The sequence below is a fragment of the Colossoma macropomum genome, unplaced genomic scaffold (genome assembly GCF_904425465.1).
Source record: "Colossoma macropomum unplaced genomic scaffold, Colossoma_macropomum, whole genome shotgun sequence".
Classification (NCBI taxonomy): Eukaryota; Metazoa; Chordata; class Actinopteri; order Characiformes; family Serrasalmidae; genus Colossoma; species Colossoma macropomum.
Genome location: NW_023494801.1, coordinates 23,046,948 through 23,191,126, shown reverse-complemented (window position 1 = coordinate 23,191,126; position 144,179 = coordinate 23,046,948). Strand labels below are relative to the sequence as shown.

General features: G+C 37.8%; 2 protein-coding genes and 2 long non-coding RNA genes across 5 annotated transcripts; 1 reads left to right on the top strand and 3 right to left on the bottom strand.

The window, feature by feature from the left end:
* Positions 1 to 92,362: 92,362 nt before the first annotated feature.
* Positions 92,363 to 93,960, top strand: LOC118821827 (dexamethasone-induced Ras-related protein 1-like). The gene is made up of 2 exons (XM_036590561.1): positions 92,363 to 92,770; positions 92,884 to 93,960. The coding sequence occupies exons 1-2, from the start codon at positions 92,500 to 92,502 to the stop codon at positions 93,408 to 93,410; spliced, it is 798 nt and encodes a 265-aa protein (XP_036446454.1). The 5' UTR covers positions 92,363 to 92,499; the 3' UTR covers positions 93,411 to 93,960.
* A 1,179-nt stretch (positions 93,961 to 95,139) lies between these two features.
* On the bottom strand, positions 95,140 to 96,918 carry LOC118821275 (mediator of RNA polymerase II transcription subunit 9-like). The gene is made up of 2 exons (XM_036589820.1): positions 96,832 to 96,918; positions 95,140 to 95,653 (listed from the first exon to the last, which is right to left on the bottom strand). The coding sequence occupies exons 1-2, from the start codon at positions 96,909 to 96,911 to the stop codon at positions 95,434 to 95,436; spliced, it is 300 nt and encodes a 99-aa protein (XP_036445713.1). The 5' UTR covers positions 96,912 to 96,918; the 3' UTR covers positions 95,140 to 95,433.
* A 7,172-nt stretch (positions 96,919 to 104,090) lies between these two features.
* LOC118821574 lies at positions 104,091 to 111,754 on the bottom strand. 2 transcript variants are annotated; one of them, XR_005008348.1, is made up of 3 exons: positions 111,202 to 111,754; positions 106,028 to 106,126; positions 104,091 to 104,612 (listed from the first exon to the last, which is right to left on the bottom strand). It is a non-coding gene; the product is annotated as an uncharacterized LOC118821574 (long non-coding RNA). The 2 variants fall into 2 exon arrangements; XR_005008349.1 differs by having other exon boundaries at positions 111,211 to 111,754.
* Positions 111,755 to 126,905: 15,151 nt separating this feature from the next.
* On the bottom strand, positions 126,906 to 135,199 carry LOC118821351. Its single transcript, XR_005008332.1, has 3 exons — positions 135,127 to 135,199; positions 133,610 to 133,709; positions 126,906 to 129,718 (listed from the first exon to the last, which is right to left on the bottom strand). It is a non-coding gene; the product is annotated as an uncharacterized LOC118821351 (long non-coding RNA).
* Between the last annotated feature and the right edge of the window lie 8,980 nt (positions 135,200 to 144,179).

The window sequence follows — 144,179 nt, the reverse complement described above, 5'->3', positions numbered from 1 at the left end:
TCTAATGACACAATCTCCCCTTAGTGCATGGCTACCCAACTGCAAGGCGGGTGGACCCAGATCATGAGGATGTACTGCCTAAAGAGGCAGAAAGCCCAGAGGGCAGGGCAGTCCATCAAATGGGTCAACAGAGGGGACAAGGCAGGACCAGCAATGGAGACAGGACGCACACAGAAAGGCTCATCTCTGCTCCTGTGGTAGAATGCAGTGTTGCACACTATTCCATGTAATTGCTCGCCAAAGTCAAAGATGGTGTAGTTTGTTGAATTCAGAGACTACGGTGTGAAAACACTCGTGATGAATCTTCAGTTAAAAAATCTGGTCTGGGGCCTGTAAGTTGATTTCAGTCTGTAGCTTCCTTTTCTTAAAAGATAAGATTTGCTGCAAAACTGAAGACTCTGTAGATGAATTGAAGAATGTCTATGACGATATCCACAGTGGTCATCCAGTTTGGTTTAGTTCTGTTTTCATTTGTCTGCGTGTGATCACACCCCATATTGATCTGAACATACACAGCAGTGTGTTGTGTCGTGTAGTTGTTAATTTTAGGGACAGATTCACTTTGGACAGTAATCAAAGCAAGAATGGCCCTGTCCATTTGCAGGACAATTAAAGTCCTTCCTGGAGGATTTAAACAAGCATTTAAATGCACCTCACACTGCACTGCCACCTTTTGGCTTTTCAGTTTCACTCTGATCTCGTTCATTAGTGAGTACTGCTGTTCAGTGTTGTGTTGTTATTGTACTACTCATTATCTGATGTTGTGTGCTCAGTGTCCTATACTTGATTGTCCTTTACAGTATCTGCACAACGTAAAGATTCAAAATAAAGAATTTGCCTACAAAGTTCCCATAAATAGTAATGCATTATCTCCATTGTTATCATTATACTTTTTTAATCTGGGAAAAGTTCGATTAGGTGTATTTTTTCCTCTTTAAACTAAGTGCTCATTCCCACACTGTATTGAAAAGGTGATTGCAAGTTATGTGCTTTGCCCACCTGCTGGTCTGTTTTCATATACAAATATGTTTAAAATAATTTTGTGAAAGTTGGGCTACCACTGTGTCATCAGTTTGATCTTACAGTGAAATTATGTTAGAAGTCTAAACTTTCACAGAGGTAAAAATCAGTTGTTTGATGTGAAGAAATATGTTCAATAATATGTATCCAGACACCCCCTTCACCCCTTCTAATTAGTAAATCTAGCTACTTCAAACTTGAACTTGAATACTGCTTGAATGTTGCTCAGTTGGACACATGCATCATCATTTCCATAGAAAAGTGTTGCCAATAGAATGGAGCAGCCAAACATGAGCCTAAGGCCATCATGCCAAATGCCAAGTGTAGGCTAGAAGGGTAAAAAGCTCCCAAGCGCTGGGCTGCAGAGCAGTGGAACTGTGTTCTCTGGAGTGATGGAATGAGTTGGAGTGGTGTCTTCACTAATGCTTTGTGGCTGAATGCAATCAAGTCCTCAGAGATTTCCCAAAAGAGTAGAGGCTACTGCAGCAAAGTGGGGAAAATAATCCCTGTCCTTGACTTCATAAGAACCAGACAATGAGTAGATGTCTACAAACCTGCTGATAAGCAAAGATGTTTTAATGGACTTGTTGCTGATCATTAAGGGGTGCCAGTCATTCTGGAGTGCATTGCATATCATCTCTGACAATCATATGGGCACAGAATGGCTGCTTGATCTTAAAAAGTGATGGCTTTCAGGTCTTTTCCCGCACTTTCAGTACCTCAGTTGCTGTGGACAAAAATAGAAAGGAAATGGTGAAGTGATTTGATGCGTCTTATAGTCTTAAATGCTTTTTCCCTGGGCTATGAACAGCCTGCAACTTTCTGCAGTAATCCAGTCTACAATTCCCCTGCACACTGGCTTTTATCATCAATACAGTATCCATAAATTGCTTGCATTACATAGAAGAACTCCAATTGCTCACAGTAAAAGAAAGAAGCAGAATAGTGCATTTATTTTTTCGATGTCTTAGAAGTTCATCTTAATGACATGTGCTCGGTAGTGATCATAGATCATTCGTGGTAAAATCAGAGTTTCTATTAGCAAGAGGAAACACTCAGTCAGGGCAGCAGGTAATTACACTCAAAGATTTGAAAGTAATGCAGTAGAAAGTGGTTTCAAACAGAGCCATCATTTTGACTTATTTCCTGCATGAAAATCAATGAGGTATTTTAGTCCTTTTTCCAAACACAGGTTTAGCTGCTCTTGAGCTAAATTATATCCTGAAAGGAGAATATTCATTCATTGGTCTTATCCATGTTAATATATGGTCATGAAATCTTTTCAGTGTTGACTGTCTCTTTCTCTCTTTATGCATTGTTTGTTGTGTTGTGGTCTGTGTGGATATTAGTGCTCTGAATGCAATATTCTGGATTTTAACAGATGGTTTCAATATTTGACGGAGCAGAATAACCCGGGCATTGTGCTCTGTTGAAGCATCAAGTGCATGTGTATTGGCTGTATTGTGCTTCATCAACCGAATAAGTGCAGAAATCACATGAGATATATCTTCTGCTTCACTACACATTTCTGAGAAAGCCCGTTCCTCCTCACCAAGAACACCATGGCCTATTTGAGCAAATAAGACAAAACTTAACTCTAACAGAGGATATTTTTTTCCTAATCAAAGGCAAAGTTTTGGTAGTAATAGGCAAAAGTGCCCCCATGTTCAACCATTTGTCCCTTAAAATACCAGTGCAAAGTACGTTATTTGAATCATTTGAATTGTTTGGAATTAATTGTTTTGTTAAAATTGAAAGAAGTAGCATTACTAAGTTGGGAGAAAGAAAACTTGCTAAAATATGGTGTACGTACGCTGTTGTAAGTCACCCTGTAAAGCCCGAAATAATAATTTAAAAGTCTGAGGCATTGGATCTTTTGCGGATTTTGAGTTTTTTGGACCACATCATACATTGCATATTAACATAACATGCACAGGCTCACAAGCTCTGGCTTGATATACTAAAAAAATAAAAGACAATTCACTTCTCAATTAGTTCTCAATCAATGCTCTTTTAACACGCTTGCAGTCCTCATATTCATTTACTCGGGGAAGGAGTCTGAAGCACAACCAACATTACAAAAGTTTTCTTCAGCATGTTGTGTGAAATAAAACATTTCCACTAGACATGTTCACCAAATCCCCAAAGAATAAAAAGTGTAGCATCAAATGTATAATAAATCAATGCTAAAGAACTTCTAAGTGTAATTAACGACTATGAATGAACATCATTATTGCACTAATAACCAAGTAATGTTTCCTTTAAAATCCCTTATTAACCAAGTGTGAAGTACAAACTCCCAAGGTCTAAGTAATTATTTTGGGTAACATGATGGTGAGTTCCAAGACAGTCAAAGTAAATTACACTGAAATTCCAAACAGGTTCATAGCACTTTAACTGGCTACGCGTGAAGTACAAAGCCCAAAGCACTGTGCAATTTTATGTTAAAATAATGATTATGTAACCAGACAGTCAGGCAGCAGAAAAATAAATCAAGTTACATTCGGGTTATAAAGGCAGCACAAAGACACTTGAAAACATAAGAGTCTTATGTAGTATGTACATTTATGTTACTAGCAGCAAAACAGTCAGAGCTGTGAAAGTGAGCTATAATTTTTGTTTTTTCTGGATCCTTAACATTTAATTAGAGAGATTTCTGATTTACTTTGGTGCTTAAATGTGTAACAAGGTGAAACTCACTGCGAATTTGTTCTCAGCACCTTGTTATTCCTATTATGAGTGTTTTTACTATGTCCTTTTTCACTTACAACCTGTTAGGCATTTCAGTATACTTTAGACTGTCTGAGTACAAAATAATTATACAGCACTTTAGAATTTGTACTGCACACTTCTACCTAATACCTAAAAGCTGCTGGCCAATTTTTGTGTGAATTAGTGAGACTGTCTTTAAATGTACCATCATAATTACCTCATACTCTGGAGTTTGTACCTGACACTGATCTTTTAAAAACCTACAACTCATGGGACTGTAAAAGAAATTTACCCTGACAGTTCACAGTTCAACAACAGCTGTTCTGCACCCAATTTGTTCAATAACATAGAATCCATACATTGCTTACTTTGTTATTTTTTGCTGTTTGACATTTAATTAAAAGTAAGTATTCAGGTAAAGTTTTATTTTGAATATTTAACTCAGAACCTCTATTTGTCTATAAAATGCCCAGGAATCTCAATTTTTGAGGGCAAAATTTGTCCCTTAAAATAAGTATTATAAGGCCCAAATCTGACATTTTTCTTATGTTTTATTTCCATTGAGGTCCACTTATGACATTTGTATGGTAAATTCATTTTACACGACAATTTACCAACCTCTAATTGTTTGTTACTGTCATTTTAAGACTTATGTAAATGATATCTTTTCTGATTGGACTCCTGATGCAAAAAGCAGGCTGAAAGACTCATTACTTGTGTTCTTTTTACTACATCAGTGTTTGCATTATCCTAATGTTTTACAAGCAAAAACACAGTTATTGTCCTGATAAACTATTTCAAAAACTTTGCAAAGACTTTTGCACAGAACTGTATGTAAATTGTAAGTTTTTTTTTTGTGACATCACAAAAACAGTGAATTTAAAATGGGTCTATTTTTGCAGCTTAGTTTATGAACTGAATGTGAATTGAATGGAATTTTCAAACTTTAACAATTTATGTGAAATTTTAGTTCTAGTAAAACAAGGAAAATGTTCCATGATGTGGGCCCTTTATTTCTAGTGCTGCTTTCATGGCCCTGTAAGTATACCATACAGAAAAGGCCCAAACATTTCTGTGTATGATTATTATTTTTGCACAGGAGACCAAAAATAGCATCTGATGGTTGCTGCACCATTTGCTATTGTTTTATTTCCTTATACCTGCACTCACTGTTCCTTTCTACTGCCTGCCTGATGCGTTCTCTCAGCGGGTCACGTGACCGGTCACTCTTCAGACACATGAGCGAAGTGAGCCACAGGCAGTCTGCTCATGTGACTGTGAAGTGGCTATTGTTTAGAAAGATTGCCAATATACACACTGTAGTGGAATAGGGGACTGAGTGTGTGGTGCATGTGTGTGGGACGGGGGAGGGGCGTCACTTGCACTTTCACGTGCACCCAATGACTGTTAGCTATTAGTACTACAGGTGTGTGTGTGTGTGTGTGTGTGTGTGTGTGTGTGTGTGTGTGTGTGTGTGTGTGTGTCTATCTATGTGTGTTGGAGAGGGCTTTGGGTTCATCTTCTTTCTTGGAATTTAAGTGTAAACAGACATGTGTGCTTTCTTAATGCTACGAAAAATGCATTTCCTTAAAAGCATATTTTAACCTTTTCATTAGTCATCCAGACAGAAGTCTACAGCTTTCATTTTGTACTGGCCTTTAATAGTACACTAAGAGCCATTGTCCAAAACAATTAAGCTGTTCCTTCCGGCCACTGTGATCACTGATCACTGTGGTAATAATTTACTATCTAGGATGTCCAGTGCAGACCATATGTGTTTGGATGTTTGTACAGCAACATACATACATACATACATACATACATACATACATCATCTAAACCGCTTATCCTTCTGGGTCGCGGTGGGGTGCTGAAGCCTATCCCAGCTGTCATTGGGCGGAAGGCAGGATACACCCTGGACAGGTCGCCAGTCCATCGCTGGGCTGTACAGCAACATGTTTATTTTATTTTATTTATTTATTTTCTGTACTCCAGCATGTGAAACTTAAATAATTACAAGGTTGTTGAGCAGAATTTTAGCTGTAATTTGAGGGTATATATGTATACATTGGGTGTAGTTATAGGTATGTGAAAAATTTGTTTTCATTATATCACTAACATTGAATAATTTGTTGTACTACTGTAAATATCAGCAAATTACATATTTTGACAAATTGACAAATTAAGATATTTCAGCAAGCAAAGTGTCTTAGTTCATTGTTTTTTGTTTCCAAGAATTAAATTCTTTACTGCTATTGACACTTTTTTGGTCATCGTGTTAAAGGCAACAGCAGCAGACTGCAGATTAATAATTACTAATAATTACTAATGCAATACAAATTGATGTACAACCAACTGATCAGCTTTGGTCCAATAAAATGGAAGGACAGTACATAAAACAGTTGTAATTCCCACATAGTTCACTTGATTGTAAATGTGTAGCATTTGTATTGCCAAAATTTTACTGGGGGGTGGGGGGAGGTTACATGTTGGTGAGGCCAGCTAGCAAGCATTAAGGCTAGTGAGGGGGCAACTGTATCTAGCTAAATCATTCAAATTACCCACCAATTACCATAAACCAAGGGAAAAACTACTCTAAGTTACTATAGCAACTGGCAGCATACCACAGCAGGTAAGGGCTGAAAAACTACCTTTTACAGCACTTTCCTACAGTGAGTACTTACTAGCTAGGTAAGTAGCCTTTAGAAACTAGCATAGTTCCATAGTTCAGCTAGGTTCTCACTGTCAAGAAAAAGAGTGGGGCAAGCTTATGCTGTGTGTGCTGAAAATAATCAAATAAAGCTTTGTCAATCTCAATAATTTATTTAAGGTGGAACACAGTGCCTTTGCCCATGATGACCCTACATTTTGAAATATTTTCAGTGGCACTGGAAAACGTATTTAATGGTCAAAATCTGGAAGGGACTGGCTTTCAGGGTTTTAATTGCCCAAAGACTGTTTCCTGGTTCAAACATAAATACATACATAAATGCATATATATATACATACATGCATTTGCTGGTACGCCCATATAATCAGAACACTAATGTGCATATCAATGCATTATTTTGTCTCCCTCTGTCCCCTACTGCCAGCTCTCACATCCTCTGTTGTTTCTGTTGCTTGTATGGCCTATTCTTGCTCTCTCTCAGATGCTTTTGTTAAGCTCCTCTCCAAACTCCAAACATTTCATTAATTACTTTCAAATAGAAATGCCATTAGCCAAAATGAACTGGATGTATAATTACCACCTGGCCAATAAATATATATAATGTGTATGAACTGGTACTTCATTAGAATTCAAATGATTATGTATTATTCTGTCCTGCTTTAGTTCTTGAAATATACAGCACAATGGAAATAACTAATGATCACATGGTCTGCCAACATGAAGTTCTTTCCTGTATTCACCTTTTTTGTGCTGCTGTGTCACCTGCTGTTCTTTTTTTTACTCAATGAACAAAAAGGTCTAAAAATAATGGCTCTGAACTGAAATTAGAAGGAAAACACACACAGTGGTATAATGATACTTAAATAAGATGAAGCTTAAAATTTTACACACACACACACACACACACACACACACACACACACATATATATATATATATATATATATATATATATATTTACACACACTTCCTAAGCCGGTTATCCTTCTGGGTTGCAGGGGGAGCTGGAGCCTATCCCAGCGGTCATTGGGCAAAAGGCAGGATACACCCTGGACAGGTCGCCAGTCCATCACAGGGCAGAAAGACAGACATATACTTTCACACACACACTCTCACCTAGGGGCAATTTATATGGCTCGTATTTTAATTATAGAAAAGGATCCAAGGCTGTTTGGGGCTATAGCCCAATAGCCCAGACCTAGTCACGCCCTGCATTGATCTCTCTCATCAGAACTATTCACAATTATAATGCAGTGTCATGACAGTGTTCTGTCTTGCTTTTTTATCAACTACATTATCATTAGCTTTTAAATACAGCAAAATAGTTCCCCTACCTCAGCAATAGAAACATAATTACATGCACTTCATTGTTATCATTATATGCACTATTATATTCTTTGTTCTCACTGAAAAGCCTTTTCCTCTTATAGGAGTTAATATATGTAAGTATCAGAATGAAAATAATATCTGATCTATCTAGAACCTAAATATGGCTATTAGATATACATATTAAATAAGTCTGTTACATTTATTAGGATGTCATCGTTAAACTTTGTCTTTGCTGCTAAGAAGTTCCAGTGCAAGTCTTCATTTTCTTTGTTGTCATTTGATGACTACTGCTGTTTTACCACAGGTTGATGTAGCTGTGATGTACTTATAACACACAAGTACATATTTTGATGTAGAACCTCCAAGGTTAACAAAGTAATTAGATAAACATATGTTAGATTTTCTGGTACCTCGACCAAACTAACTAGCTAGCTAACACTAACAAACTAGTGTTTTGTGTTTTTCAATCTAGGAGAGGGCTACAGTTTGCAGTACCTAATAAGCTGGACTTTTCTTACATTCCCACAGGTGCTTCATTCGCCTTACTTTTAAATATTCTTGTCATTCTCAAACATGCAAAAAGTGAAGCTAGCTCAGTCTGCTACATAGAAGGCACATGAGAGATGTTCCTGACTGGACTACATTTCCCATGTGTACTGTGGGCAGAATACCCAATTAATTCAAGCCATAGTTGTAAAAGATAATTTGGACCAAATCAAACAACCAAAAGTGATCACAACACACTGTTAAACATCTCACTAGGATGTGTTTGTGGGAATAAATGTGGTGAAGGGGATAATTCACTTTCCTCCAAACACTGGGTTGGCCACAGGACCGTAACTATGAGGTCAATTTTGCAGAAAAGTGACCTACATCACTTAGTATATAAACTAACTGCTGAATGTATGTTTTACACCAGCTGTCTTTTTTTTTTTAACAAATCTTTGTTCATTTTTTACCTATTTATAATTGTTCCATACTTTGTCTTTCACTTCTTCTTTTCCTAATCCTCCCATTCTTCTTTTGATTGTATTTAATTAATTATTTAACTATTTATTTATTCAATTGGTATAATAGTTTGACACTGTATTTACATCTCCCTCTGCTTGTCTCTTTCTCTTTTGCATCTCGGTCTGTCTCTGCCAAACCTCAGCTTCTGGGAAAAGTAGGCCACTCTTGCAGTTAGTAAAAAGATACAGCCAAATGTACCTGTTGATTTATTATTTATATTACATGATACCTTGCCATCAATATGAACCTTTGTCCTTGTTGTAGTTTGTTATGAGTCGGACACAAAACACAATATAGCCAACTATAGAGCCTGTTGCCTAAACAGAGCAGCTACTGAAATTAGGCTAAAGCATACTGATTTGGCTAGCAATGTTATGAGTGGTTTAAATAAAAATGAATCATGAGATTTTAATTTTTTAAGCATAATCTTTTAATTATCCTCACATTTTCATAATAGCTATGTTGTATGTGCCGTGTACCTGAACATTTCAGGAAGTTGTGTAGGAGTTGTGTGCCATAATGGGCAGTTAAGTCTATGGCCAAACCACAGCTGTTCTAAGGTCAGCTGAGAACCATTCACTGCTTATTGGGTCTGTCGTCACAGTTTCCACATTGAATATCTGACACCCTTTCAAACTTCTGTGGACCTTGGTGTCCTTATACTGGTTATGGACATCATAGATGCTGATAACAAACCGAAGACTGGAGGCAATGATGGATAGCAACAGTTGCTAAGCGATGGTCGGAGCACTGAGGAAAACAAGGCAGATCTTGACTGAAAGGGTTACAGTGACAATGCTCACAGAAAAACCAAATCAAATTTCATTATCTTTAATATATAGAAAATGCAGCTTATTAAATATTCCAGCCCCATTTGATTGAGTAGGTCTGGGATACACATGACTATGCAACTGAGGAGGCTACAGCACCATCATAATGGCACTGTTTCCACATTAAATCTCATTAATCGAGGTACATTACTTTCTGAAACCGTCTAGTTATGGCCGTGGCTGGCCGTGACCCCCTATTCCACTCCACCCCCAATTTACACCTGTGATGCTGTATATCAAATGTGTTTGTGGTAAGTGAAATGGTCAGAATAAGGTGGACAAGAGAAATTGAAAAAAATACACATATATGAGCAAATGTCCCAAGCTCTAACACATTTTACCTGTGATCCATTCTGTTTCATGTTGATGACATGTTTTCAGTGTGAGAGTGACATTCTGAAGTTCACATTTAGAAGAAGGGAGGGAATGGATTAGCTACCTACTCTTGCAAACAAGCATTTATGCAAAGAATTGTGGGAGATCCATTGCCAAAACCTGAGAAGACCTGAGAAGACTCTGCTGAAGAGCATGAACTTGGAAAGTAGAGGCATGCTTCATGCTACAGGTGAGAAGTGTGTCTTTATTTTCCGATGTGTCCATCGAAGCTCTTATGTAAGCAAGTTAGGCATCAGAATCAGCTTAGTTGTTGTTGAGAGCCTGAAATGACACCTTGCAGTTTATAGTTTAAACTGTGACGCAGGTTCGACGCTTATGTGTGTATATATTTAGCTTTCCCTCTCCTCTAGAGATTTCATGGATAAAGGAAGTGCATTATGTGTCTTGAATGAGTCCAGCATCCTTTTTAAAAGACATTTACATGATGCTTGCCTTACCTGCTTACAAAAAAAAGGAAATTAAGCATTGATTGGGCATCAGGTTTGACTGATTACTGCCTAGCCATCAGATGGAGCATTATCGTGTCCCTTTTGAAGTCTTCCATCACAGCAATCTGATTGTGAGATCCATCCAATTTTGCTCCTGCACTGCCTTTTTGCCTTTGGGAAATTGCATTTTCTTTCAGAGCCACGCTTCTCATTTCTCATTCTTTTGTCTGTTTGGATCCCTCTATTACTTTAAGTGAATGACTACCACCCATTTGATGCTATACGTAAAAACTATGACTTCCCTTTTTGACAAGTGAAAGACCAACAGTGACAGTAAAAGGACAAGAGGAAAAAGGAACAAAAATAAGAAATTGCGTGAATTAAGGTGTAAACCAAAAACCGACAATGAAGTCATTACTGAACATACAGAAGAGCCATTCACATATCTGAAGATTATTGAATTATTGAATGTCCTCCTGATTCACACAAAAACAGGTATAGCAGTTCAGAAAAGAATGTCAGGTTGAAGTCAGGGTACAGATTATGCAAGCTATTTCAACCCTTTGAACCCTGGGCTATTTTATATATATATTTTTAGATATTTTTTACTTGAGTAATTTCATTAAATTTCAATTCAATTTCAATTAAATTTCATTCATCAAAATGCTCTGCCAGTATAGTGAGATAATATGCTTCAGAGCATCATAGAAGTAAAGTAATGAGTAAAGAGAGTACCTTTTCCAGAAAGTAAATAGGATCATAATACCATTATATTTTACTGACATTTTAACTATATTAGTGTTAGCATTATGTATGGTCTGCTGAGCCTGAAGTTACTACTGAAGTTAGCTTTGGGATCATAGAGACAGAGTTTATTTGATTTTCACAGAAAATCACACCAGAAGACTTCCTGCTGTGTTCATACCAGTCTGTCTTTGCACAGTAGTGTTGTCATGTAACAACGTGAAATAGTCCATTATTACCATAACCAGGGGGTGAGACTACATTGAAATAATGAAAATAATTGCTACAATCACAAATAACCATTTTCAAAATGTAAATATTTCAGAATAGGTTATTTAACATCAACGCATATAGTATATCTAATTTTGGATTATGGGGAGCCCTAGGTGGCTGCCTACCTTGGCCTAGTGCAAAGACCATCCCTGCACATACGTGACATTAAAAGTAAAAAATTTGAAGAATTGCACTGGTTCTGATGTGAACATCAGGACATTATTATTATCATAAGTAGTAGTAGTAGTAGTAGTAGTAGTGGTATTAGTAGTATTGTTAGTAGTAGTAGTAGTAGTATTGTTATTATTATTAGTGTAAATTTACAGTGAAAATCCTGCAGTAATTATGTGTTCCTTACATGCAAATTGGGAAACTAACTAGTACTTTATGCAGTTTCAAGTTCTCTGGAGGCAGAGTTTCCCAGCGTTCCTTGTGGTTTTGTTAGTTTCTGTTCATAAGCCATTATTTCTTAATTCATACAGTGTATTTAACTAATGTTGCCTCAAGTTTGTCTCTTGTGGGAATCTGTGATTGGTCCAAAGGCTTTGTTGGAGCCAGTCATTTAGATTGTTGTGTCGCTGCGTCACAACGAATTTGCATAAAGTTGAGAAAATCTCAACTTGATTTGTCACTCATTGTCCTGTTGCCATATCACTTATCACTGAATCTCAGCTACAAATCAGCTTCTTGCAGAGGAAATCATTGTCTCTCCTTTTGCTGCCTGCAAAAGTAAATGCAGGTTAAGTCTGAAAGGCTAAAGTGACTCTAAATTCTAGCTTAAAACTTTCTTATTTTCTTCACATTTTCAAGTCACAACATTAGGTTAAGGGTAAGGTTCAGGAGAAGGTGTAGGTTTTGGGGTGAAATTAAGGTTTGGGTTACGTTAAGGGTTATATTTAATAGAATGTTTATCTCTCAACTTTAAGTTCAGTTACATGTTATACATACATATAGGTATTTAGTTGAATGTTTGTTAAAGTAAAAAAGCATGTACAGAGGACTACCAAAGTAAATTACCCTTTTATGTTTTCTAAATTATACACATTTATAACTGGCTAATTGTGTTTTACTGATGATTGGATGCTTGTTTGGGATTCTAAGTTACAGTTTAAATTACAGATAACCTTCTCAGCCTTGTAGACCTGGGGGTCTGTTTCACTATGCAGTATGTCTTGCATCCCCAGCAAACTTAAAGCTTAGTTCAATCTAACCCTAGCAGCATGCAGAAAAGAAGTCAGCTCAACCTAAAATGATAAGGTAACTGATTACACTGCTTTTTGGGGTTAACTCAACTTGAGGACAATAAAGTTCACTCAGCTCAAAGTTTTAAGTTCAGTCAAAAGTTCTTCCAACTCCCATTTCTAGTTTTACATCTCAGTTAGGTAGATAATAAAGTAATTGTTTTGTTTTTTTTGCTCAGTTTCACCACTGGCTGGGATCTTTTTTTATCACAGATTCCCATCATGCATTTTTCCCCTCTTCGGCTTCCAGTTATGGACAACCCTGGCTTTGTTGGACTCGAAGCTCACAATCTCCAGATGTTGGCATGAATTATTAAGCAGTTGCACAACATGTGACTATGCTAATTTCCAAAGATAAAACAACATATATTTTCAACATTGTATCAAAAATTTAAGTACACAAAATCTGAGTAACTTCAGGTGCTCCTGAGTGGTGCAACAGACTAAGCCATCACCCCACCATGAGGTTGTAAGTTTAAAGCCTAGCAATGCCATAGCCATCCATAAGTGGGCATGCAAGAGAAGCAAATGTCTGATGGGATTCTGTGATGGAAAGAATCTCTGCTAGAGCAACAATTCTATATTATTTAATTTAATAACAACAACAACAACAACAACAACAACAACAACAACAACAATAATAATAATAATAATAATTATTATTATTATTATTATTATTATTATTATTATTATTGTTAGCTGTTGGCTGGATATTTTCTGATTGGTGGACTATTCTTAGTCCAGCAGTGGCACTGAGGTGTTTAAAAACTCCAGCAGCACTGCTGTGTCTGATCCACTCACACACACACTAACACACCACCACCACTAAAGGGTCACTGCAGTGCTGAGAATGATCCACCACTCAAATAATACCTGCTCTGTGGTGGATTAGAGGGGTTCCTGACCATTTAAGAACAGGTGAAAGGGAGCTAACAAAGTATGCAGAGAAACAGATGGACTCAATTTGTAACTGTAGAACTACAAAGTTCATCTATGTGGTAAGTGGAGCTGATAAAATGGACAATGAGTGTAAATACAAAGAAGTGAACTTGATGAAGTGGCTGGGCAGTGTATGTGGTTAATATTGTTGTTGATATTTTGTGCATGTTGCTTCTGTAAAGTGACCTTGGGCATGAGAAATGTGCTACGTAAGCGATGATGATGGTTATTATTATTATTATTATTATTATTATTAGTAGTAGTAGTAGTAGTAGTAGTAGTAGTAGTAGTGGTATTAAAAGGTAGAGTGTACAAAAGGATGAATCACTCAAGAAACTCTACTTTAGTATATCCATTATTCATAAGTCTCAGCACCTTCATAACTCCACCACTCCCTAGTGTCACAGTTAACTGCATGAATAAGTTAGAGCTTAGCTTTAGAAGGTGAACACAATGACGTGATCACACTATTTCATCACGTAATATCTTCACAAGCCACAGCCATCTCCCAGGCCCCATTCACACTGAGCGTGCAGGCTCAGACAATAAAAGATATGAAAGTAACCACTCACTGTCTCTCATGCTCAGTGCCAGGTCACTGTGCTATTTTAGGAACATGTGGTGCACTGCAAATGGCCTCAGTATAAAAATAGCTCCATATGTGAGATAGATTCCCTGAATAGCGAGCTGATTGAATATAAAGTGGGAATAATGATCTTAATATAGAAGGAGACCCATAAGCAGGAAAAAGAGTGAGGAGGCTGCAGTAGAACCCCATAACATCTCAGCTAATTGATCAGTGAAGGGCAAAGGCAGCAGAACAGGAAGCTGCCCACTATGACATTTTAACCACAGGGCTAATCAGGTGTTTCAAAGCATCCATTTTCAAAGCTGTTTGATTTAAAGATCTTTGGTAAAGAATTAAAAAAAAGAAGAAAAAGTATATTACATCAACATTCTCTATAAATACTCTTCAACAAACAAATGACAAAGAAAATTATTTTAAGCATTCAAGACGTTATGGGTCGGCTTCCCAGACAAGGATTAAGCCTGGTCTGGAGAATCTCTATTCGGAATATTGTGCAGCCTTGGACTAATTCAATCCTTTTCTGGGAAATCACCCCTATGTGTTATAGGACAGCTTGTTACTGTTAAACATCTGTCCAACATCAAACAACTATTTTGGTTCACACTGTAATTGTTGTAGTTACCAATTAAACCATTTCATTGCCTTCAAAACCAAAAGAAGAGTTTTGTAATAATGGTAATGCTAATGTAATGGTAACCCTGGTCAAATGATACATTTCATTGATTTCCTAAGTAAAAATAAGTACACATCTTCTACAGCAAACACACATCTGCTCATTTTAGTGCACAATTACTGTTAATTTTTTTACATTTCTTTTAACATACTGGGAAAAAATAAAACATAAAATGTTGCCTTTTCTGCCATATTATATATAAATAAAAGTAAATAGATTTCTGAAAAAATACCTTGTTTGTTCCCTATGGAGGATGTGTACATATTTTCACTTCAATCAAGGGGTTTTCAGACTTTCACATATGCATTAAATTAAGACAATTTTCTCCTTCTCCTGTTAAAGGACCCTTTTAGAGATATGATATGTTGTAATAACTGCAGGTCAAGTCAAGCCAAGTGGTATTTGTTGTCTTTCCTTAATATAACTTAGGCCCCATGGTGAAACACACAACAGTAGCACAATGCACACGACTCCCCGGGGTGCAGATAAACGACAGTGTAAAATAGAGCAGAATATACAATAAATACATTTAATATACAGAACAATAAATACTAGACAGGACAATAAAGCAACAAATATATATATATATATATATATATATATACCATGTGGGCCCACCACCCGCAAGGTCCAGCATGGGGGAGCAGTGCAGTGTTGTATAGGCAGTGGGAGATTGCTGGGGGGCCCCTGGTGGCCTGGGCCCCTGTGGCAGAAACTGGCTCTTGGTACGTGGAATGTAACCTCACTGAGCCGTATTCGGCAGGGGTGGGGAAGCTCTGACTTCAAATGAAGATATTGTCGGTCGGTGGAAGGAGCACTTTGAGGAACTCCTTAATCCGGGAGATAGGGTCAGGGCCAGAGACTTCTGGCGTATCAAGCTCCATTTCCCTGGTGGAGGTCACTGAGGTAGTTGGCAAGCTCTTCAATGGACCAGCTTTTCACCCTCTCACGGATTGTTGAGGGGGCATGGGAATTTGCCAACCCAGTCTACATGTGTTTTGTGGATTTGGAGAAGGCTTATGACCGTGTTCCCCGAGATATCTTGTGGGAGGTCCACCGGGAGTATGGGGTGCCGGGACTGCTACTCCGGGCCATTCAATCTCTGTACTCCCGGTAGTGAGAGCTGTGTTCGTATACTCGGCATTAAGTCGGACTCTTTCAGTGTTAGCGTTGGACTCTGCCCTGTCTCCACTCCTGTTTGTGATATTCATGGACAGGGTGTCAAGGCATAGCCGTGGTCAGGAGGGCATTATGTGTGGAGGCCGAAGGGTGGCGTCTCTGCTATTTGCAGATGATGTTGTTCTTTTGGCTGGATCACATGGATGCCTCCAGCGCGCACTGGAGCGGTTTGCAGCTGAGTGTGAAGCGGTTGGTATGCGGATCAGCACCTCCAAGTCTGAGTCCATGGTCTTAGCCCGGAAAAGGATGGCATGCCCACTCCGGGTAGGGGGAAAGGACTTGCCCCAGGTGGAGGAGTTAAGTATCTCAGGGTCTTGTTCACGAGTGATGGGAAGAGGGATCGTGAGATCGACCGCAGGCTGGGACAGGTGGCAGCAGTAATGCGGTCGCTGTACCGGACTGTAGTGGTGAAGAGGTCGGTCTACATCCCGACCCTCACCTATGGTCATGAGCTATGGGTAATGACCAAAAGAATGAGATCGCGAATACAAGCAGCAGAAATGAGCTTTCTTCGCAGGGTGGGGGACTACACTCTATTTGATAGGGTGAGGAGCTCAGCCATCCGGGAGGAGCTCAGAGTAGAGCCACTACTCCTCCGCATTGAGAGGAGCCAGCTGAGGTGGTTCGGGCATCTGATCCGGATGCCCCCTGGACACCTCCCGGGGGGGTGTACCAGGCACGGCCTACCAGGACAAGACCCCGGGGTCGTCCTAGGATGTGCTGGAGGAATTATATCTCCAGGTTGGCCTGGGAGCGGCTTGGGGTCCCCGGGAATGAGCTGGAGGAAGTTGCAGGGGACAGGATCGTCTGGGATTCTCTGCTCTCCCAACTGCTACCGCGACCCTAGCTGGACTAAGCGGTTAACGACGACGATGATGGTGATGATGATATATATATTATTTTGTATTGTATTTTATTTTATTTCACTGTATTTTATTCTATTTTATTTTATCTTTATTTTATTTTATTTTATTCACTACATGTAAATGTCTGTCTGATACGGTGCACTGTGAGCTCCTGTAACCAAAACCAAATTCCTTGTATGTGTAAGCATACCTGGCCAATAAAGCTTGATTCTGATTCTGATATAGTTAACATTGTCAACTGTAAACTGTACAGAAAGACTGAGGTCTCACAGCAGCATTCAAATAATTAAAATTGGATCTACAGATGTTCAGATCTTGAAAAGGGTCTAAATTAGTCCAGATAGATGTTGGGGAACATCAGTGTGTTCAGTAATCTGGTCACCTTCTGGGAAGAGGCTGCTGCAGAGTCTGGAGCTGGTGGAACAGATGCTCCATTACCTTCTGCCAGATGGCAGGAGGGTGAAGAGTCTGTGAGAGGGGTGGGGGGGGTCATCCACAGGTTTTTTAACTACCCCAACATTGTTCATTTACAATGAAACGCTCATACAATTGGTGCTTTGAAATAGTGGAAAAAAAATCTTAAAATAATTATTTTTGATATGACAGTAATGATAGTCACCTGGGGCCGTGATTTTACAGAACCAAAATGTCACACTTTTGAATTTGCTTCCAGGTGAAACTGTCTAAACTAGCACAGCTTCATTAGTGCTGAATTTCAGAAGATACGAATGAAGCAATTACAATATTTCACTATGTTATTTCCTTTGAAACAGAAACACAACCCTGTTGCCCCCTTTGACTGTTTGAAAGGTTTTATATATTTTAGGTATAAAATAAGGCAGATGTGCATTATGTGATCTATAATGTAGGCCATGTGTCCATTTGTTTGCTTAGGTGATGGATAAACCAGGTGTGGCTCATTTTCTTAGCACTGGCAGTATGTATGTCGCGACAGGCTGCTGACCTCCTGCCAAGACCGAAACAGCATGAGACTAACCCAGCTCAATTAGCTCAGCTGGTAGGCGTTCATTAATGCCCTAGCATCCTTCTTCCTCCCACCACAGGGTAGCTAACACCCAGCCTCAGCGGTGGCACATGGCAGTGCAAGTGCCCGCTCAATAAGAGGTGTCCAGAGATTGGGTGCCTAGTCGGCACTTATGCAACCCTGTCAGTGGAAAAGTGGAGCGAGCTGAACAGCTTCGCAGAAAGAGAGAGAGATAAAGAAAGAAGAGTACAGAGGGGGATATTCAGGTTCAGCTACATTGATACCCGCTGCCCATTCATCCAGAAAAGGGGCACAAGAGTTGGGGCCGGAGTGATTTCGGCACTGTTCTTTGGCATAATGTACTCTGATTTTATGGTGGATTTCCATTTCAGTACCTACTTCCTTATAACTCTACCCTTAACCACTGTAGTGGACCACTATATTGCATCCAGTAATCTAAAAGTTCAAATTAACCTGAGATCTATCTAAATAACTTTAGATTTATGTAAAAAGTTAGCATTTTATCATATCCTATGCGATAGAGCCATGTCCCACTGCCTTCATTAGAATGCTCATTTTTTTAAATAACATGAAAGAGTTGTGCACGGGGACATTCTATGCTTTTAAGTATAATGGTCCTCATTCACCAATATCTAGTATAAATATAAAGTTTTTTCTTAAATTTCTTCCTGAGAAAGGTCCTAAGAAAAGTGTACATCAGATTCATGACATTCTTAAACCCAGAATAGTTTGCACCTTTGTTCTCTTGATTGTGCATAGATTCTGTTCTTACCTAAGAACAAATTTTAAAACATTGGTAAACTGTGTAAGTGGGTTTCAAGGAGAAATTTCTGCTTAAGAACGGTTGGTGAATGAGGCCTATTGTTTGCACACTTGCATACAATTACAGACTGTAGTCCATCAGTTTCTCTGCATACTGTGTTAGACTCCTTTTACTCTGTTCTTCAATGCTCAGGACCACCACAGAGCAGGTATTATTTGAGTGGTGGATCATTCTCAGCACTGCAGTGACACTGATATGGTGGTGGAGTGTGTGTGTGTTGTGCTGATACGAGTGGATCAGGCACAGCAGTGCTGCTGGAGTTTTTAAACACCTCAATGTCACTGCTGGACTGAGAATGGTCCACCAATCAAAAATATCCAGCCAACAGCGTCCTGTGACCACTTGTAAGGGACTAGAGGATGAACAACACAAACTGCAGCAGCTGATGAGCTATAGTCTCTGACTCTACATCTGCAATGTGGACCAACAAGGTATGAGTGTCAAATCTGAATTGAACTGAATTGGGAAAATGACAGCATCTGTCTTCAGTGGCTAAAATAAGCTATGCCTTTGAATGTTTTTAGGCCTATGATGAGGTACTTGCTCTTCTGTGTTTGCCCTTTCCTTTTGTCTCCACCATTTGATTCCTGCACTGTTTTATCATCGGAAATGCCAGCGTCTCATCAGCACCCTCCCTGCTCAGGAAACATGTGCAGTTCTGGTCCATAAGCACAGCTCCCACAGTCTCCAGGCAGCTAATTACTGAGCCAAGGGCCATCAGAGACCACAGCCTCTTGTCGCACAGCGTAAGCGGACATGTGACTCACTCCACACCTTGCTCGTCAGATCATTAGACACTGTTTTTTTTGTGTGTGTGTCTCCATCACACTGCCTCCACTCACTCTGCTTTCCCCCCATTTTCAGTAATGACCCTAAGTTGCTGAGTAGCTAGCTGAATGGAGCACTGTCATCACCTTCCACATGAAGTCACCAAATCTGACCTTTCAGCAGACCATGTCTGGCACGTAATAGCTCTCAAGTAACTAACCTATTGTAATAAGAAGAAAAGTGGATGTGACTTAACATTATATGATGATTTATGATTCATGCGTGAGGTATAAGATTTGCAATATTCATTAATTCATAAATGAGAAGTTCACTCTGAGGGATACAAGCTCAATAGTTAGCTTTAGAGAAAAGGTTAAAAAAAAAGGTTAAAATTGTTGTTTCGCCTGATGACATAACCCTAAAATATACTCAACCCTTAAAATGTATTACATTTAGTACCATTGTAATTGCTGTGTTGCTATATTTTTAACATGTAATCATATTATTACATAATTACATGTCATTCAATTTACATTATGTATCAAGAAAATGTCAAAAAATGACAAAAATGTCAAAAATATGACAAAACACTGCATGCAGAGCAATACTTTTTTATATAAACTACAGTTTACTAAGCTGGATGACACTGCTCCCGTCCCCATTTCCAGGACAGCCCATGTGAATTCACCTGACTTGTGATTTCTCACATCTGTCTCACCATCCATAGTTCCAGCCTGAAGTGCACCTGCTTGTGAATTTGTTTATCACTGAAGAATATTGAGTCTTAAGTAGGCAAAATACAGCACTGATGCTGGCAATGTCAGTAACATTAGCATTGAAGGACATCTTCTGCTGACTATGCAGGACAGTGCTCATGAAAGAAGTACAGATTAATCAATGAGCAGGAAACATCAAAGTGAAAAGCTGCAGATCCCACTGAAACAAAATGTAACAGTGGTATGAGAGCAATAGGCTTCAACTGTGGAGGAATCTTATAGGACTTGTATTTGCATTGCTTATCTTGATTATTGTATTCATTTGGCTTTATGTTTAACCCCTACAGTACATAAGCTTTGAGAAACTGAAGACCACTATGGTGGAAATGTGTGGACTCATCTGATGATTGCTAGTGTCTTGAAAGAGTATTCAAAGAAAACTCAGTCAAAACTTGGTGAAGGGCACATCTTCTGAGGATGTAAGTGCATTATCTACTGATCAGATCTTCATCAGTGTAATGTTGATTTTGCATTTGAGACCCAAACATTGAGCTGGATGTCCTTTTTGAAGCTGTGTTTATGACGTTAATATGTAAAGATGTACAATGTGGTCATAAAACTGTAGTATTTGACTTGTAAGTTATTATTTCAGGCTTTAAAGGGTGAAACACAGCAGCACATGCTCAAATTTTTCAAACTATTATACTTTTATTTCTAGGCATGTATATTGTGAGGAAAGAAATCAATTTAAATTAGTGACATTATAGTTATTATCAATTGGTTCTGCTCTTGCATCTGTACAGCTCTGCTCTTGCTCACACCTCTGACTTCTATGAATTCCATTTTTACCAAGATAAGTCTTTTCCACTCAGGTCCCTGGCTGAATTAAAACAACAACACTGAAAAAGGACACTGTTAATGGCCCCTCTCATGTCCTCTATTTTATTTTTGAGATGTCACCCTTAGATAAATGTTATCACTTTTGCTGCACATCATTGCTGTAATCTCTGGTCTTTCTCATAGTGATGGATGACTGAGGGAATTTAACCTTTGGTTCGCCTCATATATATATACTGTAATATTTTGAATAAAAATTCAAAAGGATTAACAGTAAAGAATAATTTTTATAGGCTGTTTTGCTCAATTTTACCAGGGATGCCAATATTTATGGAGGGCTGTGTGTATGATTATAAAAAATTCTGCAAATATGTAGATTTCATCTCATGGATGACTTTATTGTGAGAACAATATGATGTATCAAAAATACAAGCTACTAGTTTTGGTAACTAGTGGAGTAACTGAATATGTTGCATGCAACTCAGAATACGCAACTTAAGTTGCATTAACGTTTCACCATGTAAAGCCTGCGTAAGACTTGTGCACAGCGCTGTTACTGCTGGCCAGATGGGATGTTGTTTTCATCCGGAGTTTATGTGAGAAAGAAGGTGTTTTTAGCCAGCATCACCAGCACATAAATGTGGTGATGTAAGATCTCTCTCTCTCTCTCTCTCTCTCTCTCTCTCTCTCTAATTCACAAAATAGCAAATACAATAATGGCATCCGAAAAGGCTACAGGTAAATGCGACTGCTAGTTCATTACCATTCTGCTATTGACAGATGTGTTTTTCAGACAAACAAAATAAGATGAGTACACACATGAGTTGTTAACAGCTGCACTTACAAACACAGATAAGAGCATCCTTATCATCCACCTTCCTCCATGTGCTGTTTCCCCTTTTAAGAGAGTGAAATGTCCACAAAATAAGTAATAAATAAATGCAGACCTGAATTTTCTTTGTAATGCAGTAGACATTCATGAACACAGAAAGTGTCACATAATAAAACAACATGCCAGGATGTGCAATACGCCTATGCATCAATATTGATCCATTTAAATCCTTTACTGCAAGCTCTGAGAATCAGAGCAATGATGTCCAATCTTCATCAAAGAGTGCACTGCTACTCTGTCTAGGTTCGGGTAATGTATTGTAATCTAATGTCATTACCATATAATGCAATGAGAAGTTAATATTCATTTATTATTTTGAAATGTATTGTCATATACTTTTACAAATAAAGGTTCTGAAATTGTTCTTGGCTTAGATGTTCTGTTTGCGTGGAGCCTTTAGGTACTACTTCAGAATAAGGGAACATTATAATGCTCTTAGTAAGTCTTATCATTTACATGTATGCATTCGTCAGATGTTCTTATTCAGAGCAACTTGCAATTTATAAATTAAGGAGGGAATAAACTGAGTTTAAAATTTAAACCCAATCCAACACCTCGTGAAGCTGGGGCTCAAGGTAGACGATGCGTTCGTCAATATTGTCTGAAGAACAACAAGCCTGTTGTTAGCCTGTGACTGTAATGTACTTAACTTTGTTGAAAAATAGTATGTAGATGTGTGTCGCATGCGCGAAGAACACGTCACATGCAGTAAAAATAAACATTACTTCTTACAAGAGAAAAAGAGTTCCATTAGCTTAGGATAGCGATTTGCTAGTTAGCATGTTTAACTAGAGAAATGGAGATATGGGTGTGGGTTTTAAACAGAACACTTGTTAGCGATGGATTTTGCTGCAATCTAAAAAAGTTTAACAGGCTATCCTCAGACTGTATCCTCAATCCAAGATCACGTCCAGCCCTGCAAGACTAATCAATCACATGCAGGCAAGAATGGAGCCCTACTGCCTGGCTATAATTTACTAAGATGGGAAAACAAGATTCTAATGCATGACTACGACTTTTTATGACTATTTAAGCCATGGCCATGACTTAGAGAGGCAAAAGACTGGCCACGACTTGGTCACGTGGTCAGGTAAGAAGCCACTGGGGCTCTGCAGTTAAGAGTCTTGCCCAAGGACTCTTTTTGGTGTACAGTGGTGTGTTTGCATGGTGGACTGCCTCCGGTCTGATGCATGAAGGTCAGCATTACTGCACATTACACATTACTGCTGCAGACCCCACTGAAACAAAATGTAACAGTGGTATGAGAGCAATAGGCTTCAATTGTGGAGGAATCTTATAGGACTTGTATTTGCATTGCACCAAGCACAAGCCAGTAGCTGCTAATGAAGCAGCCCATTGCTATTTTTTCAAGCAATAAGGTGACTTGAGTATTTTCCATGGCACATTTGTTTTGTGAATCATACACTATAATAATTTTCAAATCATTTCCTGACAGAATCCAACTAGTGCATTGTCAAGACAGTTTGAAGAGATGCATTTTGACAGGTTAGGTATTGACAAGAAGCTATGTTTATAAGCATTCATGTAGACCCCATGTTCCAATAAGGCCTATACAACAGAACTTCACAATTTAGGATGTGTTAATTGTTATCAATTATTTTTTTTATAAGTTGAGTATTGTATCATTATTGACCAAATGAAATTGCAAAGAATACTGTACTATAAATGTGAGTTTATATCACCCCACTGTCCACTTCAGAAGTCCCTCGTTCTTGAAAACAGCACTCATGTCATCAGTAAAGACAAGTGAGCCAGTCCCACGCACGCCCATGGCCCCATGGTTTATAGATAAGTGGGTATTGGATGAAGAGTGGCAACCTACCTGAGCTGCAAATGTTAACAACTGACGAAGCTCTGATGAAGCTGATGAAGCTCTGTCAACTGATGCTGCAATAAAACACTATTGGCCAGAAAACAACTGAACAGCCAATTCACTGTGGCCGGTGTATACACTCAAGTATTAGCTGATAGACCCATCAGCTACACAGTACCTAAACATGCTAGGAGGAGAGCGCTCTACTCCTTCTCTTTCAGAGTATAGAATATCACTCCATAAGGCACAGACAGTGACCCCTAGTGTCAAATCCCTCGAACCTGGCAATTCTACATCTACATGAACCTCCAGGCAGAACAGGAAATGGGAGAGACCAACTTCAATGTGAGCCAATGCAAGCATCTCCTTCTATATAAGTACCATCTCACCATGCCATGCCTACTAATCTTAACCCTTTAAATTCCATGCTAATTTTCCAATTATGAATTTTAAGGCATATAATTTAGTAACTGCTATGAATTGATTGTTAACTACAATTAAACTAATATGTAAGTTATGTAGTTATGAGAGTAAGGAATTGAAATGTGGGTCCACATGATGGCCCTTAAGGAGTTAAGACATCATTTTAAAAGAATATGGTGTAATTTTAAGAAAATAATATAAGCATTGAGAAAATATGTTTATTAACTTTAATGCAAACTGCAAACTTAAATATCATTCAACATTATGATCCTGTGATATATTTGAAAATGATTGTGATACTGAATTTCGAAGTCCACCAAGCTCTGTGCTAGACCTATAATAAAGCAAAATTTCATTGATTATGTTTGGATTTCATTGACATATCAAGTGAAATACACATTTCTTGCTATCACCCATATGGGAAAGCAATATATTTGTAACACACAATTTTAGAATATTTGAAATTGGCTCAATAAATAAATGCCACTTGAGAATATATTGCAATCTAAATGTATAAATATGACTGTGAATATAAAGCTATGCATTTGCATTTGTCATATATTTTTACTGAAAAATATCTGTCAGTACATGTACATGGGTTTTTTAGGGAGGAGCAGAATGTTTTTATGGCCTCAATACAGCAAAACCTCTTTAAATTGCTCCATACTTTGTCAGGTGATCCCTCTCCTCTGAATCTGGAGCCATATCTCATATTTATTTCCATGTCAGAGGTTCATGACATTTGTTCGTGTTGTTTCAGCTTGAGAGGGTCTTGGGAACTGGTTTGATCATACACGTCTACTCGCTCTCTGCAAACACCATGGCAACCACTGCTGTCAACAAAACTGTGAGAGCTCTGCAAAGCGAAGAGGCTTAAGTATTTTATAGCACTCTGGATAAACTGTGCCCAGATATCATCAACACATTCACCACCACTTTTATGCAAATTCTATGCACATATGTCTGCACTGTACTGAACACAATAGTGTCTGATTCACGAAAGGCACTCAAGTAGTGCTCAAATGACCCAATGCTGTGTTTATACATCATAATTAATGTTATGTTTTTCTTTGCAGCTTCCATTATGAATTCTAAATGCATTTGTGAATGAGTTCTGTTTTATGTATGTAAATATGTAAGTATGCAAACATTGTTATTGTTGTAGTGTGTTACATTGTTATAATTTCAAAATGCACCATTCAATCCCCAGTCACAAACATGCAATTTGACCAGAGGTGTCCAAAATTTTGCAGACTACTGTAAATTTATCACCTATTCAGCACACAATAACTTAGGCCTGCCCATCAATTGTAAAATTCACAGGAATATTACCACCCTGACTGCTGACAAATGCTAATGTATGTTCATGCTCATGTTGAAAATTGTCCATGTGCAAGATGGAAGCAGATTTCTTTTATTAGTGTGTGTGTGTATATATATATATATATATATATATATATATATATATATATATATATATATATATATATATATACATTTATATTCACATAGTGAAATAACAGGGCAGGCTGTGCTAGATACTCCTCTTGCCTCGAAATGAATGGAAACTAACACTCTCTTGCCATACAGTATGAAGTCAAGAGTCATTGAGATTGAAGGAATAGCTGCTGGAGATTATAAAACCCGGCTTCTCAGACCCTCTGTCATGTTGAATCCAAAATGGAAACTTTCAGATCCTGTGCGGCACCGTTGCCATGGAAGCAGCTATGCTAACATGCCCGGTCAAAAATCCGAGGGCACTTCTCCCAAATGGGCCAGCAGCACTGCTGTTTTAAGTCTGCTTTCACTGTGAATTTTTAAGGATCTCTCTGCACTTCATCAAGCTACTCAGCCAGAGTTTTCAGCTGCCTTGAATGACAAAAACATTTAATAAAAACTGCAATGAATACACAAGTCATGTAACATTTGAAAGTTTATGTAATACCATATTCAGCATAATTGAGATATGCAGAATACATTTGCACAGAAAAAGTGAAAGCACTTTTTTTTTTTTCATTCCAGATTTTAACAAGCTAAAAGGGCCAAACCAAAATCTCTGAGTATAGATGTTAGATTTTATAGGGTTATGGTTAAACAAAATGGCTTAAGTCAGGGATGCAAGAAAGTGTTTATGTTAGGAGTGCTGGAATTTTTAGCTGCATATAGGTGAAAATCACAGTGACATCATGATGAGCATCAACCAATCAGGTTGTTTTTAAATGCATATATATTTTTTTCTTTCAACTGTTTTTCAGCTGCAGCTGCAAACGTTTGCAAAAGGATTGTCCCAGTCAGATTACACACACAGATTTTGTTGATTTTCTGACAAGTCTTCTACAGAAAACTCTTAAATGTATATTTTTTCTGCAAACTTTAGTGGACAATTTTAATAAAAATTAACAATATTCTATTGTCTTTGCTTTGTTGAATTTTACCATTAAAAAACCCTTACAATTGTAGAAGTGCCATGACTTTTCCACAGGCCACATTTTTTATGTTAAATAATAATAATTGTGCATTAAGATTTGCAATAGTGTGTTCTCTGAAGATTAACTTATTTTCACTCAGAAAATCAATAAACCGTTTCATTTGACCAGAGGAGCCCAAACTTTAGCACACAACTGTACATATACGGTACTCACTCTCTTTTCTTTCCCTGTACATTAAAACTCCTGGAACACTACAGCAAAATGTTTAATATGTGGGGGGATGTGATCCGATCAATATCTGGATGCAGGAGCTATATTTGAAACGAGCAAGTGTAAACGTGCTTTGTCTTGATTGGATGATGGCTCCAGTTTGGTTGCATTTGGGATATGCAAATTTCCTGTTATGATATCATGGTTTTTGATATTCTTGTGATTTCACTGAAATATACTGAAAAATTCTGTCCCACTGCAAAATGAACAATAAATTCCACCTGATTCATACCTTGATCTACTGCTCTGGGCTATCTGTCTTGCCATGTTACCTTAACTGCATGTCATTTGTTTGACTAGATCATCTATGATGTCAGAATTTTCTATGCTCATGTTATGTGAGTAATATATATTATATTGTGTGTATTGTGAAGCATAGGTTTTGTATTTAATATACTGCCATAATGATGTTCGATGTTGGTGCTCAAAAAAGCTGTAGCGAAAAATGAATTCCACCCTCTTGGCTGGTGTGAAATCATCACACCAGAAATATTATTTTAATATAATTCTCATTGAACCTCTTTTTATTTATTGAACATATCTGTTTTTTCTTTGTAACATTAGAGTGACATCATCACCAGTGTAGTTTATTGTTTAGATCATGTTCTGGGCTGTGCTTTGAAAAGTGACTCTAGTAGCAGGCCAGGGGTGTCCAGTCTTGTCTGCAAACGGCCATTGTAGTTTCAGGTTTTCATTGCAACAAAGCAGGATCATATGATCAATAGTTTGAAGAGACTAGCTGATTAAACAAGTGGAATCAAGTGTGCTCCAGTTTGTTTGGAATGAAAACCTGCAGCCCCACTGGCCCTTCGGGGATGAGACTAGGGACCCCTGTTGCATGCTAAATATTTTTCAAAAAGATTGAAACTCTTTTGTGTGTCACTCACAGCAATCTACCATAGTGATTCTCAATGTTTCCTGTTCAGAGGACCCCAAAGAATTTGCGTCCATCATGGCAAACCTTTCATTTTAATTATAGAATTACCATTTTTCCACAATGTGTTCCCTTAACATACTATCAGGGTGGTTGTCAGCGACCAGAAGGCCATGGGTTCAAACCCGCTGAGCATCTGCTTGTTAAATTACAGGTGATACGTTGTTGATCAGTGAGCCCTGTGTTACATACAGTCAAACTGTCATATTCTCTCCAGTTGTGTAACTCTAGCATACAGCTCAGAAAATATATCAAAGGCACTGAAAAGAAGAGTAATTAGTGTTTAGAGATTACATTAGGCTCAAGGGCATGAGACGTCGCTTTTTTTTTTGGAACAGCTCTTCCCTTTGCGTCTCCCACACAACCACAATAATCCTCTTCCTGACCACCCACCGATCTCATCTCTCCGTCTAAAGGATAAGCCGGGGCCCTGACTGATGCCACGTTCGTTGAACAGTGTGTTCTGCTAAATGAATATAAGATTTTAATAATCTGTCACCTTTTTCCTTTTTTAATTCATTGGAGAGGCCTGGCTATGCTGTACACTGCAGACTTAAACACATCATACCTGTAACGCTGGCAAATGCATTACCAGCATTAATCAAATACGCTTTTCATGTCAAAATAATGTATTTGGATACTGTGGTCCTGAATTTTTTTCACTTTTTTCTGGAAAATATTTACCTGTCTGAAGTCTGGGAGCATGGAAGAGTGCCGCTGTCTCTCAGCTGACTGTTGTATCTGTTTTCAGTACGTAAGTGTGTTTGAACTGCAGCTGTATACACAGTGTTCTTTGAAACTGCAGTACAAGCCATGCTCTGTTGGTGGTCATTTTCTCATGTTGACCTTTCACAAACACTACACTTGATCTCTCCTGCTCTCTCTCACCCACTCTGAGCCTAACTCACACTTTCGCATGACAGACAGGGCAGGAACAGACTGTCCACTGTATGATCTCCTGATAATGCAGAGATCAATTCGTTCTCACCTGTTCTCCTGTAACCTTTACAAGCGCAGGGTCTCCACTATCCACCATCTGCACTGAGCATCAAGTCGAGCTTGCTTTTTTTAATTAAACACAGTGGGGAACATTTTTAGCTGAAGGTCTGTTTTTTTTAGCACACTGCTTATGAAAGCATTAGGCAAATTTCTCATTTATTCTCTCCCACACAATGTTGGAGTGTGCCATTTTTACACCACCACATACTTGCCAGTGGGCGTTTTGTGCATGCTGTGAACCTACACTTACATGTAAACCATAATGAATGAATCTTTCATGTGCAACAATTAATCCAAGAATTACTACTGGAACGGTAAAAGAAATACAAAACCAAGTACATATATACACACACACATGTATACATATGTATACAGTCAAGCCAAAATATGTAATGATAAAATCATTAAATAATATTTAATTTAATGAAAATTGGTATACATGGAATAAACATTGATGTATATACAATGAACTTTGATATATATGGAATGAAGCTTGATATATATGGAATAAACCATATATATGGAATTCCCAAAAAAAAAGGAAACAAAAAAAAGAGTAGACGGTGAGAAATTCCAGCAGCACTCCTGTGTCTGATCCACTCGTACCAGCCTAGCACACACTAATATGGCACCACCACATCAAAGTCACTACAGTGCTGAGGATGATTCACTACCCAAAGAATACCTGCTCTGTAATGGCCCTGTGGGGGTCCTGACCATTGAAGAATAGAACTGTTTTTTAGGGTTTGGACCAGAGCCCTTAGTCCCATTGAAGGGTAATGTTAAAGCTACAGCATACAAAGACATTTTGGACAATTATATGTTTGCATCATCGTGGTAGCATTTTGGGGAAGGCCCTTTCCTGCTCCAGCATAACTATGTTCCCTTGCATAAAAAAAGACATAGTGTGAAGTGTTTAGTGGAGCTTTAACTTTGGCATCAGTTTAATACTAACTTGGAGACTTGTGGTACACACACATGAAATCGATGTTTCAGCTGAAGTTCATAGAGACAATAATGAGGTAAGTTTTGTTTGAGTGTTTAATTCATCTGTGTACAATGTGCAAAAAATAAACCCAACTTGAGTCAATTTGAAAAGTTAGCTAGTTAACTTTGGCTCATGCTAATTAAGCACAGTAGCATCTGAGCAACACCTCAGTAACTTAAGCGAGCTAAGTATGTGTGACTAGTTAGCTGGTTGGGATAGCTAGTAAGCAGAGGTGGAAACAGACTAGAACACTGAACAGGAGTAAAATACATGATGGAACAGATTTCCAGTGTTCTGATGAATTGTCTCACAGTACTGCATATTTGTAGGTTCTCTTCTATTGAAAACAACTGAGAAACTCAGTTGATAGCAACAGTGACTGTTCACACACCGTTTATAATACAATTTCATGCTCTCCTTAAACAGTGTATCAACCCTATTTAAAGACAGTAAGTAGGTTTTAGGACTGAGATTTAAGTTTGTATGGGTGAATTCATGGAGTTTGTTAGATCAAAATGTTACTGATTAAGGTCTGTAATGAAAAGGCCTAGGCTGGATAGAGACCTAGAATTATTTGCAAAAATCAAAAATACTGTTGTTGGCAACATGCAGATTTTGAGTGTATTTTTTTATTTTTAACAAAAAGAGAAAGAGAGGTGAAGAAGGAGGACTGGGAGAGGAGACCAAGGGCCTAAGGACAGAAGAATAAAGGACAGGATAATAGCGTAGTGCACTTGATTCAAGCATTTATTGGTTCTTTGAGAATCTATGAATGTAAAAGCGTTTATGATTTTTTTAATGGTATATTTCAATAAGGACTGCCACAAGTAATCAATGTAAACTATAACATTCATAAAAATCTTATTATCAGTTAGTTGGTTTGATGATGTTTGGGCTCCCAATTTACATCACATGATTGAAGGAGGGAAAACACAGATGACAGAGACTATACAACAGCATGACTGTCACAACTATCACACGTGAGAAACACAGAGCATCCATGACAGAAAATGGCAAAAGCTCAGTATAGTGAATAACTGCTAAAACCATAGAAACTGTCATCAAAAGTTAAAAATAGCGTGTAATTTTTGATCTCTGGTTAGTGTTTTAGAGCGCAAAGGACAGCTGTATGCTGGGTGGTCCTAAGAAAAGGTGTGCTGCTTGTAAGGGCAGGGTTTGCAGCCTGTTATTGGTAAGGCATTTCTCATGAGAAGACACTTAGGGCACTAAGAGACTTCAAAGATATGCACCTTGGCTGAAGCGGAGTAAAACATCTCACAATGACGAAGCTATTTGAAGAGCTGAGTTGTAAAGGAAAGATAATCAGAGAGTCTAAAGCTATTTTAAGAGCTGAGTTCTAAAGATAGTCAAAGTCTAACCACTACAATGACCCAAAGGTAATCAGTCATAGAAAGGGCATATTGATAGTTAAGGTGGCTAATGATGATATTGTGGTGTCGGCATAGATGTAAGTGCTCTTTTATTAAACAGGAAGTTGTGCCACTTTGAAGCCTCAAACTTACATAAATAAAGAAAGAATACAATTAAAAAAAAAGGATTTTAACACTTAGCACTCTGTAAACAGATGTAAGCACAGGTAACTTCTTTCTTTAAGCACAGGCAATGCTCACTATGAAACTATTTGACCACAGGTGACACTGCTCTCAGTAAATTACCTTTTCTTCATTCAATCTGTTTATTATCCCTTTTAATCAGGACAGCACAAGCTCAAATCCTGGTGATGCCACAGCCATCCATGGAAGCTCAAGTGGAAGCAGTCAGCCCACACGTCACCCAGCCTGGGTACATCATTGAATCGCAATAGCTAGCAGGTAAACCCAATAACAATAAGATTAGTTCAATCCCATTTTTTTTTTGCACTACTAAAATGAAAGTTTTTTTTTACCAAACTAGGACTGAGTTGGGGAACTATAGAGTCCACAGGTGGAGTGAACTCAAAATAACTATGCAACCAGTGGCCAGTAGACTTATTATGTGAAACTATTTTAACATAATAAGTCTACTTATTATTTATTTAAACTTTAAGAGTTTTCAGTTACATACTCTTATGACAGCTTGGAGGAAAACTACTGACTTGGCAGTGATTTAAATTGCTTTGTTACAACCAAACTAAGCACAGGCACTAAACACATTCATTATTAGGATGTGCAAAATACGCAAAAGTGCACCCAAACTTATATTTAACCTTTGTATAAGATGATTTTTGAGAACAACATCTAAATGAAATATAGAACCAAATAAACAGACAACTAACCTGCTAGGAATTTTAGGTGACTCCACACAATACTCTAGTATTGCTTGTCTTTTTGAGCTTTTCTTACAAAAATAAGTCCACTTGAAATTTTCTCTCAACAGAGCAAACAACTTGCCTGTATTAAGTGATAACAACCAATTGCAATAAAAGAAATAAATAATAACGAGAAGTACAAGTAATGGCTTTCAGTGTGGCTTTTCATAATTTAAAGCAGTTACATTTGATTGCCAATCAGTTATTTACATATGATAGGAACTTGTTTTTGTAAGTATAATCTGATTTTTCAGTCTAATATAATTAAGTGCTGACCGGAAGTGGTCTTAGACTTGGATCTGCTTGTTTAATTGTTGGATATGTCTGTGCATTAAGGGCAGTAATGCAAGAAGCCATAGTAACTGCCAATGGAGTAGACCAACTGCAAGCTAATGCCTAATCCTCATGATTATTAGCAGCCCTGCAAAGGGGAGGCTCTCCACAGATGACCTTTTTGCTGTACAGGAGTGTTATGGGTTATCTGCGGCAACTGATGTGTGTGTACGTGCGGCTGCGATGGTGAAGGGTTTGTGTGTGTGTTGATATATCACAGCTAAACTCTAAGGTGTGGTTTACACCAGACCCCAGTGTTCAAGGCCTCTGTCTTTTCTTTCGGTCCCTCACCCCTTGGTCGAGGTACGGAACGCCCTGTGTCCTTTCCGCCATCTCCGGGGGGAAAGACTGTGTGTACGGCTCTGTCTTCCTACGTGTGTCCCTGCCAAACAATGTCCCACTTGGCCTCTTGCTCAGGACTGTACTGAAATAGTGTGTTCTCATGCATATTGATTCCTGAATATAGTGTTTAATTGGGAACAGAATGCATTGTTAAAGAGGGCACTGCGGTTTTCAAAGAATGGTGGAATGGTGGACATTTTAATGGTTACCAGCTGAGGTTAGCTGCCAACAGACATTGCATTACACCACCCAGAACAAACCCTGTTTTCTTTCTTATATTCATTTTGTTCATGTTTTACTTTCAGTAAATTGTTGGTTTACCTGGGATCTTACATAACATTTCATTCAGAGACTCTGTTGATGTCCCCTTTAATGTATGGGTGAATCCTATGCAGAAATCTGGCCATATATGGACATGTCATAAAGGGTCAATTATTATATTGTGGATCATACAAATATGTCTGCTACTTGGTTGAATACATGAGTCATGTAGACTTGAAGAGTTTTTGGTTTGGGGAAAAAGAGTGGGGAGAAGGGTACCACTACCAGGAGAGATCTTTAAAGAATCCCCCTGACAAAGACAATCATGTCCCTCTTATGAAATTAATGCTTTTTAAACTTATTGAACATGTTGATTTCTGCGGACTGCTGAAACCACTGAGCGTTTACCATTTTGATATATGTAACAAGCTAGGTAATTAGCCAACCACTGAGCTTGAGCAAAAAAAAGGTAGGTAACTGCCAGTGCCATAACAAGTCATTTTCAGGCCCATATGGAATGTGCTTTAGGCCCCCTTAATCTGAGACACTTACAACTTTTTTCAAATTTATTGAAACAATGAGAAGAACAGTACTAATGCAGGAAAAGTAAGCAAGGTGACACTACATTAAATGGACTCTTATGAGTTAAATGCGAGAACAGCCTGTGGCAATGTGAGTCCAGGCAGCAACACCTTACATAATCCTCAGAGAGCCAGTGTCACTGTGAGATAATGGTATAATACATCAAAAACAAATAAAAGTTTGCATGGGTGGGTGTATATATCAGTGGAGGCTTCAGCTTTAGAATGGCCCTCTATGAATTACCTTACTGTAGCATTTCTGGAAATTACTTCAGTAACTATGCTAATGGTGAAAAGAAAAACAGAACTGGCATGGTGGCCCAATAACATTCAAACTAGTCACATTTACATTCATTTAAATACTGTGATACCCTGGTGGGTGAATGAGGAAGGAGTACGTCAGAGGCAGTCTTAGAGGTGCAGAGATATTTTATTATATTACTCAGAATGGAATAAAAAAATGCCAGGCTTGAAGCATACAGCTCTCATCAATAGAAAATGAAGAGTCTACCATAAATCTTGTCATTCAGGCTACGCTTGTCATCGAGACACGAGGTTTCTCTGCAGCTTCTGTTCCTTTCTCTTAGCTCTCCCTCTAGGGAGACAATTATCCACAGGTGCATGCGCTTACCAATCAGCCAACTGCACTTAAACCAGCCCTCTGCCTCACAGACAATGCCTGACCATACTCCTGCTGCCACATACTCCCAACACCTGACTGAGCCATCTGGCCAGCAGCAAACACCAGACCAATGCTGAAGAGGAAATCAGCCAGCATGTGAACCCCCAGCCTGGTGGACTACCTCAAACTCAAAGGGCTGCCAGGCCAGATACCAGCAGGTTATCTGGGCACTGACATCTTTCATGCAGTGGAGCCACTGGAGTGTGATCTGAACAGAGAGTGAAAGAGCATCCTAACAGGTTATAGCAGAGGGTGAGAACTCTATGAGAGGCCGTTTAGGCCAAAACTCCAACTTACCTCTCACATTCACTATCAAACCTCTCACACACACCATCAAATCTCTCACATTCACTATCAAACTCTCTCACACTCACTACCAAACCTCTCACACACACACCATCAAACTCTCTCACACTCACTATCAAACTCTCTCACACACACACCATCAAACTCTCTCACACTCACTACCAAACCTCTCACACACACACCATCAAACTCTCTCACACTCGCTACCAAACCTCTCACACACACCATCAAACTCTCTCACACTCATTATCAAACTCTCACACTCGCCATCAAACTCTAAGGCGTTCTTGATAGTGAGTGTGAGAGAACTTGATGGTCGCGTTTTCTGATTGGCCCAGAGAGTTATCATTTAAATTAGCAGTTACTGATTCGCTCATAGTCAAATATGCCCGTCCCCCACGTGCGGTAGTTCACTCTTAAAAACAGATGGTTCTTCAGAGGTCCTTTAGTAAAGACAGTGGTTCTGTATAGAACTAGGACCACAAAAACAACGATTTCCCTGATTAAAGAGCTCTTTGCATGGTGAAATGGTTCTTCAGATTGATAGACAATGTGCTGTAGATCGTATGACTGAAGTCGCTTTGGTGCTATAGCGGTCCGTGTGTTCTCGGCTTTTATTCTGTTATTGTCAGTGGAAAAATCGCGAAATAGCTTGGTTTCACACACTAAGCATAATAATAACAACAAACAACAACGGAATAAAGGTCCGTAAATTACTTTATCAAAAAAAAACTATCACCTTAACCTGAAGTGGACGTTCAGAGGGCACGCCTGGTCTCAGAAACTCAGAAATCACTGAAATCAGGCCCTTCGCGTGCACGCGCCACTCGCAGGCATACGGACACTTAAGATTATACTCGCGATTTAGGTTGTTTCTGTGTAAAGAACGGTTAATCCTCGCTTCCCTTCACAACAAACAGCACACCAGGACCTAAAGCCGAACACATTTCATTCCTCTTTAATTTTGCTGTTAAATGGCGGGAATCCTGTAGAGTCTTTTCCCCATATCGCTTCAGTTTTTTGCTGATATATCATTTTTAACCGCGATCGGAAAACGCGACCATCAAGTTCTCTTACACTCACTATCAAGAACGCCTTAGAGTTTGATGGCGAGTGTGAGAGAATTTGATGGTGAATGTGAGAGGGTTTGATAATGAGTGTGAGAGGGTTTGATAATGAGTGTGAGAGGGCTTGATAGTGAGAGGGTTTGATGGTGTGTGAGAGAGTTTGATAGTGAATGTGAGAGGTTTGATAGTGTCAGAGGGTTTGATGGTGTGAGAGGGTTTGATGGTGTGTGTGTGAGAGAGTTTGATAATGAGTGTGAGAGGGCTTGATGGTGAGTGTGAGAGGGTTTGATAATGAGTGTGAGAGGGCTTAATAGTGAGAGGCTTTGATAGTGAGTGTGAGAGTTTGATAGTGAGTGTGAGAGGGTTTGATGGTGTGTGTGAGAGGGTTTGATAGTGAATGTGAGAGGGTTTGATAGTGAGTGTGAGAGGTAAGTTGGAGTTTTGGCCTAAACAGCCTCTCATAGAGAACTGCCCACTTGTTGGCAAGACACTCCTTCTCAATGATGCTATACTTTAACTTCTGCAAAAGGCGAGGCAAGGCAAGTTTCCTAGTGATCTGAGAGTTCTGCTCAGCTCATATTGCTGCAGCGTATCAAATAAACATGCCAAAAAATAAAAAAACAAAAATATATCAAATAAAAAAGCCTGCTGACCCTGATCCATCCACTGGACTGGATCTGCCCACCTTTTAGTGAGATCAGTCAGTAATCTCACTAGGAACGAACCGGTGATGATAGCCAGCCAGCCCCAGGAAGCACCTTACCTCCTTTTAAGTCATGGGTCCCAGACATGTTGCAATTGCAGCAGTTTTATCAATTTGGGACGCGCCTGTCCATGACCCAGGTGGAAGCCCACATATCGTACCTTCACCCATCCAATAGCACAGACCTGCAGGTTTGCTGCGCCCCGTTTGTCTAAAGGAGTCTAGAATTGCCCTCAGATACTGTACATGCTGCTGCCGGTCATTATTATAAATAATGATGCCATCTAAATAAGAAGCAGCATACATAGCATGGGGTCGTAGGATTCTATCCATGAGCGATTGAAATGTGGCGGAAGCCCCAAACAAACCACACAGAAGCATGACAAATTGGGGTAATCAAAGTGGTGTGAAGAAGAATGTTGTTTTCATGTGATACTGGAGTCAAGAGTATCTGCCAGCATCCCTTAGTTAAGTATGAGATAAGCATTGAATTTAGACACCGTGTTGACTTTTTTATAATCAACACAGAACCAAACAGTCCCTTTAGCCATGTGAACAAGTACCACAGGGTTGCTCCAATTGCTGCTCAACTCCTCTTCTATTCCCATATTAAGCGGGTCATTCTACAGAAATGTCCACTTTTCTATCTTTCCATAGGCGTCACTGGTGTTACCAGTCCCCATTGGTGTTGCACATAAGAAAGGTCACACCAGAGACAGTAACACATTTTTAATAAAAAAATGCATTTTACAAAATGGCAGCTACAGAGTATCAAACCACATGCTGTCAATCATGGAATATCCACTGAAATATGTAATTTAATCCATTTGTATTCTATTTTTTCACAATTACCTAAGAAAAAGTAGGTCACACCAGTAAATGAGAAACTTCTGACAACTGAAAAGACACAGTGGATATATGATGTGCTTTTTTCATAGATCCTCAGAAAATAGGTAAAAAGAAGTCAAGTGATGTCATCAGTGTGATTTTATTTCAAAATAAGAGATTTTTTGGTAACATGGTATTTAATTTATATATTCCATAGTCATGTATAGATTATTGTAGTTAAAACTGCAGAAAAATGTGTTTTTTCTTCAAAATATGGCGCTCACCCTTTACACATGACTGTGGGGACAAACTCTTTTGTTCTAGATCATTTTTTTTCCAATATTGCTAAATTAATGGCTCAAGAAGGTGTAATTGTTAAAATAACTTATTGTTTTATTTTTAAATATAAATAAATTGTAACCCTAACATGTTTTTGAAGTGTAATATATCTGTAGAGGCTAGGGACACAAAAGGGACGTTTCTGTAGAATGACCCTAGCCTTAGCCATAGTGTTCAGGTAATCTGAATAAATAGAAAATATTTGACTGATTTGACTGGGGACATTGCATATAATTCAAAATTTTGCTCACAACTGTATGCTTGCACATTGTGGCAGCATTATGAATATTATAATGTTGTTTGTGGTTTTCTCTTTCTAGCAATTAGTTAATCATGGTTAAATCATGTAAAGCAAGCTCTGGCAGGGCACATAGCCTGAATTGCCCTCCAGTTGAAATCAGGACTTTAGTGATGGTAGATTTTATCTTCTGTGTTTCTCTCTACAGACCAGCTTTAACCTCATCTGCTCTGTCAAGCAAACCTGCTCCTATAACTGCTATGATTAAGGTCCATTCACATTCAGATATATAGAGGAAAGAAATAAAACAGAGTATTTTAGGAAGATCTCTATTGGATGGTAATTACAGCCTGGTGAGGTGGTAAATAGACTAGAATTGAATAGCTGGTTTGTGTCAGAAGTTTAGCAGCAGATGGAAATTAGCAAGCCATGGTGAAACAGATGTAATCATCTATAATCAGCCGAAGTTCATTATCCACACCCCTGCTTTAACCAAAGGAAATGAAGCATTATAATTAACACTGTGATCTCTGAGTTTTTAAAGAGGAGTGAATCAAGAATTTTTATTGGGCCCATTTGTTCATTCAACTGCACCCTTAGTCCCGATCTTTCTGTACCAGTCAGTTTTACAGCTACGTATAGGAAATGTACAATTTTCAGATTACATGGCTGAATTTGCATACTATTGTGGCCTGAAGAACACAGTGTACATCCAAAGCAGCAAGTGCTTGTTTTTTTTTCTAAGCTAAATCATATCCTTTCATCAAATCTACCTGTTTAAAACCGTAGGCATCCATTCAATGGAAATTTCCTCCTGTGGGTGACAAGAAACACTATCAATGTTCCTCATTACACTGCATCAGTGTTCTTTAATGAACGTTAATGTAGAAAACAATTTCTACTTAGGTCTGATGGGTTGCTGTCTTAGTCACGCATCCCATTAGATGCATTATCAAGATTATGTATGTGTTAAAGCCGTGCAGAGTTTTCATTATGTGCGAGCTACATCCTAAGGAGACAATGTTTACGTCCTGACTTTCAGCTGTTCTAGAAGTTGGATGACCCAGTCCCCTCCTTTCTATCCACTCCACATGATGCATTAGTGACCCACATATTACTCAACCCCAAGATGACACATCTATGTTTTTTCACAGGTTGAAGAATAACACAGCTGTCATGATGAAGCCTCTTTACCTCTTTTTCTTTTCTCAGCTTTTATATTTTTACACAATTTGAAAGTGCCAGCCATCCTTTACATTGTATGAACATTTCATGAAGAATGGACCAGTAAAAATAATACAGTAATGAAAATTGCTTTTAATAATGTCTCTTAGAAAGGCTGTTTGTGTAGGTTACCAAAATCAGTCATAATATAATACACCTGACCATTTCTAAACTTTCATTATCCGGAAAACTCCCGATGATCTAGAGATTTTACGGACTGATATGAGTGGTTTAGTGGATTATCTACTAAAAACTTTAATGCATATGAGCAAAAGAACAGCTTCATAAGTAACATATGACCAGGGCAATATAAAACGTTTTTGCTCATATCCTTTTGCATGGATAACAACAACACTGTAATTGTGTTTTTTCTTCTCTTCCTGTCTATATTGTTACTTTTTACATTGCTTCAGCTTTACTGTTTTTCAAAAACCCACCACTACACTTGTTTTTGGTCTCCCCACTGCCCCCAGAGTCCTTTAGTATAGAAGTGCCTTGAAGTCTGAAACAACAATTGAACTATATGACCTAAAAATAAGCATACAAAAATGTATTTTTCTTTTAAGCGGTTCACACTGCCGAAGACCACCTGGGTGCGTATTACAGAAACTTCCTATGGTTAATCGTACGTTAATATCTGACATGGTCAAGATAAGATTTTTCACCAAGCTTCTCATCTCCTGTTTAGGAAATTCTAAACTACTTAATCGAGGTCAGTAATCACTTGTTATGTCTGTTACCAAGTAACTGGCCACACACGCACAGCTGAAACCTGAAAACAAGTATGCAAGTTAAAGCTGTCATTTCCAATGTGCTACTAATTCACTAATTTGAGGGAGTGTCTGGTTACAAATAGGCATGTAGTCTATGTATAAGAATCTAAATGCCTTGCTAAAAGTCTTGCTAATATAAGTAAAAAGGGAAATCGTGTATTATGTAGATGACATTAAACAGGTTATGTATTGGACCACATCATGTTCTATTCTGTGCTATGACTGTGCTAATTTGGGCATGCACACTCAGCGTACATCTGGGCAAATACATTTCCGTGATTAGCAGGGCCAGGCCAGGGCCACCGGTGCCTCAGGGGACAGGATGCTGGCACTGTGAGCTGCATGATATTATGAGAGCCTATATGTGCAGGACAGTGAAACTAGATTAGAAGAGTGTGATTAGAGGTTTTGTTTCAAAACCTTATCATAGTGTCATGTCTCCCTGATTATGTTCTTCTGAAGTGTGGAGATTCAAAGTGGGCGTGGTTATATCAGTGCCAGAATGGGTAAGTGGGAGAGTTGGGAGAATTCCTGCCGGCTGATTACTGTAGGCTAACACAAAAATCTTTGCATATAAACACTGGACCACAGAGAAACTGTTAATTTTACCGTCATCTATATTTCTAGTAATTTAAGGATTAAATCAGTGGCCCCCTCCTTAATGCAGCACAGCTTCAGTTTGCTGATTGTAGCTGGTTAGTTAATGAGTCTCACAGAGCTAAAGCAGTGGTCACCAATTGTCCTCCTGGAGATCCAATTTCCTGCAGAGTTTAGTCCCAATCTGCATCAAAAATGCTGTCTCCTCCTTACCCAACACCAATGCATCTGATTCAGCCAATCAAGCACTTCTGAGGAAGGTAAATAGATGGAGCAAGTGTGGCAGATTGAGGTTGGAACTAGACTCAGAAATACTGTTGCGAACTTAAGTAGGTAGTATTGATTTATAGCATATTAATTATTATGAATTTCTCCAATTACAATTTTATCACCAGCTGGCCAGCTTGGTTATCTCAATAAACAAGGGTAGGAAATGAAAAAAGAGAAAAATAACTGTCAGCTAACCTAATTGGAAGACTCTCTGGTAAGTCAGCTAGAAGGTAGTAAAAAGTTTCCTGCCTTCTACCCAATGACAGCTGGGATAGGCTGTAACACAACCCCGCCTCTCTGTTTTGTGGTAACTGTGATGAAATCACTGTAACACACAGCCTCTTATAGCATCATCTAGAGCTGTGATATGCTAGCCATCAAGTGTATCATTGGAGTTTGGCCTGCATAAGAAAATGTGCAGTGTGGGTGCAGTTCTTACCCTCATCTAAAAATCATGTGAGCTCCCAAAGACCAGCTGAGCACATTACTCACGTGAGACACTAATCGATCAATTGTCCACTCTCCACTACCTTTTCTCATTTTAGAGATGACTAGAAAATAGTCTTACTACCTGGATTACTGAAGCTCTAAATAAAGGATGAAAGAGAGTGATGAGTGCAAAATAGAGATGTGGTAGGCAAAAAAACACCAAGCACCAAAATCAATAGAACGCAGCATGGAGCCTGAGCCCTGCGGGCAGCTCCCCACACTGTTAACACCTATAATAGGCCTGACCTCATGAGTCACAGGCAGCAATTTACAGTTAGTGCTGGCTTACGACTCCCTCTGTCCACTAGCCTGTCACACCTCAAAAGGGTCCTAGCATTTAGTGGTGCTTCAGTCTGTCATAAAGGACAGCTACATTAAGACCATGCAGCTGTGTATATGTGTGTCATGATTTATGGTTGTCATTTTCTCCCCCTCTTATTTGGCATGTTGATCAAATCAACATTAATAAGCTCTGCAGAACACGTACAGGTTCTTCAAATTTTAAAAGCTTCTTTACTCTCACATGAGCTCTAAGTGCTTAATATGCTGCTATGCAAAAAACCTAAAATTGTCCCTAGATTGCAGTCACAGTTTGATTGCATACATAATTTTATACAAAAAGGTTTTAAAACAGCAGCCTGATCGCACTCATGTTCCAACTATTTTTGCCTGCTGCTTTCAGCTGACATTGTATGGCAGCGTCAGCAGAACCTCCAAACCCACAGTAACATTAGCTTAAATTTCACACTGCACAAGACTATAAGGTTTGTCACCCTTATTTTCCAATAACAAAAAGTACACATTATAAAAGCAATGCATGATAATACTCATATACAACGATGGTGCACTTTGAGAGTCTAGGTTTAACCAAAACTGACAAAGCTTCATAGCATTTTAAGTCAGTATTATACCCAAGTTTGACCAACATTTTCCTGTCTAGCTAATTGAATTTTGACTTGCAATAATCACAAACACACCTACATCCACTCTTACTCAAGGCAAAGGTTGGCTTCCTATTCACCAGTTTCTTATTAGAATATTCCATTTCACATTAAATAGAGCAGCAATAGCAGTCTGGCACCTGTACAGGTGATAGGTAAGTGCCATATGATTTAAGATGGAATGCAAAATTAAAATGAGAAGCTGGTGAAGAAGAAACTAACATCAGCTTTGTTGCAGTGACCATAGTCATTCCCAGTTCAACGAATTCCCTTCATTATGAAATCATATCTAAGCGTGCCAGAAAACAAAATAAAAAAAAAACAGTGAAACAAAAAGGTTATGAATACAATCGCCCTGCAGCCCGAAACACATTGATACAGTCCTGATAGGAAAAGAAGTGAATTTTTTTAAAGCTTTTTTATCCATTTCAGTAGCTTTGAAATCCTACTTTGATTAATGATCATCAAGCCACATATCTTTAGGATTATTGAGATAGCTTTGAAATTTACAGTCAAGTTCCCAGAACCTTTCAGAAGCTGGCTGCAAAACCCAGATGGGAAACATGCAAGTGGGGTGTATAGTTTTCTGTTTCTGGATATAAAAAAAAAATTAATAAAAAAATAAATAAAAATAAAATAAATAATAATAATAATAATAATAATAATAATAATATATACTGCGACAGACTGTCCAGGGTGTTTCTTGCCTTCTGCCCATGACCACTGGGATAGGCTCCAGCAACCGCTTAGATAATTCCCTTTATGTGTGGTTGGTGTAGTGTAGTGGGTAACACCTCTGCCTTCTACCCTGTAGGCTGGGGTTCAATCCCCCGCTTGGACAAACAGCCTGCACTATACCAATAAGAGTCCTTGGGCAAGACTCCTAACACTATCTTTGCCTACCTGTGTAAAATGATCAAATTGTAAGTGACTCTGGGTAAGAGCATCTGCCAAATGCAATACATGAAAATACATAACAAGTGTGCGTGTGTGAAAACATATAACAGATGAGCTAAATATAATTGGTTGAATAAATTCTCCAGATATTAAATTCTGACTGTGTTTATTTAATAGGTCATTATTAGGATTAGCTCTATTCTTGGTTTTTACAACAAGAAACATTAACTTTATATGTAATATTACGTTTGTATGGTTAAAATCAGATTTGCATACCACAAAATGCCCTTTTGAAACATCGCAGCCCTCTGCCATTGCCAAAGTGTGTTTACACCACTGCTTTAGGGAATCAGACGTCAGTGTGCTATGGCTCTAGAGAACCCCTTTTGGTACCTTGATTTTTCTGAGTGCAGGAAAAGAACTTCAGTCCAGACAACAATGTTTGAGAAATGGTGGTTTAAAAGGTTATACTCTTAGCAAGTGGTTTTATATACTACCAAAAAAGGCCTTCTGGAAGTCCTAGAGACATCATGACTGCACACACGAGTGGCCAATGTGTTTGTCAGCTGTTAGAAATGGAAACTAATAAATGATGGAATGCCTTTTGCAAGCATCAAATGCCTAGAACAGCCAAAATCAAGGTTAGCCAATCACTACACTATCACAGGGGCGCTAGCAGGCTGAAGTTAGCACAAACAAAGAGGTTTTTTCCCTCATTTTTACTGAACTTTGACATTAATGGCTTGAACTGAAGGCTCAAGCTCTAACAGTCAAAGTTTGCTATGCTACTGCTAAATGTACATGTACACTGAACAGATCACAGCGTCAAGCATCAACACTGCATTTTTTCTAAATGTCTTTTCTAATACAGTGACAGTCTGATAGGCTTCCAGGTTACATGTGCAGTCAACATAAAGAAGAAAACATGCAAACTAATGATGTGACTATAGAAATCCTCTTAAGTAGCTAAGCTTTTATAATGACAACTATTGCTCATTATGGATAATTGAAGCTAATCCCTGTCAATTATCTGTGAATTATGGTCCCCAGTCAGAGCAAAATGCATTGGCAAATTCTCTCAGGTGCAAAGGAGGAGCAGAAAAGCTTCTTACTTCGATAATATCATATTAAGGGCTAATTTTAGCTTAGAATTTCAATAACCTCTCAACCCAAGAGTGCACCTGCTTGTGTAGTTGCTTCCGTCTTACCTCACACTGTTTTTTATGTGGCAGCAAAAGAGGCAGTGTGGCACAGATTCTTCCTCATATGAAGAGGTATGTTTCAATGGAACATGATTTCTACCCTGCTGATTATAGTTGCTCATAAAAGCAATCACTGCTCTCAGTGATTATAATTTGGTTATTATTATTATAAGTATTCTGAGCTCTTTATTATGTGAGGTTTTAAATTCTGCATTTCTAAACACACACAAGAACACAATGCACCACAGAGAGGGACTCTTACACCACAATATCAATATCTATATCTGTTGTGACATGAATAAGAAGGGCTGGAATGGGACATGATGCAGACCAGCCCGTCCCAAACCCTAACTGTATTTCTCCTGCTACACACACAGCATCGCCTTCATGTAATATAACCTTTTCCAAAATCTGCACACTTTCATCTTTATTTCTTAATCTTATTCATTATGGATGCCACACTGTGATAACCAGTGAAGAACTGAGTGTCATCTATATTATTTAATTGCCCTTTCTATGTCTGTAACATGAACGCTTGAAGCACATAACCAACACACAGCGAGAACTAGCCAGGCTATAGTACAGGCTATAGTACATGCTCCACATGGAGGGGTTTAGTTTTAACAGCATTGCAACTAAGTCTCCAAACTTAAATATTTACAGTAGCCCATTTCCCCCCATTTAAATTCGAAACACACTTTAGAAAGTGGAACAGTAGTTAAAGGGTAAAATGTATTTTTTTTTTATTGTTATTGCGCTATGAGGTTGCACATAAACATGTGACTACAAGCTGCTATGACAGAACAAATCAAATTATCTCATACCAAGCACCACATAGACATCATTACACTACACAGCACAAACCATTATAAGCCTAATGAGTGATCATCTGCACTGGAATTGAGCCACTGCTCTCCCATGTGAAGATGAGTAACTTAGCCATTAGGCTAAACAGCCAGTTACAAAACACACAGGTGCACAGCTCAGAAACTACTCCACCCCAAACCACAAGCGAAAACGCATCAAACATTATTATTAACAGTATGGTGTTTTACGTTTGTGAGGCAGTAATGGATATTGTCAACATAAACATATTCATAACTTTATAAATAAACAAAAAATATTTACCTGGCCTTGTGTGACTATAAAAAATGTATTTGTTTTTGTAGACTTTATAGAATACACTGTTGAGGTAATGCTGTTTCTCAGCCTTTCAGTGCATCTCTGATGTAAGTAAAATATTGCTTTTGTTGATCTAACCTATTTTTCTTGCTTTGTATTGTTTTATTCAAATATTTATTTGAGTTTAATGAAAGCAAGTTTTATTCACAGGTTCTTAAAAACGTACATAGATATCATGTAAATAAAAACAAGTTATTTGTTGTTCTTTGTTTGTTGTCTAAAATCAATTTGTACCAGCTCATGACATTTTTAAACAACAGCCTGTTAACCCATCAGCCTGTTAATAACGTACTCCAGCTATGGGGTAAGTTGTAACTTCTCCACTCGTCCCACTTCCACCTGAATTGTTTACAAACATTTGGTGATTCATCATAGAGGTGTGTGATTATGTCAGAGGAACCAGGACTGTCTTTGATGTATCATATCCTTAAAGCTCTGGGAGCTGGAACCTGTAAAGAGTGGTGAAATAAGGTAACTAAAGCCAGCTGAATGATACTTACTGGTAAGATTAAGAATTTGAAATAGCCATGTAAAGAGCCATGACAATGAATATGTACAGAATGATAATAAAAATATTGTACAAAGTTTGATTCATGTATCCTTTCTTCAAAGTGTCTTTTAAGATTTTTTTGTCCAGATCCAAATAAAGGTGGGGCTTATGATTTAAAGGGTCTGTAATGGAGTCTAGAGAGGAGATTAGCTGAGTTTTTTAACAAAAACTGAACTGTGTAATGCATCTGTGTGGTTTTGCAGCCTTAGACCCAAGCTGAAGTATAGCTTTAGTGGTTTTGTGACTGCTAGAGTCACTAGGCTAAACTTTTGTAAACTTTCTCAAAAATACTTTATTTTGTTTGTGAACTCATTAACAAATGAAAAGGAGCACTGAAACTCACCTGGTGTCTGTGCAGTCCATTTCTAGCCGACCCATCTCTTCTTTCCCACTCAAAGTTCCTCACATTATAAATATATATATGTTCTTATATACACCATGTGCTAAAATGTTATGACCACTCACAGATGAAACAAATAACACTGATTATCTCGTAACATCGGCACATATCAAGGTCTGGGATATATTAGACAGTAAGGGAACGGTCGGTTCTTGTAGTCAGTGTGTTGGATGCGGGTGAAATGGGCAGGCAGAGTGACTTGAACAAGGGCCAAATGATTGGTCAGAGCTATTTGGCTTAGGGGTGCTTCCGGTCAGCAGTGATGAGTACCTACTGACAGTGGCCAGTGGAGGGACATACCATGAACCGGTGACAGGGTGTTTAACACCCAAGGCTTACCCACGTGTGAGGGCAACAAAGTCTATCCCGTCAGGTCCAATCCGACAGAAGGGCTGCTGTGTCACAGAAATTTTGAGTAGTGGTACAAGAATAATGTATAACACCTGATGCATATAGAGCTGTGTACCCTCAGAGTGCCCATTCTAACCCTTGTCCACTGTCAAAAATGTGTACAAAAGGAAGGCATGCATCAAGAAGGTTTAGTACTGAGTCATGTTTAATTTTACCACCCCATTTCTAAAAATGTTTGGAAGCTGTGCAGAATGTAAACAAAAATAGGACACAATGATATGCAAATCATGTAAACAATATTTTAAAGGAACGTACTACAAAGACAAAATATTAAATGTTGAAACTGAAAATTTGTATTGTTTTTTGAAAAACATATGCCCATTTTGAATTTGATGCCAACAACATGTTCCAAAAAAGTTGGGACGGGGGCATGTTTACCACCAGGTTTCATCACCTCTTCTTTTAACAACACTCTGTAAATGTTTGGGAACTGAGGAGACCAACTGCTGTAGTTTTGAAAGTGAAATGTTTTCTCGTTCTTGTTTGAAATAGGATTTCAGCTGCTCAACAGTCCAGGATCTCCTTTGTCATATGTTTCATTTCATAATGCACCAAATATTTTCAGTGGTGACAGGTCTGATCTGCAGGCAGGTCAGTTTAGCACCCAGACTCTTTTAATATGGAGTAATGCTGTTGTAACACATGCAGAATGTGGTTTGACATTGTCTTGCTAAATTAAGCAAAGTCTTCCCTGAAAAAGACGTCGTCTGGATGGCAGCATATGTTGCCAAAACATGTATATATCTTTCAGCAATAATGTTGCCTTCACAGATGTTCATGTCACCCATGCCATGTGCACTAATGCACCCCTATACCATCATGAATACTGGCTTTTGAACTGTGCACTGATAACAAGCTGTGTGGTCTTTAGCCCAGAGGACAGAGCGTCTATGATTTCCAAAAAGAATTTAAAATTTTGATTTGTTGGACCACAGGACACTTTTCCACTTAGTCCATTTTAAATGAGCTTGGGCCCAGAGAAGGCGGCTGAGTTTTTGGATCCTGTTTATATATGGTTTGTTCTTTGTGGTTTAGAGTTTTAACTTGCATTTGTGGATGCAGAGACAAACTGTTTTCACAGACAGTGTTTTTCTGAAGTGTTTCTGAGCCCATACAGTGATTTCCATTGCAGAATCATGTCTGTTTTTACTGCAGTGCCGCCTGAGGGCCCAAAGCTCACAGCCAACAAATACTGGTTTTTGGTCTTGTCCCTTGCATACAGGGATTTCTCCAGATTCTCTGAATCTTTTAATATTATTATGTACGTAGACGATGAAAAGCAAAAGTTCTTTGCTATTTTACATTGCACTATTTGATCATGCAGTCTTTCACAGAATGGTGAACTCCTCCTCATCTTTACTTCTGAAACACTCAGCCTCTCTGGGATGCTTTTTTTATACTCAATCATGTTACTGACCTGTTGTCAATCAATCACCAGGTCGCCAGCCTTTGCCAGCCTTTTGTTGCCCCCGTCCTGACTTTTTTGGAATGTGTTTTTGGCATCAAATTCATAATGGGCAAATATTTTTCAAAAAACAATAAAATTTCTTAGTTTCAACATTTGATTGCATTTTGTTTTTATTTACATTTTTCACAGCATCCCAACTTTTTTGAAAATGGGGTTGTGCCACAGGGCACTTTCAGAAGTCCAGGCCTTGACTGTTTCAGTGGCATTCGGAGTACCTACAGCATATCAGGCAGGTGGTCATAATATTTTTGGCTCATTGGTGTAAAAATGTTTATCTTGCTCAAATAATATATATATATTATTTGGAAAAATGTCACTGGTTTCACTGCAAAGAACCCTTTTTGGTACGTTTACATTTAAAAGTGTGTGCTAGTTCACACAAGACCCTCTGATGTCTGGTGATATGAGCAACATAGGATTTCACCCTATAGCAGTGCCTAATCCCTTATAGTTTTGAAATTTTGCATTCAGTCATATTTAGTGACCCCCTTAAAAGCAGATACTGCTCTTTACATGATTAATAACATTACAATGCTGCAAATTCTTAGAAAAGCATTTCCTGTCACTTTCTAAGAAATCCATGTTCCTCTGAGCAAGGGGTACACTAGTTTGGCAGTTTAGTTCTGTAACTGAACTATTTTTAAGGTTAGTGTACATGTCTTCAATCCATGTCTTCATGGGTGGCAAAATTGGACCAAATTTATGTATTTCTAGAAAGCAATGTGTTGCTGTATGTCTTTCATATTGCTCTGTAATTTTCTATGTTGTTTATATTTTTTCCCTGTGATTTTAGCGAACAAAGAGCAAAATAGTAAAAATGGGGAGAAATGTGTCTGAGAGAGCGACTGTCTTTCTTCATAATGGCTCTGCAGTGGATGACAAGACGACCCGAATTCTGGGGAGTTACCCAGTAGGTGCCTCATCTTTCTGACACATTTCTCCTCTTTTCTCTGTACTGCATTTTTCCAAGAAAAAGGAGTTTTAAAAATAAGTCAGTTTTGTGGCATTTAGGTGGTTTGAAATAATGCCCATTTGGCAGCATCTACATGCATGTGAATATTTGATTTTGGTGTGCATCACAAAACTAATAAAAGCTTTGACCTCAATGTGCATTTTCAACACAAGAATTTGAAAATGACAGTCAGGCCAGTTCTCAGTAGAGGCAGATACATTAGATTAGCAGTGTCGATTGAATGTCAGTGCCATCAGTCAGATAAAAGCAGACTACAAAGCTTGTCTAATTGGAATCAAGTCTGCCTGCCCACTGAGATGGCGGCACACATTACGGTGTAAGGACTGAACTCCCAGCGAGCGTTAATCCATGATTGATTCACAGAAACTTTCTCTCTGTTTGAGATAGTGAGACTGGCCCGTTAATCTGGGCTGATTGAAACATTTCCACACACTTCGCCTTTCCAGTTTAGCCCTCATCAGGCTGCAAACATCCAGGCCTGATGTATTTGTCCAATTATAGAGTACTCTCCCTGGCCTGCGTCATGCTGATGAAACATACTAATTTTGCCTCAGAATCGCGTGCCTGCTAATTCAGTGCTGGCTTTGATTGATTGTGGTCACATGCGGCTGCAGACAGACAGATAAAGGGAGGCGAAGAGACAGAAACTAGGAACAGAGTGAAGCTTAGGTGAATTGTTCACAGAAAATCTGCTATACAGCTAGCATACAAGTCCATATACTACTGTGTCTTTGTTATCAGTTTAGAAATATTATATAGATGTTCTATGGGGACATTTAATGTGGCTCTTGGAAAGTTACTAACTGCAATCACTCATTCAGTGATTCTTTATTTGTATATTTTCTTATCATTTTGGCCCTCAGGCCCCCACAGACATTGCCCTTTGGCAATCGGGGAATAGACCAACCCTTCACTTGTAAAAGTACAGGTTCCTAAATGGTTCTTGGCTTCAGTTCCAGGAAAATGATAATTGGTTATTGGCTTGGACGTTAAAAAATATTTACATTGTGTGGAGTTTCTTTGCACTTGCGTATCTCGTTTATGAAAGTGGTTCTCTAATGAGCAATCCACTGAAAGGTTTATCAGAGAACCAAAAGTTTCAAAGAACCCTTTTTGGCATCTTTCTTTTCAGTATAGATAAGTACTTACTTATGCATACTTATTTTACAATTGCACAATTTTTCTATGTTTTCAACAACGTATGGAATTTATCTGGGGGTGATCAACTTACAACTGTATTTACAGACACTTAGATCTTTCAAGAACACCACTGAACTGCAGTCAGCCTGAATGCAGTCATGGAGGATTTATATCCATTACTAAAAAAGAAGTCAAGCATATTAAGTTTAAATTTCTTAGCCATAGAGCAATAAATGAAAAGCAGGAAGGATATGAATGCTGCTGCTATGACAACATGATTGTACAGGATGACTTTGAGCAGCAAGCAAGGTTGACATACTGGATTATTAGTACATTATATTTATAGCCATTAGTTTAAACACAGCTTGTATTTAAACTAATTGGACCCACTGCAATTTCTTTTTTTTCCATTTGCATTTACAATATATGTGTTGTCCCATTGCTTTTTAAAATAAAAGAATCTGCCTCTTCAGCTGGCAGCAGTTTAGCCCCGCCTATTCACACTGAAGTTTAAAGAGTGTTTCATGTAAAATGATTTGAGACTCTTTCTGGTAGGTGGACCTCTGGGAACAAAAAGGAAATAGAAATATTCAGAAAAATGTAAGTCGTGACTTCTTCTTCTGAACTGACCCACCATCTGTGAACAATGTTGTAGAAACACAGCAAGATGCTTCAATGTGAACTTGTGCTCTGAACAAGGCCTAGCACTATGTGCACTGTGAGGCTCGTTACAATAGTATCTCAATAGTATCCCAAAAATCTAGTTTTAGTGAAGGTAAACAGTTTATCACAAGGCTTTGGTCACTGAACAGCTGTTATTGTATGCAGCTGGAAGCAGCAATCACAGTTTACTGGTAATCAGAAAGACCATGGCCAGCTGGAAAATGAAAATTTGATATTGTTCGTCTTAACAGCCAAGATAATTGTTCTCTGTAAGAGCAAAAATAATTGTTCTTCATAGAAGCAAAGATAATTGATTACATTATGGGTTACGTACTCCGTTCCACTTTCAGCTTTGTCCTTTGTAACTGCTTATCAAACGGAAATTCAGAATTCACCTTGGACAGAACAAAAGCCACCTTGTTCAACTCTATGTGAATGACTTATCACGATCAAATCTCACAAATTCATCTATGCCAGTGATATCTGCCAGGCAGCCTAAGCATCAGACTTCCCTTTCATACCTTTCAAAACTGACCCATTACTGTAAGACTCTATTATTGTAAAAGCAAAACTGTCTCAGGTGTATTTCATCTGTACAATGCAAAAGCTGCCAAAGAACTAAACATCTAGGTGAGTGGAGCCATGCTTTACACCCACCGTATTTGGGAATAACTCTTGACGGGATTCTTCAAGAGACACCTGAATGATGTGGTGGCTTAAGAGAAGTGTAGAAACAACCAGCTTTGCAAGCTCAAGTTCTACATGGAGTGCAGCAGTTCTCATGCTGTGTACCTCAGTGTTGGCCCTTGCATACTCTGTAGCAGAGTACTGTGCTCCCATATGCTCCATCTTGTCTCATATTATGCGAACACCCAGTTTAATGCAACCACAAACATACAGCCGGAAGACATCCGAAGATTTGCCTGGAAAAAGGAATGGTACTCCGTTCTACCATATTCTACTATATATTATATATTGGAACATAAGCACCTGGTGTCAGATCCAACTCAATAGGCCCCTGGAAACAAGAGTGATCAATCCTAAGCAGATTCAGGACTGGCCATTGCCCATGCCTGGCCAGCCTTTACAGCTGTTGCAGCAGTCCAAGCCCAGTAAATGCATATGGAAAGGAGCAAACAATTAATAATACTAATTAAAATTAAATGCTAAATTAAAGAGATATGTTTTCAAATGTTTCCTAAAAGTGTGCACTAAGCTTGACAGTTTAATAAAAGGTGGTGCATCTCACCAGTGTGTGATTTCACAAAAAAACTAACGCTCCTTGGTTCACATGGTGGGTAATTTGTGACACTCTCTAATGCATCTGTAAACAAGAAGGGAAATGAGACGTGACTCAGTTGCTCCATTACAGTGACCTGAAGCTGTAGTTTCTTAGCATGTACCTTGCAAATCACTAGAGGTGTAATGAGAGACATATTTCACATAATTTTCTATTCTAAGCTTAAGATAAGCTCACATTTTGATTATGCTATCTATTAAAATGTCTCTATTCTACAGGGTTCAAATTATATTGTACATAGCTTAGTTTGGCTCAGAAAAGTATATATTTTATTGAAAAACAAAAGTCAGGCAAAGTAGTACAAAATAGAAATTAATAAACATTGACTGACAGTGGTTTCTACAAAAGGCAACAAATGAATGACCTTTGGAAGAGATAGAGGGTCATGTCACTGATATAGTTAAAACTTTTGAACATTTATTTTTCATCTTATACTATATTTAAACATTTTCACCCTCACTAATTATGTGCAACCCCATTCCCACAAAATTTTGGGACAAATGTAAACAAAAACATAATGCAATGATGTGCAAATAATTTAAACCCTATGTTTCATTGAAAATAGTACAAAGACAACATATCAAGTATTGAAACTGAAATCTCCATGTTTTTTAAAAAAATATATATGCCCATTTTAAATTTGATGCCAACCACACGTCCCAAAAAAGTTGGGATGGGGGCAACAAAAGGCCGGTAAAGTTGTGTAACGCTAATAAAAAACACCTGGTGGTTGATTGGCAACAGGTCAGTAACATGATATATAAAAAGGTATAAAAAGAGCATCTCAGTGAGGCTTTCAGAAGTAAAGATGAGGAGGGGTTCACCACTCTGTGAAAGACTGCACAGGTAAATAGTGCAACAACTCAAAAATAATGTTTCTCAACATAAAATAGCAGAGAACTTTTGCTTTTCATCTACGGTAAATAATATCATTAAAAGATTCAGAGAATCTGGAGAAATTTCTGTATTCTATGGACAAGGCCAAAAACCAGTATTTGCTGGCTGTGATATTTGGGCCCTCAGGTGGCACTGCATTAAAAACAGACATGATTCTGTAGTGGAAAACACAGCATGGGCTCTTCTGAAAAACACTGTCTGTGAACTCATTTCATCACTGCATCCACAAATGCAAGTTAAAACTCTAAAAGGCAAAGAAGAAACCATAAATAAAGAGGATGCAGAAACCCCCGCCATCATCTCTGGGCCTGAGCTCATTTAAAATAGACTGAGGGGATGTGGAAAAGTGTCCTTGGTCCAACAAATCAAAATTTGAAATTCTTTTTGGAAATCATGTGTCCTCTGGGCTAAAGACCACTTAGCTTGTTATCAGTACACAGTTCAAAAGCTAGTATTCATGATGGTATAGGTGTGCATTAGTGCACATTGCATGGGTGACGTGCACATCTGTGAAGGCAACATTAATGCTGAACGATATACATATGTTTTGGCAACATATGCTGCCATCCAGACGACGTCTTTTTCAGGGAAGGCTTTGCTTATTTCAGCAAGGCAATGTCAAACCACATTCTGCATGTATTACAACAGCACTGCTCCTTACTAAAAGAGTCCGGTTGCTAAACTGACCTGCCTGCAGTCCAGACTGTCACCAACTGAAAACATTTGGCACATTATTAAATGAAAAATACAACAAAGGAGACCCCGAACTGTTGAGCAGCTGAAATCCTATATCAAACCAGACTGGGAAAACATTTCACTTTCAAAACTACAGCAGTTGGTCTCCTCAGTTCCGAAACGCTTACAGAGTGTTGTTAAAGGAAGAGGTGATGAAACACAGTGGTAAACATGCTTCCGTCCCAGCTTTTTTGGAACGTGTTGTTGGCATCAAATTTAAAATGGGCATATGTTTTTCAAAAAACAATAAAAATTCTCAGTTTCAACATTTAATATGTTGTCTTTGTAGTACGTTCCTTTAAAATATTGTTTACATGATTTGCATATCATTGCATTCTATTTTTATTTACATTCTGCACAGCATCCAAACTTTTTTGGAAATGGGGTTGTACTACCGTAAGCTACACAAAGAGCTTGTTTTGAGCATCCTTGTGTATGTGTACATGTGTGCAAGTGACAGATGAAGTAGGTCAGCTAGGAATTGAATTAAGATTTTGCTGTTCTGCCCCTAATGCTGACATAACTCTTTCTCTTTGTTTGTTTTTGTAAAACCAGGAAAATGAGTCCAAATGAGTGAATTTGATAGCAAAAGAAACCAATTTTCAAATTGAGACTGTGTGTGTGTGTGTGTGTGTGTGTGTGTGTCTGTCTGTCTGTCTGTCTGTGTGTGTGTACTCGCTGCTTTGTTTCTTGGAAGAAGGGGTCACAATTACTGTTTGGCTTGACTGATGTAAACAGGCTAAAACCCAGTGTTCTGAATTCATTTTTGCAGAAAGCTTACAAATCCCTAGAACACAAATGCTAGTCCTATCCACAATGATTGTGCTTGCTTGATTTACCGATTAGCACTGACCTGTACACTGCAGAGGTACATATGAAGTGTACAGATACATTATGCACAAATACATTTGTTATGATGTGGTGCAAAACATCCTTAACAGTGAAGTGAGTGTGTATTATTGGATGTACAGTGCTAACACCAGTTAGACTTTGGATTTGGCCCAGGCCAAAAAATAAAACCCCCAAAAAAAAAAAGAAATAAAATCCACACTAACTCCAAGAGACTAACTCCTAGCTAGCCTTAACAAAAATCAAAAGACAAACAGCTACCTCCTGGACAGGCACAAAAACATGCATACATAGAGAATATACAAAAGAACCCAACAGGTAGGCTAAATCAAGGTCAAATAAAAAAGCTGGATCTCAAGGCCAAACAGTCAGGAAGCAGTCAGTTGGGCAATAAGCAAACTAGCAAGTGAGCTGAAGCTTGTGGTGAAGCTGAAGAGGCCTCTTTTGTTAATCCCGCTAGGTGACGTCGTAATGAGTAGTGCATCTTGAAGATGTGGACTAGAGTATGGACTGCAGGGAATGGGGCAAACAACACTGACTGGATCATGGAATGACAGCCACACAAATGTCCTAGGCTGGAAAAACAGAACATACAGAGCAACAAATACAAAACAGCAACATAAAAAAGAGTGTCATGTAACACATTATGTTCAGATACTTTATGTATAGAGACATAATGTTCAGATACATTACATATAGACATTGTGTGTTTGGATACATTATATACAGATACACTTTATATACGTGCATAATGTTTAGAGATGTTATGTACATATACATGATAATTAGATACATTACATATAAATACATTAAGTACAGATAAGCTTAGATACATTATGTTTAGATACATTATGTACAGATACATTATGTATGAATACATTGTATATAGATATGCACAGATACATAGACATTCATTCATCAAAGTTGCATAAAAAAAGGGTTCAGATTTGACTGCCTTATGAACTGTTCTGTGTCTCATTCATGAAACTTTTGTACAAACATAGATTTAAGCCCAAATGATGCATCAGCCTCAGTGTGTGAAATCACACCCCCATCTACTAGTAGCTCATTTACATATTGTTTACAGTAAGCATGCCTTAAATCATGCAGGTGATTCAGTAGGGAGCAAATAAGAAACTGCATTCAGCAGCTCGTGAGCCAAAAGCTATGCTTGTAGTTTTTTAAGACAATAGATTGATGTGATTGTGTAGTGTGATTATTTTCCTAAATAACATTTTGAAACGCTGTATTATTACATACTCTCATATTACATATGAGAGCTTCTGAACCATTATTCAACCATTATTCTCAAATTTACATGCACTCAGACCAGACGTGAGTTTGATCGTATAGATACACCAAAGATGAAACTGATGAATAACAAACATGTCACTGAAATCTGCATACGTTCATTTTACGATCAAATTTGACCGTACACAACTTTAATGGATAAGGGACGTTATGTATAGATGCCTGAAGTACAGATACATTATGTATAGATATATTATGTACAGATACTTGTAACAATACACCGTTTTAAGATTCGGTACGATACAGTGGCGACATATTTGTTAGTATTAACAAATATGTTAATGTTAGTATTTTAATGTTTTCACAATATGCTTAGTATACATGCAAGCACATTGGGGACATAACAATGCACATATTTTCAGGTTCAAGGTTTTCTATTCTAAGAACTCAATTTGATTTTTGATATATTGTGTGCTAAAAGTGTTTTGAGTCTACAGAGTTCTATTTATATACTACACAGACTGGTTTGGCTCAGGTCAAGAAAAATTCTCAAATAGAACCTTTTCAACGCCTGCCATGCTGCCCTCTAACAAAAAAGACCACAAAACTCACAACCTTTAGAACTGCTACTTGATTTACAGCTGTATGTAAAAGTCTGGGTGCCCCTGATCAAATTATATTTCTATTTCTAAGTGGGAATAAGTTAACACATCCTCTTCAAGGGTTCTTTAGTGAATCCAGTGGTTTTATTTATTTATCGGTTTTATTTATATATTTATATTTATTTTTATTTATTGGTTTCATGCTAAAATGGTTCTTTGCATGGTGAAATGTTTCTTCAGATCGATGGAGAATGTGTTGTATATGGGTCTATATACAACCTTTTAGAAAATGGTTCTGTATAGCACCAAAAAGGATTCTGCTGTTGTTCTGATGTCAAGCTTGTAACACACTCACATCTCATTTTACCAAAAAAGGTCTTTACAGCAGTGGTCATAAATTCTCATCCAAATTTTGGTTCCTTGTCCAGCACAGTTTGCTGACTTCCCAGCTTTAACACACCATACAAACCTAATAAATAACTGCAGAGGTGGGGTTAATATTATTATTATTATTATTATTATTATTATTATTATTATTTATTTTTTATCATCATCATCTATTTTATGATTTTAGTAATTTTATTAAGTGAAATTATCTCACTATATTGGCTGATAGTTTTGCTTGTTTAAAGCATATTTCTTAAAACAAGCAAAATATCTGCCAATAGAGTGAGATTTCACAAATTTTACTTGCTCTTTAAAGATAAGAGATTGATGTAGTATGTAAACAATGTCAAAGTTTCAAAACAGTCCATTTTGAATTCATTGTGTCCGTGATGTCATAAAAAACCTAAACATTTGCATTTACATATGTCTGTACATTCAGTTTACAGGAGTTGTGCCATGCCCATTCACACTTATACACTTAAGTTATAAGGAGTGTTTCAGACTGAACTGTTTTTTGAATGAGGCATAAAACACGGCAGCCAATTAGAACAGAGATCATTTACATATATTAGTCTATATGATTTTACTGTACTCAAAATTAAACAGCCTTATTTTTCCCATATTTTATCACCTTTATGGTGATAAACCATTTTTACATGTTCATTTTCCAAAAAAAAAGAGAGTTTGGAAAATGAACATGTAAAAATGGTTTATCACCATAAGGGTGATGAAATATGGGAAAAATAATGGCTATACACCCTCTAAATAATCCTATAATATTCTTACAACTGTCCCAAATTGAGAAATATATATAGATACATCAAACAGATTTAAGACAATTTCACCTGCCAAGATATTTTTTGTGGCATAGACAGTTAGACAGTGCTATGTGGGAGCCCATTCATTTAAAAATGTGCATTCATCAGAATCACTAAATGTGCTCCTGGATGGTCATACCAGATTTTAAGTAACCAGCAGAGGATGAGTAAATCTAACTCTTGCTGATTTAATAAACTGATGGAAATTTGGCTTGATGGCCAAGCCTTGAAAAAGAATAGTACTGACTCACTGGCTGTGTGGTACAAAATTATGACTGTGAACATGAAGAAAACAGGAAGAACAGGAAGAAAGCGTGGGAGACGGAATGTAGCCAGACAGGCATGCAAACTCTACACGTGACACGTGCAAAGCCCATGAGGTTCCCAGTACAAATGCAGTGACATAAAGCACTATCGATTTCACTTGCACACCGTACTCTGACAACCATGTTAAATCCACATTAGGGCATCTTTCCCACCTGCACTGCACAGCTTCATGTTCATTCTGCTCCAACACACCTGGTTCAGCTCAAGCAGGACTAGATAATGAGCTAATAATACTGTGTTAAAAATAAAGCTTGCTAAGTGGTTCTTGACTTGGACATGCAGTTCTAGGAAAAGAACATTGGTATAGAACCTTTAAATTATGTATTACAAAACTTTGAAATGGTTCATGATTTGAGATATCTTTATAAAACACTGAAATGCTCTAAAGAAAACAAAAAGTGCTGCTGGAGTTTTTAAACACCTCAGTGTCACTGCTGGACTCAGAATAGTCCACCAACCAAAAATATCCAGCCAACAGCGTCCTGTGGGCAGCGTCCTGTGACCACTGATGAAGGACTAGAGAATGACCAACACAAACTGTGCAGCAGCAGATGAGCTACTGTCTCTGACTTTACATCTACAAGGTGGACTGACAAGGTAGGAGTGTCTAATAGAGTGGACAGTGAGTGGATACAGTGTTTAAAAACTCCAGCAGCACTGCTGTGTCTGATCCACTCGTACCAGCACAACACACACTAACACACCACCACCACCACGTCAGTGTTACTGCAGTGCTGAGAATGATCCATCACCCAAATAGTACCTGCTTTGTGAGGGTCCATGGGGTCCTGACCACTTAAGAACAGGGTAAAAGGGGGCTAACAAAGTATGCAGAGAAACAGATGGACTACAGTCTGTAATTGTAGAACTACAAAGTGCACCTATATAGTAAGTGGAGCTGATAAAATGGACAATAAGTGTAGAAACAAGGAGGTGGTCATAATGTTATGCCTGATTGGTGTAAGGCAATATCTATTTATATACTCCCTTCTTGTTTACCTTGTGTTGAGTAAAAATTCATCTTGCTTGATGTTTCATTTAGAAAAAGATACCTTGAATATTCCACTGTTTCATTAATTTAAAGTGTAGAGTTGTTTTCTGCAGCATGAACTTACAAAAGTTAACATCTGTTAATATTTTTTTTTTTCTTTCTGCTTTCGGAAAATATGCCTGATTAACACCCACTGTGTGCTTTTGTATAGCCAGAATAAATATAACTCTAGTGCTTATATAAAAAATCTTATATAAGAAATAAGGAATGAATAACTGTTGAGTTTATTCTCATGAAGATTTGGGTAAAACTTTTCTTTGTTTTTAAGAAGTGATACATTTCAATTTGTTCCCAGTGTAGGGTGGTCATTCAAATTATTCTGTGACTTGGGTTCTTAGCAGGGTTCTTGTGTGTCTGTGAAAGTTTATAAATATAGATGTATACAGTGCTTTTTTTTAGTACATTTCCAAGCCATTACACTGAAATAACTAAATCTAAGAAAGCAATACTTGTTTTAAAATAACTTTACTCTTGTCTCTAGTTCAGATTACGGCACAATTTTGAAGGAGGGTGTAAACTGATGCTAAGGTGTGTTAAATATCAAACATTAGTCAGCTGTAATCATCGGGAGTGTAATAAGACCAGTGCTACATTTATTGGCTATAATATTGTGGTAGTGACAATATAAGGCATTATTTTGACACAAACAGTCAAGATCTTGAGGAAAATAAGACATTATTTTGACTTAAAAAATAAGCCTTTATTTCAAGATAATCAGTCAATATCTTGATAAAACAAGACATTATTTCAACAGTCAAAATCTTTTATTTCAACATAATCGGTCCAAAACCCAAGAAAATAAAGCATTATTTCACATAATAAGTCAAAATCTCAAGAAAATAAGTTATTTCAACATAATCAGTCAAAATCTTGAGGAAAATAAGACATTGTTTCGGCATAATCAGTCAAAACCTTGAGAAAATAAGCTATTATTTTGACTTTAAAAATAAGCCTTTATTTCAAGATAATCAGTCAGTATCTTGATAAAATAAGACATTATTTTGACATAGTCAAAATCTTTTATTTCAACATAATCAGTCCAAAACCCAAGAAAATAAAGCATTATTTCAGATAATCAGTCAAAATCTCAAGAAAATAAGTTATTTCAACATAATCAGTCAAAGACTTGAAGAAATAGGACACCATTTAAAATCTACAGAAAATAAACTACTACTTCAACATTATCAAAATCTTGAGAAATCATTGGGCCTCATTCACCAATATCTTTTTTTTCTTACATTTATTCTTATTCTAGATTTTAGGATTGTTTAACTGCAAACATGAAATTTGCCAACCGCAACAGCCATAGGTATATCACCCCCTTAAAATGTTTCAGCACCCCTGTAAAAAAAATCTGATGTGCCCCTGACTTTTACAGTGACTACTGACACAGTCTACATAGTGATGCATACCATTTATACAAATTAAATGGTTGATGATTGGATTATTATGACAGTAGTATTTAAAAGAAAGTACTGCATTTAGTATAACAATTAGCCAGTTTACATCACTACATTTTAGTGCTGAGTGCAAGAACAGTGTAACTTGGCCAATGGCATGGATTCGCAGTATGTCGGGCAGATCAAGTGGTTACTTATGTCTCACTTATCATAATGGTCAGACTAGTGCTCACTTTAGCCTAGACTCAAGCAAGTATATAGACTATTTACTAGGGGATGTGGGGGATTGATGATGCAGTTGGATAATCACTGATTTACAATGGCACAATCACACTGCTCAGCATGAGGGCCAGTTTACAGCTTGTTCCTCTTGATAGATAATACAGTAGTAGTTACAGTGACTCTGTGGTAGTAGCTACTGGAGATAGAGACATTGAAGCTATTATAGACACGTTAGCTTAGTCTTTTGTAAGAAATGTGAAAGCTGTATAATATTATAGCATAATATTTAAAAGTGTCTGTATTTAAGAGGCAATAAACTCAAGCAAGCAATTGATATGAGAACCACTACACAAATCACAGCATTTTATATATATGTTTTTATGGCATGAGTGGCCTCAGCTAACATAAAACAGAGAAGCAAGACATTTTGACATCTCTTTTGCACTACTGCTTGAGCAAATATGGCCGAATGTTAATGTGAATCTGGCCTATCTGCTGTAACCATCACTGATGAGTTTCCAGAACAGCAGAGACTGAACAAAGACACATTCCAATCCTTCAGAAAGGTGGATATTTGTGGATATCTTTTTTTGGACAACAGACAAAGCACCTGTCGTCACAATGGATCTTCATTTTCTAAATGCAAGACTAACTTTCAGGACTAGAATAGTTTGTGTTCTGCACTCTGATGTAATTAGATAAAGCTTGTTTCAACCTTTCCCCTCAGTCTGGAGTGGACCTGCCCCCAAGGGTGTTCTTCAGCTAAAATGTCACTAAGCCCCTCAACAAATGTGCTTAAACACTTCCTGCTCTTCATCCAAGCTTGTCTGGGAGAATTACAGTGTAGCTAATTTGTTCTAAATTGCTCACTGTGTTTGGGTGCTTCTCGCAGCAATATCACAACAAAGTTCATTTTAGGTCTGAACATTTTTTGTCTGATTTTGAACTTGATTTGAACTTAAGACCTATAACCTGTGAAATTTCAGCCTGAGGAAAAAACACTGACTGGGATGGCCAACCTTGATGCAGTAAATGAATATACACTATGTTTCCAACCTTATACACAGTCATTACTGCAATACTGTTCTCCTGATACAGTTTTATAAGACGAAATAATGAGCCTCTAATTAAAGAAAAACCTTCAGTCTGATGGACACCACAAAGCAGTGTAGTAAAGGTGGTGTATGCAGGAAAGAGACGAGACAGCTTGAAACTGTTGGCTAGCATGTAGTCTGGATAGCAATTATACTAGCTAATGTGATAACTGAAATCAGCTAATCAAGCTGAAACTAGTAAGTTTCAAAGTTTTAGACTTACTAAAACTTCAGCTAGATTAGCTCACGTCTGCTATAAGAGCTGTGCTAGCTAGTATACTTGCTATCCAAACCACATGCTGGCTAACAGTTTCAAGCTGTGCCTCTTTTCTTCAAACATCGCATTTACTTACGCATTTAAGATTATATGCTGTACAAGCTACAGACCAACCTACAGTTTCAAGTTATTGCCTCTTCCCTTTAACCACCACAAGTGCTGTGTGCAGCGCTTCAGTTCTGTCCTTCAGGCTGAGGGATTTTCTATAATGAAAGGCCCCTTTTGAAGCTACATTGGACCTGACAGTTTTTTTAGTAGGGTTTACTTTTGGCAAATGCAGTTCTTGCAGCTACTAACAGGACTAAATTAAAATTCTCTGCTAAAGACCCAAGACTCAGCTCCGATCTGCACCCTAGAGACTCAAGAAGCAACTTAAACTCTTGTCATGAGGACACCTGCTTGATATTGTGAGTTGTTCTGACGTTTTTTCTTCTTTTTTTATTTATGTCTATATAGGTCATTAATTTGGTTTAAGGTATCCATGGTGACATCTAAATCAGGTCACCTCAAGCAGGTCTGCTACAGAAATTATGTTTACGTATAGTCTTGGACAATTCCACCAGAAATATTAATGATTAACTGAATTTATTAATAGCATTCAAGTCATGTTTTGTAATATTCTACAGATTTTGCAAATCATCCTGCTGTTATTTATTAGTACTTAGTCACAGTTAACACCTGGATCCTTGAAATATGGGTTAACTTAATAGGGAAATATTTTTCCTTAAAGTAGGTCACTGTGTTGAAAAGACAGCACTCTTTGAGAAGGACCACCATTGTCATAGCAGGTGTTTCAGGTGGTCAGCACCAGTTTAAAGTGCTTTTTGGATGAACACTGGCTTCACAATAGACATTTTGAGTTTTCATTCCTCAATTTTGCATTAAAGTTTCAAACAACTATACAATGTGTACAATAGAGGCCAATCAGAAATAAAAAGAGGTTCACTTTCAAAAACATACACGAATAACGACATAACTCCGTCTCTTAAATTAAAAGAGCACTGATCATCCAATCAAGCGACTGCAGTGAGTCAGACGACAGTTGCAGGTGTTCCATTCAAGAAGTCCAAAAGCCACACCTACCGGCCTTGATATCGAGCAAAGCAAATTGACGTCAGCTCCTTGTTTCAAAGGGGAAAAAAGGCCTGAAATGTCATCCTTTTATTATGTCTTTATAAGGACAGATACATCTGTGTCATCCTTGTCATTTAGGTTTGTTTTGTTTTTTTAATGGTATATGGCTGGGTTATGTAACTTCATGAATCACTGCACTGGTTTTTAACCTTATTTGTGTTTTGATATCCCTACTGTGTAGAATTGGAGAAAAAGGTTTCCAGGTGTGTAGCCTTTTCTCTCCTTCTTTCACACTTTTTACAGCAGCTGAATGAGGAGGCAAAATAGGTCAAAACTGATGAATGGGGAAGGATCGGGCAGTTACATTAGAACTGAGAACACCTCACAGGCGCTCCTCTGCTAGATAATTTCCGCTTGGCCTAGATTTTGGAGTTTGAGCAGACACATTTAGTTTGTCGAGTTTCGCAAACCTTGCTTTTGATGGCATCTACAGGACACGTCTTATGCTTTTCTGTCAAGTAGGGCATATACTCACTTGTTTATTAACATTCGTCTTTACAGATTGCACAACATAAAAAGTAAAAGTAAGTTTAGAACTAGTAAGTGTAGTAAAAGTAGGTTTAGAACTAAAGATATTGGGCCAGATTCATGAAACTCAGCAGTAACATGCAAAATGTGCAGTGCAGTATTTTCTGGGCAACAGCCTCTCAAAATTGACATGTACATAAGGTTATACATATTAAAGACCCACGTCAAGTGAAGCTCTGTTTAGCTGCCAAAATGGATATGATGCGTCAAAGAAGTAACAAAATTTTCAGAAACAGAGCAATGAACTTGAAGGGAAGAGCTGACAAATTATAGCCAATTGTTTGGTAAAGAGTAAAAGTTTCTTTACCAGAAAATGTTGTTGATACTAGAAAAAAAGTTTTGAAACTTTTAATTTTGAATATTTAAAATTGTAAATATTTAAGATTTCATTTCTCACTGATAAGAATTTGAGCCCTTTTCCAATTCTTTTCCATTACAGTAACAAGTTTTAATCACATTAATTAAAGGTTAACATGGTAATTTTCTATTCTTTTCATATGTTTAGAAAGAAATTAACTTGATGAAATTCTAATTACTATGGCAAACTGTTTTAGCTTTTAATCTTATTTTTCTTAATCTCAGGAATTCAGTGTACATGTGAAAATTTTAGTTTCAAGTAGAAAATACTAAATTGTAACTAGTAAACTAGTGTTGACTAGTAAAAATTCTGTTTTTACTAACAAGAAATGAATTGTCACTGGTAAAAATGTCAATGTTCACATATGTAACTTGAATTCTTTGTAAAAATCTACTATTAACTGAAAAATAGATTTCAAAACCAAAAGTTCTTACAATAAAATAAATTTGAATGTGTTCTCAACATGTCAAATTACTCTTTGCTTATTTTTATGACAAGTTAAACCTAATTTCCATGCTCATGAGGTTAATTCACCAAACATCAAATCTGCAAATCAAAATCCTGCTCAAGCAAGTCTTCTTCCAGCAACAGCAGTTGCAAGGTGTAACGGGAAAAATTACCAGCAGAGTGATGCAGGTGTTACATGGTATGAATCGCTACTGGCACATGTAAATGAAGGAAAGGTGCAGCAATGCCCCACACTGCGGCAAAACAGTAAAACACAGCATTAATCCTCCTTTGGCTCACTGAAATTGTAATATCTGGTGAACTTTGCTGTGACTGGTGAGAATTTGCAGTATGAATCTGGTGAACAATCGCAAATGCTGTGTATAAGTGGCTGTTGAGTGCAAACTATAAAAGTAAAACTGTCCCTCCGAGTAAAATCATGCCACTCCGCTCTCGCCTCAATTTCCTCTCCGTACCACTCATATACTCTGATCAGAACTTTTGTCTGATTCTCTAAATCAGCTTCAGCAGGTTTGCACATGTAGGTGTAAACAATCCTGATTCTCAGCGTGCAAAAAAATTACTTCTGAGTAGCATAGCATGCTGAGGGTCTTGGATGGAGGGATGTCAATTCAAAATATCATTAAAATGTTTTGTGCGGTCAATAGCACACGCACAAAAAACTCAGCATTATGGTAGTATTGACAGAGAAAGAGAGAGAAAGAGAAAGAAAGAATACTCAATTAGCTGCATTCAAGTGGGATTGCATTAGGAGAGGGCATTGTGTACCTGTATATCAGACTTTCTCTGGAACCAAAACACCAGCAGGCTCTTTAACCTAATTCCATGTCGCAGCTTTGGGTACAGGTGCAGCTTAAGGGTGTAACAGCAGCAGAAGACCACATCTATGACCTTTTTACCAAAACAACAGGGAAAGCACTCCAGATAATTAATGGTTGTCTTACTTGGGCTATTTATCTCTTTCTAGAGCACAAGCACTGGATAAACAAGCAACTGAGGAAAATATTTCTTCTTGCAGGGACACTGAGGACAGTTGTTTTTTGGTTTCCAGTGCACAACATAATCATGAATTAGACTTGGTCCAATTCAATGGATTCATTATTTCTTAAAGACAGCAAGAGGACTAATCTTGGGCAACCCCATTTCCAAAAAAGTCGGGATGCTGTGAAAAATGTAAATAAAAACAAAATGCAATGATGTGCAAATCATTTAAACCCTATATTTCATTGAAAATGCTTCAAATACAACATGTCAAATGTTGAAACTAAGAAATTTTATTGTTTTTTAAAAAAATATATGCCCATTTTGAATTGGCAACAGGTCATTAACATGATTGGGTATAAAAAAGCATCCCAGAGAGGCTGAGTCTTTCAGAAGTAAAGATGAGGAGGGGTTCACCACTCTGTGAAAGAATAAGAATAACGTTTCTCAACATAAAATAGCAAATAACTTTTGCTTTTCATCATCTATGGTACATGATAACATTAAAAGATTCAGAAAATCTGGAGAAATCTCTGTGTGTGAGGGACAAGGACAGTATTTGCTGGCTGTGATCTTTGGGCCTGCACTGCATTAAAACGGACATGATTCTGTAGTGGAAATCACTGCATGGACTCAGAAAAAAAAATTCTGAAAAACACTGTCTATAAAAAACTGTTTGGCGCTGCATAAACAAATGCAAGTTAAAGCAAAAGGCAAAGGAGAAATAATATATAAACAGAATCCAGAAAATGGAGTGAGGGGATGTGGAAAAGTGTCCTGTGGTCTGATGAATCAACATTTGAAATTCTTTTTAGAAATCATGGACACTGTGTCCTCCGGGCTAAAGACCATGCAGCTTGTTATCAGTGCACAGTTCAAAAGCCAGTTTTCATGATGATATAGGTGTCCATTAGTGCACATGACATGGGTGACTGGCACATCTGTAAAGGCACTATTAATGCTGAATGATATATACATGTTTTGGCCACATATGCTGCCATCCAGATGACGTCTTTTTCAGAGAAGGCCTTGCTTATTTCAACAAGCCAAACCACATTCTGCATGTATTACAACAGCATGGCTCCGTATTAAAAGAGTTTGGGTGCTAGACTGACCTGCCTGCAGTCCAGACCTGTCACCAACTGTAAAAATTTGGCACATTATTAAATGAAAAATACGACAAAGGAGACCATGAACTGTTGAGCACCTGAAATCCTATGTTAAGCAAAAATGGGAAAACATTTCACTTTTAAAACTACAGCAGTGTCTCCTCAGTTCCCAAACATTTACAGAGTGTTGTTAAAAGAAGAGGAGATGAAACACAGTGGTAAACATGCTACCGTCCCAGCTTTTTTGGAACATGTTGTTGGCATCAAATTCAAAGTGGGCATATATTAAAAAAAACAACAACAAAAAAAAAAAAACAATAGAATTTCTCAGTTTCAACATTTGATTTGTTGTCTTTGTACTATTTTCAATGAAATATAGGGTTTAAATGATTTGCACATAATTGAATTTTGTTTTTGTTTACATTTTGCACAGTGTCCCAACTTTTTTGGAAATGGGGTTGTATAATCTGTTTCATGCATAATAGTGACTGGATGGAATGAGAGATTATACCAGCTAATGCTGACCATTGATGGCTTTTCCACACAATTTCAAGACATAAGATACTACAAATTACAGTACATTATGGATCCAGATTCTTGTATTCAGTTTTTAGCCAAAAATCGCATTACATAAAAATGTTCTGAGGCCACCGCTTTGCCAAAAATGCAAAACATAAAAAAATCGAACAGTTTAAAAGCTTTCCTCAGAGAACAATTGCAGGGATTTTACATATTTCACTCTCTACAGCGCATAACATTGTCAAAAGATTCACGGAATCTGGAGAAAGATTGAAAACCACAAATGAATGCCTATGACCTTCAACCCCTCAGACAGCACTACATCAATAACTGGCATGTGTGGGATATCATCAATATGACATGTGATGGATATCATCACCTGAGCTCAAGGAATTCTTTGAAAGCCTGTTATCAATAAACACCGTCCATCACTGTGTCCACAAATGGAAGTTATCTGTACTGTACTACGCACAGTGGAAGCCATATGTGAACAACGTCCAGAGAGACAACGACTTCTCTGGACACAAGCTCATCTAAAATGGACTCATGCACAGTGTAAACGTGCATTGTGGTCTGGCGAGTCAACCTTTCAGATTTTAGAAAAGCACCATCAAGGTTGTACATCTGTGAAAGCACCATAAACATTATATTACATAAACAGTAATATATGCTGCCTACTAGATGGCATCTTTTTCAGGGACACCCATGCTTATCCCAGCATGACTTTTTTGGAACATGTAGCAGGCATCAAATTTAGAATGAGTGTATATATACAAAAAAACGGGAAAGGTTATAAGGTTATAATGTTTTTGTACCATTTTCAATGTAATCCAGATCTATTATATTGAATTATAGAATTATATTACTAAATACCAATCACTGCTTTCTGATGTAATTAGCATTTCACATATTGTCTCATTTTTTATTGGAATTTGTAGGTTTTGTTGATTTTCAAAGTAAGAATAAGTTCTTCTACAGAGAGCACACTTAAATATGGTATTTTCAGCAAATTTTAGTGCAGTTGTTTAAGCAATAGAACACGAGAGGGAGTGTGTTATCGCGAAATAACATCACGGCTATGATTTGGTCACAGGCATGAGTCGAAGGCGAGTGCCGTAGATCATCATAGCCGTGATGTTATAGCGATAACACACAACCTCGAGTGTTCTATTGCTTTTATACAACAATTAAATAAATAAAGTAAGAAATAAATAAATTGCGTCTTGAACATGGCAGAAGAACACCTAAACAACCTGGAATTAGCAAGAAATGAACCTAATACCATTCACCAAACGCGCCAAATCTGGCCAAATCAGACTGAGCCATAAAACTGCCGCAATATCAAGTTTAGCTAAAGCATTTTACAGCCCATTTTGTTTGGCGAATGGTATCCTCTTAATTTCTGGCTAATTCCAGGTTGTTTAGGTGTTCTTCTGTCACAGCTGCTGACTGAAAAGCTTGCTCAGTGGTAATGACAGTTTGAGAATTTAGTGTAGTCTCATCTTCGGAGTCTGACCAAATCGGCTGTAGGTCAAATGTGATCTTAAAAGTATCCATTGTCTGTTTGTGCGCAAAGTAAGAAGTAAAACGTTCAAATGGCTTGAGCGTCTCCCACAGCTGTCAAACTCGTTGTTTAGCAACGGCGTCTCAGCGGAGTGATACAGTGTTTGTGAAAAAACGATGATGTTATGGCAGAATAACAGCATGGTTAGAACACTTCACAACCAATCAGCTTGCGTGACTGGAACTAACTGTTGTATAATTTTGATTATTTTATAATTTTTTAATTTCTATTATTTCTTTTTAAGATGAATTTGACATTTTGGAAAATTGAAAAAAAAAATTAAGCACAAAATAGTAAATGTAACATAACTTTTGCACAGGCCACATTTTGTTTGTTCTTTTCCGAAATTAAGCAAATAAACAGTAATCGTGCATTAAAATGTGCAGAAATGTGTTCTTTGTAGAGGATGTATAACTTATTTTCACTTAGAAAATCAACAAAGCACATAATTTTACCAGGAATATTTAGGTTTTTAGTTGAAAAATAGTTGTATTTTTAAATATGATTATTTTTTTCTGTTTTGCTCGTGGCAATCAGTAGGGTGGTGTCCAGGCCCCAGCCCTTCTCATGATGTGCAGCGAAACCACTGGAAAAAATGTAAATAAACCCAAAACTATTGCCAGACGCTAAGACTAAAGTGATCAAGTTCATGGTGACCCGTATCTTAGTGGCCTCAAGCAAACTGCCCCTGCTTCCCAGCAGTGATGGCCTAGCCGCTGTGGAAATTATGTCTGCGGTGACAGTGAGTGCCATTTGTGGTTGCTAGGCATAGGCTGAGCACTGTGTCACCTTTTTTTTAGCTCCTCTCTACAGTGACCTTGCCTCTTTGAAATCTCCCCAGTTACGCCCACACCTCCACAAACTGTGTCCCAAACATAGTTTCAGCCAACAAATCCAGCAAGTGAAAGAGATAAGCTGCTGATTGTTGCAGTATAAAATGATATTTAAACCACATTCAGTCAGCTTGTTTTTGCGCTTATTCACACATTGTAACCAACAACACTGGCTAAGTATATGTATGCAGGTTTTAATAACAGTAATTGAGGAATTCAAGTGAAGCAAATTGCCTAACAATAGACCCACAAAACAAATTAGCTGCCTTTGTTGAACTGTAGTGATTTTGATTAGTTGAGAATAAATTAAACAGTGTCTGGGGAGCTAATTTGCTGGGTGGTCTCAAGAAGTTTAAACAGTAGAGTGAAATTAACTTGCACAGAAAAGAACTGGAATGCACCTCCAATGTATCCAAATGGGTTTATGATGACACATAATGAATGTATCGATGAATGGAAAAAACCCTGTTCATATTGAGGCTAATGGAGAGGAAATATGTCACTGTGAATAGGTCCACTTACGTATTATTTTCCTTATGGTTACTCCACATCCTCATGTAATCTAAAAATGAATAGTGGCACTGCACATGGTACTCCAGTTCTGTTCTGAATAAGAAAACTTGATATATAGGAACAGCACTGCATCTGCTAAAGTTTTGAAATGTTATCTTAGCAATGCTCAGTTCAATTTATTAAACAGCAAGAAAAGGATCTTCATATGTGAATTTGTAATACTTAACTCTGCAGTAGTGTACTGTGCAACTGGCCACAGAATGACCACTGCTGCTTACTCACAAAACTTACTTAAACCCTCAAAATCCTACACTTATTACATACTATGGCTTATTATTCAGTAACTACAGGGTCTTTAATGTAAACTGGCTATAGAAAGCCGTAATAAAACTTTGGCCCCACCGGTGCGTCCTGGCCATTTAAGGGGTTAATATTAATAAAGGAAAAAAGTCATAATATAATGTGTCCAAATATTTGTACACACCTGCTAAAATCATGGGTAATAATCTATTAACCTCCAGACACAGTAACTCTTATACTGAGTGCAGTAACCCTTATATTGAGTCTGCTTACATGCACTTAATAATCTAATTATAGTTGCATTTAAGCAGTTATCTGATTATTCAAGTATTCAAGTAAACAGCATAGATTGGATTATGGCCATTATCAAATGTCTATAAATCTGATAAAGAGAGCTGGATTTTAGTTCAGTAATCAGTTTTCTCAGTGCATGTATACCCTTACTCTGATTTCTTTCATTTTATAGGTCTGTGCATGTGCAAAAACAGTCCTAGAAACAGCAAGCAGTGTTTAATACACCACCTACAAGATGGCAACAAAACATTTTTGGAGCAATGCTGAAACCGACTCCATGCTTGATGAAATATAGAATTTGAATATTCATCTAGATGATGTATATTCATATTCTGGTTCAATGTAAAAAAAAAAAAAACAGCTGTGGCACGACATTTGAGTTTTACGTTACATCTACATCACATCTTATTCTGTGAGTTTATTGACTGGTTGCAAAACAGAAATCAGATTATTGCCTGACTCATGTAGACTCATGTTTGCTGTTATGTGATTACCCCACTGCATGTAAAGATGTTGAACAAATTATAGACAAAATCAGATTTTCTGCAGTTATTAGATTGCACTCATTGTAAATGCACTCATTGACAGGCTTCAAATGGTATAAATTCACAGATACCCATATAATACATACCATTAACACCACTATCAACAACAGCAATTTAAGCAGTTTTGACAGTCTTTACATAATATGTTTCTCTGGCTAGAAAGTCTACTTAAAACAAAAAAATGAAAAACAAACCTGAATGCAGAATAGTTATTGATGTTTACTGGCCAAAGTTTATGAAGAAAGCCACATTACAGTAAATTTCCCACATTTCAGTCTTATATATCTTGTGCTCAGTCTTGTGTTCCTGCCTATATCTTGCCAGTCGTGTGTTCCTGTGTTGCACCATGGTCCTGGAGGAATGTTGTTTCATTTCACTGTGTACTTGTATATAGCTGAAATGACAATAAAGCTTGACTTGACAACTGTTTCTGAAACATGTTTTCAAATGTATTCCTCTATATTATTGTGCCACACCAGTTGTGCTGTCGCCTAAAAAGGTAAAACCACAGCTTATTAATATATTTGGCATTACTTTTCCTCCACTGGTTAAATGTCCCTACAGAACTTACAGTAATGTTACATGAATTTCACATCTGAATAAAATATGAATGTGGGTTTTGCACACTTCTCGTGCTAAAAATGTGTTATCACATGAAAAAAAATGATAATGTGAAAAAATATGAGATCACGTGAAATCGTGTTTACATGTGAAAAACGTGTGATCACACGTGAAAACATTATTTATATGTGCAAAAAACGTGCTTACTTGTAAACAAAAAAATGTTTTTTGCACACCACATGTGAAATACATGTGACCTTTCTGTAAAGGGATCTTTAATATCAAAATTAGTCAGAATGCACATCTCTACTTATTTTCTTTGTAGATCCCAAAAACAGCATCTGTCTTTAGTCTTTTTTGCATAAAAAATTGATGATGCAGCACTCTGGTTTCCACACCAGCAGCCATTTGCCTTAATGAGTGGAGTCTCTTGAGACAACCTGTTATCAAAAAGTGTACATTTAGTACTAAAAAGTCTGAATTACACAATCACTCGCTAGATTACTTGCTGTAGCAAAAGGAACTATTTGTTCCCAGTGCAGTTTGCACAAGATTCTACAACTTAATGACTGTCCTGTCAAATGCAACATTTCCATGGCAACCAGACGCACACCATAGGAACATTTGTTTTATAGCACATTAAATAGAGATTATAAAGAGAGAATGCTTGGACTGGTCTCACTTGGAAGTCTAGCGCATGCTGGTGAGACCTCGTTACCATGACAACCGACTGCCCCCCCCCACACCCTGGTTACAATCAGCCATTGAAAGCTTAGATGCTTTGCACAACCAATATCTAATACTCTTATGCTCAAGCACTCACACACTTCGCTGTAATTTGCTACTTCAAAAGCACAAGAGGATTCATTTGTGTGAGACCTGAGAGGTGTTTTGAAATGTATTGGACTTATTGAACAGAAAAACCTAGACTTGATTGGAAGCTAGTTGGACTTGCCTGGATTGTCTCCAGATATATATAATTAGTGAATTCAGCTGCGTTAAGTTACATCCATTCTGACACAGGTGTTGAGTTGTGCATATACATCTTGTATAACTTCCATAGAAAAGCATTGCCAGTAGTAAGGGATGCTCTGGAGCAGCCGCACATGAGCCTAAATCCAGGATGTCCTGTCCAATTAAGCAACATAAATCATGCTCAATAAAATGAGATATTGGTGTCTAATGATAAATGATGTGACAGAACAAACAATAAGGTGAGTAGTGAGCTAAGTTAGCTTTTAATAACTTAGCTGTTGAAATCTTGATCAGTTAACTTAGTCAGATTAAACAGAACTGTTTGATTATAAAAAACATTCCGTGCAAAGATACTAAGGCATTTGTAAGATGTTCTACTGATATCATCCTTTGTGTTGATATTACAGAGATTTGCTAAGAACTTTTATAACCTGTGTAAAACGTTTTCTACTCAGCATAATGTTGCGCCAATTAACTTTAGTGTTAGCTGTAGTGATAGCTCATCTGAAGGAACAGTCTACATCAATCAAAGCCTCCTTATCTGACATGAAAACATGCCATGTTTATGTCCAACAGATTTTCCTGGTTTGATTAATGTTAACATGGATTCCGCAATTCTTTTGCTTTAAACTAAAGCCTACATTTATATTTTCTCAATCGTCAGATGTACATCAGCACTGAAAATTTTGATAAATCCTGTTTATTTTTGAATAGTAATAAAATGTTTTAAAATGTACTCATTTTTTATGCTACTGAGCTTTACTCTGTCAGCACAACTGCTAAAAATGCTAAGAGATGCTAAGGGTCTCTTGGGCACTTCATGTATTTTGTCCTTGCCATAGTGCTTAATGTCCAGAATAATGGCTAAATTATAAACAACACAATATACACAGTGCAGACAATACAGTACAATAAATAAATATGAAAGACTTACAATAAATACAAAACAGAACACAGGCAGTATACGGTTCTGAGAGTATGTGGAGTTGTGCAAAGGAGAATGTAACATACTATGACATATTAGCAGATTGGCAGATAGTCTAGCATATATGATTATGGCAGTCACTGAGGTAGCAACCAGAACAGGAATGGAATATAGGATTTGGTGGTTACAGTAATTCTAGGGAAATCAGCAGATTTTTTGTTGGATGAGTAACAGAGACTGCGTCTTCAGATGAGCTAATGTGCTAATAGGCTTAACAAGTGTCAAGCTGGATGCTTATGAGGACTTGTTTTCTTCCACACAAAGTATTTTCTCTTCAGTGGACAATGCGGCATCATCACCGAATGTAAGCAAGTTGAGATAAGCTCTATACAGATAAGCTTACTTTTACTTGAGGAAGTGGAGTAGTGTAGTTATTACTGCTGTTTCTCTGTGATTTTAGTCTCACCTGAAGCCGCTATGTCAGTTATTTTTATGGACTGTGCGCTTCTACGCCAGTAAAGATTCTAGCACCCTTTACCTGCTATAAAACGAGCTGTAGAAATGATCCCAGGTCGTATTAATCCCATGCAAATCGACATGTCAGTTCTCTGTGGCTAAAATCAAGCTGATATGTAGTGTCTTACTAAAACATTGAAAAATGATAGAATAAATGTTTGATTTCATGCAGTGATGTTGACTGTTGGCTACAAATTCGTAATCTAATGATAATGCTAATAACACAGTGTATTCACTTAAGACAGCAAGACAGACGATCAAGGAAAACAGAATAATGGCTAAATTATAATGTTCTGACAAGTTTCTGGAGTATATTTTCTATTTTTAACATGTGAATTATTCATAAACATTACAAATGTTCTGTGGTAAACTGCCATTGCCATTTCCCCGTTGAAAACTTACCCCACACGAACAGTCCTCTACTCTAGTAATAATTACATTACCCCACTTCTCCATGTACCTAAGAGCTCTTTCCTCTTTGAAAGCTTTTTGTAGCACTGAAATAACATCTTTTCTAATCCTTCAGCCTGAATTAACTGCCGGACTTCTGGATCTCTCTAGTCTATTGACCAACACAAACAACTGAACCAGAAACCTTGGCTCTCAATTTTATAACCCCATAATCTGCCCGTTACGGACCCCTTTACTCATACTGACGCAAGCACTTGTTGCTTTGCGTTTTCTTCGAATGTCACCCCTACTTTAAGGCTGTGGAGAAAGGTCACCTGTCCACTCACTGAGAAATGACTACTGCTGCGTTGTAATGGCTGCTCTGATTCCGTTAAAGCTTGCTTTGACCTGGTCCTCCAGCCCAGCATGGGCTCCTCTTCTTGCCAAATTAACCCACTTTCACTAAATTTGTATGGTAGCCACTTAACTTCGCAATGAAACAGATTCTTAAAAGAGAGGGAGACAGCACAGACAAGTACAAGGATAAGGCAAGGCAAATATTCAGAGGCTGACTGTTTTGTAAAAAGAGGAGAAAGAGCATTGCAAACATGTTGTTGATTATATAAATATAATGTAACAGTAGCTACAGTTTTGATAAAGCCCCTGTCAATCTGTTTAGATTATTTTCCTATTATCTGTAGCTTTTGTGATGTTTTTACTATGAACTAGCAAAGAAAGAATGATGTTGGTCTTTTCAGCTGAGAGATGTTTAACCTTTTCTGTCATTTTCTTCAGTTTGGTTTAAGTTGGGCAGGGCTTAATTTGGTGCAGGTGACATCAGACCTGCCAAAGTTAGTTATGTAGTCCATCAGCTACTTTTGTTCTTCGCCCTCACATAACATGGCTGCTCTTCCACTGACAAAGCTCCCAGCAAGTAGCTTTTTAAGCTTTTGTAAATTTGTGTTCTGAAAGTTTCTTAGATTTTTGTAGGCGTTTTGCATTTTTGTAGCTACAAGAGAGTGTGATAGCTATTATGGCACACAAGAAATTTTTCAATTGCAAATATGACCATGCCCACTCATAACAGCGGCTCAGTGTGACCCTTCAAGCATGGCCCAGCAGTTGGCTAGCTAGCTATAGGTTACAGATATGGACAAAAGTATTGGGACACCTACACATTACACCCACAGAAGCTTTTATGATATCCCAAGTCTATAGGCATTAATATGGAGTCGGTCCCCCTTTGCAGCTATTACAGCTTCCACTCTTTTGGGAAGCTTTCTACAAGATTTTGAAGTGTGTCTGTGGGAATTTTTGCCCATTCAACGCAGAAGGGCATTTGTGAGGTCAGACGCTGATGTTGGACGAGAGGGCATGGCTCGCAATCTCTGTTCTAGTTCATCCTAAAGGTGTTTCATACGGTTGAGGTCAGGGCTCTGTGCAGTTCTTCCACACCAAACTCACCCAGCCATGCCTTCATGGACCTTACTTTGTGCACTGGAACTAAGGGGCCAAGGCCAACCCCTGAAAAACAACCCCACAGCATTACTCCTCCTCCACTAAACTTTACAGTTGGCACAATGCAGTCAGGCAGGTAAGGTTCTCCTGGCATTCACCAAACACAGACTCGTCCATCAGACTGCCAGATAGAGAAGCAGCATTCATCACTCCACAGAATACGTTTTCACTGCTCCAGAGTCCAGTGGTGGCGTGCTTTATACCACCCCCCCCAACGCCTGGCATGGTGCACTATGATCATGGCTAGGCTGTTGTAGCTCCTAGGTGCTTCCATTTCACAATAATAGCACTTACAGTTGACAGGGGCAGATCTAGCTGGACAGGAATTTCACAAGCTTTGTGGCAGATGTGGCATCCTATGACAGTGCCACGTTTAAAGTCACTGAGCTCATCAGTACGTTCCATTCTACTGCCAGCATTTGTCTACCAAGACTGCAAGGTTATGAAAGAGAGGAAAATACTTTTTCACAGCACTGAATATACATGTCCTCTACAGAGAACACACCTCTGAACATTTAAATGCACAATTACTGTTTATTTGCTGAATTTAACACATTGGGGAAAAAAATTGAATAAATAGCCTGCGCTAAAGTTACACACATTTTATATTTAGTTTTATGTTTTTTTGTTTTTGTTTTTTTTTTTTTATATAATACGTTAAAGTCAGGAATTGAATAGAAATTGTGCACTAAAATTTGCAGAAAATGCCTTATTTCAGTTTGTTCTCTATAAAGGGTGTGTACTCCTTTTCACTTACAAAATCAACAAAACATGTCATTCGACCTGGAGTGTTTTTTTGCAATTGCCTGTATTGTAACTTTTTAATTTGCTACTTTAATTTTGCTAATTTCCATGTCTAACTATTGCATGACAGCAATAAAGGGTGAAGGCTAGCATGTGATATAGTTTATCTGTGCTACTTTTCCAGCTGCTGTTCACATCATATTTCACCCCCCATGTCAGCATACTACATGTTACAGGAACTGTTTTGTTTTATTTATTTATTTATTTTTTATTTTCCTTAATAAGTGCCAGGCTTTGCTCCAGTTCGGCATGTTCCACAAAGCATTTTTTAGACAGAGACCGCATGCAGGTCCGCAGTTCCACATCACTATCTTAACCACCTCAAATTTCCTTTTAAATACATAAAAGGAACACCATCCATCTCATTCACTCAGTATTACATTAACCTACTTTCCCTCTAATAGGCCTTCACAGAAACTGAGCAGTTACTGAATTAAGGGTTGTTCAATGTCTCTAGGTGCCATTACAGTCTACTCATTGAGCTATTTTGGTGGTGTCATGTGTGAACAAGGTGGTCACACTAGACCTTCTTCTGACACTCTTTATTTTTCCTCTTATTGGACACATGCAGTCATACACAATTTAGGTCAATTACATTTTCTCTAATGAACAATTAGCATGCAAACTGTTTCACAAAATGTTTTAAATGTCCTTTAATTTAAATTTTTCATGTACTACAGATATAAGACTGTTTTTCCTTGTGATTAATCTTTTTGAGGTCATCTATGTACGTCCGGTTATTTTAATAGAAATCCAGGTGCAGTTGAGAAAATTGTAATGATGATAAATTGTGCGGTTGGATTACATTCATATTCTATACATTCATCCTGGCTCACTTTTCTTTGACTTTGTCTTGACTTTTTCCTCGTCTGGTGTCTTGGTTTGTATCAACACTCATAAATAAAAAAGTGTTCTTGGGAGTGATGCTAATGGAGATCCAAAGGATGCTTGTTTAAAGAACCATTTTTGTAAATAAGATGTGCAAGTTTGAAGAACCTCCACATAATGTAAAGATTTTATGCCAATTAAGGTTTTTTTGCTACAGCCACAAATGCAGGCCATAAACCTTTTAGGTACCTTTGATTTTAAAGCGTAGCTCTTAGCTGTTTCAGATTGTTTGGGTAATTGGATGCTGCAAATTGTCATTACGTGTAATTCTCTCAAAGTTGTTGGATTAGCATTGTTGTTTTGATTATCTGTGCTTGTACGCGACTAAGAAATTAAAAAAATGCTGTCAAACTGCCAAAGAAAAGAGTATATGAAGGAAAATGTTTGCAGACTGCAGAGGTCAAGCCAGGCATAGACTGTGTAATTTTATCCTGGTTTTAGCCCAATTTCTTCATTGTGAATTAAATTTCAGGATTGGGATGAATTTCACCTTCATCAGGTGTTGTTTGACATGCAGCGTGAGGAGGATAGCAATGCCTGATTTGCTTCCTAAATGAGCTCAAGCTGAACAGTTGGACAGAAGAATTCCTGACATGTCAGAAATTTTGATGACTTGTCTTGCAGTTTGAGCAGAAAAATGATTTCTCAGTCACACACAATAATCAAAACCACTGCCCTTACAATCGAACCAAGCATTTTTTTGCACAGTATGAGCATACAAGTTGTAGGTTTTAGTTGTAAATATTAAAAAAATTAGTTGTTTAAATGTGCAGTGTGAGGTGTCTCCAAAGAACAAAATTTCTAAAATTGCACAGCATGCCTTGCTTTAGTCCAAGCCAAAAGTCAAATCTCTGGATTTTCAAAAACAAGATTTCTATAAAACGACCACATTGTATAGTCAGATGACTCTTCTCATCCTTACACTCTTAAAGTACAGGTGCTAAAAAGGGTTCTTTTGAGCGACACAGAACAGTGGTCACCAACTCTCCTCCTGTAGTTCTACTTTCTGAGTTCAGTTCCAGCCTGCACCTAATGTGGAATTAGACTTTTAGGTTTGGTGACCAAGTTTGGTTACCACTACAATCCTCCACCCCTTCCCTCTTGCCCGGTCTATGTTTTGGCTCTAACCCAGCTGTACATGCACCTGAACCAGGCATTTATTGTTCTTAATGAGTACTGGGAGCAGATAAAGCAAAAAAGTGGACCATCTAGGGGCTGATTTGAGAACCACTGCCCTGAAGATCCTTTCAATTGAATCGTTTCAAATGAGTTTTTTTCAAGATCCATCCACTGAAAGGTTCTTTACTGAACCTAAAGTGGTTCTTCTATGGCATCATTTCAAAGAGCAGTTCAGTGTACATAGTAGCGGGGGAGTCGCTAAGCCAGTTTGAGGAGGGCTTTAGCCCCCTATTTCCCAATAAATGCACATTACAAGTTCCAGTCATCTATAGTTTTTTCTCATTCATTCTTTGTTATTCGACCGTGCCATCATCTCCAAATTCACAATATGCTGTGACAGCAGGGTACGACTTAGGGTAGGTGGAGGTGCTGCTCCTACCCGAATGCAGCACTGCCTCTGCTCTGCTACCAGTGATTTACTTATATATCTAAATCATGGATTTGTTGCAAATTATGGATCAGGTTTTCACTTGGTTGCTTGTTAGCTAACCTTGCTAATTTTGGATTTATGCGAGGCAAAGAAAAGAGGTTAGGCCAGGGGTCGGCAACATGTGGCTCCTGTTGCGGCTCCATGGCAGAATTGGACTTTTAAATAAAAATAAAATAATCCTCCTTTGCAGCAAAATAAAGCTTTCCCTATCGTTTTAACATAGTTTTATAAGTAAATGGTCTTAAACGCTGGAATTAACTGCTAATTCATCAACCTTTAACCCTGAAGTCTGGCGCGCAAACTGCTGGTCACATAGCAACACAGACAACAGTCTTGCCTAGCTAGTACCGAACAAAAAAGGCAAAGAGAAAGATTTAAGATGAACATTGATAATTTTCATCGATAAGTTTCCTGAAACATTTAATCCGCAACCAAAAAGTCGTGACAGCTTCTCATTTGCCTGTTCTTGTTCGAATTGTCCCGTTCCACCTTAAATGCTGCAGCAGTTACATTCTGGCACCTCAGGCACCATTTAAGGTGGAACGGGAAAATTCAAACAAGAAGCCAGTGAATGAGAAGCTGATCTCAGCCTCGTTGAGAGACATTTTACAATAAACTATTCTACTTCTGTGGAAAAGTTTTCTGTCAGACATGTGAAAGCCTAAAGCAGAGCAAAGTAAGTCTGTGTTTTTTTGTTTGTATTATATTTTTGGCCTATATTGGGACATTAGCAGGTACTGAGACATATTTACAGCCAAGATAGTAAAATATGGAATATATAAAATGTTGTAGCTCCCAAGGTGGTTTGATTTTTGTAAAAAAGGACAAAACGGCCCTTCTTACAATTTAGGTTGCCGACCCCTGGGTTAGAATAATAACACCATTAGCTAAGTTATCTGACAGGCCAACTATTTTATGAATCTGAAGAAACTTCTCCTTATAGTGAGAGTGTGAACAAGCGAGAGAGGGTAACACTTTACATTAAGGGTACATGATCTGCCAGTAATTAAGACATTTACTAATGAATAACTAATCACAACAAGACTAAACTACTAACACATGTAATAATGAATGAAGATGAAGGTAATAAAGGCTTTATTCAGTGCCCGAATTTATTAGGAATTTATGTGTTAATTAATGTTGTCACAAGATCCCCCTGAGACACAGTGCTCTGGAATATTATGCCTATCAAAGTCAACTTTTTTTTTTTTATAGCTCCATCCTCTCATCATCATGTCCTTCATCTTCATCATGTTGTGTAAGCAGCCCTTGTATTTGCCTGTTTCTATCTGTCAGGTCTTGAGTTTATTGTTTTTGATTTCTTATGTTACCTCATCTGTTTCTACCCACCTAGTGACTGTTTAGTAAAATGAAAAGCTTACACTGACATTGTTTTGCAACTAGTCCTCATTTGTGACAGTTACCATAGTTTTAATTCATCTTTCATGTTAATAATATGACATGTTTTAACTCCTATATTGATACACAGAGCCTCATGAGGGAATAGTTTAGCCTACAGTTACCACTGAACTCAGAAATGAGTTAATTACTGGAGTGTCTTTCTCCTGGGGTCATAAGAATCCTTAAATGTATGCAGTTTTTTGTGCTTTCCCACATCTAGTACACCTGATTGAACTCAACTGCTAATTTACAAGCTCCTGTTGTGCTGGTTGAGGTGTGTCAGAGTGAGAAAAATACAAAACTATGCAGTGTCAATTCTCAATTCACCATAAAGAAAGCAGTGATTACTGATAACTCATAATGATTTCATAATGTTTGTGCTCCCTAAAGTAAAGTGATGAACCAGTCACAATTACTGATTAAAAGCTAATAAAATAGCAGAGGTTAATCATTTTACTTACTAAAATGACAGTCATTCTTCTGCCCTCTCAAGAACAGTGATGAAGGATAAGTACAACATGGCTCATATAAAAACATGACATTGACGAAATTCACAGGAATAAAAAAACATATTTTATTATCATCTTATGACTTCTACACAATACACAGAACTAACCTAGAGCACGTGAATATGTCACTGTAACACGGAAAATGAAGAGAAACCAATACATACTGGTTCTGTAGTTCCACAGAACTGCTAGCTAATTAAAGTCACAAAGATATTCATACTGCAGTGGTGTTTCCAAATAACTCACACAAGCTGAAGATCGAGTCTGTGACTCAACTTTACTGAAAAACTCAGAACGGAGTACAAAAGAAAGGGGAGAATATGGCGCTAGGTTAGCGCTCGGCTAAGCGCAGTTAGCGCGCCCTCTCGCTGTCTCGGCTCAGTCTGTTTACTACTAGGCCCTGTGAAGCACTGCCACCGCACACAAAGCCCTTCACAATAAGAGTCCCTGTCAAAAGAGGCATAACAAATGAACCAAGCAGCATAAAATTAACAAGTGATTTTAACCAGACAGAATAGACGCGCCTGACGCCACATATTACTACTACAATCACACGACGCTCGTGAGAAAAACAAACACCTTACTATTAAATCCAAAAAGGTTTATTGCAAATAACTAAGCACCAAACCAAATATTTAAACTTCTTTACAACGAATTTAGAAATAATAGTTCCTGCAAATCCGTTCTGTTTCACTACAGATAACAGCTGCATGTTTTACACCTTAGTCTAAAAAGAGGTGAGGCACGAATATACATACTAGCACTCACAACACTCAGACATCAATACCACGTGTAAATATTTTATCTGCGATGTAAATTACGTATATAATACAGTATGCATATGCATAACTCACATTTAAAAGTAAGAAAAATGTGAAATATTACAAAAAGACAAAAAGAGAAAAATTTATTTTTTTATTATTATTATTTAAATTATTTTCATTCGCTTCTCTTAGACGTTTTACTAGAAATATTCACTCAAGACTCTATGGCCACTTGACATACAGCATTTAACGCAATTACTGCCATTTACTGGCGAAGAAAAATAGCAGTAATTTCCAGCTGGAAACAGTTGAAATGTTACATTTCAAAATGCTGTGTTTCCATTAATAAAACATTTAGATATAGCAAATTTTTAAAAAGAATAATAGATGTATAATGGGAAACACATTTTCATTTTCTGAAGGTGATATTTCTCAGAATAACTGTGGCATATATATGTAAACTAGTTTATTTACTGAAAATAGAAATTTGATTTAATTAAAACTGAATTATCTTAATATACATACATACCACAACATACAAACATACAACAGTTTATGTTTCTGTTGTAACAGTATGACATTGCAGTATGACATAGGTAATCATAAATTGCATGAATAGAATGAAACTAACAGAGCTTCTGGCAGTCTATGTGTACTAACATTCTTTATGTATGCTTAATTAACACATGAATTCCTAATTAATTCAGGCACTGAATAAAGCCTTTATTACCTTCATCTTCATTCATTTGTACATGCGTTAGTAATTTAGTCTTGTGGTTGTTAATATGTGACTTATTCATTTGTTCCTGATTAATGACTCATTATTTTCTAATGAGTTATTCATTAGTAAATGCCTTAATGACTGACAGGTCATGTACCTTTAATATAAAGTGTTACCCGAGAGAGATAGAAATAACGTTACTGACAGCTCTTCATATTCTTTGTTTTTATATTTCTCTTCAGTATTTGGAAACAATGACATCAGTAATTGACATATATTGTTGTTTACAGTACGTTATAAGGTCCAGATCTTTACCAGTTCAAACAAATATTGAATTGAAGGATTTCTCATTACTTCCTTGAGCTCTTGTAAATCTGAGTTGATAAAAAATATATAGCACTAAACACAGGAAGAGAGGGAGACAAAGGAGCTGAAGAAGGGCTAAGGAGAAGAACTAGTGGAGGTTAGTGATTAAGGAGAAAGTGATGGAGAGTTGTTCAAGCTTTCAATTAAAATGAATAATGAATTTAATTAAACTTAACTGAGAAAATGTAATATTTGTCACTATGACTGTGCACACACTCTTTCTGACTGCACCAGCTGAGACTAAACTGATCTATAATCTGTGTATTGAATGATATATTTAATACCATCAATCAACTAAGTGAGAGGAGATAGCATTGCTTGACTTAGGTACATTTGTTTGACCTCTGCCTGTTGTAAGTGGATATAGTGTTCAAGTCATACTAGTTCTGTGCTTAACACAAACCACAATGATGCACATCTACTGTGAGCCAATTTGACCAAATAGCCATTTTTTGATCAACTTTCTTGTTATTGCTTCTGTAAAAGATCATCATGAACACACATTTTGGGGCCATTACAAAAAACTCTCTTGAGGTACCACGCCCCCAGACCCCCCCAGTACAGACTTAGCTTCCTGTCCATGAACCTCAGTGACGGCTCTGCATAGTAGATAATTTGGTTTTAGCATTGCGTTCCACAAACTATCTAGAGAACACCCAACATTTTTAGTAGCATGTTTATGAGGTTCAGGAACAGATCATCTGAGATCTTAGCAGCTAAATGTGCTCTTTAAACACAGGTGAGAAAGCGCTCTGCTCAGCTCTTCTAATCCCCCTTCTCTTTTCATCCCAGCAGCCACACATTATGGCACTGAAATATGACACGGCACGTGTTCCCTAATAAGCATAAGTGGGTACACAGTGGACTAATTACCGTCCAATGAGCATGGCTGTAGAGCTGAGATACTCCGCCCCTCATTACACAAACACCTTGCTGTTGCCTGCAAGGCCAGGATGCACAGCTTGAGTTTCACAGCAGAGGCTTTGATAGGTGTACAGCCTCTCTTTCAGCAACAAGGAGATCAGGGAGATCAGCATTTGATGTGCCATTTAGATAAAATTGTGATAGACCTTCTGCATGTACTATATACCAACCAGTCAAAATCAAAATATGCAGTCCATAAGTAAATGGACAGTGACCACATTTTAGTTGTTCTTGAGCACATTGGGTTTGAACTTTGAGACTAAAGTGTAGAACATCAGCTTATATTGGAGAATGTTTACATTGACAGTTGGGCATGAAATTACAGGAGATAAAAATGAATAATACTAACATTTGTTACTTGAGTGTGCATCTTTTGTCTGAAGCCTGCAGAGGTGACCAAACAATGTGCAGTCGTATGCAAAAGTTTGAATATCCCTAATCAGATTAAATATTTTGTTGTTCTGCAATAAATACACTTAAATGTTACAATTTTTGCACAATTTAGTGCACAATTTCTATTTATTTGCTGAGGTTAATAAAAAAACATAAATTATATGACATATATTATATAAAATGTGCCATAACTTTTACACAGATCACATCTTATGTTTTTCCCACAATATGTTCAATTCAGCAAATAAACTGTAATTGTGCCATGTCCAGTGTGTTCTCTGTAGAGGACCTGTTAACTTATTTTCACTTACAAAAACAACAAAACATGTCATTTAACCAGGGGTGCCCAAACCTTTGCATATGACTATATATTTTAATGCACTTCTAAGCTGCCACTGCAGTGCAGCATTTAACTTGATAAGATCACATTAAAGTGAAATGTGCAGAAATAGGATGAATAATCTATAATATTCTTACAAACATGTTATAACAAGAATTATTACATATATTTTTTACATTAAGATGCTTTGCCAAGTTTGCTCTGTGCTGTTTTCCATCCCTGTTTTTTGCAGGCTTTTGCCTTCAGTCCACATTTTGGCTCTGAAATCCTCCATATTTGCTTTAAGAGCATGTTTTGAAATAGTGTCCTGCTAATGTTGTGGTGTGTAGTCAAGATGCTTCTGTACAGCTAAGCGTTCATCCTGCTGCTGTAGTCAGTTATGTCATCAGTTCATACATGTCTAAATCAGGTGTGTTTAATGAGGAAGTGTGCTGAAGTCTGCAGTGTTTTGGCCCACAAGGGTTGGAGCCTGACACAGGAGCCTGACACAGACTAAGATGAGATGCTTTGGATCTTGGCAAATCTTTTCTTTCTTCATGGTTTCCTTTCTGTCACTATAAGTAGAAGTTAGTCTTTGTCTCTGTCCAAGAGACTTTGTCCCAGAGCTTCTACAAGCATGTTGTTTTTAGTATACTGTAACCAGGCCTTTGTGTCCTGTACGCTCACAGTTCAAATTTTGAGGTAAACTTTCAAATATTGTGCTGGTATATTTTTCTGTTTATGGTAGTGACATATCTCTGCCATCAACCTGGTTGGTGATCTTGATCTGTTGAGCCTTCTTTGATCATCCACAACTGTCTGTCAGCTTGTTTTCTACCCCTTCTTCAAGGGTTCTTTAGTAAAGGCAAGGTAATGGTTATATATCAAACTGTGACAACTCAAAGAACCACGTGAAGGCATAAATGCATAGTTAATGTTTATTCTTTATTATGGAAAACCTTTAGTATAGTTCCTTAATGAACCTCTTTAAAATGGTAAAGAGGTTCCAAATTAGTTCAAACTGCAGTCCCACAGTTAAAAAAAAATAAACTATTAAAAAATATATATATTCAGATCTTAAATATTTTATAGTTATGACCTATCGAAGCCCGGGCGGCACGGTGGTGCAGTGGGTAGCACTGTCGCCTCACAGCAAGAATGGCCTGGGTTCGATTCCCAGCCGGGTGACCAGGGTCATTTCTGTGTGGAGCCTGTTCTCCCCGTGTCTGCGTGGGTTTCCTCCCACAATCCAAAGACATGCAGTCAGGCCGATTGGACATGCTGAATTGCCCCTAGGTGTGTGTGTGTGTGTGACTGTGTATGTCTGTCTGTCTGCCCTGCGATGGACTGGCGACCTGTCCAGGGTGTATCCTGCCTTCTACCCAATGACAGCTGGGATAGGCTCCAGCACCCCACCGCGACCCAGAAGGATAAGCGGTTTAGATGATGTATGTATTTAAGCCCAGGGCATTAACTGAGATAGTAATAAGCTAAATATATACAGAATCATCATTTATAGGGTACTTTCTCTTTGAATGTGGCTGTTCCAAACCCTAATCCCAACTTCTGAAATTTGTAATTTCAACTTGTGAAAATAATATATTTATCATGATTTTAATTTTTAAATAACAATAAAAAACTAAGAAATGCTGTCCTATGTCTTAATTTCACTATCAAAACACAAAGAGTTTTAGTCCATAGGCGGTATTTTATTTTACCCACATCCCTGCATTTTAGAGCAGGAAGTAAGACTGCATACCTGTCCATCATGGCCACATGGCGAACAGTAAGGCTATGTTCAGACTGCAGGCAAATATGATGTGTTTCTCAGATCCGATCTTTTGAGACAACTGTCCGCACTGTTACTTGCAAGTGATCAGATCAGACTTGTGTATCCAGACATCATAAACCTATCTGCATGGGTTGCTGTGGTAATGACATCAGCATCAGGAACTACATAGCTACACTAGTGATGTGGATTTCAAACGCGGAGGCAGGAGAGATGGAGGTGCATCATCTCACCCTCCAAACTCTTCAAAATTATCTGACACAAGCATGAATCTTTAGCGCTCTTGAAGAGTCAGTTTGGATTTGACACTGTCATTGTTGGTTGTGACGCGAGTGACACGAAAGACACTTTAAAATCTGATTTGAGTGTCCAGAGCGTCCAGACTGAGATGCATCTGTAAAAATCTGATTGGAATCACATTTCAAACCACCTCCAAATGTGGTTTCGATCAGATTTGCTGTGTTTTTTTGCCATCAAGACTATCAAAAATCAAACTGGATACAATCTGGATATGCCATAATTTGGATTTGGGCTGGCAGTCTGATCCTAGATCAGATTTTACATCCTATTGTTTTGAAGCAAATTTATCCCAAAGTCTGAAAATCAGTGTGTAATATGAAGAACTGTCACTACCGTCACTATCTAAAAACTTATCCCTTTAACCTACCATTTGATTAAAACTTGTGGTATTTATCTTTTTAATTTCATCTGTCATTTTCTTATGATTCGGAATTAATACTTATACTTTCTTGTATAACTGGTTTTTATCACCTGTTTGTAAAGCACTTTGAGCTGCCACCGGCATTAAAAATGTGCTATATAAACAAAACTTATTATTATAACTATTATTATTATTATTAACGACCAACATAAGCAAACTTTTTTGTGTTTTAATGAAAATTATAATGATTTTCTCTGTATTCGCCAGTCATGTACTGGCTAGCATTTTTGCAATATGTAAAAAAAAAACAAACAAAAAAAACGATAGTCACTTCTGCAGCGTTATGATTGTTTTAGCAGTGAAAATTTTGAATGTTCAATCATTTTTTTAATAAAATAAACATAATTAAGGTATAGGGTCACTCAAAGCATAAGGATTTTTATTTGTTAGAATGGTACTTAGCTCCATATAGCACCAAAAAGGATTCTACTACTGTTACAAATCAGAACCTTTTAGTACTTTATAGAACCTCTTTTTGCTAAGAGTACTAAACAGTTGATTTTCAGACTAATGTTGTGGCCCTGACTGTGCTTGATTTGTACTGTACTTTTCCACACACATGCTTTCTGATATTGGCCCTGTTCCACAGTCTCTGTTTTGTAATACTGTGAGAGGACAGAGAGTAAGCATAGTATCACTCTAATCAGCTGTGAATTAATTCAGTGGTGGAACAACCACTGAAAATATTTCAGATTCATGAACAGGATGACACACTCATTATCATACCATCAATGTTTTATGCGTTGACCCTTTTAAGGGTGCGCATAGGGCCAACGAATCAAATATTTGTGCTAGATTTTATCTAATTTATGACAGACTGCAACAGATCACCATTTTAAAATACACAATATGGCTACAAGTATGTGGACAGCCCTCCTAATTATTGTGTTCAAATGTTTTAGCCATAGCCGTTCAATCTCCATAGACAAGCAATGATGAGCACAGTAACTTTAAACGTGACACTGTCATAGAATGTCTTTGCCACAAGTCTGTTTCTGCCCTGGTGAATGACAACTCAGCCATGCAGTGGTAGACCAAACAAACTCACACAGCGAGACTGCTGAGTGCTGAAGCACATAAAAATCACCTATCCTCCATTGCATCACTCACTACCAAGTTCCGAGCATCCTCTGGAACGAATATCAGCACAATAACTGTGCGTCGGGAGCTTCCTTAAATGGGTTTCCTTGGCCGAGCAGCTGTGCACACTCCTAACTATATGCAATACTAAGTGTCCGTTGGAGTGGTGTAAAGCATGCTGTCACTGGACTCTGGAGCAGTGGAAATGTGTCCTCTCAAGTGATAAATCACATTGTCCGGCAGTCTGATGGACAAATCTGGGTTTGGCAGAGGGCTGGAGGACGCTACCTACCAGATGCATAGTGCCAAAAGTAAAGTTTGGTGGAGGAGGGACAATGATCTGGGGCTACTTTTCAGGATTTGGACTCGGCCCCTCAGTTCCAGTAAAGGGTAATGTTCATGCTACAGCAAAGACATTTTAAACAGCTATATGCTTTTGTGCCTGCCTAGATAAGCAAAAAGCAAGCCATAAAGACATGGTTTGATGAGACTGGTGTGGAGAAACTCCAGTGGACTGCACAGAGCCCTGACCTCAACCCCACTGAACACTTTTATGATGAATTGAAACATCAACTGTGAGCCAGGCCTTCTCCTCCAACCTCAGCACCTGATCTCACAAATTGATTCCCACAGAAACACTTCAAAATCTTGTAGAAAGCCTTTCCAGAAGACCGGAAATATATAGAAATATATAGTTGGAATTTTATTTTAGGAACAATTTTAGCTTGACTCAACAGGCACGAAAAAAAAAATAGTGGAAGCTACCTTTTTACTTATTTTAGATTATTGTCATATTTTTTATAGGCATACTTCAAAGACAACATTGCCATCACTGGACTCTGGACTCTGTATTAAAATGTATAACAGATGCTAGATACTCAACTCATCACTGTGAATTTTATGAAATGATTGGTTGGCCTCCACTTTCAGTGTGAAGACAAATTCATTGGATATTTTTTTTCTATAGAACGATTATTGGTCAGCTTCCTTCATATTTGTCTGCATTCTTATCAACAAATCGGTACATGCTCTAATAGTTATATTCAGTTGGACGTTCCAATAGTATGGTCTGAATATGGCAAGGCAGCTTTAGTTACAGTGCTCCATCTGTGTGCAGCAGTTTCTCTCTTTGACTGATTTTAAGATAACTGTTAAAGAATTGTATCATTCTGTTTATTCTTGTTTTTAATTTGATTTTGACTCTGATTTGATTTCACTGGTTGTGGTGTTTTTTTTGGCCTTCTTGGCCAGGGCTCACTTGTGAAAGAGATTATTAATCTAGTGTGGTTACCCTGGTGAAATAAAGGTTTAAAAGCAATAACTGCAAATGGGGGTAGGGTGTGGTGGGTTAGCTCCGTATTATTGGCCATGGTTTTGAAGTGTGATGTCCAACAAGCTCATACAGGTGTGATGCTCAGGTGTCCACATACTTTCAGCCATATTGTGGTGTCAGTCATATGTGTGCAAGATTGCTGAAGGACCTCAAAGGAAATAAAGCAGACTAACAAAGCAAGTAAACTCTAACTTTGCAGAACGCGGACGACTCAAACATTATCGAGACTCATTGTCCAAGCTGATGTCTGTTCTTTTGTTTCTTGGATGTTTCGAGCCTTCCAGCCTGAATGAGAAGTCAGTATTTAATTGGCTGAGTCACCGAGGCCCTCCTCTATCTTTAGATCCTCCTCTAGGCTTCTGTGGCTCACACACAAGAAATCGATGCTCATTCTGCCAGATGTTGGGGCTTTGATTTGTCCTCCTTGTGAACGTAAGTCGAGAGCTGCAAAGGTTTAACTTATTAATACCTTACCTATACTTCTATCTACACCTATAGGACAATGTTTATTAAACTAGTAATTATATTAAAGACTGAATTCTATGCTGCAATGTTAACATTTTTAAGTCAATATAAACAGGAAATCATAATGCATTTTCCTTCTGAACCATTCCAAGTGAAAGAGAGTATCAAGGAGATCTCTGATCTAGCTGAGTGCTTTTCCTTGGTAAAAGATGGGGGTGGTGGGAGGGGGAGGGGAAACATGACATTATTGTTTGATGTTATTTTTCCCCACCTGCTGGTGCATTATAACATAACCAAAAGATGTTTCAGTTGAAGGTTTTGGAAGAAAATATGGAAAATAAATACTTGGATATCTGGGCAACATTTCAAATACATTGTTAAAATGCATTGTTTCATTCCAAAATGTATCTCAAACACTAATGAGGGCAGTACATTAGACCAGATTAAATAAGACATTTTGGTCATTTATATTTTCTAAAATATTTGATACATGCACTATATATTCACACACAGTATGTTTTTCTATACTTTGAATCCAATGTGAACATCAACATGGGGTTCAAATACATCTGCAACACCCTGGTGTCAATGCTTTGCCAGCTCAACCGTACATTTGCTGAGTGTTTGAAGCGATGCGCCCTCTAGCGGGCGGAAAAGGTACTGTATTACTTTCCCACGTAATGCTGCCCAGCAGCTGAACCTGCTCATCAGCATCAGTTCAGGCTGAATCTGTACAGAGACAGAGCGCAGATGTTTGGCTCAGTCTAAAAAGGATCTGTACGTAATTAGGGGTTTTGTGTGCAGGTGTTATTACATGCATTGTAGCCTGTTTCAATGTATTGCTTTGGTAATCTATGCACAGTTGACTGACACCTTAAAGGGGAACTCCACCAATGTTTCTATATTTCTACATAATTGATTAAGATGTAAACAAAGTCCTTTAGAGTAGTTTAATGTGAAATTCTATAAAAAATTACAGAGTCAGAATTTTTCACAATGGTGCTGATACGAACCAGTCGTCCTTCACAGAAAGCTATTAAACAAAATGGTTATGAATATGCTGCTTGATGCCTGAGACATTGTTTACGATAGTATGTGACAATTTATTTGGCCTAAAACGTCTTGTTAATCCATTTTAATCCATTCATGGTGGATGGGGTACATGCACAGCGTTGAAAGGCAAAATAGTCCCCAAAGAAAACATTTTTTTTCTCAGATTTTCCACTGCTTTACCGTCGTCAACATTATTTGGGTAAACTTAGAAGACACGTGTAGGTTCACTGGTGGTTTTGGATAGCAAATAAAATGGCTATATTTGTGTTTCGTACATGGTGACGCCTGGTTCCTATCACCGCCACTGTAAAGAAATCTCTCTCTACAATGTGCCATTTTACGTCATTGAATTTTTTCTTCAAAATTCACACTTTGAATGACTTTGTTTACATCGCAACGACGGAATTCTGAAAAGCAACAACAAAAAAATAAATAAATAAAAAAACACTGAAAAGTCGGTGGACTTCACCTTCAAGCAGGTCACTGCAAAGACTCTATAAGGGACGCTTATGCACCCTTTGGCGTTTAAAACTGAAACAAATGTGCGTCCCAAACCACACACTTCCATACGTTACCTAATGGTACTGCACTATTTTTGCACACTAATGTGCTAGCATGTGGTTTGGGACACAGCAATGAACATTTCAACCTGTTCTGCTTCACTGTACATCGCTGTATTAAGCCTAATAACATCTAACTGACCCTTGGCTCAAAACATTGCTTTTTAGGTGTCAGACCTGCACGCACACCAGCCGAATGGAACAAGGCTGACGCACAGAGCCAAACCCGATAGGCGCTGGATTTTGTTCCCCACTCGTATTCAGGCAACGTCCGCCCCTACACTAGAACTGGCTCCGCGCCGGTTAGCAGTTCAAACTCGCAGTCAGAGGGGCTCTGACGGAAAACGGGTGGGGAAAATAATAAATAACGCCTGCAATCGCGTAACGGATGACGCGCTGTGGAGGACTGGACGGACTCCGCTATAAAAGCGCATCGGCTTCACCGAGGCTCTCAGAAAAGCGATCGGAGCTCCATCTACAAGAGACCCTCACACACTCAAAGGGTACACACTCCTACCTGTGGATTTTCATCGCGCACGTGTCTGTCCTCCACGCAGGACCATCCGCAACCATGATTAAGAAAATGTCACCGTCAGAGAACGAGTTCGATATCCCGGCCAAGAACTGCCACAGGATGGTCATCCTGGGCTCCACCAAAGTTGGCAAGACGGCGATCGTTTCCCGGTTCCTGAACGAGCGCTTCGATGACCAGTACACGCCGACCATCGAGGACTTTCACAGGAAATTCTACAGCATCCGTGGGGACGTTTATCAGCTGGACATTCTAGACACCTCTGGAAATCACCCCTTCCCAGCGATGAGGAGACTCTCCATTTTGACAGGTGGGTTCTTGATGCGAGCAAACTTGCAGCAGCTGCACGAGAAGCCTGATGCATGATATATGATACTGTTTTTGAAGAAGCGCATGACATTAACTTTGTCCTCCCCTCCTCAGGAGACGTGTTCATCCTGGTCTTCAGCCTGGACAACCGCGACTCCTTCCAGGAGGTGCAGCGGCTCAAAAGGCAGATCTTCGAGACCAAGTCGTGCCTGAAGAACAAGACCAAAGAGAACGTGGACGTGCCGCTGGTCATCTGCGGCAACAAGTGCGACCGCGACCTGTGCCGCGAGGTGACGGACGAGGAGATCGAGCAGCTGGTGGCGGGCAGCGAGCCGTGCGCCTACTTCGAGGTGTCGGCCAAGCGCAACACCAACGTGGACCTCATGTTCCACGCGCTCTTCGCCATGGCCAAACTGCCCGACGAGATGAGCCCGGACCGCCACCGCAAAGTGTCGCTGCAGTACGGCGACGTCCTCCGCCGCAAGTCCCTCCGCCAGAAGAAGTTCAGGGAGGGCGGGGACGCGTACGGCATCGTGGCGCCGTTCGCGCGCAGGCCGAGCGTGCACAGCGACCTCATGTACATTAAAGAGAAAGCGGTGGGCGGCAACCAGGCAGCCAAAGACCGCTGCGTGATTTGCTGAGTGAAGCAGTTCCTCCATCTCTCTCTCACACACACGTACACACTTACACACACCTTCCTCGCACCGAGGAGAAGGGAACCCTGCGCTCGAGCAGCCCACACGGCGGCTGTGTTTTGCGCCCCTGTACGCGGGGACGGCGGACTTTCCTGCAAGTCCTCACAGGCAGCCAACGACGCGTGGCCTTCGCTGGGTCCACTGCTGAGGGCGACTCGGCCTCATGAGCGAGAAAGCAAGAGAGACTCTGGGACTCGAGCTCGGACTGTGTCGCGATGTGGCGACGAGTTTTGCTGTAAAAAAGAAAAGAATAGATTAACAGACCACCTCCAGAGAGGAGACTGGACTGCTCCCACCCGACAGTTGGATGTGACGCTTGAGCACTTGTTTACATTTTGTTATTGCCTATTTTCTAATAGAACTTGAACGTCTGTGGCATTGTGAACAAAAGATACGAATGTATATTTATTCTTCTATGTCTGCGTTTACTTTTATTTAAAAAATAGAAAATAAAATTTTGAAAATAAGCACTGCTTCATCTCTTCTTTTGTTGAATTAGACCTAATCATTCATCACACTCAGCAAAAGGGCTCATTTTTTCCCCAAATGGTTTTTTGAGTTCTTGGTTCTTTATGTGACTATTGCCTCTACTAAAGAACGCTCAAAGAACCTCTATTTAAGGGTGTACCTACACTCTTAAAATAGTGGTTCTTTAATAGTTCTTTGGTGAAGAAAATAGTTCTGTATTGAACTGTGAACACTTAAAGAACCCTTTGCATGATTAAAGGGTTCTTGCATCATTAAATGGTTCTTCAGATTGATGGAGAATGTGCTGTAGATGCATCTGCATTGACCTTTTTTGAAAAAGGTTCTTCTATTGTTACAAAGGCAAGCTTATAAGTGGAAAAAGCTTTTTTGGTGCTATACAGAACCCTGTTCATAGTTCTATAGAACCATCTTCTTAACTAAAGAACCAAAACTGGAAACCATCTTCTTCAACTGTGTAGTGATTAAATAACCATTCTATTCAAATTCCAGCTAAACTGAAATCCAGTTTATTAAAAAAAAGAATGCAGAAACCCATTAAAAAACAATAAAAAATAATCCATAATTACAAATTAAAATACAAAAACATTGAAACAGTGAATACATAAAGTCTTAGCAAAAGAGTTATATAGTACCAAAAATATTTTTGACTTGTAATAGTGTAACCCTTTTTGGTTGTTATATAAAACCCCTTAAAAGTAAAAAAAAGAACCAAAACAAAACAGAGAAAAATCATTCAACCATGCAAAGAGCCATTTACACATTCTAAGGGTTCTCCAAGTTGTCATGGTTCTATACATGGATTCTACAATGTGTACAATACAAACAGTCATTTTATTTAATACCTAAAACACCACCAGTCAACCTATACTTGTCTTCTATATATTTTTTTATGTTTATAATTGTAAAATAATCATAAATCTGAAAAAATAAGATTTCCTTGGGGACTATTTTGCTTACAATGCTCTGCAGGTAACCCTCCGCCATGACGGGATTAAAATACAATTTAAACCTAAACCTTATCACAATACTAACATAAAACAATGTGTCAGACATCAGGCAGCTTATATCAAACCATATCATGTAATAACTTTCTGTGAGGGAGCTTTCAGAGGCCTTAGACATCTGGTTCTTATCACCACCACTGAGAACAATTCTGACTCTGTAAGCTTCTCTAGAATGGAGCATTTCCAATCAATCCACTCTGAATGTCTTTGTTTACATCTTAACCATTTAATTATGCTAAATTTTTGAAAATTCAGTGGAGTTCCCCTTTAAGGATATAGGCTAGAAAAATCACTGGCAGAATAGCTTTTGAGGCACCTTCGGCAGATTCCGTCCATTTGAACGGCCCAAATTATAAAACATATCAGTAAGTCTCTAACTGTTCCAGATAAAGCATGGTATTCCCACATTAGCTTCGTTCTCCATGTTACATTCCTCTCAGGAAGTGTCCTTAGGCCTCAGAAAAAAATGTTTGTCCTTATGAAGCTTTTGGCACTTCAAACATGCAGAGGCTCTTGTACTTTTTCAGCAGCTGTTTCTTAGTCCGCACTTGCTCTCGTAGCGTCAGAAGCTGCTGCTGCTGCACCGCTGGACTCACGTCAATCCCAGGCATGGAGCTGATTTGGTCTCGGGCTTCCTGAATCTTAGATTTGAGTTTGATCAGCTCTTGGTGCACATCAGCACTGTCTTTGTCTATGCTGAAAAACATTCCAGACACACATACAGCTTTATAAGGATGCAAATAAATTAATAGCAACAGCTGCTTATGCACGTTTGACATGTACGCACTTAAACAAGATTGTTCTTCAAAGGTTCTTTAGTAAAGGCAATGGTTCTATTCCTATTCTATATAAAACCATTTCATGCTTGAATGTTTGTTTGCATGGTGAGATTACTTTTTAAAAATGGTTCTAAACAGCGCCAAAAGGGGTTCTGCTATTTTTATCATGCCAAGGCTTTTGAGTTCAATCTTAAGAACTATTTCACAGTGCAAATAAACATTTAAACATGAAATGGTTTTATGTATATATATGTCGTGGTTTTAAATAAAACCAGTGTCTTTACTAAAGAACTCTTAAAACACATCTTTTTGAGTGTGTAGCATTTACTCAGTCATAACATATTAAATGCAGTAGTGGACGACAACTGGAATGCAATGTCTATTCTCCTATTTTCTCCAGAGATTTACCGTCAGTAATGCTGCCTTCAAGTCCTCCTCGCAAGTTCCTACTTATGGCTTCGGAGGTCTTAAGTACGACTTGATTTGTGTTCAAGTGGTTTTGGTTGGAAATAAGATAGATACACTGGAAATAATGTTTTGGGTTTACTTTTGTCTGTCATTGAAGTCTTTAGAGTCTGTGTATTTTGCGTTACTGCAACAAAGTGAAGAGCAGAAGATGCTTATGAGAAGAGTAATGTTTTTATGCATGTAGCTATATCACATAACGTGCTTATCTGTATTTCCATGTATGGACGGTTTTAGCCTGCAGTGTTAATGTTGTTGCTAATGAATAACTGAAATACAGCCAGTTTATCAGCGATTATCACAACTTTTTTGTTGACACGCCCCTAACTCGGAAACCAGGGGCTCATTGAAAAATCCGAGTTTCCTATTTGTAAATACGACACTGTAGTGGCGCTCATGTGCCTCCATCTCGTAAATACGGCATTTCCGACACGAAATGAACGCAGCATTAGCTGCTGCTAACTGCTCATTCATCACATTCAACAACAACAACGTAAGCCTTGTTGTGCTAAAGCTAGCAAGCTAGCTAACAAGCTATCAAGTTCTCCGCCCTGAAAGCGATTTAAACGTATGAGCGACCATAAAGTGAGTAAAATGTGTTAACTTCAATGGTCAGAGTATAGAGCATACCACTTAATGATGTCGTGAACCACCGGCAGTAACGAATAATCCTCCTCAAGATCTTGCTTCGTTTGAACCGCCGCCATCATTTTTCCAGCGTCGCTTTAGTTTAACGTCATTAGTAGGCGTGTTTTTGAGAGACGGTTCGTTTATTTATTTCTTTATCTGGTTAGCTAGGCAGGTAGATTCGCTTTGGTTTCGTTTTATTAAGTGTCTTTGTATTTTCGTTCATGTCTTTTAGTTTTGCTCAGCGTATACATTATTACTGCTGCATGTTTCACTATATGGCGATCAAAGGCAGTTGTGGATCCGAGACGAAATCTGTGGCTGGATCTCAAATGGCTCCCTACTCCCTACGTAGTGCACTACTCAGATCTTGAAATTACAACTCTTTAAACCCAAACAGTGCATAATATATCAAACAACGTGCCATTTTGGATTTACGCTTATGTGCACAATTCTCTACTGGATATATAGTGTACTATTTGGGTGTAGAAGCCAAAATTTCCTAACTTACATAGTGCACTATATAGGGAGTAGGGAGCCATTTGAGATTTAACCACTGAATCAGTATGCCCCGGTTAACGTGGGAGCAACTCTGCTCGGTGTTGGTTTATGAACTTCTACAAATAAAAGTAACAGTTATTACGATATATTACTTGTCATATGAAAATATTTAAACAACAAGAAACAAAATCTGACCAAATCAGACCTCAAATGAGATGAATATGAATGCTTTACACCCTGTAAATAGGTTTTCAGTTAAATTAATTAAATGATTTACAGTAATCCTTTGATCTTTTGGTGATTAGATTTGTGGTGAAGGTAGGCTAGATCAGCAGATATAAGCAAAGCCTAGCAACCAGGTACAGTGTCATGTCCTTGATGAAACACATGGTGCTCATGGATCAGTGCCCTGTAGTGCCCTGTGCAAACACTTGCTAATAGCCTATATGTGGAATGACACAGGATATATAGGTCAGTTCCAGTGATGTGCTATGGAGCAATGAAGTTTGCACCACCATCCATCAGTCTTGATGGAAGTGCACGCTTTTCCCCATGACAGTTCTTTACTATCTCCAACAGGGAAATCAATGAAGGGCATACGAGCTGTTCAGTATTTGAGGGGACTGGGACCACCTCCTTAATTTAGCTTCACATATGTCACAGATGCTCTTTACTTTCTATATCAGCTCTGTTTGGGTAAGATAGTGCAGTGACACCATTCTGTAGTGATTTCAGCCTCAGCTTCTTTGATTATTGCATCATTAGTGTCCTATGTCATCTGTCATAGTTATGTCAGTTATCATAGTCAATTGAGGTCACCATTCAGATCTAGGCTACAGATCAGGCAGCTATCCTCTGACCCAATTTCATGAATAAATAATTTTTGATAGTGTTCTAATCAAAGGAATTCGCAGATATCCTCTATCCATCTATGCATTTTAATGCACAATTACTATTTATTTGCTGAAGTTAACATACTGGGAAAAACATAAAGTGTGGCCCATGCAAAAGTTATGTCACATTTTATGTCGTCGCTGTTGGAACAAAACCTTGTATTTTGCATTTTTGGTTGTTTTTATTTATTTTATTTTTACATCATTTGATACTGCCAGCTACCATCCACATTGCACCAAAAATGAATTGTGAAAGGGCCAATAGAAATGGTCCAAAATGATTTTAGAATAAAATCTCTTTTGGACATAGAAGTTTTTGTTCTGTCAGCAGTGATATTTTATGTTTTACTTTTTTTTCAAGATATTAAACTCTAAAGCAAATAAATAGAAATTGTGCACTAAAAATTGCAGAGACATAGACATATTTACACTTGTTCCACGTAGAGGTTGTATTAACTTATTTTCACTTTCACAAAATCAAGAAAACATTACATTTGACCAGATATATTCCAACTTTTGCATATGATTGTAATAAACCAAAAAAATCTACTTTGATGTTTGACCCAAATCTAATATCTGTATCTATACGTTTTTCAGTAAAACTCACAAAAAAAGTTTAAAAGTGGGTCACCAGTAGATTTCTCCAACCCCAACAAGCACTCTTACCTTTACAAATGTAAGACCCCCTAACTTGGCTTCAGCATCACATCCAAACTCCAAGCAGAGTTTATGTTCTTGCTTCGCACACTTTCACAAAAGTAACCTGCAGGGTGACCCAGTTGTGGCTCTGCTTCATTTCGTTTGCCACTACAGTACAGCAGGAAGTATTGTGCATGGTTGAAGGCTTCTTTTTTGAGGGATTCACTGTCTTAAACCTTTATTTCATAGGCTTTTTATTTTCCCAGACTAATAAGCAGGCCAACCAACAATAAACTCACTGACTTCTCGTTCTGGAAACATGTATGCACAAGAGTATCTTTGGAGGTCATACAATATAGGTGGTGTCATTTTGGTGACCGACAATATCAACAATATGGTTTTGCTTGCAGAGGATAAAGTGAACTAATATTTACTCACTGAAATACGGCAGTAAGTTGCTTCCATAAACAGGGACGACTGTTGTTCCATTAACATTTAATTACAGACAGCTAGATATGTGAATCACATCCAAGTATTAGAGATTCAATCGATTTAGTACTCCAAAGTCAGACTTATACAGCCATACAAAGAAAACTCCACATGCCTAATGACAGCACCTGCTAAGCTGCCTAGCAACAGACAGCTGCCAATGGATTTCTCACACCCTGATAAGCGTTCTTACCTTACAAATGTAAGACCCCCTAACTTGACCACCACATTCAAACCCCAAGCAGAGTTTATGTTCTGGCTGTGCACTCACTCACAAAAGTAACCTGCAGGGTGACCCAGTTGTGGCTCTGCTTCATTTTGTTTGCCACTACAGTAAAGCAGGAAGTGTTGTGCATGGGCCTCAGAGATCAGAGAAAGATGTTCTATTTCCAGTCTTGTTTAATTTGGCACAGATGATATAGTTTCATGAATAACAAAACAATTAATGTTGTTAATAGTGAAGGAATGCTAATAGCTTCTAGCTTTATATTATGCTAGTCCGATGGGCTAGATTAAGCCAGTTTAGTGCATTTGGGTGGAGCTTTAATAGACAATGAATAGTGCAGAGCAGTTTATATAGCACTATCCAAAACAAACCTCCTCTACTGTACTACTGTAAAACCATGCTTCAGATATGACGTAATGTGTTTTAACTTTCTCTGAGGTAGCTTTTTCAGGCTCATCAACTAATTAGCAAGGCCTTCAAGAACTGAATTCAGAGCGTTGGGTGAGGGTAAACGGTAATATCCACTGCCCTTTGGCCTGGAAGTTCCCCAGATTGACATGCCTGCATTAAAGCCTTCGGCCATGTGGTTCCCATCACCAGCTGACTCGATACGTTTCTCTAGAATAGAGCATTTTACCTCAAACCACTCTGACTGACTTTGTTTACATCTTAAACATTTAATTCTGAAGAAATGTTGGTGAAAATCAGTGGAGTTCCACTTCAATAGAGTACCAAATGATGTGACAAAGGCATCACTTGAATTAGCATGTAGCTACAATGCGTGAGAACTTCTTAGGCATGTTTTGACTTCTACAATGTTGTTGTGGTGCCGACGCAAATCGTGTCAGCAATCCTCAAGCACATTACAGGTGGCTCAAGACAAACAAGCCGTCACAAAGCTTTACGCCTACAGACGCTTTGCGCATTCTATTGGTAAGAATGACGTGGAACTACAGTGTATATTCATGGGAAGTTTTCTGTTCAGGACAATTGCAACTGATTGGAGGTTTGGTCTGGGTGAATGAACACTGATTGTTATGGCGTGCATCTCTCTGCGTGAAGGTTAAATAAGCAGCGTGAGGGTTGCTACCAGCACATCAGTTAGCCACTGTGTTTGGTTTTCATGCTATTATGCAGCACCTGAGATATTGTTTATGTATATAGTGTTCAGGAACACAGTACACAGTAGCCACTGCAGCTGAAATTAATGAATGTTCTGGAAGTCTGAATCAGCGCTTTTGGGGTACTGTCTGCTGACACAGTTGTGCAATGTGTACGCTGAGCTAGTGACGGCTAATAAGCTATCACCTGTTAATGATTGCTACTAAAAAGTATCTAAGCTGTAATGAAAGTGGATGTTTGGGGCTACTGTTGTACATGAAGGTCTTTGCAATGCTGTAGATCATCGTTGCATTTCCTGAAAGAAAAACAGGCAATTTTAACCAGGTTGACCTAGCCAATCATTTACTCACCAAAATGATTCTCAAGGTATTCATCTGTTAAAGGCTCTTCAAACTGTATTTCATAGACTATTTCTTTCCCTGACTGACAAGCATAAGAGTATCATTGGAGGTCACGCAATATTGGTCCTGTCATTTTGGTGACCGCCAATATCAACAATATGGTTTTGTTTGCAGAGGATAAGGTGAACTAATATTTACGCACTGAAATACGGCTGTAAGTTGCTTCCATAAACAGGGACAACTATTGTTCCATTAACATTTAATTACAGACAGCTAGTTATGTGAATCACATCCAAGCATTAGAGATTTAATTGACTTAATATCGAAAGTCAGACTCCAGATGTCTAATGACAGCGCCTGCTAAATCGCCAAGCAACAGACGGCTGCCATCAGATCAGTGATTAACAAAATAAAATAAAATAGAGCAAATAGCCTACTTACCAGCTATCTGAAAACGTGATGTACTTCTACTTCATCAAAGATTCCCTTCAAATAACATCTCAAAAGTTCTTAGGATAGAAAACTTTAGGCTACATACTAGTTGCGCCTATCATACAAAATAGTATGTCAAATTAGTACACTGCCATTAGTAGGACAACAGTTTTTTTGCAGAACTTTATATCATTATGTAAAGCATTTGTATATTGCCAAAAATGAGTTTCTTTTTTTTTTACATTTTACTTTTGCAATTTGCACAGAAATTGAATAGAAACATAGCTAGCGTTGCTTCAGTGGAGGAAAGTTATGAGTTTAGAAGATCAGTCAGGATAGACTGGGTGTTAGCAATGCTTGAGCTGACCTGCTGATCCACTTTGAATTGAATTGAAATGCTAATGTTAAATGCTGGCTGCTTAGAGGACATATGTGCACCATTGTTTTGTTTTGTTGCCATTAGCATCGTGAAGTAGGGCCTCAGCTCAAGTGCATGGTCGTGGCTGCGGGAATGCGACGCGTGTGATTAAACAGTGGGGCGACAGCACTGGAGAGCGGCCTCGTGGGATGGTGTAGGCAGCACATCGAAAACAAAAGGTGGGCTTTGTTAACCCACAATGGCAGCAGAACAAGCTGCTTTCAAATGAGACCACTGTGCTATACAGTATTGAACTACAACCACATATGCAGGTGGATCCTACTTTTTCATCGATGTAAGGAGGCAGGCATGTAATCAGAGCTCACACTTGCTTGGATTTTGCCCTGCGGAAATGCTGTGAGGTGTTTACTCTTGCAAAATGTTCCCAGTTCCATTTGACTGCACAGCATCCGCTTTGAAAAGAGAACATGATTTTAACTAGCTTCAAAACAGTTCCCACAGCATACAGGAATTAATACTTGCCTTGTGTTCCGGCCCTCCTTTGCTAATGATTGGACAGCGCAGGAAGTAAGCGTGTTATGCATCTTCCATGCTGACAAAGCACAGTATAATGTTTAAGCTGTGATGCGCAGAAGCTCAGCGAGGGTTACTCAGTTACATAACCAATAAAGCAGGTGTTTTCATTCAGTTCTTAGGCCTCTGACGAACAGTCTCTACCAGTGCCAAAGAAAAGAGCTGACAGCAGGAGCTCTGTGAACAGGATTGTCAGAGCATTTTGAGATAAAGAACACGCTTCCCAAGCAAGGTTTTAAAAGAGACAACACTGCATAGTTTGTTGTGTTCCTTGCATGCCTGATAATTAGTTTGATTTGATAGTTAGATGCAGTGAAGAGAAGGCTTAATACATTCTATACAAGCTTCAAATGTTTGTGTTTAATTTAGTTTGGCCTTTAATGTGAATCAGCCTTAGCTTAGCCCTAACATACTACAAGAATATCACAGGGTCTTTTGGCCATTTATGGCCTAAATTAAAGGCCTAGCTCAAATAGTTACAGTTTCCTACTGGTTAGATTGGCTTAAGAAATTACTAAAGCTTGAGAGGAAGACCATGCCTGAAGGTCTACTACCTTCAAATCTAATGTCCTCTAATTTTCCCTCACAATCTTCCCTGTCCCATCACAACCTCCACCCCACCTTACCCCCCATTCCAGAGTTCTCTCTCAGTCTATTCTCAGTTCATCAATGGGGGGGTCCAGCCTTCTAGCTCAAGAAGCTGCTTAGAACTCCAGTCCAAGTTCTCAGAGTTCTGTCTCCTCCTGCAGCCACACAGTCTCTTCTCATACTACAATGATATGCTTCAAAATCTTTAAATGCTTAACAGATGGACCACCTGTGGATCTAATGTGTCAGACTAAATGGTAGCAGACATGGCTAAGAAACAGCCTCTTAGACATAAAACATAATTGTTTTACGAATAAAACATAAACATAAATATATAACAAACGATTTTACTTTAATGCTGACAGTCTTGTATGCTTTATGCTGGAAAGCTAGAGATGGTGGCCATAGAGAGTGATAAATGCCTTTTCGACCTGTTGTTCAATGAGGAGCATCGAGTTCATTTCCCAGAGGGTCAATGCACTGCAGGATTTAGTGATTACCATCCGCTAATGTGGTCAAATCAACTCCTGAATGTCTTCGTAATTACTTGAATAAGGTGTTTTATCAGGGATTATATAGCACTGTACCTATAGTGCACTAAGTGGATATAAATTAATAATACTGCTTAAATATGTAATAATAAAGTATAGAGACTTTCTCAAACTCTTTACAGAATCAATGAACAAAATGAGCAAAACAAAAATGAAGAGTAAAAATGGAGCAAAAACATCAGAACCATAGGATAAAGTGACAAAATAAATTACAAACAAAACAAACAGACAAAAGCAATACAGAAATGAATGGGTGGAAACACCAGGGAGAAACACCAGACACATTAGCATGACACTTTAGAACAGGAGTCACCAATCTTATCCATACAGGGCCTGTGTGCCTGCAGTTTTTCATTCCAGTCAAGCAAAAGCACATCTAATTGCCCTTGTTTAATCAGTTAGACTCAGTCTTTAAACAACTGATTAGTTATATGAGGCATGTTCCTGCTTGGTGGAAGTGAAAACTTGCAACCACACCATTTAGAGAGAGAGCACTGAGGTGGGTTTTGAACTGTGTTGAGATAGATGTGAGATGCAATTTGTAGAGAATGAGCGCAATGTGGGCAGAACATTTGCATTAAGACTACTTGAATATGTTTTATGCAAGTGTGGAGTTCATCTGCGATGCCAGTCAAAAGGGCATTACAGTAGTCAAGGTGGGAACTGATGAAGACAAAGCATTTCAGCATCTTTACTGGTGAGCATCAGGAGGAATCTAGCAATGTTAAAGAGGTATTAGTTTTGAGGAGGTAGTTTTGGTAAGTGAGCTGATATCATATATCAGTTGGAGAGGGATTTACCTGCACTCCATTGACATCAGTAGATATATTAGAATAGGCAAAAAACATACAAATGTGAATGGGATATTCTGCAGGTTCTTCAGTGCAGCTCATGCATTCCTTGAATCCACTGGTACAATGGTTGCTACTCTGCATTTCAATGGTTGCCTCACATTGGCATGCACCTTCCTCACAGGGTCCTGAAGGTTTGGCAGTCTGGGCCTTTTAGAGATAAACTCTCCCAGCTGTGTCTTTTGACTTTGGAAACAATCTAATTAGAACAGAGAAAACAAAAAGCAGATAAACAAAGACATAGTCATTTAATTTCACCTGTATTATAGGCACTGTCAATTGAAATGAGGCACTACAGGTGACTATGGTCATTTTTTAAAACAACAGATGTCACAGTGAATCATTCATTGTTGATTACTGACATTCTTACAAGTATTTTTTATATTGAAAGTTTTGCATATTATTATGTTTAGATCTGCAAATAGCTTTGTGATGATGTTAGAGTTAAAATGTTTATTCCATTGTAAAGGTACTCTCTAGAGATTTTACAGAACAGTTTATTGAAATCTCGGTGTTTTATTGTTTAATCAAAAAAAAACAAACAAACAAAAAAAAAAACACTATGCACTGTTTTCAAGTTTGAAAGGTAATTTTGTAATATATAATCTAGCATAAATCCAGCTATTAGCAATTTATTAAAAAATCCTTCTGTAACTGCATGTTATCTGAGACTCAGTGGGGTCTCAGATAATATGCACCATATGTGTGAATGAAATAGACATCACATGGATATTGTATTAGGATTCTACAAAAAAACAAGTTTTTCAGTGATATATGATATAAGATGATTGTGAATGGCATGGGTGGAGCTAAGCCTTCATAACAGTTGCCAACATATGGATCACGCTGTAGACAGAAAATGACTAAATCTTGAAATAATTATATTTCTGTTTTATGATAAAAGTTTAAAGAAGACATGTTCTAGATATAATTTAACAAAAAATCTCAAAAATGGATTGTCATTTCTGCCTGTAGTATCTTGCTTTTAAGGGGAATTCCACAGATTTTTCAGAATTTCTGCTTAATTAAAATATTAAGGTGTAAAGAAAGTCATTTAGAGTGGTTTGAAGGGGAATGTCATATTCTAGAGAGGCTTACAAAGTCAGAACTGTTACAGCAGTGGTGATAAGAACCAGATGTCTTAAACATTTAATTCTTGTAAAACCTAGTTTCAAGCAAGATGCACAATATTGCTTGACACCACTGTTTTACAATGATTTTGACATGAGTTTTTTTTTTTGTAAATCTATTTATGGTGTAGAGCAGGGTGCTCTGAGTCAAAATAGGCCTAAATAAAAACGTATTTGTGTACATTTAACACTATTTTACGACTATCAACATTACATATTTTAGACTGCCAATAAAATAGCTGTATTTGTGTTGTAGACATCAAAAGGTCACCAGGTTTCTATCACCACCACAGTAAAGAAGTCATTAAGTTTCTCTGTAATGTGCCATTTCACATCAAACGCTTACATCTCAACAACTGAATGATGCAGAATGCTGATAAATTGGTGGAATTTCCTTTTAATTATCAGTATTCGTCTTCGCTCACGCAAGACACGTAAGTATGGATTGGGGGGTTTGTGTCGCCTCACTTGAGCTGTGACTCACCCGCATACAAACCTGCCTGTATACGTCAGAGATCAGATTAATCCAGCAGCAGATGGTACCCAGCAGGCACAGAGAGGGCAAAGGCCGCCTATAATAAGACTGAAGAAACAGCTTTTTTTAAACTCTGGAATTCACACCTCTTACTTACGTTTTCTCACGCTCACTCACTCAGTCACTCTCATCAACAAATTTTGTTTCCACACCCATATGAGACATACAGTGTTCTGTTGGTAAATGGAAATGTATTATTGACAGGTTTTGTTGAAGAGTGCCATCTTCATTGTCTATTTCTATGAATCATTATCCATCTCCATACTACTAAAAAAAGTTCTTTCATTTCTTTATTTGACACCTGGCATAAAACTAGTGGTGCTTGTTTTCACATAATTAAGCCATACATTCACTTATAAGTGTGAGAATGATACTGTAGACATTGATAAGCCACTGGGTAAGGTCTACACTATAGAGAGAACATAATAAGGCCTTTACAAGTTACTTTTTTATTTTACTTTTCCAATATGGAAATAATTACACCGCATCACTATAACAGCATACAAACCAGCCTGTATACGTCAGATATCAGATTATCCACCAGCAGATGCCAGCGGAATGTTTTTCCGAATTATAAATGCTTCTGGAAAAATTCCTTGAAACCACAGTCACAAACAACATAGCTCTGTATTGCATTTCAACATAGAAAGTAACTCTTGAAAAATGTTTTTCCGTCACTACATTATCAATTTTTTATTCATCTCTTCTTCACTGAAGTCAATCGAGTGTTCAAGGAAAACCAACGTCTGTTGGAATGAGCTCATTGATATGAACGGACAGGGTGCAATCTGAAATCAAATCAGTCTGTTCTGTCTGTCTGACGCTGCTCGGTGATTGGACTCCAGTTTCCAGTCTCTCATTATTGACTGTCGCACACTTTGATCGATTCAGCTTTGCCTCGCCAGACAACTCCACTTGTCTTTGATTCTAAGAAGGATATGAGAAGCTGATGTTCTAAAGAATACATCATCACGTCTGTGAATGTAAATGAGAATGACTTTACGGACAGACACGGCTCCTCTTGTTTGGATGGGGTCTGTGCGATTGAGGGTTAGGGGGAGGTTTGCATGCTGTCCCCCATCTGCCGCTCCTTCCTGGCCATTATTCTCAGGGGTTAGTTTGATATTTAGGAGTTGAGGGAGCCTATACTTCTTTTTTTGGGTGCCGACATTGTGACAACAGTTCAATTTCTGCAGTTTTATGTGGAGTTTTTAGCACTGGCATCACGGAAATATGATTGCAGCTAGCTTAATGCAGGTCTACATTTAGCAACAGTCTTCTAACAAAACAATAAACATCATAATTATGTGCATATATTTACATATGTAGTTGGTCTACTATAAAGATATGTCTTGTGGGGTCAGGTCATCTTGTGACAAGACTACACATCTGGAGACTTGACTTAAAATTGTGGCATTGTGTTGTTTTGTGGCAAAATCTCCTGCAAACAAAGTTGCGGCCCATCTAAAACCCGCTCCCCAATTTCCTCTAGTACATGTTCTTTTAACTTCCAGAGTACAAATGATAACATATGCTTAACAAGCTACCTAGCAAAATGCTATCATTGGCAAATGGAACTGTTTTCCTTTGCTAACGGTAATGTTTACTTATATCACAAGTAATGTGAGTATCTTTGCAAACACAACACACATCCACATGCTTGCCTGTAGTTTTGAGGGGACTTTTCAGCAATGCTAACTTATGTTACATCCAATAACAGACTTGATGTCTGTCAGATAATAGATCACTGAAGTCTTGCATCATAATTTGCGTTATGCCCATATTTGGAACTCCGGGTCTAAACTAGAATTCTCTATGGCCAAAATGAAGGAGGTTTTGCCTCTGTTATGTCTCTATTGCACTCTGTGGTAAATAAAAATGTTCATAGCTTGATACATTTTGTCCAATGTACATTTTTCTCCCATATATCACTGGATCTTTTGAATTACTAGGTGGTTAAAGAGCTGTAATACTGATATTGCTACATGCTACTGTGCTTCATTTTGACATCACTAAGCTACACAAAAGTAACGGGGTGTTCTGACGAATTATCAGGTGGTGAGTAGTAATATTAAACTGATTCTGATTTTGATTCTGTAACATAAAAACACAATAATGTGTTTAAAACACTGAGTAACTATGCTGTCCTAATGATATGCCCATTCTCAGTAGGACCGCTCGATTGCAGTCGTATCACTTTGTGGTTTCTCAGCCTTCTTCAAGGATGACCAGAACAGTATTAAAAGAGGTGAACACTACTTTCAGTCTGCTCATGTTAAGCAATGGAGCCTGAGTGCAGGTCAGCCTGTAGGGCTACCATGCTGGCAAAGCACGCTGGTTCAGTGTTCATATTTCAACTCTTTAATGACCTCATAATTCAGAGGATTTAGTGATATTAAAGAGAAAAATGTTCATAGGACAAAATATATGAGCTTTGGGACATTTTAGGTTACCACAGGATGCAATAGAGTCAGTTTTTTGAAAACTCCATTCATTTTTCACACAGAGAAATTTCTTTTAGACCCAGAGTTCTCTATATGGGCATAATAGCATGGTGCTGACTATGAAAGGATGACATGACTTCAGTCTATGTCAAGCAGACATCACACCTTACTAGTAGTTCCAGCTTTACAGCGTGTTGAATTTGTTTATAAATATTACACTTTGGTTCCACCCTAGTAAGTCTATGTAGTGACCTCTCAACTCTACTTAATTTTCATTAAGACTGCGCCAGAGCTGGAGAAATAGAGATTAAGGCATCTTGAAGGGTTTTAGAGTAGCTACTGATTAGCTATTACACATACCGAGGCTTCTGAAGGGAGCTTGAGCTGAAGGGAGCTCTGAAAATGAACCATTATTAACCTGCTGACCAGATTTAAAGTAAAGTAAAGTTTTACAATCCAAAGCAGTTGGATGCTATTTTCTATTTGCTATTTGATGTTACATTTGAGGTTTCCTTCACTTAGAAACATCGTGACACATTTAAAAAGTGTTCTTAAAGGTTAAGGCATAATGAGCTAATTTATGTAGTAAAATGAAACACTAATTCAGAAAGGTCAATCATACTAAATAGATATTATAAAATGTTTTGAATTCTATTAAATTATGCTATTGGATCTCTGAATCGTGGTGCCATTCATGTAAACCAAAGGTGTCAGAACTGCACTTTGATTCTTCCCAGCCCAATTTAACCCCCTGAGTATTCTCTCCTTTATCCCCCTATGCCTATTGCACACATTCCCACGCCTAGCGTGCTCTGACCCCTGGGTGTCTGGGCTTTCCGACAGCCAGCATCCATAATGAACCCATCTGCTCTTGCTCTAAAACCCTGCAGCCAAGCTCAATGTAAGCAGAGAGGCTAGAAGAGTGTTGGAGTGTGTGTGCAGGGCCCTGCTGTCTGCACTGGTGATGTTTAGACTAAAGCAGTATGGTCCATTGCCCAATTTAGTTCCTGAAGAGTATTTGGCCTTTAACAAAAGATGTGGCCATATGCTTTGGTGCTCAGCTAGTGCTGTTGAAGATAAGATGGATGGGGTTGTAGAGAGGAAGCTGAAGAGGTGATAATATAATATTTTCAGCAGTGTAAGTATGCCAGTGACATCATATTGACCGAGTGGTTGAGCAATTATTATGGTTCCTTTCCAGTAAAGGAACTAATTATCAATGCAATGGTACATGATATCATGGACAGCTTATCTATAACATATTCACAGGACATTTTTCCACTGCAAACTCAAAAACTAAGCCATCACAAATGGAAACCAATAGAATAGTTCTAGGTCTAGTTAATTTTCCACCTGCTTGACAAGCATATGAACTGCAATATGTAATTGTCTTTTGGGTTACTTTATGCCACTTTAGTTTTGTAGTACGCTACAAAACTAAAACGACTAACTAGCTATTTTACTTGCTAGTTAGCTTAACTTAAATAGGTTGTATCAAAACAATACACATGATGGTAAATTAGTCCTCTCAAGTGCTCTCTAAGTTTCCTAGCTGTTCATTGCTTTTTAAGCATCATCATCGGGTTAGTTGCCAACCATTGATGATATCCGGTTACATCAGCCTATCATCCATGCCTAGTGTAGAATCAAAGAAAGCTTATATTTATCTCTGTTAAGTGTTAAAATATGAAAAAAAACACTTTTTTAGTCTAGCATAGATGCTGTTAGCACTATTATTAGCTTCCTAGCATGTGTCATTTAACAAACTCTCTGTAAAATAATAAGAATAATAACAATAATAATAATAATAATTCTTAAAATAGCAATCCAAACATCAACACTTAATTCTAGTTTTCATTTATATGCATTTACTGGTCATGCATTAGTGCTTGGTGGCTTTATCTTCACCTGGAAGAGCAAAGAATTTACTACATTATTGTCGGCTTCAGTTGCAAGTAATACCAAAGACAGAAGAGAACAGGTGCAAGTACGAAGAGGTCCTGTTGGTATCAGTCTTGATCTAGTACCAAAAGCCATAAAGCCGGAACCTTCAGCACAGTTGCAGTTTTCTGTTTCAAAAGTTTCAGGTACTTTTTGCTAAAGAAAAATGCCCCGCGTTCTCTTGAATGAACCAACCTTAATTTTTTCCAGTATAATACGATGCTACCTTTATGAATGCTTTCAGCTTTTCATCTAGCTCCTCAGAGATGATATTTTTAAGCATTACTCTATCATTAAAAAAGAACAGAAACAAGAGACTTGAAACAGCTACAAAGGAAATCAGTAGTCAGATGAAATCAACAACTGCCCAGCGGTTTGAGGGATAACTTTATCTTCAGTCAAATGGTTTTTAGTTCTTTTTAAGGTGCAAATAAATGCATTAACAACATTGTCTGTGGTAATATGTTAGAGATACGAGAAATAAAGATTGGGTTGAAAAATGGACAATAGCAAAAAATCCTTCTATACCAAAGTGGCAGCACAAAAAGTCTCCGTGACCTGCATACTGTTATAGCTTTATAGAGGCAGCTAGTTCTGACCGGTTCATACCTGGTATGAATGATATTGCACTGCTCGTTGCAGGACACAAGGGTGTTATGTATGATATGAGCTCAGCAAGACTTTGAACAGTGTGTGCATTCGTCTGTGTTCCTGGAAAAGAAGAGAGTGATAACTTACGGCTCTCACCAGGAGTTTGACTGTAATGGAGAGGGTCGGATGCTGCTCCTCTGACGTCTAAGCTTGATCTGAACACCGTGTGTCTAATAGTATCTCTAGTTTGAACAGGTGTGGGTGTCCGAGGGTCACATGACCCTTGAATACACGAGATTGAGACAGGGATGTGTGTACAAGAAAGGAATTGCACAATTGATTGTCTGATATTGTGTCTCTTGCAGTTTTGAGGAATGAAAACATAAACTGGAAATGAAGGTTTTCCAGGAAAAACAAAACCGTGAAGTGTTCCAGAACAGATTTGAAATATGTTCTCTGTTCTGTAGCATGACCAGGAATTTTTTCAGAGCGGAAAAAGGAATATAATCCCTCCATTACATGAACAATAAGAATGACTATTTTGATGAATATGCATATGACAATGTAATTTATTTGTTTACTTCACTCACTAGCGTCTATTGTTTTTGCATTAGACCACCTATGCAAGATTTTAAATTATAAATAATGAATATATCATGCCGTAGGTTCTGAAAAGTACTTATGAAGATGTTTACCATGGATGAGCTGCATTATGAATAAGAGGAAGACATCAGGGCTGCCTGTACAGTGTTAATGGAAGCCGACTGGTGAGGCATGTTGTTAAGAAATTGGGTCTTTTTGTGAGTCATGGCCATACTATTGTGTCAGAATGTATACGAGTAGGCTAATGCATGCACCATGATGCCCAGCGCAACTGACATCTGATAATACATTTAGCCAGCTAGTATGTCTATTCATTGTAAATGGGGAATGCTAGCTCTATAGATTTGTCATGTAATATTGTGTTTGAGCTTGATCATAAGAACTTCTAATAAAGAGTTATAGACTAAATTATTTAAATAAATACAACCTCATTTCCAAAAAAGTTGGGACGCTGTGAAAAATGTAAATAAAAACAAAATGCAATGATTGGCAAATCATTTAAACCCTATATTTCATTGAAAATGCTTCAAAGACAACAAATCAAATGTTGAAATTTTATTGTTTTTCGAAAAATATGGCACCATTTTGAATTTGATGCCAGCAACATGTTCCAAAAAAGTTGGGACGGGAGCAACAAAAGGCTGGTAAAGTTGTGTAATTAAAAAAAGATGAAGAGGAGTTCACCACTCTGTGAAAGACTGCACAAGCAAATAGTGCAACAATTCAAGAATAACATCTGTCAACATAAAATAGCAAAGAACTTTTGCTTTTCATCATCTATGGTACATAATAACATTAAAAAATTTAGAGAATCTGGAGAAATCTCTGTCTGCAAGGGACAAGGCCAAAAAACAGTATTTACTGGCTGTGATCTTTGGGCCTTCAGGCAGCACTGCATTGAAAACAGACATGATTCTGTAGAGGAAATCACTGCATGGGCTCTGAAAAACTTCTGAAAACACTGTCTCTGAAAACAGTTTGGTGCTGCATCCACAAATGCTAATTACAACTCTTAAACGCAAAGAAGAAACCATATATAAACAGGATCCAGGGGAAGTGGAAAAGTGTCATGTGGTCTGACAAATCAACATTTGAAGTTCTTTTTGAAAATCATGGACACTGTGTCCTCCAGGCTAATGACCACTCAGATTGTTATCAGTGCACAGTTCAAAAGCCAGTATTCATGATGGTATAGGGGTGCATTAGTGCACATGGCATGGGTGACTGGCACATCTGTGAAGGCACCATTAATGCTAAACGATATATATACATATATATATATATATATATATATATATATATATATATATATATATATATATATTATATGTTTTGGCAACATATGCTGTTTTCCCATTTAAGCAAAAATGGGAAAACATTTCACTTTCAAACCTACAGCAGCTGGTCCTCCTCAGTTCTGAAATGCTCATAGAGTGTTGTTAAAAGAAGAGGTGCCCCCATCCCAACTTTTTTCGAACATATTGTTGGCATCAAATTCAAAATGGGCATATATTTTTCAAAAAACAATACATTTTCTCAGTTTCAACATTTGATTTGTTGTCTTTGTACTATTTTCAATGAAATATAGGGTTTAAATGATCTGCACATCACTGAATTTTGTTTTTATTTACATTTTGCACAGCATCCCAACTTTTTTGGGAATGGGGTTGTAAATAAATAAATAAATAAATATCTCAAACGCTGTATGTGCAAAAGTGTCCAGAATAGAGGTTTACTACCCAACCTGGCTCAGGTTTGCTTTCTAATAAGTGATTTTTTTATGTAGTACATTTATTTCCTAAGTTGCCTATGTTGCTTATTTTGGCCATACATGAAAGTTCACTCAGCAGCCATCTTCTCAATGCCCCAGGTAGTTATTTCCATTTGTACAAGACCAGGCTCCTATCTGTGTGATTGGGGAGTGACGTCAAAACACTTTTTTTCAGGCTGTTTTGGCTGTTACGCATGCAAATATCTTCACAGCAATGGAGAGCTTTTCCCACTTGCAGCTTTACCAGCCAACCGATTGGCTCTTTTTATTGAAGGGCAGGATTTTCCCCATAGACACCATGCTGACCATTACGAGCCCCTTCATTTTCTAACCAGCAACGTGTTTTCTTCTTTATTATGTCTCTGCCAATTTCTCTCTTTCTCTTTCTCTCTCTCTCTCTCTCTCTCTCTCTCTCTCTCTCTCTCTCTCTCTCTCGATTTTGTCATAAACTACAGAATTTTGTAGACTACATTTAATAAAGTAGGTGGTCTCCAGCTATCTAGGATCCCTTTGGGAAAAAGACAATAAGGTCTTGTTTTATGGTCAGGAACATTGCATTGTTATTAATACATTCCTTACACATTTCAAACAAGAGTGTTTTAATTATTCCAGAAATGTGCATAAAACTCCACAGACAAGTCATCGGGCGCTGGGGACTCACCCCTTTCCATAAAATGAACAGCCTCTGAGATTTCAGACATTGAGAGTTATTCTTTACAGAGGTTTCGGAAGTGACCCAAAAAAGCTTGAGCTGTTTGCATAAAGATTCAGGTCTTTTACTATAATAGTTAGGGACCTATAGATGAATGTCAGCATCTGTACATCAAAATGAATTGTAATTTGGTTTTACTTCTTATAGGACTCACCCAACCTGCCTGCTGATGACCCAATTTTTACTGCATAAATAAATAATTTTAATGATTTAAATGAGAAAATTTTGACTATTAGAACTACATGGTGTATCTTCTCATCAGCTTCCAAGTGTAAAAATCATTTATATTGATAGATATGAAGTTAAAAGACCACCTAGGAACATTTCAAGAAACTCATGAAAGTTCATGAAAATTTATGATGAAAATATAATGTATAAATATACAATATATAGGTATACAGGGAACGATATGACAGGGCCACAATTTGAACCCTGGCCTACAATCATGTTGGAAGTGAAAAAATTAATTCTCTATTCCATATTTTTTTTAGTACTTGAACAGGTGAAGTTGAAGCTCAGTAATAACTTTAAGCAGGCTGAAAGCACAAATGTGAGCATGTAAACCCAGAAGAAGGGTCACTCATGATTAAAGACAGTTCTATTGTGTGCTGTTTGGGCACTGGTTAGGAATCAGAAGTATTTTTGAATGCAACGCTGAACGTGCCAACACCGAAAAAATTGAGTTTCCATAACAAAATAAATCTTCATGCCAATTTCTGTTAGCTTTTTCTTCTTTCTCAACTTCTGTAAATTATTATTTCTACTGACTGACATTCTGTTGTCAGCACTAAAAGAAATGTATAGTTGAGCTACATAAGAATGTTAGTTGTCCTTAGTACAATTAGTAAAACTCTTTGAGTTATACCAACTTTTCTCCTTTCATATTAACTTTACATTTTGTCATATGCATTTACCCAGAGTGATGTAGAGTTGAAATTATGTTCCAGAGGTAGGCAAATGTAGTGCTATGCATCTTGTTCAAGGAATCTTTTTGGTGTTGCAGTAAATCAACATAAAATATGCTGGCAGTCAGCAGCAGTGATACCCACTATGCTACACCAATGCTACACCAAACTTCAACAGTGCTGCAGTGTCTGATCCACTTGCACCAGCACAACACGCTAATATGCCACAGAGTCACTGCAGTGCTGAGAATGGTCCACCAAATAATACCAGCTCTGTGGTAGTCCTGTGGGTGTCCTGAACACGAAGAACAGGGTAAAAGGGGGCTAACAAAGAATGCAGAGAAACAGATGGACTACAGTCTGTAGTCTGTAGAGCTACAAAATGCACCTAAATGGTAAGTGGAGCTGATAAAATGCACAATGAGTGTAGAAATAAGGAGGCGTCCTAATAAAGCGCTCAATGAGTGTAAATTACGTAGAGATATTGAAATGCTAAAGACAGGCCATGTGACTTTTGATATTTGTACATTATAAAACTTTGAACTTTGCATGATGGCCTGTCTGTACTGTACCGTGACCAAGTTTTAAGCAGACCAAGGTTTAGTTCCCTGCTTGAGCAAGAACACCATACTAAACCAAAAAAGTGTCCTTGATTTAGTTCGAGCACATGTTCTCTTTTCCTTTCATCTCCACCCTTCTGTCCTTTTTTATCCATTTTGTCTGGTTGTGAACATAAATGGCGCTGCTGTAGTTTAGCCAACTAAGCTCAGCAGCAAGTTCTACTGCACATCACTGTTTATTATGCCCATACCATTTATAACATATATAACACTTAATATGTATTATTATTTTTGCCATCATGGCAAAAGTGGCATCCTATGATGTGCCGCGTTTAAAGCCACTGAGCTCTTCAGTATAATGCATTCTACTGCAAATGTTTATTTATGGAGATTGCATGGCTATGTGCTTGATTTTATACATCTGTTAGCAATGTGTGTGCTGCAGAAACATCTGAACTCAAAAAGGAGGCGTGTCCACATACTTTTGGCCATATAGTGTGTGCTATCCATACAAACACAACTGGCTAGTCTAAATAGCTTTGCAAACCTGCTAGATTATGTTAGGCCTACATACAGCTAGTACAAGACAAACAACATTAACCAGTTTTTAATTTTGTACTAATTGGTTTGCTGATGTTATGTTGATTTGGCAGCACAAGAATGGAAACATTAAAGTACTGGTCCTGAGCAAAATAACTGTGTTTTTTAGTTCATGTCTGAGCCGTGGCCTCTTGTACCAATAACTATCACACAAAGCAGCCACGGATACAGTAATACCTTCAAAGTTCAAAGTACTGCCTTCATGCTTTTCCATAATGTTACCATTTGAATACATGCAGCCACAATGCCACCCACATTCACAGCATTCAACGCTCTGATGACCTGGAACATGTTCCCCAGACACATTTGGGCTTGTTATACAAGAGCCAACATTCTGTCCACTCATTCTGGACAGCAGTTATACGTCAGTGTGCATTTTAACCAATTTCCCCATGCATCCACTTCAGCTGGTGACCTCAAGCATGGACCACTGTAACTGTTTTGATAAAGCCACATGGGAACAAAGAAAAAGCATGTAGCTAAGGGTTCACATGCAAGGAGCACTCCAAGGTTCCAAATAAGCATTTTCTCCTTTACACAGCTGGGAAGAGTGCCGTTTCATGCATGTGCAGGTCATAAAAAGCAAAACATTCATTTGATTAAACGCATACCAATCTACTATCGCTAAAGAGTATCTTTGGCAGCACAGGTGGCTGAAATTGACATTTTCATGCTCTGTTCACAAGTGTTGCTTTATTACGATGGATGAGCTTTATAGGACGTTGGCATAACTCCCAATCAGCCAATGTTGATTGATTTTGTCCGTGTGTTATTTATTTTACAAAAAGTTGTATGTATGCATGTACATATGGTTTTGGTTTGTTGTCATGTATTCAGATGGCTGGTATAAATGGCCTCTCTGTCGAATAAAAAAGCATCAAAATAATCACACATAATCACACATTTTACTTGCAGTTTTGTAAATGATTAGAAGCTGATTATTTTGTGATTCTGTGCATAGCAACAACCTGCAACACCTTTGCAACCACTTGGTATACCATAGCAACAACCTAGCAACACCCTACCCTAGCAACTGCCCAGAACACCACAGCAACCACTTAGCAGCACCTTAGCAACCACCTAGTAACACCTTAGCAACTACCAGAGATACCATAGCAACCACTTTGCAACACCCTAGCAACCACTTATACCATAGCAACTGCGTAGCAGTGACCTAGCAAGCACCTTGGAGAACAGAAACCACCTATCAACACCTTAGCAACCACCTAGCAACACCCTAGAAACCTCCTAGGATACTATAGCAACTACCTAGAAACACCCTTGCAACCACCTGGGAATTGCTTAAGCTGCACAATCATGCATTCTCTTCAGGAAGAAGCCTGTATGTATTTGCTTTACCCTACTGCAAAAATGCTAATTTTCAAATGCCACCTTATGGGATTTGCAATATTATGTTAACACCATGCTAACAGGGGTGCTCTTGCATCTGTATGAGTACATTTAGAGCTCATAACATAAAGCTTATTACTGCTTTTAACACACATTTTAGGTAAGATATGTACATTTTATAGTTTGTATTTTGCTGTTTTACAGAGTCTTTATGTAAAGCTTATTATGTTCTACTCATGTTGTAGTTGATAAAAAGTGCAGTGCTGGTGTGAAACGTACTGGGTTTGTTTTAGCCATTGCATTGTGTAATGGTACATACTAACATTTAAACATGTAAGTGCGACAAGTAGTTAGCTAGACAGCTCATTTAATGTATTTATTGCTGTAGCTGGGAAAGAGCTCTCAAACAGTGTGTGACCTTTTAATATGTATATATAGTTGCCCAATATTATGACCACTAATGTTAGCATGGTGGCAAACTGGTTGCCATTTCTAACCCACCTGGTTTCGATTAGAAGCAACAACATAGTCCAGATCAGTTGTGTAGCATTTTAAATGGGAAATTCAACATTATGCAGTAAATCTAAACTCCAAACTGAATTAATAAGGTTGTGGTATTTGGTAAATTTGTTTATTCATTTATTTCCTGTGTGATATGATGTGTCTTGGTGACAGTCGTCATTCTGATTTTTTGTACATTTAGGGAGTGACTTGCGCAAAGCAAATGGATTTTAATGGGCTAAATACTTCCTGTCACAGTAAAACAAACGGCAGCAGTGGGTCTATAATTTAAACAATTACTGTCAGCTCCCTGTAATCCCCCTGGAGAACACAAAGCCATTAATATGATGAATCAGGAAGCAAAAGAGGTAGGATTTAAAAGATTTAGAAGATTTTACATGCATTTATTCTTTTCATTTTAGAACATCATTTAATTTGTGCACTGTGGTGTGTGTAAATCTAAGAAAAGTAAAAATGTAAGAAAGTACACAGGGCTGGTTTAAGCACAGCTGGTCCAATTCTACACTGCCATAATAGTGAGTCCATGAGTCCATCATTATCACATTCTCCATCTCCGACTGGTTCAGCTCTGCATGTTCACACACCAAGTGTAAGCTACAGGAATAAGATGTGATGTGCAAAGAAAATCATTGGCTGTTGGCTCTCCACCCTTCACAACCTTTATTCATTTAGAATGAGGAAAATTATGGCTTGAGGGGATCAGGTTCTGCTATGGCATTGCTGAAAAAAATGCTTTTTTGGCAGTATATGTTTTGTCTTATATTGATAATGCAGTTATGTAGTTATCTGTATTTGGAGAATACAAACTTTCCCAGTCAATTAAGCTAAAGTGCAATTCTGGTCACTCCGAGAGCAGCATTCCAGCTGCAGCTTAATCTAAACACACTCACAGGGACCCTGGGAATAGTGGCGTGTGAGGCTATGGGTGACCTTGCTCTGTATCTCTGCTAAGCCCCCACGCAACAGTCCCTGAGTGGATTCCTTGTCTCAGGCTGGAGGCCCTGGTGACGCATGTAAAGGTCTAGAGTTATAATTTATTTCGTCACATTTGGCATCTTCGGTAGTGTGCTTTTTCTTCTAAAAAATGTGTCCATAGCAAATGTTCATATACTGCTAGTGTCAACAGTTTTCATGTTGACTTGATGGGTTGTCATTGGCTGTCACAATTACTCAACTTGAAAAAAATCCTCTTCAAAAGTGTTCACTAAAATTGACTTTATTGGTGAATCGGCTATTTGTATAATGTTGATAATGCAGATTTGAAATTCTCCAACTGGTTTCTCCTACAGCAAGAAACCGAGTCTGTTATAGATACTCATAAAGATGCATTGTTTGCCACACAGTGTTTTTAAAGGCTTCTTGGTTGATCTTTTAAGTATTTTAATTTTTGGAAGGCTATGTCAGTTAGGGCCCTTTTTTGCCCTACTTCTTATATATTGGGCTTGTGAATGTTTTAACTTGGACTTGGTCATTTACTTTACAACCCCAATTCCAAAAAAGTTGGGTCGCTGTGTAAAATGTAAATAACTGTAAATAAAAAGACCCATATTTTATTCCCAATAGAACATAGAACACATACCAGATGTTAAAAGTGAGACATTTTACCGTTTCATGAAAAACTTGATTGCAGCAATGCATCCCAAAAAAGTTGGGACAGGGCCAACAAAAGGCTGGAAAAATAAGTGGTACTAATAAAAACAGCTGGAGGAGCAATTTGCAACTAACTTACATTATTGGGTAAAAAAGAGGATTTTAGAGAGGCACAGTCTCTCAAAATGCAATGATGTGTAAATCACTTAAACCCTATATTTATTTGAAAATAGTACAAAGACAACATATAAACGTTGAAATTGAGAAATTTAATTGTTTTTTTGAAAACTATTTTGAAATTGATGCCAGCAACATGTTCCAAAGAAGTTGGGGCAGGGCAACAAAAGACTGGTAAAGTTGTGTAATGCTAAAAAAAAAACACCATTATTTGAACATTATTTGGCAACAGGTCAGTAACATCATTGGATAGGAAAAGAGCATCTCAAAGAGGCTGAGTCTTTCAGAAGTAAAGATGAGGAGGGGTTCACTACTCTGAATAGTACAACAATTCAAGAATAGCGTTTCTCAGCGTAAAATAGCAAAGAACTTGGGAATTTCATCATTTTTAGTACATAATATCATTAAGAGATTCAGAGAATCCAGAGAAATCTCTTTAAGCAAGGGACAAGGCTGAAAACCAACAGACATGATTCTGTAGAGGAAATCACTGCATGGGCTCAGAAACACTTCTGAAAACCACTGTCTGTGAAAAAAGTTTGTCACTGCACCCACAAATGCTAATTAAAACTCGTAAACACAAAGAAGAAACCACATATAAACAGGATCCAGAAATGCTGCCACCTTCTCTGGGCCTTAGCTCATTTGAGATGGACTGAGGTGAAGCGGAAAAGTGTCCTATGACCCGGCAAATCAAAATTTGAAATTCTTTTTAGAAATCATGCACGCTGTGTCCTCCGGGCTAAAGACCATCAGGTTTGTTATCAGCACAGAGTTCAAAAGTCAGCATCCGTGATGGTATGGGGGTGCATCAGTGCACATGGCATGGCTGACTGGTACACCTGTGAAGGCACCATTAATGCTGAACGACATATACAGGTTTTGGCAACATATGCTGCCATCCAGACACTGTCTTATTCAGGAAAGGCCTTGATTATTTCAGCAAGACAAGGTAAAACCACATTCTGCACATATTTCAACCGCATGGCTCTATAGTAAAAAAGTTAGGGTGCTAAACTGACCTGCCTGCAGATCAGACCTGTCACACATATGGCACTTCATGAAACAAGAAATACAACAAAAGAGACCTGAACTGTTGAGTAGCTGAAATCCTACATCAAGCAAGAACAAGAAAACATTTCACTTTCAAAACTACAGCAGTTGGTCTCCTCAGTTCCCAAACGCTTACAAAGTGTCGTTAAAAGAAGAGGTGATGTAACACAGTGGTAAACATGCCCCCGTCCCAACTTTTTTGGAACATATTGCTGCCATCAAATTCAAAATGGGCAAATTATAAAATTTCTCAGTTTTAGCATTTGTTATGTTGTCTTTGTACCCTTTTCAAATAAATATAGGGTTTAAATGATTTGCAAATCATTGCATTTTGTTTTCATGTACATTTTGTGCAGCATCCCAACTTTTTTGGAAATGGGATTGTACATTTTACACAGCGTCCTAACTTTTTGGAATTGGGGTTGTATTATGGTCACCAGTAATGCTTTTTTTCTTTAGAAGCTTAACTTTACCTTACACCAGGGGTCTCTGACTATAGCTGAAAGAACAAAAATGCTCAAATTCTGCATGTTGCCAACATGACTTACTGTTGCAAATAAATCTAGGTCTCTATTCGGCCTTAACAGTTTTTTTACAGACCTATTTATTACCAGACCTACCAGATCTATTAAGAGCAATCTGAGAAATCTGGCTCTTTGTAACATCACTGAATTTGTTCGCAAGCTAAGAGGCATAAACAAATGTTAACTTTTACTGAAACTACTGTTAATTAGGAACATTACACATAGGAGTCCAAACAAGCTTTCCAACAAGGCAGATACTACAAAACAAATCTTCAAATTCTTGTCAAAACAAACACTATTGCATTAGAAATAGTAAACTACTTCTTTCATTATATGATCTAGACTGTCAAAAAAGTTCATTGTCTAGTTACTTTCACAATATATACCTTTATATATAGATATATAGCTCACAATGAGTGGTTGACATTAGCAAGCAAGCTAGCTAATGTTAGGGTCAGTCATAATGCTGCCTTATATTTGTGTCACATTTACTAACACGTTACATTATAGTGGACATTTTCTACTGAAATTTTTGCAGTAAACACATTAATCAAGAAACACTCCTTATAACTTCAGTGTGAGTGGGCGGGGCTAAACTGCTGTAGCCTGAAGGCGAATAGATATAAATGCACTGACAGGCTGTTTTTTACAGCTTAATTTCCAAACCTGGACTGTATGGACTCCGGCGTGAATGGTATAATTTGATTCTTAGCAATGTTTATGTATTACATCAAGCTACTTTTTTAAAAAAATGGATGGAAAATTGTTTTCCAGGATATGTGCCTTTTCTTCGCAGTAACTCTTCCCATCTTCCAACCAGTCTGAGCATTTAACTCACCTCTGAGTCACTTTTTTCTCAAGCTTAGGCTGATAAAAAGCATTAAAAAAAAAAGCAACAGCCTTGTTTACTAGTCTTCCCTCATGCCTGCCCTTGAAACACACACACACTATGCTCTCTTTAGGTTATGCATCATTAATACACACACACACACACGCACACAGTCGCTGACTGCCATCAGAGCAGTGCAAGGTGTGAGTCAGATGTGTTTACAGACGGGCTGTCCTGTAACAAAGTGCTTGTGGAGAGGATAGAGAGAGCTTCTATCCATGCGGTGCACTGTGGTTGTACGTGGCTGGGAGCAGTGTGTCTGTCCCATTTTCACTCTGACTCACCTTTACTTACAGCTCTCCACCTCACTGTCAGTGAAAGGGACTGAGGAGATTAAGGATGCTGATTGGTCCAGGTGTTCCAGCTGCTCACTTAACCCTTTAATGGTCTATTTCATTGCACTTTGAAGTTCTTCTGGAAAATTATATTAACACATGGCAAACATTTTTTTTTTTACTTTTAAGCCTCTACAAAACAGTTAGATATCTATTAATGGTAGAAATGCCCAGTTTTAATGTTGCCTTAAACTCCATTCATTTACAGTTAGCTTTGAATCAAAATGCTGCCTTCTAAGACTCAAAGCAGCTGCCTTGTGTGAACTGACTTCCTCTCTGTCCTTGAATCCGTCAACCATGAGTTCATCTGTTGCTTTTCGGATGGCAGTTTCCTCCTCCGAAGAACCCGTTCACCCAACTTGCGTATTCGTGTGGTTCATGTGGGAAGGAAAAAGCAGGGAGATTGTGAAATGGTTATTGTAGTTCTAACTATCAGCTGGAGTCTGTTGACTTTAGCCTATTTTACAGGTGTTTCTGAACACAAACATGGAAGAAAAAAAATGTGGGTTACCTGTACATGCTTAAAATGTGCTATACAACTGAAATGAATCACAATTAGTACAGTGTTATTTGACTAGACTGTTCACTTATTTCCCGGGCCATGATGAAAATAGCGTCGACGTCACAGTTCAGCTAGTTTGTTGTACATCAAAAATTTCTTTTCGCTTGATTTCATCATCTACCTTTAAAGGGTGTTCATGTGGTGCCTCCTGGTGGGAAAATTGTTTTTCCGAGCAAACTAAGATCACCTGTGAGCAGCGATTCTTTAGCACCCCAGCATGAGTATAACACAAATCAGCAAGATATCACAGCTAAAAGTGTGTACCAAATGAGCAGACCATTAAAAGATCCATTGGCAAGGAAGCTCAGAAAAGCTCAGACTGACAGGCCACCTGGCTCAGCTTTCCATCCAGCTGGGACATAAAACCAATTGCAGTTCCACTGCATCCGTTTGCAAGCTGCTTGAGCAAACTTCCTTGTCATGTGCCAATGCCTGTGCAAGGGTAAATGTGTCTTCTAAATATTACTTAAAGGGGCAGAAGGGCAAAATGTTGGTTCAGTGTTTTTCAGGTCTATGAAGGATGGGTTAATTGTTTTTCAGATCTTACTAAAATTGTGGTTTCTAATCATTTATAACTGATGTAGACCCAGAGTTTTCTGGGTCTACATGAGATCTACATGTAGACCCAGAAAACTCTGGATCTACATCAGTTATAAATGATTAGAAATGATTAGAGTTTTCCGTTATCTGATTACTCACGTGCATGTAAACTTGTTGATCGGATTACTGACAAAATCTGCTTCTCTGCAGTTATTGGATTATTAAGAGCATGTAAACGCATTCATTGCTATACAGTGAGATATTGGCACTGGTGTGCTAATCTGTAATAGCTACACTTTTTTCCACAGCAATTTTATCAATCCACTGAGCACCAGTTGCTGAGTAATAACTCACCTCACACTACATTAGCACAGAAAATTGAAAATGGATACATTAGGTAATTTCTGTAATATAATATTTGACCTGCAGCTCGTTCGGTCAGATTCTAAAGAGGAGGCAGCAGGTCTATATCAAATTCCAAACCTGTTGTTCCCCTCTAAGCTAACTTTTGGGTCGGCAACTGTGACGATGAAGCAACTAAACAAACTGAAATGTTACCATAAAATGCTTAACACACTGACTAAAACATTCAATATACATTCATGTTAATCTGGCAAATATTGAAAAAACTGAGCTGAGCTCGATATTGCGACAGCTATACGGCTGTAACTGTGGCCTTTTCTGTGCCAATATTAAAGCATAATCAATACTAGGGCTTTACTTTTTTCTTTATTTTGCAGAACTGTTATATAAAAGCAATAGAACACTCGAGGCCATGATGTCATTCAGGATATCACACTCCCTCTCCTATTCTATTGCATAATTATATAACGGCTTAGAGCATGGAGCCAGTCAGACTTTATAACTGGAATTATCCATTTAATAAAGAATTATACTGAATGCCTCTATGTTTTGAATACAATCTGCAGTAGGTAAATTGTCTGCCTTGATTATTTTGCTTACTGTAACATGTCTGGATGTGCAGAATGTAGTTGTACCTTATTTCCTGTACACAAGAGCACAAAACATATTAATCATATAGAACAGCTGACTGAGCTGCACATAGCAGTTTTGTGTTGTTTCTCCTTATCTTTAGACATGGCCACAATGAATTTCACTACTGCCTTGTTCTCTGTAGCTGTATATGGGAACAGTCATGAGTTCAGAGCTGTCCTTGTCAGAAACGCACAGTGCTATCATTCTGTGGAACAGATATTTTTTTATAGGTGGTGAGTGGGTGTTGAATGAGATTTAGACTGTAGTCCTCAGGTTACTACAGAATGATTCAGGAGTGACAAGCCCTTTGTTTTAGTTGCTCATCAATTTCACTTGGTTATATTGTTGGGTTACAGATGGTGCCGTTGCAGAGAGGGAGGCGCATCGAGAGCAAACAATAGTCACTGGCTGTTCAGATATATCAAAGCTGTCATGTTGACAGAGAAGAAGGGCTGTTTGCTCTCCCAGACACAGAGAGCCTTTGTGTGTGTGTGTGTGTGTGTGTGTGTGTGTGTGTGCACCAAATGTGCACAACACCAAATATGAAAAAATGAAAAAATGAAGAAAGTAATGAAGGCATCAAAACATTTGTTTGAATGGGCCCACATCCTACCTTTATTCTTGCATTTTATTCATTCCCTGAGGTATGTGTAGGTTTATGTACCTAACACATTCATAATTCATTTTTATACAACTATTTTCCAGCCCATCTTTAACCCTTAAAATTAAACAGGCTGTTTTTGTTAATATGCCTTTAAGTGTTCTGATTTGCTGCCTAATTCATAAAGCTGTCTGGTATGAAACACTCCTTACAGCATAAATGAACAGGGCTAAACTGTTATAGGCTGAATAGGCAGTTATATGTAAAGGTATTTTCATGACAGTGAATGAAAATGAAATGAAAAATGATAGAAAAATGATGAAATGAAAAATGGCCCACCATACTTGCCTAACTCCCTACTCCTAAAGCCAATGAAAGAATGTACATTCAAATGACTTTTATTTTAATGTTTTCATTTTTAAGTACTTCTGCAAATTAGAAAGCTCTAGAAAAAATCTATATCGAAAAAATCGAAATTAAAATCTATGTCCATTGACATCACACAATTGTCGCTGACTAGAATGCTGATAGATGGTGGTGGCACCTGAATAACAGGACATTTAGAGACCACAGGTGTGAAGAATATCTCTTTAATTCTTTTAAAGGCAAGGTGTGCCTGTATGCATTATTTAAAGGGGACCTATTATAGTTTTCTTTTTTTTCCCTTTCTGTTAGTGTGTTATATAGTTTCTTGGCACATAAATGGTCTGCAAAGCCACAAAACCCAAAGTACACACCAGAGGGAGTAACTGTATCCCACAGAAACCACTTTTCCCAGCTGCCTAAAATGCTGCATTGGAATTCCAGCCCTTTTCCTTTGTTATGAGATGATGCAATATCATAGCACAATCTTTATTGCTCACCTACCGGCAAGCTTGGCATGCACTCACACAAGAGATCTAGAAAGTTAAAGCTCACCACTCTGAAACATACTGCTCCAGATTAGCTTACGAAGGTAGATCAGGCTTTCAGGATTGGACTCTGGCTGAAACTGATACAGCAGATCCAGCACCACTGTAAGAATAGCCACAGCAGTGTAGCAGCAGAACTTGTAGCAGGATGCCACTCTGGCGGTTGACCAATCAGAACAGAGTGGGCAAGCTGACCAATCTGGGCACACTAGGGTGAACAGAGATGTATAGTACGAGAAAAATTATGTGTTTTTGGAACATTGAAGCATCTAAGTCTAGACCCTAAAAATAAAATTATGAACACTGATTACACACACACACAAATGTACTGGCAATGTGAAAAAAGGCATGAGTTGACAGCTAATTATTTTAGTTATAACATTGCACTTCATTCTCAAAGGATGAAATATGTAACAATTTTGAAAGTAAAGCTACCAACAAGGGTTCTTTAGAGCAGTGTCATAGAAGAATGACTCTTTGTTCCCTAAAGAGCCTTTGGGTGGATGCTTATCACCGTTGTCAGAAGAAAACCTTGTGTCTCAAAAATGGTAACTTTACAGGAGAAGGAAAAACCTACTTTACTTTTAATGTAAGTCAATGAAACCAGACATTTTGACAAGTCATTTTGGGTCATTTATTTGTGTCCATTCATCATGAAATTTACATACAATGTAAAGGGCAACAGGCATTTTCAAATTATGTCAAAAACTGAAAAAATGGAGATACAAGATTTTCTTCCGACAACAGCATTATGTAGCCTCTACCTTTAGGCGCCCTAGTGGCAGAATGGAAATCAACTGATTTATTGTCCTTTCCCTTCATCAAATTAACTAGGACGCTGTTGGCTCTAAATAAAATGAATAAAATAATAAAATGAACAAAAAAAAAGACGTAAATATAATAAAAATACTTTTAAAAATGCTGACTTGCTTGCTCACTTATGAAGATGAGAATCCAATTTCCTTCTGTTTTTGTAAATTATACACATTTTCATCAAAATATACTCCCAATATTTCAAACATTATTGAAGAAAATGAGGAAAATGCATAGTTCAGCTGAAGGACCTCCTTCAAAACAAGCGGAAATTGCATTTTTTAGTTACTGTGAGAAGATTAAAGAATGAGATCTGCAAGTGTAATGAGCCTTTTTAAAGTTTGAAGAACCTCCAGATAATGTAGAGATTTCATAACAATCAAACCTTCTAAGCCAAGATCCCTTCAGAAACCTTTACATTTAAGAGTGTAGTAGTTAGATTATGGCTTTGCTTTGAGTCAGATTAGATATGTAATTAGAGATATTCATCTATTTACTAGTTAGGTCAATGCTTGTGTGTGTCTGTGTGTCCTTCCGTATGAAAAATGTTGACCGTAGGTGAGGGGGCAGTATTTATGAGACTACACAGACCCATCTGCTTGGGTGTTGATGTGGAAAAAATGTGTGATTCATGAGTCTCACTCCATGATTTCTCTATTAGGACTGCTGACTGGAGGTTTACTTATCAGCGTAGGAAAACTCATCAGTCTCCTTAGTGTTGGATTCAGATTACAGACAAGAATCAGAAGAACAGGGACAACCAGGAAGGCACACAGGTATAAAGACAAACGTTCCACAGATCTAAAAGGCAAAAGCTAAAATATGGAATGTTCTGAGAACACAGTACACAATGGAATCAGCACCTAGAACATTGACCACGAACCCTGCAGCATCTCTGAAGTTTGGTTACATTTAATCAAGCTTGAACGTTCCAACGAGTAGCAGTGACTCATCTAATGTCCTCCAGCATCTCTGGAACAATTAAAGCCTTTGCTTTCGAAAAACACAGTGACATAATGTGTGTTTGGATTCAGGCTGTGAACATCAGGTTCAAAAGTGCTGCAGGTTTTATGGATAGAACAAGAGTTATTGTTTCCGCTGTCTCACAAAATAAGTCTTTATTTTCTTATTTCTTTTTTCGTCAATCTGTCTCTCTACAATAATATTTATAGCACTAAGAAGCATTAAAACATGTGTAACCATGGTGATCTGATAAGGGTTGAATCTGGATTGAAATTAATGCTATCATTTCATACACTCCTGACTTTTCCATCATTAATGTTATTAAACTAAGATATTCCACGGCACTGGGCCTACTTTATTATTGGAAACTCTCTGAGTGGGTAGGTATTCTTTACAGTTCATGTAAAGTAAAGCTAGATATGGCTCCTAATTTCCGTTTAAACACACTACTTCTAACTATGGCAATAGTGGGTGGAGTGCTGCCTGCTGAACCATAAAACAGTTACACTGAGTGTGTGTGTGTCTGTGTGTGTGTGTGTGCAATTCAACAGAATTTCAACAGAAGGACGGTTCTTTTTGCCCTAAAGGTATTGCTATTTTTTGCAGTTATTCTTTTCTTCTGTTTATTTTGAAATCAGTACTTTTTGTGACAAGAACAAAGGCATCAAGGGTTTTCCACAACACCCCTGCCTTGCCTATGTTGGAAAATAATAGGATTTTCCCCTATGCTTACATAATCATAGCATTAACATTTATGATGTTTAACATGCATGCCTTTTTTTGCAGCTCTCTAGACAGACACCTGCACAGTACTGTGCAAAGTCCAACACCATTCTTCAGTTTCGATTTTTCAAAGAAATGTGCAGGAATACTTCTCCACACCTCTACAGTTCAGTCTTAGAAGTTGGTTGCATTTTTGGTTTCTCACAATCCAAATAATCCAAACACATTCCATTTCTTTGATTTGCAATTTTTTTTGACTATTTTCTATTCTCAGTGAGGCTTTATGTCAGCTACACATCCTTTCAGACTAGCGTTGAGTAGTCTTCTCACAGTGGAAAGATGGGCAGAAGCACCTGTGGATCTATCAGATCTGAAGCATGTTTTGGAAACTCCTCTTACTTCACTTATTTTTACTTTGACTTTCCCCTTACATATGCATAAGGATTATTTCATATGTAATCTTCTCAGAAAATTGAATGAAAATGAAAATTAAATGAAAAATGAATGACTTGTAGTTAATGACTGTTTTAACAAGAATTTAAATAAATAAACGAGTCACTATCACATCAACCTGATCTATAATTTTGCAAATGTCCTATACTCTTAGCTTTCATACTGAGGACATACACCCTTTCTATTTAGTCAAATCATTTGGACATACAGCTTGTATAATCCCAGTAGAAAAGCTTTGAAAATGGAATGAATGCACATGAGCCTAAAGAAACCATGCTCTATGCCAAGCGTCAGCTGGAGAGGTATAAATCCCCCAAGCTTCAGGCTGTGGAGCAGTGAAACTGTGTTTTTCTGAAGTAATGCCAGTAATGCAAAGCTGATGCCATGTGTTTCAGAACTAATAATCCAACATCAGTACCTGACCTTACTAATGCTCCCATGGCTGAACTCAATGAAATCCTTTCAGCAATGTTCCAACATTTAGTATAAAGCCTTCCCAGAAGTGTAGAGGCTGCAACAAAGAGGGGACAAACATCCTATTAATACCTTTTAATCAGCAGGTGTCCACAAACTTTTGGACATACAGTGTATTTTGCAATACAATTTGCACATATTTTAGTGTATATATTGTCAATACATATTTTGTTACACTGAAGGTGCTGATGTCTTTATGTATTTATTTGTATTATTTGTTTACTATATGAATTCTATATTGTGAGTTTATGCATGCACAAATTCCACCAAGACACATGTGTGAGTGTTTCTGGCCAATAAAGTGCTACTGATTCTGAGTTATGGTCATTGTCTTGTTGTCTGAAACAAAAGGTCCCGTCCCTTGACAGCAGCATTGCTCAGCAGTGTCATGACTTTGAGTACTTTCAGAGGGCAACACTGTCCAGCAGAGGACCTTTTTTTTTTTTTCTTGCACTTTTTGAAAAAGCAATGTCCTGCTAATCTGACCACTCAGTCCATGGACAAACTAGCTGGGTCAGGTTGGATTTTCAACCTGACACAGCTAGTTCAGTATAAGACACCCAATTAACACTAAATGACATCCAAATGTTTAGGTTTTAAAGCTAGTTAGCCCTAATTAATTCAGTACTGTTCTATGTTGTGTGAACCAGATGAGCTTTCCAACTTAAATGCATAAAAATATATTAATCAGAATAACTATGATTAGTGAAAAGAGACTGTGTCAACTATGGCAAATTTATTTTAGAACACAAGTTAGAAAAGGAAATATTAGAACAATAAAATTGAAATAGATTGAAATTATATGGGATGAATTTGGACTTCTCTCATACGTTGGGAGGCTTAGTTGTAGCACTGTGTTAAAACTAACCCCGCCATGTGGAGGCTGTACTTTCACCTGGCTAGCTTTCTCTGAGAGTCATTGACATATAATTGACATATAATTAAGCTACCAGGAAGATTAAAATAATATAATATATACACACAACCCAGTAATCAACAACACTCAAGATGAAAAAAGTAAATTTTATGGTATAATAAATTGAGAAATATCAGTCTGATTGCTGTCAAAATTTGCACATGATGTTGCTGTGGGCATACAAGAAGATGACTTAAAACACATACAACTCAAACTGTTTAACTACAAAAATATTCATGTTAGTCTGTGGGCCATGGTTCCCTACAATTTATATTGCAATTTACAAGCCTGCTATAAAAGCTTCTAGAGTCTTCCATTAACACAATGGTCATAATTCCTGGTTCTGAGGCACTTTGGTTCTGCATAGTTTAGTATTTCCCCAGGATCAAAATCAAGAACGCTGAACTGAAAAGTAATTAACAAGTGTCTGGCTCCCTCTAGTGGAAGAATGGACAATTCCACATATGCTCCCCTGACTCTTAAAAATAAAGGTGCCACAAGGGTTCTGTGGAGTGATGCCATAGGAGAACCAATTTTGGCTCCCTGAAGAACTGTTCAGTTAATGATTTAATAAACTGGAATTCATCAATTGAAAAGTTTTTTAGGAAAGTGTTTTTTTGTGGCGTCACTCCAAATCACCTTTTTAACACCATTATTTTTAAGAGCGGTCTTTTGTAAGGTCAGGGGAGCATTTTTCCTTTGATAGGAATTATTTGACTTTAGCTTGATGATTATCTCTTTGAGTGGGATATGTCAAAGAGACCATATCAATTTCTAGTTATCTGGTAATCTAGTTGTGACAGTTTTTTCCCCTTGAGGTCTAGTTGTGTGGTTAAAAAAAAGAAACAAAAAGAAAATAGTTCATTTTTACATCATTTTCCAAATGTTCTCTAATCTTTCTTTATCCCTTTGAATTAAACCACCTATGTTTGTTACTGTTACGTTAAAAGTGATATACAGTCATTTGCAGAAGTTTGAACAACACTGGTCAAATTACATAATATGATATCAAAATATTTTTTCACAAACTCTATGCAAATAAATATGGCAGTTTTAGTGCATTTTTTATGCTAATTTTAGAGCACTTTTTTAATATTGGGGGAAATAAATGAATATGTCATAACGTTTGTGCATTTTGATGAATTATTTTCGTAAACGAACAAAAATATGTTGTTTGACCAGGGGCGCACAAACTTTTGCCTACAACTGTATGTAAATTACCTCTGATCTAATTGGTTGCCCTGTGTTGTGTCTCATTCAAAAAGCAATCTGAGCCAAAATACGCTTGAATTTCACAGTTTTTATTTATTTGCTGAGTTTAACGTATTGGGGGAAAACATACAATGTAAAATTACTTTCCATTATGTTAAGTTCAGCAAATAAACAGTAATTGTGCATTAAAATGTGCAAGAGTGTGTTCTCTGTGTAGGATGTGTTTAATTAACTTTCACTTAAAATCAACAAAACATGTATGACTGTACATTGTTACACTCTTTTGTATCTCAGTTACTCGATTCTACTCTGTAATATTATTTCACATATATATATATATATATATATATATATATGCATATGGTCAAAATACACCCTGGATTTTCTAAGTGAAAACATATTGGAAAAAATAAAACATAATATAAAATGTACCATGACCTTTGCACAGGCCACATTTTATGTTTTTTTTCCTCTATACATAAATTCGGCAAATTAACTGTTAATGCATTGAAGTGTGTTCTGTGTGGAGGATGTGTTCAATTATCACTTAGAAAAAACAATAAGACACATCATTTGATGAGTGACCTCATCAAACTTTTGCATATGACTGTAATAATAATAATAACAACAAAAACAACAACAACGACAATGACGACAACAACAACAACAACAACAACAACAACAATAATAATAATAATAATAATAATAATAATAATAATACAATGTTATTGGTCAATTTTTGCCCTCTAACTGAAATCCAGGGGCATTTCTATACACAAATAGGGGCTCTTTGTAAAATATGTACAGTAACATTTTAACTGATTTAAAATAATAGTTAGCAATTTTATCAATTTTAACAGCCAACAATTTACACAATAACAGTTTAAAAATTCAATCAGAGGTAAATGACACCAGCTATAGAATTTTAAAATGCACAAATGTCCAAAATATGGGGGTCTGCAACTGCCGTAACTACTAAAACTGTTTCTTACAATCTGTAATCAAACAATTCAAACAAATACTTAAACTATTAAAGGATTAGCGGTTGTCCAAATCCACCACAAGATGGTAGTATCAGTAAGAAGGAAAAAATAGCATATTTGAGAGGCAGCACCCAAATTGGTATGCAAGCTAGCTAACGTTTTAGATATTGGATAGTCCCTCTGTGCTCTTGTATTTAATAGATGCCAGGAAGGAGATAAACTTATTACTGCACAAAATGCAATACTGACTTTCTAAAGCATTATACAGGTTCCTTTGAAAATCCATTTACAGTTGTACTGTTTTTCATACTTTGCTCCTTCAAATATGTCTTTTTTTTAAATAAACTATAAAGGAGTCCTAACACAACTTTATTTTTTATGTGTTAATCAGACATTACTGTTTTTATTTAGAGAAAATTTTGAAAGAAGTAGGATTAGTCCCAAGTCAAAAAAAAGACCTATTTTTTATTTGCATAGCCACTGTCAGCTCCTGGTTTAACTTCAAATACTCCATGTAGAAATAAACAATTCATAGATTTGCTAGTATCAGTACTAAATTAAGCCTTAATTTTACCAAAATAATTTTAAAAAAAAAGTAGATTCCAATAATTGAATCTTTTGTGGGATTTTATTAGCATTAAACCGGTTGAAGCAAAATATTGCTTATGTTGTATTTTCACCCAGCACAGCTTTGTTATTGTGCATGCATAAAATTGCCATTCATTCAAATTGATACATTTGTAGCACAGTATTTGGAAGGGTCAGGATGTTGAGGTAAAACTGCGTTCAAGCTGGAGTGATGGGTGGAGGTACAAACCTGAAAGATGGCTTTGTACTCTCCATTGTTCGACATCAGATAATCACCCTTACGCAGCTCATCATTCTTGGACAAGAAGTTCCGGCTCACACTGCTGAAACTGAAAACACAGTAGATGAGGTGTGGCACTTTTTGAGGAAAGGACAGACGTAGAAAGGACACAGAGACTGGTGGGGCAGTCTTCAACCTCTATGCTTTCTAACAACCTCTATGCTAACTAACTCACATGAATGACCCCTGGTTAAATTCGGTCAATAAACAACAATAGTCCATTCAAACGTGAAGAAGCCTGTTCTTTGTAGAGGAGATTAACTTATTTTATCTTTTAAAAAAATAAACAAAAAACCTTGTATTTGTTGTTTTTTACTTTTTACCTAATTTGAAAGCTCTTTTTTTTTCTTTTCCTGTAAGATTACAGATTTAAGGTCTTTTTTCGGCAGCAACAATATGATTATTTGTATTTATAGAAGCTGTATATTATTAACCCCCTAAATGGCCAGGGCTTGTTTACAGGCCCAATGTTTTATTACACACTTCTATAACCTAAGAATAGCTCAACCAGTTTGCATTGATTTCCCTGTAGTTGCTGAATAATAAGCCTTAGTATAAAAAGTCTGAGATTTTAAGCGGTTAATAGAGATGAGGAGATTCAGTGTTCCAGTGATGCAGTCTAAATGTATCCAACTGTACTGGAGCACAATTCAAACTGATGGAAACTTGTTATTCAAAATGAAGTACTTGAAACGAGTTGCTTGGACACAAAAAGTGCCTCTACTGTAAAATTATAACATACATATGCTAAGGAAACCTAAAACTAAAAGGTAACATTTGACACTCATTTGTCTTTTCATTTGCCAAAAAAACTCCTTAACTGCTAGATTACACAGCAGTACACATACATACATTTAGCCAGCTAGCAATGTTTTGTTTTAAAATTGTTCTGAGAATTTTACATACATGTTTCATCCTCATGTAGCATAATCTGTGGCCCTGACAACACCCTAAAAACATCCTCTGAATGTTGCAGTTAAAACGTTATGTTTTAGGTAACAGGTAACCTTATTCTTTGCACATTATATTAAAGGTTTTCTTTAAACATAATTAAAACTTGTAGGTAACATCAGCCAAAGTTATGTGAACGTTTCCTGCTAGCTGGGTATACACCTAATATGAATGAGATAAGTATTTTACTGACTTTACATTGGCCCAATATTTGCACTGTGACATTGTGATACGCAAAAAACGTGGCATCATAGAAAATGGACATTCTATTAATTATGCCATCTAATGCAACTGCATTGTTTGAACACTAAACTTTGCAAACAACCAGGACCAATCAACCACCAGCACTGGCACATACTTGTCATATTACGCTTCTCAGCTCTTGTCTCATAAATAAGAAGTGCAATAACATAAATACAGTCATATTATTGTGAAAATCTCATCAAACTGTGGGCTGAGAGTATCGTTACACCCCTACCTGATACTTTAGAAATGATGGCATGTTCACTTCTTACCTTTTTAATGACTTTCACTGAACCTGTGGAGAAAGATCTCAAGCTTCAATGAGGCAAGTGCACAAAAGCTCAGGCTTTTATAGTGATGCCTCAGTTGGCTCCTGTTTTGCACCTTTGCATCTCACACATTCAGAGCAGTTCTTGCTAAAAAAAAGTGCTAAATGTTCAGCATTTCTTAACCCACACATCATGACCTAAAACTGAGTTGAGGCACAGGTTACTGACCAGTTCTTACACACATCATTGCCTTTGTGCAAATTTTTCTAAAATCAGCACATTTCTTCTTCATTTCTTAATCTTGTTTATTATTTATGTGCTACACTGACATAACTGATGTTGTTAGCTGGTGATACAATGAAACCTGGTGAAAACCTTTATCTTAAATATCACAAACATGACACATGACAGTCAATATGCTAGGTATGTAAGTTAAGGTCAGCATCTCTCACTGCACTCCTGCTCAGATATGTCCTCATCCTCCTAACTTTGTCATTCTTGTCTTAGTGCCTCCTTTTTTTTGTAGTTCATGCCACTGCTGTCCATCTTCACAGGATCTACGTACAGAAATTGCTACATCAGTAATTCCAAAAAAAGTAACAAACTTTAGAGCACTGCCTGTTCTGTCAGCCAGTTCCAGATTCATACCTTCCAGTGAGTCCAATGTTGTATGTAAAAAATCAGCCCTCATGCGGAAACAATCAGGTAAGTTCAGTTCACTTACACAAGTGTCTCCAAATGAATGAAAGCAGTGTGTGATTTTCAATCCAACATCCAATAATAATAAATCATCAATCTAGCACAAATTGCTAAACACTAAACAGCACTCCTAAGTAGAAGAGAGGCACTGGTTAACATTAGTTTAGCTTGCCTACTACTAGCTCTTCCCACCACAGAACAGGTTAGATTCTGACTAACTGAAACTACACTGACGCAAGTTAAAATAATAATCAAACCCCTTTTATAGCATTTGGACCTGTAGCCTTCTAGCTAGGCTAATGCTGACCAGCTCCTCCAATCTATTTATCTTGTTGCCTACAGACCCAAACACCACAGTACAGTTTTGATTCTGTCTCCTCTGCTGTTACAAGTGTAGACAATACAAGATCTTTTCCTCCCATATAATAAAGCTAAGTAGTTGATGGTGTAGTGGCAAAAAGCTGAAATCAAACCTGTTCTGTAGTGTTTGGAGCTGTAGCCTGCTGGGCTAGACTAACGCTAGTGGAATGGCACAATTATGTACAGCTCTGGGAATAATTTGGCTCTACAGAGGAAAAGAGGCCTTTGTTGGGCCCTGTTAAATGTTCACTTGCAAAATGACCCAGATGGTTACAAGCAATATTCTTGTTCTGCTTTTCTTATGTTTTGACACTTTTGTTTATGTTAGATGTTTGTGATTTGTAAGACACGTCAATGGTCTGAATGCTGAATTCTTGAAAGTTTGTTGATGTTTAGATCCTCACATTAAAAATTGCACATTTTATAAGTTCATAAAAAAATCTAGGTAAGGACAATGAAAACAATCCTACAATAAACATGGGCTGAACCCCTGATCTTTACATGTGCAGACAACACCCTTGTTTGTCACAGTAAATGGTTTCAGATCCCTGTACAAAATGCAAGGACAACATGAGGGAACACAAGAATTAGTTGTTAGTGATCATTTCATTTATTCAAAGAAAAAGGTTTTGCATCACCTGTATCAATAAATGCAATGATCACTTAAAAACTGTAAAAAAGTAATTGCCCCCTAAATGTAATGACTGGCCACTTTGGCAGCAGCAACTGTAGTCAAATGCTTCCTATAACTGGAGCTCAGTTTCTCACTTCACTGTGGCCCACTCTTCTTTGCAGAATTGCTTTCATTCAACCACATTGGAGGATTTTTGAGCATGAGCTGCCTATTCACGGTCTTGCCATTGCATGAGAGGACAGTCAAGACTTTAACTAGGCCACTACAAAGCCTTCATTTTGCTTCTTTTGAGGTGGATTTGCTCTTGTGTTTTGGATTGCTGTCTTGCTGCACAACGGACTTGCACTTGAGCAGATCACACGAGTGGACTGGTGACTGAGCATTTTCCTGCAGGCTTTTGTGGTAGAGTGCAGAATTAATGGTTCTATCTAATTACCCAGGCCCTAATGCATTAAAACATCTACACACCATCACACTACACACAATGTTTGCTTTATACCAGATGTAATGGGATCCATGTCTTCCAAAAAGTTCCTTTTTCAACTCTTCACTCCACAGAACATTATGCAAAAGGCTTGGGGATCATAAAAATGTTTTTTGGCAAATGTGAGATGAGCTTTTATGTTCCTCTTGGTTAACTGTGTTTTTTTGCCTTGCAGCTCTCCCATGGATTCCATTTCTGCCCAGTCTCTTTCAAATGGTGTAATAATGAACACTGACCTCATCTGAGGCCTGCAGTCTTTAGATCTTCGTCTAGGTTTTTTGTGACTTCCTGGATGAGTTATCACTGTACTCTTTGAGGAATTTTGGTAGGCCAGCCACTTCTGGGAAGATTCACCACTGTTCCAAGCTTTCTCCATTTGGAGATAATGGCTCTCAGTGTGGTTTGCTGGAGACCCAGAGCCTTAGAAATGGCTTTGCAACCCTTTCCAGACTGAAGTATTTTATTAAATTTCTTTCTCATCTCTTTCAGGATATCTTTTGATCATGGCACAGTATGCCTATTGTTGAGACCTTGTAGTCTACTTCACATAGCCGTAGAGGTTTTATTAATTACAGTTTAGATTCAACAGGGCTGGTAGTAATCAAGCCATGGGTGTATCTAGTTTAACTGATCTCAGTTATCAACTAAATTTGGTTAATTGTTTGATTGAGTAACTAAGGGGGCAGTTATTTTTCACAAAGGTCCACTAGGTGTTGAATAACTTTTTCCTTTAGTAAATAAAATTATAATGTAAAAAATGTATTTTATGTTTATTTTGTCTTATTTTAAATTTTGCTATAAATCCCAAACAATCAAATGTGACAAAAAATGTAAACATAGAAGAAATCAGGAGAGGATAAACACCCCATTTCCAAAAAAGTTGGGATGCTGTGCAAAATGTAAATAAAAACAAAGTGCAATGATGTGCAAATCATTTAAACCCTATATTTCATTGAAAATAGTACAAAGATAAAAAATGTTGAAACTGAGAATTTGTATTGTTTTTTTTAAATTATATGGCCATTTTGAATTTGATGCCAACAATACGGAACGGGGGCAACAAAAGACTGGTAAAGTTGTGTAATGCTAAAAAAAAAAAAACCTGGTGGTAAATTGGCAACATGTTGGTAACACAATTGGGTACAAAAAGAGCATCTCAGAGGGGCTGAGTCTTTCAGAAGTAAAGATGAGGAGGGGTTCACCATTCTGTGCTGAAAGACTGCGCGAGCAAATATTGCAACAATTCAAGAATAACATTCCTCAATACAAAATAGCAAAGAACTTTTGCTTTTTATCATCTATGGTACATAATATCATTAAAAGATTCTGGAGAAATCTCTGTATGCAAGCAACTAGGCCAAAAACCAATATTTGTGGCCATGATCTTTGGGCCCTCAGGCAGCACTGCATTAAAAACAGACATGATTCTGTAGTGGAAATCGCTTCATGAGCTCATAAACACTTCTGAAAACCACTGCCTGTGAACACAGTTTGTCACTACATCCACAAATGCAAGTTAAGACTCAAAAACACAAAGAAGAAACCATATATAAACAGGATCCAGAAAATGCTGCCACCTCCTCTGGGCCCAAGCTCATTTAAAATGGACCCTGCCGAAGTGAAAAAGTGTCCTGTGGTCCGACAAATCAAAATTTTAAATTCTTTTCAGCAGCATGGCTCTGTAGTAAAAGAACCCGGATGCTACACTGGCCTACCTGCAGATCAGACCTGTCAACCACTGAGAACATTTGGCGCATTATGAAATGAAAAATACCACAAAGGAGACCCCGAACTGTTGAGCAGCTGAAATCCAGTATCGAGCAAGAAAGGACAAACATTTCACTTTCACAACTACAGCAACTGGACTCCTCAGTTCCCAAATGCTTACACAGTGTTGTTAAAAGAAGAGGTGATGAAACACAGTGGTAAACATGCCCCTGTCCCAACTTTTTTTGAACATGTTGCTGGCATCAAATTCAAAATGGGCAAATATTTTTCAAAAAACAATCAAATTTCTCAGTTTGATATGTTGTTTTTGTACTATTTTCCTTTAAAAACATGATTTACATGATTTGCATATCATTGCGTTCTATTTTTATTTACATTCTGGACAGTGTCCCAACTTTTTTGGAAATGGGGTTGTACATTTTTCACAGCACTATGAGCATTAAGGCATATCACCACTATAACTGTCTGCAAATTAATGTCCACAACCTTTCCACACTTATTTGGTTGCTTTCACACCACACTTGTTCTATCTGTCAGCTGTAACACTGCCTTCACATATTTGCAGTAAACACTCTTCAACTTTAGTAAAACCCACAGCCACCTACCACATAGCAACTTTCCAATGACCAAGCTAATTTGACCACTTGCCAAATGCCAATGTTGGATTAATGGTCTTTATTTTAGTATTTTATTTTAGTATTTTAAATGCTATTATGATCAATGGTCTTTTTTTTAAACAGCTGTGTGTGGTCTCCTTAAAATGTCCATTATGCCATATTATGTGAAGCCTATATACACTGCATTTCAAGCCTACAAAACTCTTTCCCACCTTCAGTAAGTTTTGTTTTACTCTTTCCCAGTTCAGCAGTTTAATGCTTTTCTTAACCATTTTAGGGGCAAAATCCACAACATATATAAGCAGTTCTCCACTGCCTCTTCTTCTATAGTTCATATTTATTCTACTCCTATCCCTTACTATTGTCTTCTCCTGGTACTATTTCTAAACATATCGCTGATTCTAATCTTTCCTTCTGCCAGCCTGATCCTGTACCTACCTCTCTCCTGAGGAGGTGTCACTGACATTTCTACCCCTATTCATCATCTCATTATCATTAGCTACTGGGTCTATTTCTATTGCACTGTTATTCTCCCTGTTCTTAAAAAAAACTAGCCCTGATTCATGTATATTGGACCATTAGGGAGCTATCTCTTACCTCCCCTTAGTAGCTAAAATATTAGAAAAAGTGGTAACTGTATCTATCTTTTTGAAATGTTTTTATACTTGGCACAGTGGTGAAACGGTGCTGTTTTGTGTGCTCAATGATCTTCTTACAGCTAGCGATTCTAGTATTCTAAGTATTCATCTCGTCTTCCTGCCATTGGCATTACTAATTCAGCTCTTAATTGGTTTAAGATAACTATTTCTGATGGGTATCATTTTGCTTCTCTACAGCATCACAGATTTGATGTAAGGTGTTCCACAGGGATCAATGCTTGACCCTCTCCTTTTTGTCATATGGTCAAATAATCCACCATTATGGTCTCAACTTTCACTGTTACGCTGATGATCCTCAGATTTACATTACTATAAAAGCCCACACACCCCTGCCTCCTTCTGCCTTACAACCTTGCTTCCCTGACATTAAACAGTGGATGGCTGCAAATTCTCTAAAGCTAAAGCCCCTTCTGTTGTTCATAACCTAGGTGTACTTTTCGATTCAGCCCTGTCTTTTAAACCTCACACAATAGCCCTTGTTAAAAGTACTTTTTTCCATTGCTGCAACATTGCCCACCTTTGCCCTACATAGAGCGTTAAAGATGCTGAAACACTGATATACGCCTTAATTGCATCACGCATAGATTACTGTAACTTGTTTTTAATTGGCATCCCAGCAAAAATCTTCCAATACGTTCAAGACTTTGCTGCTTATGTACTTGTTTCTTCTAAAAAACTGCTCAAATCAGCCCAGTTTTGAATATGGCTGGAGTGTTCACACATCAAAAAAGACCAAAATAAGGAGTGGAGTTCTACAGGTCCGCACCCAAGCTAAGTGTGAAAGAGCCATTAGTTTAGAAATATTCAAACTGACATTTAATAAATTCACATAGTATTGTAACGTGAACTGTGTGAACAGTCAGCTGTAAGTGCTGTTATTGTGAAGTGGAAATATCTAGGAGCAACAACAGCTCAGCTACGAGGCAGTAAGCCACACGAGCTCAAAGAACAGGACTGCAGACTGCTGAAGCACATAGTGACCAAAATTTTTTATTTTTTTTCTCTTCAAGTAGACCGTGAGAATTAGATACAAATGAAATTTTGTTTTGTCTTCTGCCGATGAAATTGTTATGAAGGTGTTATGAAAGTGTTGTCTAATTAAACAAGACAAGAACAATAACAAAGGCTAGGAATTCTAGCTAGAGTTAGCATAAAGAGTTAGCAAAAAGACTGGCAGGTTTGACTATATGAAGCCCTTTGATTAATGAAACTGTAATTGTGCAAGTTTAATAGGATTTAAATAAATGAAAAAAGTTACTTAAAAGTGACGGCTGAGGCCTCATTTGCACCTGGCATTAGCGTGTGTCCTGGGTGATCCTATTATAAGCAGACAGGTGTGAAAAAGGGTCTAGTGCATCTCGGAGATGGTCAGGGATGACTGCTTGATCACAGTAGACATGAAAGCAGCTGTGTAATTTATTTCTTCATCTCCTCTCCTGTTTGTTTACAAGTTAGCAAATTGGCAATCCACTCAGTCTACATATTTCTAACAGCTCGTTCATGAATGCCAAGGGTTTCCAATCTTATACACAAAGGGCTGGGGGGCATTTAACAAAGCCAGATAACGTAAGCCCAAATGTGAGGTTTGTCCAATGGGAATGTCCCAGAGCTCTTTCTTTACTGAGTAGACTTGACATTGGGCTTAAGCTATCTGGTTAAACTTAGAAATCTTGCTTTATGAACTACCAACAAATGCAGCATGAGACTGACATAGTTAACAAATTATGAAATTTGATCATAAGCAGTCAGACATATTTAAGACACAAGAAAAAGCTAGATGTAAATGGTTCTATGTCCCGCTGTCTGCTGGTGTTCAGATCACTTGAGATGGCCCATGCTGAAACCTGATATTTGGCAATATAAGGATTTGGAATACATGACAGATATTAGCATATATGGAATTTTGTTATATCCAGTATATGAACACGAATGTGACATATAAGCTGACATGATAAGCTGTTTTGAAATTGGTCATTTTCATATATGGGTGATATATAGGCATACATCAAAATATACAGACATACATGTGCAACACATACATTTAACAATATTTGACAAAAAACATTCATATATGGATGGTATATAGTATTCATACTGTAAATGCTAGCTTAATGTTACATAACAAGGTTTTTATGCTTTGTTCTTTCCACATACTTCTTAATGAAGTAAAAATGAGTATAATAGCTACATAAGTTTGAATACATGCACTACAATAGATGTATTTAAGCTGGGCAATAAAAGCATTAAAATATGAAATTAATGAAAATATTGTTTTCCAATACATTTTAATAATTTAATATTAAAAACAAACAGATGACAAAGTAGCAATTACTACTAACTGTCCTGGGAGCTATCAATTATGTGTCTGACATATGTGCATGATCCATATATTATGCATATAATGCATATATGCACATTGTTTGATACTTACACATACCAGTGTCCCAACTTTTAATATATTAAGTTATATTGACATTCCTGTTATTAATTCCTCAATGGCGATAAGTCAGAAATTCTGTTTTAATGTAAAAACAGCAAAATCAACCACAAAATAAATGAGAATGTTGCTAAAAATGTTCTTGTGCATGTAAAAATCGACAAAGCAAATAATAACATAGGAGACACATTTACGCAGTTCTTAAACAGCTTAATTGCTGTGCTGTGTGTAATGAACATTTGGGGGCCCTAAATGGCTTCCTGCTTGAGAGGGCCTTCCCACACACACCCAAATCATATACTCTTGTATGCAACAATGGAATAAGAGTTAATACTTGATTCATTTAGAGTTATTTATTTCTCACTGTGCTTTTTGGCAAAAATATTAAATAAATGCACTACTTATTTCACTTAAAGCTAGAGTTAGCCCTCCTTCAGACCCTCAGCACATGTGGCTGAGGGGGGTCAATCTGCTACATCAGATACTCTGCAGCTTTTACAGGTCCACAGTGGAGAGCATCCTGACCAGCTGCATCACAGTCTGGTATGGCAGCTTCACTGCTGTGGAATGGAAGGCTCTGCAAAGAGTGGTGACAACCGACAGGTCCTTCACCGCAGCAGTCCTCCCATCAGTACAAGACATTCAAAATAAAAGCTGTCTGAGGAAAGCCAGCAATATCACCCCAGACCCCATCCACCCCAGCCACTTCCTCTTCCACCCGCTGTCATCTGAGAACAGACATCAGAACATTTGAGTCAGAACCATCACGTTTAAGAACAGTTTCTCCCATCGAGCTGTTAAACTAGTCACACCACAGCACCCACCAGATCATGAATATAAAAGCATACAGTGTAGCTATGGCAACCTGGAAAATTGTGCTGTTTTCCACATGCATATGTTTCACTCACGGGTCTTTTTCCCGTATGTAGCATTGCCAGATTTGCAGTTTCGCTGACAAGTCTGACTAGTTTAAACGTGCAGCACAGGTGGAAATGACGTAGTCGCTGAAAGGCAGGTGGGAGAAATGCTTACCAGAAGTTGGCACCCATGATTGTGATTACCTCCCTATCTACTAGCCTGAGGAACATTCGGGAGCCATAAGTGACTTCCTGCTTGGGAGGGCCCTCCCTAACAAACCCAAATCATATTCATATTCGACAATATTATAGACGTGATACACATTTTTATAGACACAATAGCTTATAGACACCTTCCTCTTTTCCCTTTCAGGAGGGTAAGAGCAGCATATTCTCAGAGGTTTGGTTGACTTGAAATGATCCTGACACCTCTAGTTTGTCCTCTCTGCAGTTTTGCTTCCTGTGTTTTGTGCAGCTCAGCAAGTGTTAGAATGTGTTTTCAAGGAAGATCTGAAAAGAGTGGTGTGAACAAAGACGAACTTCAGTGCTTAGAAGAACAGAATTCTTTGAAAGTTAAAATC

Bases quoted from the DNA above. Each gene is read 5' to 3' on its own strand.
- LOC118821827 (XM_036590561.1), top strand. From the start codon at position 92,500: ATGATTAAGAAAATGTCACCGTCAGAGAACGAGTTCGATATCCCGGCC. The intron at 92,771-92,883 runs GTGGGTTCTTGA...TCCCCTCCTCAG, and splicing joins GAGACTCTCCATTTTGACAG to GAGACGTGTTCATCCTGGTC.
- LOC118821275 (XM_036589820.1), bottom strand. From the start codon at position 96,911: ATGATGGCGGCGGTTCAAACGAAGCAAGATCTTGAGGAGGATTATTCG. The intron at 95,654-96,831 runs GTATGCTCTATA...AATGTTTTTCAG, and splicing joins GTTCACGACATCATTAAGTG to CATAGACAAAGACAGTGCTG.